General features: G+C 52.5%; 6 protein-coding genes across 6 annotated transcripts; 4 read left to right on the plus strand and 2 right to left on the minus strand.

Moving 5' to 3' along the window:
• Window positions 1-8,605: 8,605 nt before the first annotated feature.
• tsu (40S ribosomal protein S12 homolog tsunagi) lies at window positions 8,606-9,954 on the minus strand. Its single transcript, XM_003740742.2, has 4 exons — window positions 9,805-9,954; window positions 9,353-9,494; window positions 9,074-9,213; window positions 8,606-8,911 (listed from the first exon to the last, which is right to left on the minus strand). Exons 1-4 carry the CDS (start codon window positions 9,869-9,871, stop codon window positions 8,763-8,765), a joined length of 498 nt encoding a protein of 165 aa, XP_003740790.1. The 5' UTR covers window positions 9,872-9,954; the 3' UTR covers window positions 8,606-8,762.
• Window positions 9,955-11,355: 1,401 nt separating this feature from the next.
• Window positions 11,356-13,953, plus strand: CCT8 (chaperonin containing TCP1 subunit 8). The gene is made up of 3 exons (XM_003740743.2): window positions 11,356-11,464; window positions 12,073-12,317; window positions 12,459-13,953. Exons 1-3 carry the CDS (start codon window positions 11,446-11,448, stop codon window positions 13,824-13,826), a joined length of 1,632 nt encoding a protein of 543 aa, XP_003740791.1. The 5' UTR covers window positions 11,356-11,445; the 3' UTR covers window positions 13,827-13,953.
• A 706-nt stretch (window positions 13,954-14,659) lies between these two features.
• Window positions 14,660-18,941, plus strand: Mitofilin (inner membrane mitochondrial protein mitofilin). The gene is made up of 11 exons (XM_029110707.1): window positions 14,660-14,884; window positions 15,383-15,616; window positions 15,728-15,934; window positions 16,087-16,198; window positions 16,350-16,528; window positions 16,667-16,788; window positions 16,972-17,082; window positions 17,452-17,566; window positions 17,676-17,851; window positions 17,969-18,190; window positions 18,313-18,941. The coding sequence occupies exons 1-11, from the start codon at window positions 14,746-14,748 to the stop codon at window positions 18,688-18,690; spliced, it is 1,995 nt and encodes a 664-aa protein (XP_028966540.1). The 5' UTR covers window positions 14,660-14,745; the 3' UTR covers window positions 18,691-18,941.
• Window positions 18,942-28,619: 9,678 nt separating this feature from the next.
• Window positions 28,620-29,228, plus strand: LOC108863860 (uncharacterized). The gene has a single exon (XM_018638513.1). The coding sequence runs from the start codon at window positions 28,620-28,622 to the stop codon at window positions 29,226-29,228; it is 609 nt and encodes a 202-aa protein (XP_018494029.1).
• Window positions 29,229-31,952: 2,724 nt separating this feature from the next.
• LOC100906401 (leucine-rich repeat-containing protein 15) lies at window positions 31,953-66,838 on the plus strand. The gene is made up of 3 exons (XM_029110740.1): window positions 31,953-32,099; window positions 64,975-65,334; window positions 65,453-66,838. Exons 1-3 carry the CDS (start codon window positions 31,953-31,955, stop codon window positions 66,836-66,838), a joined length of 1,893 nt encoding a protein of 630 aa, XP_028966573.1.
• Window positions 66,839-75,726: 8,888 nt separating this feature from the next.
• On the minus strand, window positions 75,727-76,902 carry LOC100906546 (palmitoyl-protein thioesterase 1). The gene is made up of 5 exons (XM_003740824.1): window positions 76,778-76,902; window positions 76,459-76,613; window positions 76,238-76,368; window positions 76,063-76,147; window positions 75,727-75,931 (listed from the first exon to the last, which is right to left on the minus strand). Exons 1-5 carry the CDS (start codon window positions 76,900-76,902, stop codon window positions 75,759-75,761), a joined length of 669 nt encoding a protein of 222 aa, XP_003740872.1. The 3' UTR covers window positions 75,727-75,758.
• Between the last annotated feature and the right edge of the window lie 64,557 nt (window positions 76,903-141,459).

Genomic DNA, 141,459 nt, shown 5'->3' on the forward strand with positions numbered 1-141,459 from the left:
TCTTATCCGCTCGCTTTGATCGGGGAGAGCTCTCGACGCAAACTCTGAGAGGGTTCCGGAAAAAATATTAAGTCTCCCCAGCTCTCGCCAACGGAATGAAAAATCCAGGATCATTGGCTCGTCGAGTAAGTCCGTCGCGGCGCAAGGTCGCGGCATGGAGCGAAAACCACTCTTCCGAATCTGGAAAATCAAAATTATGGAATAGTAGTCTGCCCAGACTTGCATTTTCCAGCCAGCGTCTTTTCGGTGCGACGAGCGAACCGGAGCTCCGCCCAGGAAGTGCGTGACGTCAAAAAGCGAGCATCCGAAAGAGTCGCAACTGAAGCAAATTAATGTTCAACATCATGGACGAGTAGAGAGGCGTGTCGCGCTCTTTGACTTCCATACCATTTTTCCTTCTGAACGAGCGGGAGCTCTCTCGCAATCGGGATTAATACATACAGCCTCTCATGAATGCTTTGAATCAGCGGAAAGAATAAGTGTCATTCGCGCGTCCCCTGGACGGCCCCCGAGAGGATGTTCCTTAAGGCACTGGAGAAGCAGAAAGCAAAGACCATCGCTGTTGAGATTTCCGGTGTACGCCAGTGCGTCGACGCTCGAGTCCAAGGGGTACTTCAGGGTCAGAGTGCGATTCGGACGCCAGAAAATTCAAAGGCGTCTCGTACGCTCGCTGGCACGCCATCCGAAAAAATGTACGTACGACATTGCTTGACCGGTTCGGGAGTTGGTGCAAGAAGGAATCGCTGCTCACACAACTAGAAGTTGAAATGGTTCAAGAACAACCTTCAATGAGGTCGTCCATTGCTGTTCTTGGAGCTCGTCTTTTCAGTCCGTCCGCGCGTCCGTCGCTCGGTCAAACCGTCAGCCTGTCCGTCCGTCTGTCTCCCCGTCTGTCGGCGTGTCCGGACGTTGTCGACTCGACATGAGGAGTTGGCATGCGTCCATCTCATCTGCATGTTCCAACTACTCACTGCGGGGCCTCACAAGCGTAAATTCCGACGCCTCGGCTCCGGCCCAGCCTGCTTCTTCTCAGTGTCATTTTCATTTAGCATTCAAACTCTTCTCCTTCTCTGGGAGAGCTCGGTCGCTCGTCTCCCACAAAGGTCTGGCTGGCTCTTCAGCTCGCTGCTCGGCTCGAATCAGGCGACGTTCCGTCCGCTTGACTACGTCACGCCCCGCTCCGAGATCCTGTATTGTCGACCATTTCAGTGAATTACGGAGTATCGGTCCTCCTCGAGATCCGACTCCCTGTCGAGTCAGTTGCCGTTGCCAACAAGCTGCCTGGATCCGAAGTCTCCTCTTGAGCCCCTCTCATTCGCGATCTATCCGCTCATTCGATCATGACTCTAATTTGTTGCGCATGGGAAACGAAGTAAAGGGGAAAGCCCGCGGAAATGACCGAGAAAACAGAACCGACCCGGTCATCCAGGGGGTTGAAAACCGCAACCACCCTATCCACCACCGTCAAATCGGTACGTGGGAATTGGTATGTAGAGGGGCAGCCCGACAAACCGGTCAAAATACCTGAAGCTCTCGAGAAGCCCCAACCGAAAGAGAAGATAGCGTGAGTTCCCCTCGATGGAAATGATTGATACTCGGAGAAGCTTCGATCCCCTCCCGAATATCTCGTCGCATATCATTCGCTGTACTCCGACTTAGCTCTCAGATTTCCGACTAGAAATTCCTTCCTCGTGTTCCAGACCCGAAGACGTTGTCTTCAGGAACGCGAAATCATCCGTATTGAAGGAAGCCGGCTGCCAAACGTCTCGAAAGACAGAATCGAAGATCAGACTGCAGATCCAGAAGGAGTTGAAACACGATGCAGCCACACGAGCGCAGAGCGTACGTGCCCCGCGGTTATTTTGATCGAGTATTGATTACAGTCCGCATCCTTATCCAGCCGAACTTCTATTTTGAATGCCCCACCGCTGTGATCATAGTCCGAGCGGACCTCGAGGGACGATATAGGACTTCGAAGATTCTCAGTCACTCTCCGCGACCTAGCAGGCGATGGAGGTCAATCGGCAGTTCATATCGGATTCGAGGAGGGGCGTCGGAGGTTTTCTAGTTTTGCTCTTACTCTACCTATACGTCAGTCCCTTCGTCGCCAGAGGTGTCCGGGAAGGTGTGCCCCGCGATAATGTCTCATTCACGGATATTCCTCTTGTCTATCTGTCCCCATGGCACATCTCCGATCCAACGCAAGATTTCCGATTCTCAGGGCCGCCTATGGTTGCGAGGCTTGACGAGCTCTCTGCATCGCGAGAAAGCCAAGCTCGAAGAAATCTGACCGGATCGGAGCTCATGGACTCTATTCAAGCGTATACGTTTTGTCCGCTCCTTTTGATTTACTTCCACATATGGGCAATAAACATGTGCAGTCACAGCACAGGTGAGTCCCAGATATTTCAGCTCCGCGCTGCCTGAAAACGATGAGCGACCCCTTCAAGAGCTCGACCTTGCTTTCAGCCCTCTACCCGAATCTGTACATCGGGATACACACTGCGCTCTCCGCGATGATTTCATTCGCGTGGACATTGATCCTGTTGTCGTACTTCAATGTAGATTGGGTACGATTCGCAGGTGGTCTCGTGGCGTATTTGACTTTGATTCTAGAAGTGATCCTATTGCGATTGCACGTCCGTTCCCCGCGACAAGGGCGTTCGATCGAGGTGGATCCCGAGGGCAGCGATGTCCCTTAAGCAACACTTGACCCTTTGAATAAATTTGCTGTATTTGAGTATTCCTCCCGAAGATCGCTCTGATAGTCGATCCGCGCCATAACAGCGCCTCTGGATAGCTCAGAGACCATTTCCGTGCACTCCCCGTAGGGCAGACATTTCGGGCACCCTTCCGCGGTCTATTTTGGGGCAGGGACGACCCATCATTGCACTTCAGTTTGCACTTCGATATCCGATAATAATCAGAAGATATTCCCTGCGGTTATTCGTGCTGTATCGTTTCAGATACCTAATTGAATTCCGAACGATTTTTCGTGCAGGCTCAGAAAACAGTAGCTTGTCATCCCATGGTCGAACACTATTCTCGGCGGTAGAACATGAGAGTTGAGCGATTTCCTCAACGTTATTCCCTCTGCATAATAACAGAATACAAGCTCCATATCGAGGCGAGCGCATTGTGCGTCTGCTGCTGTGGCGGTTGCGACGGCATTTCAGGATAGACGACGATCAGGAGATGGCAAAATGGTGCTCGCCAACAAAGTGACGCCCCGAGCAGAAGAAGAACGGGTGCGAGCTCTGCTTGACAGAGTTCTCCTCTCGGCTTCTGACGGAAATGCCCAACAATTCCCTTTTGACTTGACCGACTCGGCCATGATTCGCACTCCAACGGAGAGTCTGTCCGGAGGAGAGTTCGCGTTACTCCTGGACTCACGCCAGAGCTTAAGCCGGCTGTTGGTCCGTCCAACAAACAGGGAACAACACTTCTCCGTGTTGCTCTGGCTGACAGCCGTAGGAGGCTTCTCTTTCCAGCCCCCATCTCCTCCTACCCCGTCCCTTGCCCTGATCGTGTTTAGTCCAAGGTGGGGGGACATCGCTGCAATTTATCTTTGCCCTACCCATCCACTTGAAGAGCAACGACTCTTCGACGAGACGCCCGAAGCCAAAACTGAATCGTGCCTCTATTGTACGGGCCACAATCAGCAAAGAGTTCCTTAATCGCCGGCTTTGGATAAGATCGCCATCCTTTCATAAAATCTACGGCGCGGTAGTGCCGCGTGAAGGCTACGCGCGATTATGCTGAGGAATCCTGAACAAAACGTATGGAATCCGGGATCGGGAAGCATCTGGATTGTCATCACGGGGCACCGCAGAAACGGAGCGACAGACCAAAAAAGATCCGAACGAAATCGACCGCAAAACGGAGACAGACTCAGAGGCGCGAGTTCGTAGTATGGCGCCTCTTTAGCGAATTAAATTTCCCCCCTGCCCCGCCCTCCTCCTAAAGGCGACCGGGACGACTGTAGGATAACACTGCAGCTAACAGCCTGCGGAATTTCTCAGCTAATGAGCTTCTCTCCGCCTTCGAGTCCGCTCGTCTTCGGAGCGTTTTGGGCCGAGAAATGACCTTGCATAGTAATAGACCTCATTGTGGTGTCTATTGGGGGCAACTTCCAAAAAATCAAGCCTGGCAGGCATTCGAGTAAAGATATTCGCGAGGCCCTCAGGCTTCCCTGAATCGATTCTGTGTAAATTACTTGGGCGAACAGAAATATATAAAATAATAAAATGCCTCACCTGGAGGAATTACGTCACGCCCAGGGATTCGCTTCGAACAGACTTCCTTAGGCAAGGTTCGGCTCGATTATCATGCGAGTCTCTGCTTGTGTGAGTGGGAGCTCCGGGGAAGGCATCCTCGAGCGTGCCATTTTCTACCACTCGACTTGCAACGTCAGTCGACAAACACGTATTGACACTAAAAGACAAGAGGCGTCCATCCGCTTATTCTCCTCGTTTACATTCCTTCGTGTCGTCTTCCTCCCCAGTATTCAATTAGGGAGCTGTGTAGGCATCGAATCTCGGTTCCCCAAGCTTTAGCGTCGAAAGCTCAAGGAGGAGCAAGGTTGTGACGCGCCGAAAATTTCTTGCGGGGATCTAGTCCTGATCTAGGTGGTGAGTGTTGCACGCGGAATCGCGAGCAGAGCGCTCGTGTTTTTTATACCTCGAGGCTCCTCACGAATCCTCGCAGAAGACCCCCCCCCCCCAGAAAGGAGGAATCATCGTGCCGCGACAGAACTTATCGTTTTCTATGAACGATAGGCATCGGAAGCGCAATCCGGCATAGTTTTTGGAAGGGTTGGGGCGAGGAAAATTTGTTTTCGTTTAGCCATTCCGCCCCCACTTGGCATGCTAAGAGCTCAAAAGAAGACGAATGTGATACGCGGAAATCACGTCTCAAGTGCTCGCTGCCTCCTAGCTGACCTTAATTCGGTGACACGGTGAGATAAATGGTCGCCGCGACCGACTCCCCGAAAACCGCTGGAGGCAAAGAAACCCTAAAGACGTTACTGCAGCAGTCTCGATGCCGGAGCGGGAAGTTTTTGCCTGACACCGACAACAGAGTCGTCGACGGTGCCGAGTGCGGGTCGATGTGTTAGCGAGCGAGTGTGCAGAGCCCGAGAGTAGGTTCCTGTGCCACTAATAGCGAGCTCTGTGATCCTCATCGCTCGATCCTGACCATCGTATTTCCCTAATGATTTCCGCGGTTATAACGAAATATGCCATTGGAGTGGTCATCGAGAGACGGTGGAAAAATTCCGCAATGATGTTTGCCAGGATAGAGGAATATTACGCTCGTTAATCGAGAGATCATCGATCCCAGCGACGATTCGTGAGGAAGCGACGAGGAATGCCCGGAAATCAGGCCCTCGAATCCATGCTATCGAGAACGAAAGAGGTTTTCCGCTGTCCTGTCCTGCAGGACTGGATCCAGCGATTGTGGCGGGCCGTCTGAATGTTATTGTGAGGGAGGGAGGGAGTCGCTCTTCTCGGAAGGTGGTCACAAGATGATGATGATGGAGCCTTCATTTCCTTCCGATAAACGTTTTTCGATACGAGACACTGTTTCTGTCTCCGCTCCGCGACGCTTGTCTGCAACCCATCCGCCCGTCTCGTCTGCCCGCGTGTTTCTCGGAAAGTTTCCTGAAAGAGAAGGTTCACATAGCCGGGCTGCAGAGAGGAATCTCGGCGATGATATTCTCGTCCGTTCCATCTCACAATAGATCGATCGAGAGGATTCAATTCTATCAGACACAGCGGCAGATGAATAGCGAGCTCTTGGCAGGGACTTTCCAATAGGATGAATTTCGTCGGATGCTGGAGGACCGCGTCTTCTGCGGCTTGTACGGCGGCTTCGCATCCCTGTTACGCGCACTCTATCATATTTTCTTCTGCATGAAGAAAATCTAACGACAATGCACGGTGAGGAGGAAGGGAGGGTAAAGCGGTCGAATGGGAGGCCCTGCCTCAATTTCTGCACATCAGCTCCCACCTGAGTATGTTCGATGATCACTGCGGCAGCTGGATGAGCTCATCATGGGGGCTCAGAACCAAAATTCTCCGGAGACAGTCCGGAACACGTAACACCTGCAAAGCAGACCTCTAAGTCTTGTGCAGATAGCTTGTTCTGTTCTCCTCCAGCTCGGATACCTGCGGACACTCGTGATCAGCCTAGCACCACACCGTTGGGCCGGGGTTTTTCAAGTCGAGTCCGGGAGGTTTCAAGCGAGTCCGGAAGGAGGGCCGATAGACCGATTGACGATGCTTATGCGGTCGTCTCGATCGCGTAGAAATTCCTGAACGCTCGAATTTCGTTGATCATAGCACGCCGAGTATTCAGCGGGTCGATGATTTGTGTTCTAGATCCAGTCTTCTCGGGCCATCCCAATGGTGATCAGTGATCACTAACTAATCACTTGATCCCAATATCGCAAAGTCTGTCCGAACCAATTTTTGGCGCTTCCCTCCTCCGAAGAGACTCCGACGTTCTTTCAATCGATGCTCGACCAGCTCAAAGAGGTCAAAATATACGGGGTGGGGTTGTATGAATTCCCCATTTTGTTTTGCTCCTAAAATCCGAACCAACTTGTACTCTACAAGCGGCTTCGGGGCATTCTTTCCGTGAGATTCACCTCGACTCGCAGTTATCGTCATTTTCTAGCAAATGTGAAGCCTTTCAAAAATGATGAACGGTCTGTGACCGAAGCAATTTTCGGCATGCCAGTCACAGACAGACAGTCATTGCGATTTCATTCAATAGGGGGATATTGTGATACTCTCCAGGAAGGGCCCTCTCACCACAGCGAAGCCGCGCCGTCACGGGAAGGGGGATGGACAAGTCGGATAGGAGCTACGAGCGGCTCAATCCGTTTCATGATAACGCGCTCCGATTCACAGCGTTTCATTCGGAAAGTGGTCATTTGTCACGGAGGGTCTCGGTCTACACCTGGGCTCGTCAATTACGCCGGGCGAGTAGAGCAACCGTATATTAATAATAGATTAGAGTATGGGTCCGAGAGCTCGCGAAGCCAGACATGTCCCATCCTTAACTATCCCTCTGCATCACCGGATGCATTGGTCCTAGGCAGCTAATGAATCCTCGTCTGCTGCGCAACACTACGAGATCATCCTCTGGCACGAAGTTTCCTTCCGGGATTAATGTTGAACTCCCGACCATTGGCTATCGAGCCTCAGGAGGTGACAAAAGAATCCAGCGCTGCGCTGAACACTTCCGCTATTGCGGTTCATCTGATCTGGATCTTGTGATTTTGTTCAGCTCGCTGCGAGAAAACGAACGAGGCTAAACTGTTCCCGGATTAGGGCTGAGGTGTTCATTTGCTCGTATTTGCACCCCAGCGGTTCCCGAGCTGAAACTAATGGTGAAGTCTGAGCATTTCAGAACTTTTCCGCCCCCGACTACTCCGGGCTGCCCGGGCTCGGAAGGGCAGCCGAGGGGGATGGAAATCCCCGGATTACGGAACCATGGGGCGCTCATTCCGAAGCGGCGCAAATGACTGAGGGCGCAGAAAACCTCTTGCCCTCTATTCACGCTCGAAGCCTCGAGCTGTGCTGCTGGTGTCATGTGAAATTTCTCCGGGCTTTCCCGGCTTCTCATGGTCATAAGGGAGAAGCACGCGATGGAGCTCACGGAGCAAGTATTTCTGAAGCAATCAGTGCAAAACAAAAAAACGACCTCGTCTAACCCCTCTCGAAAGTTCACAGGTCAGCGATTCATTCTCGACACGACGGGAGAATCCTGTCAACGCTGGTTAGCGACGACGCGACGTGTCACATGCTTACGTTCCGTCGAGGCATCAAAACTTACTCGGGAATCGAGCAACAGAGCCTTCGCAATCGCAATGATGAACTCAGCGATGGTATTTCTGGCTCCTTAGACACACTTCCCCTGATGGTCATGTGCAGCGCGACCCCGAGTCGGATTCAATCTCGGGAATGTTAGCAGGACGATGGGCTTATTGCGGGCAATATTGCCCTTAAATGCTTGGCACCGCTGTGTTTCTAGCAAAGCGATCATGAGAGCTTTGAAGTTCGTCGTCCCAATGGTATCGTCTTGAGCATATCGAAAGCTTCGCCCCAGTTATAAATCACCCTGGATTCGGTGTACAGGGGTCCTCGGATTCCGAAGTCTGAGAATCAAGTAATGTACTCTCCAGTTCTAGAATGTCCGCACTTCGCGAGACAGGTGCACAGGACTCCTATTCCTTGCATCTGAGATCGGAGCGGTGGGAATAGAAGTTGAGCCCGTCAGCTTCAGAGGTCTCCGAAGATAGCAAGGACGCTCTGTGACATCTTGTTTGTGGCGCTCTCATTCGGGGTCCAAAACGGGGGAAATTGATTACTTGGCTCATCGACGGGAGATGCGCAGGCAGCTCGAGATTCTCGCTCTCATGAATTACGTAGAGGTGAATATCTTCGATGGAGCAGGCTGTCAACTAGGTTTACTTCAGGACGAAAATGAGCGCTCCGTGAGCAGAGATGACTTAGAGAGCTCATTTTTCGGATGTTTCCCATGTTTCGCACTCGCGTCTCCCCCTGATTCATTGTAATGTACGAGAAGAGAGGAACACAGGTTGAAGGGACTTTATTTATGATATAAAATCAAATGAACAGAAAATGGAAAGGCTGCGCGAGACGGCCGACCTTGCGCCCGTCTCGAGGAGCGTGGAGCTCTTGCGAGCTCTGGTGATGTGTACAGAAAGGAGAGAAATCGCTGCTACTATTCCCCTAATGGCGTCCTCTGAAACCGCGTCGTTTCGGCTCCTTCACGAAACACCAGTCGACCTTGATTTCTTGATCGAAAATAGTCGAATTGTTGAGCTCATTCTTGGCTTTCTGAGCTTCGGCATACGAGCTGAACTCCACCAGGGCGTATCCTGGAATCGAAGGGGACGTCAGAAATAATCGCCTCGCGCCGGCAGCCACTACAACACGTGCTGGAGTATTCGTTCGAGAGATCCAATGATATTCGGAAACCCGGGAGTGATGTTCATCCATGGAAAACTGCAGATTAGGTCCATATTCAGATTATCATTCACCTTTCAGGAATCCAGTACGGCGGTCAAGATTGAGATGCAAATTCTTGATCTCGCCATAGTCGGCAAACTTCTGGTGAATGTCGTCCTCCTGTGCCTCCTCATTGACGCCGGTAACAATCAAGATCCAACCTTCGACTGATCTGTGAATTCGAAGGAATGAGTTGATATGCCCACAAAAAGAAAGGATTCTCAGTGTTCGCAATCATAGACGGTGGTGGAAGCCTCCGAGCGACTGATACCGTCAACGCGAGGGTGGTAAAATAAGAGGGTGGCCTTTACCTCTGGGGACCGGGACCCGACTGATCGCCGGCGTCCGCTTCCATGGCCTCGTAGTCTCGGATGTCTTCGCGTGCGGTGCCATCACCCCGGAATCCTCGACCTTTACGTCGTTTGACTCTTTCTTTCAACTTGTTCACATTTTCTGAAAATTCGAGATCAGGGAAATTTTAAACCTCATTCCCCCCTGTTCGGAAGCAATAGAAACACGAGAAGTGCCGCTCAGAATGAGAGCAATGTTCGGTGTGCAACAGTGAATGCGCGATTATGTCTTTCCTGTCCAGCAATACAATGTACTGCTATGCGGAGACTTCTGACTGATTCTAGTCACAGGGCCGGAATGGCGGTCGATTCCACATTTCGGTGTTTTCCCGAGCTATGTGATAGCTTGTTCGACCAAAATCTCCGCCGGAGCTCCGGAAGTTGCCTTTAGAGGGACCGCTAAAGTTACTCACGTTCATCGTCTTCAACTTCATCTTCGAATTCACCGGCCTCGCCTTGAAGATCTAAAACGTCCGACATGATTTTCTATTACGAATAATTGAACGCACTGGTCACAAAACACAACGCGCTCTCACGGTGCGGGCTGTCTGCCTCTTTGTGTCGGTGTGGTGGGGAGTGTTGTGGTTGTGAGGCTGAAGAGAGAGAACTCGCGATGCGGCTTTCGCGGGAACGAGCTCCGTACTGTCTTTAGAAACTCGGGGCATGGAGCTAACGCGCCTCATATAAGTGCTATTTGATCGTACACCATGAGCCTGAGACGACGTAAGATGAGCTCTGGCTCACCTACCCATCTCCAGATGCCTACTGGACACTCGTGAGGCGAGCACCGGAGAAGTCTACGGAAGCGTTCAGATATGGCAGATGTGGGCCATCATGCTTCACTGTGAATCGTTTCATCGATCCGCTCTCGAGCTCAAATCGTGGAATTCCATGACCGAACATTGAGACCGAAGGGGAGCTTGACTGATGTGACGCTTCTCCCTGGAAGAGGACGCGAATGGAAGCAGAGCCAAAATTGCTCGCGGCGAAACCCACAGGGCAACGGAAATCGCGCGAACGGAAGATAAAGTACAAGACAGACCCCCTCACGAAGCGTCCGAATGGATTCCCGGTGAAACGAGGGAATTTTTTTCCAATTCAACTATCGGTTCCTCGCGGACATGGGGGTCGTACAGGTTCGCTGCAACGAACACTGATCTGAAGGGACCGTCCCTGCTGGCGCCTGCTCGCTCGTTGTGACGAGACTGAGCAGTATTGCTCGGAGCTCCGTATCTCGTATCACATGATTCGCCCCGGAACGAGATTCTTCGGAGCGTAGCTCGCCGGCGTAACTCAGTTGAGCTACCAGCAGCAGAATCGCACGGTCGCCCGTCTCAACGTCTGGAGAAGCTCACCCAGAAAGTGACCTGACTGGACAGCTCCAAGGAGCCTCATCCTGCGTCTCCTCTAGCCCCTCTAAGCGGACGGCTTCTAGACTACATCAGCGTCAACGTCATTAGAGTAGCCCCTGAAAGAGGTTTTTAAGATTCCTCGATTAGAATATGAGATCAGGCGGTTCCGCTCGTCCCTCCCGGATCCTTCCTGTTTCTTGCGCCGGGCGTACGCGCAGGTATCGATTTGCATCCCCGGCGATGCGCCCTTCTCCTATTTCCTCGCATTGAAGCCTTCCTTTGGCCACGCCTCGAGCCTTTTCGGGATCGAAGGGACGCGGTCAGAATCCGGGAGAGCCGCCCAGCTCCGTCCAACGACGCAGTCAAGATCATCGACACCACGTCGATGTCGAGAGTCGCGGGACCTCATATCATTTGACTCTTGTTCTCGCAGTCCGCGACCTGCTGTATTCGTATCAGTGAAGAATAACTTTCCGTAGCGTTCAATCGTAATCAGACCGCGATCCGCAATAGAGAACTTACTGTGGATCAGCCCCAGCGGCGGCGGAGTTCGAGCGGGTGGTGTAAACAACAGCAGCAGCCAACCCATCGTCTGCTTTCCGCCATAAAAGGCGACACTCGCGAAGCTTCCCAAACTCAAACCCGGTTGCACGTGCACTTCTGTCATCATTTGAGTTCTTAGCTGTCGGAAAAAGCGACAAAATGAGGTCCAGTATGCCAGGTAATGACGGGGAAGGAGAGGTCGGAGTACGGTAGATTTTCAGGCGGATCGTGCAGTTTGAGGCACTTAGGGTTCAGAACTCCGGGGCGCGGTGTGTCAGAATCCAAATCGACTCCAAAGGAGGAATTCAATATTTCGAGTGTCCGTTTGTGACAAGCGACGAGATATCCCGAGAAACTGTCGAGGATAATTCTAAATGTCATAGGCGGATCCCTGACTTCTAGATGCGGGGCACGGACAATCCTTGGCGAGCCAAAGGCGGAGGATCATGGAACGAGCCTTGTTCGCGGGTTTCAGTCGATAGTGAGCAAGCCGTGGCGATATCCGGGTTGGGAATTCTGTTTTCACGACCGACGCGGTCTTCTTGGGGATTCACGGGGAGCGCAAAGTCGAGCTGAGGGCTCTTGACGGCTTCTTGCCGGTCCTCCGAGGAAATCATGTGATCCTCTAAACAAAACAGAACGCTCGCATGGACTGAGGAGAGGCTTCGGAGTTTCACCTCGGCCCTTGATCCTCCGGTCCAAGTGCATCAGACAAATTTCTCCTATCCCTGAAAACAGGGTATGAAATTATGGCTATGGAATTCTAACGAAACGTTTTCCCCTTAGGAATAGAGTCCATGATGAAGGATGGCACTCGGCACTTCTCGGGTGTCGATGAGGTCGTCGTTCGGAACATAGAAGCTTGCTCGGAGCTCGGACAAACGTTGACATCGGCTTTCGGACCCAATGGTCTGAACAAGATTGTCATCAATCACATCGAGAAGCTCTTCGTCACCAACGACGCCGCCTGCATCCTCAACCAACTCGAAGTTCAACATCCAGCAGCCAAAATGCTCGTCATGGCTTCGCAGGTGAAGGACAGCATTGATTAACGAAATGATTATTGTCGGAACGATTAGAGGAACCTTGGGGATCTAAACGTACGCGTAACGAGTTGACATCACCATCTATTTCGTTCACCCTCCCTAATCGAAGACGTCTTGGCTTCGCAGATGCAAGAAGCCGAAGTCGGCGATGGAACCAATCAAGTACTGATGCTCGCTGCAGCTCTCCTCGCCGGTGCCGAAGACTTGTTGAGAATGGGGATCAAGCCCGTCGAAATCGCCGAAGGATACGAGATCGCCGCCAAGAAAGCCCTGGAGATCCTTCCCGAACTCTCAGTCGATGAAATCAAAGATCCCAGAAACGAAACAGAAGTCAAGAAAGCAATCCGCGCCGCTCTCATGTCGAAGCAACTCGGCCACGAGGACTTCTTGGCTGACTTGGTCACGAAGGCCTGCATTTCAATCATTCCCGAACAGACGACATTCAACGTCGATAACGTCCGCGTTTGTAAAATTCTCGGCGCTGGAATCACGCAGAGCAGCGTCATCCCCGGAATGGTGTTCAAACGTGTCGTTGAAGGCGACGTCACCAAGCAATCGAATGCGAAAGTTGTAGTCTTCACCTGTCCCTTCGATTCGATGCAGACAGAGACCAAGGGAACAGTCCTGATCAAGAGCGCCCAGGAGTTGCAGGACTTCAGCAAGGGCGAAGAAGGCATCTTGGAGGAGCAAGTCAAGGCCATCGCAGACACGGGCTGCAAGGTTGTTGTGACCGGTGGTAAAGTCGGCGAGTTGGCTCTCCATTATCTGAACAAATACAATCTCATGGTCGTCCGGCTGCCATCGAAGTTCGACGTACGACGAGTTTGTAAAATCGTCAACGCTACCCCCTTGCCCAAGCTGTGCACGCCGACCCCAGAAGATCTCGGTCTCTGCGACTTGGTGTACGTCGACGAAATCGGAGACACTCCGGTCGTAGTCTTCAAGCAGGAAGGCCGCGAGAGCCGGATCGCGTCCGTGATCATCCGAGGATCGACCGACAACTACATGGATGACGTCGAAAGGGCCATCGACGACGGTGTGAATAATTTCAAAGCTCTGACCCGGGAGGGACGTCTAGTCGCCGGTGCGGGAGCCTTCGAGATCGAATTGGCTCGCCGTATCCAAGCTTTCGGCGACACCCTACCGGGCATGGAGCAGTACGCCGTCAAGAAATTCGCTGACGCCGTAGAATGCGTCCCGAAAGCTCTTAGCGAAAATTCAGGCATCAAACACATGGACATCCTGACGAAGTTGCAGGCGGCTCACCACGAAGGCAAAACCAACGTCGGTTTCGACATCGATGGAAGCAACGATAGTGGATTCTTGGTTGATGCTGTGGAGAAGAAGATTTTCGATCTCTTGTTGACGAAGCAATGGGCTCTGCGGTACGCCGTGGACGCCGCGACGACTGTTCTCAAAGTCGATCAGATGATCATGGCGAAGGCGGCAGGTGGCCCGAAACCGAAAGAGAACAAGAACTGGGACGAAGACTGAGTGAAGTCGCTCGTGTTGGTATAACTTATATTGAATATATGAGCTAATCATCAGCCATCGTCTACCATTTCGTGTCCGAGAAAGAATAAAAGATCCTCGGCGTGGTAATTCACTGAGTGAGACTTCTGCCTGAAAATCTGACTTGCTTATCTCCTTGCTTCGGGTCGTTTATCATTCAACGACTCTCGCCGATATACGCGTCGGATATTCATACATCAAGTATATCGTCGGCGCGAGAGAGCTGTACTCGTCTGAAATGGTCTCCTGGGTTGTAGAGATGAGGAGGCATAGGTCTGGGCTTGAATCTCGAAAGGAGCGGATTGAACAGATTTTGGAATAAAAAAGCGGTCACCCGTCGAGGGAGCCCCAATAGACCGCATACCGAGGAAGCTGCTCGATCCGAGTACGCACAGCTCTCGGATACCGGTCGGAGCGCGCGTCATGCTGCAATTGTTCCTTAGAAAATTCCCTCATGATGCAGGAATCATCAATGGGTCTGAAGATCGCCTCGATCAATCTTATCGCTTCTCCCGGAATACGTGGGGAGGCCCCGGGTCTCAACCTATGACGTGTTCCAGCGTGCCCGATCGCGCTATTATGACTCGTTTGAAAGGTGCGCGCATCGCGGAATAATTTCGAAAACTCCGAAACCGAGGAGACGAGGAAGACTTCAACGGGCTCACGTCCCAAGGTTCCTCTTCCCGTCGTCCTTGAAATGTTGCCATCTGTTGCCTCCCTTCTATTCTTCCTCGAGACACATCTCGATTCTGAGCGTTCCGAGGAATATTCATTATAGGTTTTCGGAATGATTCCCCGTCGGTCATCGTACTCCTGCCGTCCTCTTCTCAAAGTCGTCGCATGAGGAGTTCTTCTGTAGTGTTCTGAAATTGGTGGAAGTTCTGCATCCACAAGCGGAACAATGATCACGCGCGTTTTACAGAAGAGTGCCTCAGCAGCTCGGCTTTCTGTTCAGCGGAGACCGCAGAGCTCCCAAGCTTCAGGTGGAGGAGGTGGCGGAGGTGTTCTGAAATTGGCCCTCGGAGTCACCACGGCTGCCGGTACGTTTTTCCGAAAGTTTCCTCTGCCGCGAGAAGCCGCTGACTCAATACGTAATGTCCACGCGGGAGAATCACTTTGAAGCCGCATCCAGGAAATTCGGAGCTTTGTCGCTAAAAATATTTTCTTTGACAATTGAGGAGAGAGCGTCACATAACTCCATCAAAATCAGAAGGGATCCTTCGATAGTGTCTCATGTCTGACTATTAGAAGACCCGAATTCCCCCGTCCGGGAGCGAGCCATAAGAGTGTCACGTCTAACTCAATGAGCCGATCTGCCTGACCTTCTCGGACCTGTCACTCGAGACCTCGAGACAATTACTCGTCTGCTGTCAGAAATGAATACCACAGATGAGGATCCCTCTGACTGTCCTGGTCCTTTCCCTCACCCGTTGCCGATATACCGGTCAGCCGGATGATTCCGCATGTCGTGAGTCGCTGTCAAGCTCCTCATGTTTCGGGGATCGGCTATCGAGTTTCAGTTCTGTCAATCATTGCAGGAGCCGGAGCGATCGCCTACGCGAGGTTGGATCCCTCATTTGCGAAAACAGTCAAGGATAATGCCCCATTCCTGGAACCGGTTCTCGACGCGATCGGAGCGGATACCTCGGGTGGGGCTAGCAGTGCCCCGAAACTTCCGCCGGCGGAATCTCAGCAGTCATTGTTGAAGAGCAAACCGAAACCAGCTGAACCAGTCTTGAGGGAAGCTCCGAAGAAAGCGTCCGCTGCCAAAGGTAAAATCGATACCTCGATCCTGTCCCTCTAGCTCCGGAAGTGGACCCTGACCCCACCGACTCACCATCCCTTGAGCGAAGCATGTTTTGATTACGTATCTTTGATCACAGACGAGACTCCTAGAGCCGCTACAAGCGAACCGAAGGACAATGAGCTCCAGAAGCAGAAACAAAACTTCATTCTGGAGCAAACACTCCGTGATGTCACTTCAGCCGCCGAACGATCCTCCACGGAAGCTGCGGCTGATCTCGAACAGGCTGCGTCAAGAACGTCAGAATATGCAACGAAACTTCTTCGGGCTCTCGACGAGGCCACAGGTATGGATGGTATCGATGCTCGACATTCTCGAGGTGCCAATCTGTTATAGAGTGTATTCGGAGCATCGACTGAGTGGATGAGCTTAGGATCGACCAGTCACTAGCGACGGGCTTGAGATCGTAAACACGGCGCTCAATTTTGAAAGCCGCAGGGGGCGACGATCACTTCATGTGGAAGGAAGCAAACGAAGCCAAGGACTCACAGAGCTCTGCACAGAAGAGGGCCGCCGCGAAAGCTGCTGATGCATCTAAGGCTATCCACAGGTAAGTCCTGAGAATCGTGGGAGCGATGATCACTTGCATCCTAGAGCGTCTACATCAGTTTAAGGGGATGACGTCCTTTTCTCGATATTCGCTCGACCCCGTCATCCTGCTTCTAGAACATGCCGCTTATCTGGCAAGTCTTGCCTTCCAGACTGGAGGAAGCGATCCGTAAAGGTCGAGCAGATCCCGCGACCAAGGACAACATCAATCTGAATCAGGCCGAGCAGGCCCTCAGCAAGATGAAGAAGCGTCTCGAGACGTCGAGTGCAGTTTCTTCAAAAGCTCTGGAGAATGTGAACCTCGCACAACAGTTCGGAGACGCAATCGAAGGTCCGCCTCCAGACGTCATTTGAGACAGTCAAAAAACACGCAACATCCGTGATGACGTCCGAGAGACGTGCTTCATATTAGCTGTTTAACCAGGTCATGGAGGGCATGGGAATTATTCTTAATTTTTCTCTTGTGCAGAGAGCAAGAAACATCTCATCGAAGAGGTAAACGCTCTCTTACCGCCTGGAAAGTCATTCTCCGACCCCAAGAAACTCACCACCGACGACCTCAATCTGCTCGTCCATCACGCTCACAAGAAGGTGCGTTTTCCGGATGTTCAACCTCTCAGTCGGACTCGTCCCGCTCCCCAGAGAATATTGCCTTTCCGAGGTTTCGGCAATAACGCTGAATAATTTTGTATCCATCGCTAGCAAGCGAGTCCCGTTTTCACCGAGTCTTGTCAAGCAAGAGCTAATGACCAATTTTTTCTCGCGAATCTCCAGATTGGAATTCTCAACCGAGAACTTTCCCGTATGCAACTCACAGACGACGAGAAGGCAAAGCAGTACAGACAGCAACTCTCCGCCTTGGACAAGGAAGTTGGCAGACAGAAGGTGAGCAGCTCTGAAGGGTCTCATTGCGCGACTGGATAAACGAGTGCCCTCTGCCCCCCGCTGGCCGAGCGTTCGTGATCGGGACGGGGAGCGGCGACGCTGGAGGGTATCCACGAGGGCGGCTCGATCCGGAAAACCGGCAAGAATTTGCGCGCTCCAGTCTTGACGTGACCGTGCGAGTTGCTTTGAGGAACACAGCTCCAATGCATTATTTGATGCGAAGTCCAGCTCATCATCGGGTTGAACAGCTCCGGTCGAGCATGGAACACGAAACCGAACGACCGAAACCGGGCGACGGAGGATTTTTACAAAATCTTCTGTGCGAGAATTCGAAGGACTTCTTTTGACAGACTGATGTTTCGTTCCCAGAGCGAAGTTGCGAAGCTAGTTGCTGAGCGAGTCAGTCAAGAGCGGGAAGCTTTCGAGATCGAACTGCAAAACCAGCTCCGGAGGCAGGTGGGAGTCCACACCGAACACCTGAGAGGTGGGTTTTCGTTCGAGACATGAAACATAATGTCTCCATGAGCATACGGAACTAATCCCGCACGTTTTCCCAAGAAGTAAATAATCAAGTCGAGAATCTCAACTCACAGAGGCTTTGGATGACCAGCGTCAGGAGTTGACTCGCAGATCCCAATTGGAAGTCGAGAAAGCCCGAGAGGACGAGCGATCGCTCCAAGTCGCTCGATTGACAGATGCCGTTGAGCTTTTGCAAAAGATGGAATCATATCTTCACGCCAGGAAGCTTCTTGACGAGGCATCCAAGAAAGTGAGTGTCTTCCAATCGCAATGGATTCCCTCATTTAGTAACTTTTTCTGTATGTGCGTCGTATAGGCGATTATGTCGCGGGGAATATTCTAAGGCCTGCGATCGCTTGCTTCCCAGGCCAAATCACTCTGGCTTTCCTGTGCATCGTTAAAACACGTTCTGTCGGAAGGACGCACCGATGTCAAGAACACTCCACAATCTCTCGCTGCCGATATCATTCCGCTCAAGGAGGTTTCGGAATCTTCAGAATTCGTGAAACTTGTGCTTGACACGATCCCTGAAAAAGCCTTGAAACGAGGAGTTTATCCCGAGGTCGCCCTCAAAGAGAGATTCTATGAGGTTTGTTCTCTCCCCTCTCTCGATGAGGGAATTCTTTCGACCACACCATCCTCCCCCACGAAAATAGTTCGCAGCAGAGTCATCCGCTGGGGACCTGATTACAATTCGACGCTTCATTGCAGGTCGAAACCGCGTGTAGACGTGTTGCGTTAATGGAAGATCAAAACGGAGGAGGTCCCGGACGATACATTCTCTCGCACCTCATGTCATACTTCATGATCTACCCGAAACCCGTGCCACAGGAAGAGCTCGAGAAGGAGCAAAAAGTCAACCCTTTGATGTGGGACACCTACGACATCCTCTCCCGGGTTCGCGCCTCGCTCCAGAAAGAAGATCTAGAGCAAGCGCTGAGGTATGCCAACCAGCTAAAAGGGACGCCACGACAAGCTGCCAAGGATTGGATCCAGGAGGTCCGTCTGTTGCTCGAGACCAAGCAGGCTGCGAATGCTCTCATGGCTTACGCAGCAGCGACAGTGGCGGAAGATCTTCCCAAGCATTAGAGATTCGAATGGAATAGGGGCAAGAGAATTCCGGCGGAAGGTCGTGATGCGGAGAATCGGGCCCCGGCTGGACCTGACGGTCCATAAGACGGGAAACCTGTTGTCCTTTCAGTTACTCGTGAACCTTTTATCTCAGTTTGGAGACATCAATGATTTGATTTGGATAGGGGGTAGTTTCCGCGCTGGTGATGGATACTAGAGGGGAAGTCAGGAGGCGAGATAGGTTGTTAATAAATTCAAGTCAGCCTCAAGGATCTAGTTCTCATATCAGGTTCCACATCGTTTATTACCGCAGCGCAATCGTGATTTCGAAAACTCGTCAATCTTTGATCCGGGAGGGATCCGGTAAATCAGAAACGTTTCTCTGAGATTCCCTCGACAAATTCCGTCCCGCTAGCCGGCTGAGCGGGGTTCACCGTGAATGTCTTCCGAGAATGCACCAGTAGCTCGGAGCACACTATACAAGTTGAATTTCCTGAAATCGGAAAGAATTCATGAATATCCTGTTGTGCCCACCCGCGACGTTCCTGATAGCCGCGTGGAATTCCGTCACGAGACTTCGCAGGTTCCTTCGATGACTCACCAACCACCAGAACGATGAGTGCAATCGGGTTGAAGAGGATCCCGATATAGACGCCTACGGCTGTGGATACGATAGCTCCCGCAGCAAGGCATAGTGTCAGGAAATCTCCACTATCGTCGACCACCTACATTTTCAATTATCTTTGAGTAAAATGTTTCCAGCCTTCGAAAAGGGGAAATAAAGTCCTCCATGCTCGATGTTGCTACCAATCTGATTCTCACTTTCTGTACGAGCTGCAGTTGCGCTATTTTACCGTTTTCGGCTTGTGGTGCGCCTTCGGCGGGAGTCACTACGGCTGCTGGTGCCACGGAGTCCTGACGTGGTTCAAACTTCTTGGCGCATACTGCTGGAAAAAAATAGATGTCTCAACGACCTAGTACAGCGGAGATATTGCCGGGTTCTGGATCCGTCTGCTCGCTCGCACCTGAGACGATTGCGAAACGGGCTTCATCGGATTCGGGGCAAGAGTGTTCGCGAGCTCTTGGTGTTGATTGACAGGGTTTGCTGCTCTGCGGACGAGATTCCGTCGTGATCCGGAATTCATGGAGTCGGAACGGATTCATGAGTCCGGAAGATGAATCGGAATAGATCGTGGACTGCAATGCCCGCTTCTCGACTGATCCATGGAGAACATTCAGCTCCCGGCATCTACTCCGCTCCCTGTCCGATCCTGGTACATGGCATCGCATAACTCCGCATCGTCTCTCTGATGATGATGTAGAGGCAGTTGACGGCGGTCCTATCTGACCCAGCGGGAACCCTCTGGATTCGCCCCCTCGATACCCTACCCGGCTACGATGCCCCTACGATTGCTCCAAGTTCTGTCTCAATTATCCTTGATCCGTGACTGAACGTGGCGCCGATTCCTCAGCAGAGCGAAGAGTTCTCTCGTCTCGTCTCGGACAACTGTGGACATTCAGGGTAAGTTACCACCCTCCGCCCTTTTCGGTTCGGTTTTCGCCTCTGATCATTTGTTTATGCGCTCGAACAGCAGCGTACTCTCCAGCGCGTCGACTCCGCAACGGTTCCTAGAACACCTTCATCGATCGACGCTGCGTGGAGACTATCAGGATTTTCTCCTGTGAAAATGGCTGTCTCGCGGTATAGCTCTACACCCGCGTCCCGTCCCTCTGGGATCCAAGGAAAACCGGAGGACCCCCGATCGGTGACGATCCATATCCTCCTGATGTCGTTCCGGCGTTCCCTCGCTCACATGTGCGGAAGTTCACTCGGAGCTCCGGGGGGCTACGACAGCGTGTCTCGCTCGACCCAGCTTTATTCCTACCGGAGGGCTATCGACCAGGGGGACCGTATCGTAGCTCCTGCTCGGAGTAATCGCGGGAGTTTCGCGTGCTCCGTAGCTGACTCTTGGGAAGCGGCGTGAGTTCGATATTTCTAAAATGGAGGAATACTCACACATTGCATAAAGATGTTTTGCGACAGTCATTTTTTGAAGACTCGCTCAATCCAATCCCATCCCGCACATCGTACTAAGACGTCGATACGGTCGAACTGTGAGTCTCGCAATCACTTGTTCCCGAGCACTTCCACTCGAGTAAGGCACTAATTATTAACTCGTTGAGACAGCTCATGGAATTCCTCGGAGAACTCGAAGCGATTGGAATTACTGTTGGTTTCTGGTAGACGTCGAAGCGTCACGTCGGACAGGGCTGCTTGGCGTTTGAATCAGAATCCGAATGAGGCCTCGGAAGGCCATTCGTTCTCGTCTCATGCGAAGGTCCATCCTTCGGGAGCGGCGCTGCTGCGCAAACGATCAGATGCGAACACCACTCGTTCCGAACGAGCACGGAAGAAGATTGATACAGGGCGTACGATGACAGCCCCGTGTCGGGCTGCTTTCAGAAAACGCGCATATGCCTAACCGCAGATTCTATCCGGAGGAACACGCTTAAATTATGATTCTCCACCGATCCATGTGGTCTCTGAGTCCAATCCAGGAAGCGCCCCCGAGCCCACCGCGTCTTTCGCAATGTGGCCCGTCGCTCATCAAAACATCTATCCACGACTCTCCCCGATGGCGAGTGGGAATTTGGATCTGGAAAAGACTTCCGTTTCCTGTCATTAGGGATCAAGTTTCTGGACGGATCCAAGGTGAACACAATGCATTGTCAGACCGACTCGGTAATCCAGTGTCATCTACTAAACGATGATTCAACACTCATCCGCGAACACGAATAAACAACCACTGTGTGACGGCAATGATGACAGTTCAGGCTACATTCGGAAGCTGACGTTAGCTCCTATTTTAGCTGATTTCATGGGTTTAGCTCAATTCCAGCCCGCAGTGAAAGTTTGTGCAGCTGGGCAAACTCGCTGCGGATCTTATATGGCACGCTTGCCGGGAGAGGTGATCTGATCGCTTTGCCATCATTGGGATGACTATGTGTAGCGGGAGACCTTCGGTCTTGTGGAAACCCCTGATCACACATCGGGGATCGGGTTAACCGCGGTAGTCGGTGCAACTTTTCGAGAGTTCGCGTTCAAGCTTGAAAGTACTCGCGCACTGAACATACTTCGAATCGTCCTGTTAGGGTCCCATCCCACAATCAGACCATCCCGGGCCAAGGATATGCGAAGACGAGTTGAAGACGGATTCTCGAAATTCGGCGCATGAGGACTATATCACTATATCTAATTATAATCGGAGCGTAATTGAAACATAATTAGAAACCCACATAATTAAAACCTTTCTGACTGATAATCAAGCAAGGTCGTACGAATGATACACACAGACGCATCCGGAACAGGTTGTGCCGGCTTTCAAGGGTCTTGGATCATCTTTGGACTGATGTACGAGTCAGTCGGTGTCTTTCATCCGGGATATCCCAGCGCGACAATGGGATATATGAGTTTTCTCGATTCTGATGCCCTCCTGTTCATATTTCTTCTTTCGTAAGAGTTGCTCGTTCCTCCCGAGGAGCCAATACGCAGGTTTTTCGACCGGAGCCCGCCGGAGTTGTAGAGCCTTGAACTCGGCCACCGACAGAGAGATGGATTGTCAAGTCGGTCCAGTATTGCTGTAGCTGCCACATCGATGTTGAATAATTCATGAGCGGACGGAAAAAAAATTCTGTGCCGAACAAATCTCTTACAGTTCCACCCCGGATGGGCACTAAGAGACATTTTTAAGTTCCCTCCTGGAAAGGTTTCCAGAGCTCGGCTCGAGGCACGTACGCTCAGCATCCGGTCCTCAATGTGCGGTATCAACCCTGCATAAGTTCCGCGGCTGAAAATTTCTGCATTCCTGCGACCCGGAGAAAAAACTTGCTTCCCATTCCTCTCGCATAATTCTGGAGGGTGGCCCTCGATGATGGGGGAAGTAAATGATGAATAATAATTGATTGGTCAGAGCCCGGATAGCTAGGCTCTAGTCGTGGCCCTGCTTCGAGTCCGAGCGAAGGGTCAGAGCTCAGCCCTGAGGGAGAGGAGCGAAACGAGTCGAAAGGCATGCATCCCATAGTTTGGCTAGGTCCCGTGAACACCGACGGCCATCCCGCTGGAGCAGTCCGCGAAGAACTGGGAGTCATTGGAATGAGTCTTGTGACTCGGTTGACGTCAGGACGACACGTCGTCGGACGAGGGTGTACGGCGGTTGGACCAATATGCGACCGAGGCCTCGGATGGCCATACGTTCCCGTCGTTTGCGATGCGACGGTCTACCCTCCGGGATCATCGCTGCTGCGCAAACTGCATATGTATAACATGCGTTTGCCCCTACTTCGGATACGCGAAGACCATTGGTACTGGATGTACACACTAGAGCGGCCTTTTCCTCACCACAGATTTGAGCCGGTTGAGGAGGTCATTTACTTCTCTACGATCCGTGGGTAGGGGACGAGGTCCAACGCGCTTCCGACGAAACCTCCGTACTCCGGATCTGTAGCCCGCCGCCACAGGAACAGTCATGGTTTCCACGATACTCTTCGGGATCCAAGCCACCAGGGACGGATTGGGATCCGATGAAAGCGGAATCTCCCGAGATTCTAGGCCAGTTCGTGTCTTTGTCAGGTGGGCTAGGTGAGGTGACGGTGACTCAACACGCGTTCGCGACTACTAGTGAACAACAGGCTTGTGATCTCAATGATGGCATGGTGACCGTGATGGTGAGCTGAGTATCAGCTGATTCCGGAGCTCTGGACCAATACATATCAGCCGCCGCAGAGCGGCACATCGTCCGGATGGGCGCACTTACATCTGATAGACAAGTTTTCCCAACAGGGTGCGGTCCAAGTTCTAGCTCCTTTCCGGCTCGTTACCACTAAGACAATGGAGACCCTTGAGGGGCGCCATTCCGAGGATTGGCAACCAACAAAAAACGGCATGATCATCAGAGGATAAATGGAGGAAAATTGCGACCGGGCGGGATTCCAAGATAATGTTCCCCGATCGAGGTTAGAAATTCGCGGACTGCATGTTCCAACGCGATGAAGACCTGATCGACCATCGATCCGAGCGTCGACGATTTCCTAGGAGTCAGCGCTTGAGCAGGCGATGCGCCGCGGTGCTCGCTCGACGGGACTCATTTGAAACGTAGGCCCCCTTACCGTAGAGTTTAACCCAATTCAGCAGGTTTCAACCACGGGGAACGGATTCCTGCTCGCTAACTGCTAGCGGAGAATATCTCGTGAGCGACATGAGTCACACTCGTGTATTGTCAGTCGAGCCTCCGAGGAGAGCCCGTGAGCGTTCCCCCAGACCCCGGACTTTGTGAGTGAGGGCGGCCATGCGGCGGGAGGCTCTCATCATGTAAAACTCGGTGTCGCTCATAATTTTGGAGATGTCATCCGTCGATGCGCCGCTCCCTTGTGGCGTGGAGACCGCGTCTTCGATCGTCTTTATCAGATTCTCGAGGAAGTCGAGTTTCGCTTGGAAATTTCTTATCTGGGAAGTTGGATACTCCGATATCAATCTCGGCCAATCGCTGACCACATTTGCGAAGATTCATCGATAGCTGGCGGGAGAAGAACTTTGTATCTGCACGTTCGTGCAAAACTCACTATTTTCTCGAAAGCCCCCGCTAAGTTTCTTCTCCCAGCCGGCGAGTCGACTCCACCACGGTATCCTGTGGAAGCTATCAGCTCTCTGATTTTTTCATTGGAAGAATGGAAGTGCCCGATATTCTCCTGCGCTTGAATCAATCCCTCTTTGCAGGAATCAAGCCTCTTTTGGATGGCTCTCTCCTAATTAGATTCGTGAGATTATCAGTCAATCTCCGTATAAGTTGCGCACATTCTCAGGAATTCATGCGGCGCAGCCCAGCGAATACGAGAGCGAAGAGCTTCCTCGCAGCTCGGCATTTCTCGCTCACCGTTGAAGGAGCCTCCCATTCCGTCAATCCACGTTCGAGCTCCACCAAGGGAAAATCCAATGATTTCGCGTGTTCGGCCTTGTGAATTTCAAAAGCCTCGACGAGTTGAACTAGGACCGCGGGAAGTTCCGTTCTGAGTGCATCCGATTTCTCAAGCGGAATGCCGTCCACCCCGAGTGACGCTGGAAACGGAAAGAAAAATGGTCCCGGAGTCGTGTCCCGACGAAGATTACCGCCGGAGGACTACTGACTACCCATAAGAGTCTGGAAATCCTCATGAGGATATCCTGGCAGCTCCCAACTCTCAGACTTAGCATACAACTAACGGAAAGTAGGTTCTGGTCTGCTCTGGAAGCCCACGATCCGTCCAGGGGGGAGATCAACTCTAGGAGGCGTCTCGCGTCGCAACCCCGGACACCAGAAGGGGCCCAGACCTCGATGGGAAGTATTGTCAACCATCGTTGTCAGCGGCACACGATCGAAGGATTCCCGAAGACGCTACGATGACTGACAAAAGCGGTGGATGACTCACTGCTCTCGGGCCCGAGCCGATGCGGAATCGAACATGAACCGTCCGCGTCCGACTCGAGCACGACAGGCGAAAAACTTATTCACGAAGGCTGGATGCTTGAGGAGGATACAGAAAAACCGAGACTTCCAGTTCGAACAATTCCTCGGAGGTGCTCCAAGTTCTAAGAAGCGCAACAAGTACGTACAGGAGGATTTTAGAGATCGTGCGGGACGTTTCGAACAGGACTCACGTGGAGTACCCGCGCGGTATCGCGCACAACTTCTTCATGGAGTCGTAACTTGTCGTTCGTCAAGTTCTGCTCGTCTTCGTAAAAAGATGTGTAAATTAAAGTTACGAGGTTAATCATCAGTCTGCCGTATGCCAACAATGTTGGTGGCATATGTCGCCTATGGCAATGAAAGCGAGAAAACGATAACCCAAGAGTAAACTCTCGAAAGCTGCGCCGAGGAGCGCATTCACAAGGTGTTTTCATTCTTGCGATCACCAGGTCCTGTTTCCTGTCGATTTCCCATGAGTGATCAGCTTCCTCAGATGAGAGATCCTACAAATTCGGCGCCCAAATGGCATTTCGCCCAAATGGGATTCGCCCAAAAAGGTTTTCGCCCAAACGGCATCTCGCCCGAATTGCATTGCGCCCAAATGGCATTGCGCCCAAATGGCATTGGGCCCAAATGGCGCTGCGCCCAAATGACATTGCGCCCAAATGGAGCTCGCGCCCTTTTGACTTTTCGCCCAAATGACCAGTACCGGTCTCCCTGTTGAGTCACCTAATCTCTCCTTTCTTATAGATCCGCGGACTCTCGTGTGAGCTTTGACATCGTCGTCCACCCACTATCTGTCCGTGAGGTCCTTCTCTGTCGGCTTCGAGCTAAGCGTGAGGTCAGGGAAGTCGCAGAAGTGAGAGCATGGTGAAAAAAGTAAGGTTAGTTGGTGTGCTTTAGAAATATTCTCCAAACAGTCCTCATGTTCTGGTTGGCGCGACGCGATTCCATTCCTCATATTCTCCTTCAAGAAGCTGGCTTCCAATCGCTGTCGATGGCAGAGAAATCTTCCTCGGAGGTTGCACGGCCTTAACTTCTGGAGCAGTGGTAGGATTCGGTGAGTGGCCTTGAGAAGGCTGGCGGCCGTAAGAGCCGTGCTGGAAGTTTCCTGGGAATGAGCAGTGAATAGACTCACAGGTGAGAATATTTTTCTTCGAGGAAGCATGGCAATTCGAAGATTGGTCTGCTGCCGCGGCTCGCGGTCCAGACTTGAGGTAACTCGCCGTTTCCTCAATTCTTGCGATACATTTCGCACATACCACATGGAGAAAAGTTGTTATTCATATTGGATTAGTTTCTTCTGCTCGGCGACCACTGATACCGATTAGCCAAATGAAAAGAGTCCGGACGGTTCTATACGACGAGTGCCTCGCGCTGTTGCAGCAAGCCGGCTGAATGTGCACGGAGAATATGCATATGATGTCGTTTCGAACCAATCTATTCCTATCCATTTGTGCGCGCCCATCCATGTGAGGCTGCGCATTGCGTTCCTTCCATTTTTTTGCGGCCCCGGTTGCGGTTCGGATGTCGGAGCTCAGAAGAGTGATACGCAGGTTCATCTCCGCAATCCTCGATCTCGAATATCCGATCTAAGGCAGAGCCGAGGTCCTCTTTGGTATTTCTTCGAGAATATCGAAGAAGATTTTTGATGCCTCCATCTTGAATACGAGGTCAGGATAGAGGCATGTGCACTGCATTCTTGAGTAGTAAGCACGAAGACATTGTGAGAACTAGAAAAACTTTATTTGGGTCTTCAGTCGCCCGTGGAGCGAAGCTGCCGTCGACCTCTACATATATACGTCGAAAGGCTTGATCAGGCACGATCATGATTCATGATTACTTGTGAGAAAACCCGTTCACTCACAACAGTTGCATCATCTCCACAATCATCTGTCTTCCGTTGGGGGAAAACCACATATAACAAACAAAGATCGTGAATGATTGTCTAAGATACCATGCTCTCATCCGCATTTTACAGCACACAGATCAAGCCTCCATTTTTCCGAGCCGAAGCTTGCTTCGGGCAAGATGCGAAGTATCGTCAACCATCGTTGTCAGCGGCAGGTCGAAGGATTCCCGAAAACTCCACGATGACCTGTAGTTAGACGGAGTTAAATGGATTTAGGCGGAATTTAGGCGAATTCAGGTGAGATTAGATGAAATTAGATGAAATTAGACGGATATCGGGTGTAATAAGACGGACTTGAACGGAACTAGACCGAATCAGACGGAATTTAGGCGAACTGAGGCGAAATTAGACGGAATTAGGGCGAAGTTAAATGAAACTACGTGGAATTACGTGGACTCAGGGTTGAGGTGGAATTTAAAGTTGAATTGGAGGAAATTCAGTGTTTTCAATGTTTTCAATTGTGTTGTGTAGAGCTCAATTAGCCCGATGCCACCATGAATGAATGAATGAATGGCAACGGATGATGATGATTATGAAGATTATGATATTTACAATGATGAAGAGATCGGAGAGTCTCCGTATGATGATGATTATGTACAGAGAAACAACAATCATGAGAGATATTAAGAGAGATGATGATGATGTTTACAATGAAAATAGTAGACAATAGTGGAGGATTTTTTTCTCATTTGTAATTTCTTTTTGTTTCTTTTCGCAATCATGATTCTTTTTTTCTCATTCATATTTTTTGGGGTTGTCTTAATTTGTTTTTTCTTGTTTTTTTTCCAGTGTTTTATTTAAAAAGAAAAGATGACCAAATGAGAAAAAATGAGAGAAAGTGGCCCCCTATGCCGAGTGGTGCGCCTCGACATAGGGAAACCATGAGGAAAATCCGTTGGCCGCAATTGAAATATCCTGATTTTCAATAGAAGTAAAAAATCAGGACCAGAGTGATTCGCTCCGAGGGCCGAGAGAAAATGTCCCGCTCCCGGGCGTTATCCCACTGTGGTGGGGCAAGCTTTTCCTGAAAATAATCGGTGCCTCGAATAGCCGACCGGCTGAGAATGAGCGCATGATAATGCGACTCCCTTCAGTGGCATGGGAGAACCGCCGGTAAAGGATGTCTCCTGGTGCGTTCGTACAAACAGAATTGTTCGATCTCGAAAAGATCGGTAAAAACGGATGAAGTTGCTTCGAAGAGCGAGTCGGGATGTTCGCTTCGGAACGATATAGCCCAGGTAGTGCACATTGCGGATTTAGTAGCCATGGTGTGTGTCGTGTATGATGCGACCGATTAGAACGATTTCCAAATCAACAATGACGGGTGGCCAAGATGCGCTACGCACTCCTGCCGATTGAGAGCCGGGCTACATACACGCGCATGATTCAACTCCTTTGTGCCGCTTGGCTCCTTGTTCAAGCCGACCAAAATCTCTTTGGACTTCGAACTCGGCTTGATCGACGCCTTCAGAACCTCCTTCTCCGGTGCCGAGATGAACGCTTGTTGAATGTTGTTGTTCCATTGGGTTAAGAACATGAAGGGGAAGTTGATGGATCTCGGCCTCATAAAACGCTGTAACCAAGACGCGGAGTTCGCTCCATACGCCCGTATGATACCTGCCGCAGCATTCGCTCCCCCGGAGCACGTTGACGTTGCCATAAGTGAACTGGTGCCGGAGTTACCCGAAGAACTCATGCCAGTCCCCAAATACTTCGGAGACAACTATGTTGGTCGCCTAAGATTGGCACCCGGTAGAGAAGTATCCCGCGCCGATCCGCGTTTTCCGATCGCTCTGTGGTCCGTATACCAACGCACCCTGGATGGGGATGGCCGAGCGAACAATTTTGCCGAGGCCGCCCATCGGCGGCTGCAAGGCGAGTTCGGAGTTGACCACCCGAGCCTATGGAAATTCATCGATGGTTTGCGAAAAGCCCTGCAGGCTCGGGACGTCGACTACGGATGTTTCGTGGCTGGTCATCAACCGGACCCGAAACGCAGAAAGTATATCGCAGCTGACGAGCGCATCCTAAAGGTTGTCAATGAATACAACAACCGTATGACGATGGACTTCTTGCGGGGGGTAGCGAATAATTTCAGGATGGAGGCGTCCTGCGCGACAGGGGCTGGGGCTTTGATGCGCTAAGGCATCCACGTTTCATGTTGAGGTTTGAAACCTTCATCGTGTTTTCTTTGAGGACCCCTACCGATGACTGGTGTAGCCACTTCTTCTTGTCAAACGATGTGGTTATGATAGCCTTTGAAACGTGACTGCGGAGACGTACAAGTCTTTGTGTGAAATCAAGCACTCCAAAAAGTATCGATTGCTTTGCTGATAGGAGCAATGAATTAAAGGGCGGAAATATCATTGCCGCTCGGAAGTTGGTATTCCTCGAAAGGTCCCGTGAAGTCTTATTCATGGGGCAGAGGAGGGTGGATCGCGCTTAGTTCGACCGTAATCGGTCAGCCTGAGCGCATACGCGCACCGAGTCATTGCATCCGAGAACGGGATTACCGTTCGGAATCGACAGGTATGCAGTATAGGCACTCGATAAACTTTCTCAAGCTAGGATCCATGATAATATCGCCATACTCACTGGAAAGTGTCGGTACTCCGGTGATATCACCGCTCATGTTTTTTGACGTGAAACGTCTTCAAAATCACTGGGGGTGTTTCCACCCAATCCAGACCGCGGCCGAACGGTTCCGCGGCCAAACTTCTCGCGGCCAAACGTCTCGCGGCCAAAGGGTCGCGGCCAACTGGGGCACTCCGACCTTGTAAGAGTCTCATGCTTTAGCTCGGTTTAGCTGGACTACACCTCTGGGGAGCGATTCTGGGCCCGATCGGAGGAGCTCAATATTTCTGATTGTCAGTGAAGTGAATATGTCGCTTGTTCTCTGAGAGGTCGCCAAAGCGTTACATGTCGATCAACCTCCATCTGCGGGGAAACGCGAGGTTTCTCCGGGAACGCAACATACAGCCGGAAAGTCTCCTTCGCTGAATGAGGATCAAAAGACTCTATCCTCCTAGCACGATGGGATTCGAGCGTTAAGCTCAAAAGCGTAGCTCGGGGATCGTTTGCGCAGGCCTGAAAGTAGCCCGCCCTGCAGATGGGAATTGCTGTTGTTTGCTCAGGTCATCCATCCTGCTTTGCGCGCTTCCCTTAGAAGAATTCGGAGTGGAGGTAAACTTCACGAGGAGCAGTCTCCTAGTAGCAGTGTTGCAAGGCGAATGCTTCCCTGAGAAGGCATCATTTGGGGCTCTGCAAAATTTATTTGGCTCTCCCGATCGAAGTACAAAACGTCGTGAAGAGCTCCTCATGTGGCTCTTGTCAGAGGAGCCGTCTCGGAGACTAGCCGAAGGGTACCTATAGCGGGAGCTCTCGTTTCCGTCCTCTATCATCTCACTCGATGAGTGTTCCTTCTCGTCAGACCGATCTCTACTTCCCGAGTGGACAGATTGATCATACGTTTGCTGTCACCGTCCGTTGCGATCTCTGCGAGGATTCTTCTGGCCATGTATCCGATTCATCTCTTCACGAATTTTCCGCGATTTTCCTGGAACGAGCTCCCTGATCCATTCAGCGGACTGCAGTCCGCTGAATCGACCTATCCGGGTAGACCTTTCCGGGAACTTCTTCCCTGCATGTTCTCCTGAGCCCACGATTGAGACTCGATATCGAGTCCTCATCGTCAGCTTCGAGACTTACTTTTGACTCGGGGAACTATCTTTCCGCTGTGCCTCGGTAAGCAAGGTTTCGATTTCAGATCGACTGTCAGGAGATAGAGAACTTGCAAGTTAGTGAAAGAAGCAGCCTGTCCATCACCCGATGTTGATATCTTCCCCCCCCTGGCCCACTGCTCGAACTCGCTGGCCCATAAGCTCGGTCCCTGGCCCCGTGTTCCTGTGTGGCTTGCAATCATGTCGTCATCCCCGTTCTCCACTCACGAACAAGACAGTTCGCGGGCCAAAAGATGGAGCATTCGCTTCCTTTGTGTACAAACTCGTCTGTTTTCTCCCCTTGCTGAAAGAGAGACTGGGAACTACCACCCTAGCGAGGATAGAAACGGGCGTCTTCGTCCTATTCCGAACTCAGTCCCGTGTCCGGCCCCTCCGCCGCTTGGCTTCTTACCTCCCTTGCTCCCTCGTTCGGAGGAGGCTAACTCGCTCCTAACTAGCTTGTGCGGCTCTGGCGCGATATATAGAGGGAAGAGAGAGAGCAATGTGATCCTAATGTTAGCTCAACCAACAAGAGCGCAGCAGCTGACAGACTGACCGGCGGAGCAAGTGAGCTAGTCTCTGATTCTGTGCGAGGAGAGTTTCACAAGCGGCGGCAACGACGACGACGATGGCGGGTAACTAGCGGTCATTATTATAGCAGCAACAGAGGCACACAAGCGAGCCAGCAAACAGGCCATCCACCATGCCGTAAGTCCGCTCTCACTGTATGCGAAGCGCATCCCCATCCGGGCGAACCAATATTTGAGAGTTCGCTGCGTTCTTCTTCGAACATCCAGTCATTCTTCCCCAAACGGAATTTTTTCCCCGTGAAGAAACGCTCCATCCGTCCGGCCACCTCTCCCTGGATGTTCCGAGTACCTCAGTCGAAAGGATCGGTCGACTGACTGCGCTTGCGTCGAGCACAAGGGAGCGAGGCGGCACGATGAGTAATTCTAGATGTCTGTTTGGTACGGCCGAAAAGAACATGAAAGAAATCTCGCAAAGAGGGAGCCAGCCCGCTTAATGGGCAGCCTCACCGATGCAGCGGAAAGGCCGGGGAGGGAGGGGGCATTCATTGTATCATGCTGAGCTTCACGCGACTTCTCTTGGTGTGCCGCTCGGTCGACAACTCAGCGGACCCGCTGAAAGATGGCAAGTGACAGCTATTATGAAAAGCTGATTGTGCGCTACGTGAAGGCTGCCGCCTGTTTGGCGCTGCTAGGCGCTACAGAGGCCGAAGTCAACCTCGAGCCCGGCTTGGCCATTCGACAACAAAATGATAAACCGCCTATCGTGGTCTTGCCGAGAAGCTCGTGATTGGAAAGCATGCAGGCATTGGACGGGTTGTGGAAGATCTCGTCTGTCCTGATTTTTTGAAAAGTACCCCCTTTTCAGATCATCAAATCTTCCGAGCTAGCGAGGCATTGGGTTCGCCAAGAAGGAAACGGATACCCCGATCGGCAGGGAATCATTCATCTGTACCCGCTGATAAGCTCATGTAGCGAGGAACGAGAATCGAACAAACTGCGAAAACTCAGATGTCACTATGAATGGGAATCCGACCCCACGCGGAAGCTCCTTCTTCCAAGCCCGTTGTCCGAGCCAGGACCCCATTTCCGCGGCGCCTGTTCGTTCAATGCACACGTTTTAACGCGAACACAATACCGAAGCTACGATTTGGAGGAATTCCCCGCATGCTCTGAGCCGGATCGGGACTTTCCTGGCGATTGATCGGAACAGGTATTCCGGCTTTCGCTCGGGAGGGAATGAGGTCCTCATACTTTGGGAGGGCGGTCGCTTGACCGCTACAGAGCAGCGACCTCCCGGTCACGATCCTGCTGATGCCCACGTAAACATGGCAGTGCGGACCTTCATGCGATATCATAAGCACAGATCGCTCAAAGAGTTCGGGTATCGGTCGGTACGCATTCGCTGACCTCCACTTCTGACCAGAAAGCCGAGCAAACTCGTTTCCTCGAAGAACCTTGCTCGGCGCCAGCAAGTCGCACTTCGACGGCCTTCAAGCGACCTGCTCAGAGAGCAGAAATATGGGTTTGGAGCGATCTCCGAACCCATACCGATCGGGCCCTTGACGGGCGCCAGTATTGCTGGAACTTTGCTCGCGTATTCGACTAGGATTTTATTCACGAAATCGGAAGGCAGCGACTGCCAGGGATTCGGAATATTCGACGTGATTTATTCGATTCTGGTAGCTCTCAGGTGTGGCTGTCGTTCAGGGCCGTCGACCGTGGGCGTCGTCATCGGTGTCAGTCAGCCCACCCTGCGGGCTCTCGAGCGAAATCAGCATGCATCGAATTGGATTTGCAGATGGAGCTTGACATTCGAGGATTAGAGAGACCATAGCTCGGAGCGGGCGTAGACGTGCGCGGCATTATTCCCCGGCGATTGGGGGCCGTTTGCTTCGCGGTGTTCGGGAACGCCTCCAACTCATTCTAATTTTCCTTTCCTGAAAAGCGAGAGTATCCTTCCTCTGACCGGGATTCCGACTCCTCGGACGCTAGAATTCGATCTCTAGATGTTCGAGCTCCCTCGGACGATGAGCGAGCGATTTCCTCGGCCCATGTCCTGTCGTTGTGAAACGTCTGCCGCATCTTTCCTCGGCGACTTTTCTGTTTGCCGGGAGATTTTCCTCAACACCTGTGCTCGGTGGCCTGCCTGAGGTTCAGTCCTGAGATCGAGAGCGCAAATCAAGTTTTCCCACTGGAATGAATAGATGTTCACGCATGGCTTCCCGCCCAAGATCTGCGGTTGACATGTTTATTCCTGTTCGAATAGAAGTCCTCATAAATTCAAGCTTGACGTTTTCCACATCAGTACACTTCAAGGCGAAGTGATGGATCATCGAATGGCTGCTCGGTCGCAGTGCCTCCTTGCTCCTATGCGGTATGCGAGACCTCTGCGGTGCCAGCCGCCCGTGGGATAAATGATGGAATCACATCGGCTTTCGAGCTCGCGCCTCGGTCGCCGCAACCGATGCGGTGCCCTTCCAGGATCCTCATCGCAAAGGCAAAGGAACACGACGATATCGAGGTCGTACCGTGGGATGACGAAATCTCGGATATTCGAGGGGAAAGCCTCCACCGTCCTCCCGGAAGGAAGACAGGCGTTCCCTTCTTTGGTCTCATTTTAATCCGGCGATCGGTCCTCCATAGCAAACTGTGGTGGTGGTAAGTTGCGGTGTCGGTGTCCGTCAATTAGATGCAGCAGGAACAGCAGCAGTTGGAGGGAACCACCCTACAAATGCCGTGTGGGAGAGAAGGCGCGTCAGCCAGTCAACCAGTTCGGAGCGGCGGTTTTCCGCCATCTGCCAGTCCCCTTCGTGGCCCAATGTGTAGACGAGCGAATAATGGTCGTGGGCAACTGCTGCCGCCGCTGCCTCCACTGTAACCATCTAACAGATGTTCATATAGCCCCAAGTTTACCCCGCACCCTGTTCGTCTCCTTCGTACCCCCCCCTATACCCCTCGGTTTCTTGCCGCTCTCATAGCGAATCCCTCCTCCCCCGCGCCCGCTTTGCCCTCTTCGCCCTCTTCTCGCCGTGTTGGCGAGGGGACGTTTTTAGGAGAAGCAACGGAATGTTGTTCCACACTCCTCTCGCCGTTCCATCTACAAGTAGACTTTTGCCGCAAGTTCCAAGCTCACCAGCCGGCCAAACAGAGAGCAGCAGTCAGAGTTACTGATGAGTCTCGGATGACGAGGTCTAGCACCGCAGAAGATGTCAGCCCCGTCTTGTTCCCTCTCCTTTCTACTCCAGATTCCCAACGAAATAACGAAAGCTGTTCTCAGGGAGCAGTTTTTGGCGCAACAAGTCCCCTCAAGAATTCGGTATTTCCTCGGATTCTGTGAATTATCTTGGCTGCGATCTATTGAGCTCAATTCTACCGGGGACGGGACGATACCCTCACCCCGAGCGGGACAGGGTGTAGAGTTCTGTGAGGGACGGGATTTTTTCATCATCATTTTCATCATAATCTGGAACCTTTACCTGGAGCGTTTTTCCGCCGAAGAATCGCTCTCTAGCTCCAGGCTGTGCGATGGCTAATCCTTTCCATCGTGTCGCTGGTCAGCGGTGGTGCGGTTGCATTCCGCGTCGTCCAGTCTGATTTAGTGCATGTGACGCTCAGCCGGCACCTCTGCGTCTGCCCCTAAAGGACGGCTCGTCCTGTCATGGTTAGGCCATAAATTAGGGCATATAAAGTGGGACGAAGCCTTTTCTCTGCACCGAGGGCGGGCGGGTTCGCGTGCGAGCGGACGGGTCCGTTCGTTGGTCGGTTTGTTGGCGGACAGTCTGGTTCACCCTATCTCTCACTTGTGTGCCGGGTTAGACGGGCATGACCTCTTATCCCCTCTCGTTCGTCTGTCTGTTCATCTGTGCGAGCTTGTCCGTCTCCCTTTCAGGGGAGGGGGGGGGGAGGAGGGGGTGAAAGGCATTCTAAATGCCGACGTTCGCCAGGAGGACACTTGAGTTTAATTAAACACTTTCGCCTAAATTACGGGACTGAGCTACGGATAGAGCAGAACGAGTCAAAGAAGGAGACGATGGGGAGAGCGTGGAGAATTGGAAAAGGTCGGAAATCCAGGATATCCACGGTAGTCAAATTCCTTTCAGATACTAAATGGATGCAGTCAAACACAAAGGATCACGTGGACCCGAAGTCTCGCACCACCGCCGGGTCTGTTACTTTTTCAAGATTCGTCCCACGAAGCGCGTGACGTATCGTTGAATTTAAACACGTGTCCCGTTGACGAACACTTCCAATTGACAAAAGCCGTCGCCTATTCCCATTCGGGGACTTATGAATTGTAGAATGTCTCTGTCCCCAATGAGTGACTCGTCGGCTCTTGTCGGGGAGCAACATATGTCCCTCGCGTGTCTGAAGCCAGCAGAACCAGCACGATTCTTTCTCCGCGTTCTCGAAAACGAATAATCGACATTCGTCTTTCTTGTGAGTTCCTAGCTCCTTCGATAAGCTAACTCGCCGAACTCGCGCGGATAGCTGGCACCGTCCGATCCTTCTCGAAGCGATGAGTTGCGCTTCTTCTGACTTTTTCGGAATTCGCACTAGCTGGGCACACGCTGGAAGTGGAGCCCAATCCCCCCGTAGGGTCAAGTGATCTGCCTCTATCTACGGATAGTACCATCGCCCCTCGCCCTGGGCGAGGAATCGTTGCTCGCTGAAAATCCCGTTGTCTTTTCGAGGTTGCGTCCAATTTACGATTTCCATGAGACACATCTAGTTTCATTCATAGCTATCATCCATGAGTCACTCTCTGCAACAGACGACAGATGCGACGGTGATTTGAAGTGCGTGCTCTTCGTTTCCTTATTTCCCCCTCCGGGTGACTTTGTTCGGGACGGGGGCCGCCGGCTTACGCGCTGGTGTTTATCCTCGTCGAGTAAGCAGGTTCCGATCTGCATGAACGAAGAAATCCCTCGAACGCTCTCAGTGCACCGCTCTCTCTCCCCCTATATTCCTCGAGCGTTTGCTGGTCAGGCTTCCTCCCCGAGGCTTTGATTGGCTCCCGGAGTTAAGCCGGTTAGCGAGCGGATGACGGATAGTTCAGATTGTGGGAAAAGTCTTTTTTCGTGCTGCAGCCACAGCATTCTTCTCTCGCTCAATGAGAATCGCCTGCTGGAGGGTAATGCAATTTACGATCAAGTCAGCGCATTGTCGTCCTCGATCGACCGTGGTTTCTCTCGGAGCGGAAAATGGAAACACGAACTCGAGAGGCCGGAGTGACACTCGAAGGCGATCGTGACAAGGTCGTCCCCGTCAACCGATGTCCCACACAGCATGGAACCCTGTCAGGTTCAGCATTTTTCCCTCCGGATGGAAACATCAGAATCTAGCGACTGGATCGGAGTGCCCTCAAGCTCCGCACATGAGGGACGTATCAAATGAGGGATTCCCTTATACATATATATAGGTGAATGTCCCTCATTGTACCCAGCTTATATGGGTACGATGAAGGACATTCACCATGAATCAGTATGTTAAGATGAGGAAGTTGGCTTCCAACGTGGAAATTATGAGGAACGGAAGCTCCCCAACACGCGGTACTCCGAAGTTCGTATTTTCTCTCAGCAGAGCGATTTTCTCCGAGGCCTTTGCCAATTCATCTGGAATATTTCGACCGCTGTGAGCGCCTACAAGGAATCGTCGATACATCTTCAAGAAATCTCCACAGAAGTCTCCAACTTCTTGTCTGCTCAAGAACTTCATTACCCGTCGAGAGAATTTTTATGTTCTCATTCAGGTAAGTGCGGTTGAGGTTCGTGATCACGGTTCTTGGCTCCATGCATCATGGAATGATCCGTCTTCCATCTCGTCCTGCCAACCCACCCGCAATCGATACCCAAGCATGATATTCCTCTCGGTGGAAGAGAGACCCGAGGCTCATTGGAGGCGTCGCTTCCCGAGGTGTCCGTTCCCGATTCGAAGTGATCTCGATGCCCGAAAGCTCACGAGGGTCTCGAAATATGGGAATGACGACGGCTATTGCTGCTTTCCCAAAACGCCCTACCCCCAGACCCTTCTCGCTCCATTGCCAACTAATTCTATGAAACATTGAGGTGATGCAACAGACTAGAGAGGGAACCCCTGATGACAGCTGACAGATATTAACCAGGAAATCGTCTATTCCGACTACAGACTACAAGCTTGACTACGGTTCTAGCTATCAAGCAACTTCGACGAGCAATAATGGCCTGTGGGGGAGCGGGGAATAACGTCGAGAGGTCTCAGCGCTCCCTCCCCATAAGGTTTCGTTTAAGTGGTTGGCGGACCATCGCACTCGAGGTCAGTCGGTCGCTCCATCGCTCGTTGGCTCGCCCGAGCAAGCAAGCAAGCAACCATCCAGCCTACCAGTCATTGGTATGGACTGGCTGCGTGAGAGCACTCCAGGACTCCTCAGGGAGTTGGCTAGGGATGCTTGGGGCCAGACAGAACGACGAAAGTGGAGCGAAGATTCTCCAGCTTTTTCCCGTTCCTTATTAGAACACTTCCAGCTGCACTGCAGGTGTGTTCTTCGCTCACCGAACAGTCGACTCGCGAGTTGTGTGGAGTGCCATACTAGAGCCATCGCGAAGTGACAACTTGACATTTCTGAAGTAGTTGACAAGCAGCGACTCCGGGTGGAACTCGGGTTCCTCGTCCGAGCTCCGCAGAGACAAACGTCACGGTGAGAAAAATCAAGCGAAACCCTATAAGGTCTCGAAGGGACGTCGCGCCAAGGACATTCGGGAACATTCCCCCGAGCGAATGCCTCGACCAGGAACTTCCTCATTCCCTAAATCTCCCGCCCAAGCCTGTGTCCCCTCGCCCCTTTCGAAAATGTTTTCCGGGTGCGGGAGTTTCGGGTGCGCGAGGATTTGCGGCGACTGAAGCCCAGCACACGGGGAGCCGCCTCCAGACTTCGCGAAGACGACACACTTTGCGCGGGACAATCTGAACATTCGATATTCAATGGGACAGCAGCTCCGAGTGCAACCCTTCGAATGCGAGCGGAGAACGTAGCAGCTGAATGGCGTGCGCTGCGTGTGGTCGTCTCGGCCTGTTGGTCGGGTATTCACCGAGTGAAGTTTATTAAGTTGTTGTCACCGATTTCTCGCGCGCACAATTTCTCTCGTGTAGCCCGCTCTGTGACTGTCAATATGTGTCTGGCTCAACAACAACGACGCCGTCGCCGGGGGCGGTGGCGATGCTTCGAAAACGACGGAGGAATAAAGCTACGAACAATCTAAACTTTGTGGCGCCAGACCGAACGAGCAGGGCTCCGTCGACTCTGCGAGCGATCGAAACTCTGTCCCATTCGGTCCGTGACCCTTCGTCTGTCCGCCCGCCCGTCTCTCCGTACGTGTCTCCTCCGATCGGTCTCTCGGACCGTTTTGTGGAGGCGTAGCGGGCTGGATAGATTTGGCATGGGCGCTAGTCGGTCCGATTTCCTCACCACCGTCGTAGTCGTCGTCGGTATTCCGCCTCTTTTCGATTTAAAAAGGGAAAGCTCGCTCCCGGGCATCGCGATGAGTCTATTCATTTCTTTCCGTCCATTTCTAAGTGTCCGATGCCGACACTACCATGCCTTCGCGCAGAGACGTCGTGGAGGGCAGCAGCCAATTGGAGAGCGGAGGAGTGAGTGGGCATCTGCTCGAGCCACTTGACTCCAGGGACAAAATCTGTCAGAGCCCGTTGTTGTCAGTCGTATCCATTGCTGCGAGTTGGGGAAAATAGGAGTCTCGAATCGAGGAGCGTCAAAAGATCTCCGAGACGCTCCGAGGAATTCCGAGAATGGGAGACGCCTCATCTCTGTGGGTTCCTCCTTGAACGTAGCCTACGGGGGGGGGCTCCGGTCGTATCTGCAAGGGCTGATTAGTTCCAGCCAATCGGAAACCCCTCGCCGATTGCGAGTCCGCTCCAGCTTCCCGACCTGGTGCTGGACAATCATGCGTGAATCGCGCAAATCGGCTGAAGCCGTCCGAGCTTACTCCGTCGTTAGGTGTAAATGAATTATGAAGTCTCTAATCGTGAGCTGTGAGCTCAGTCTGGCTCATTAATCCAGCCTGAGAGTCCACCTGCAGACATCATTAAGGGGATCTGAGTGCCGACCATCGTCCGAGGGGCTGGAAAACTTGTGAAGCGCCCTGGCGACTCATCTTAAATTCTGACCGATCGAAGCCGCTCTGAAGCCGATCCGAAAAAGACGACCCCCCGTGGAACAGCTGCTACCGCTACTCCGAATTCGCTTTGCTGCTAGCCGTTGCCTGGAATTTGGAGCGCCACGATCGAGGCGTCAATTAGAGGCTCAGGATCTCATAATCAGCCAGCCGATCCAAGGAAGTCTACACTTCGACCTCTTCCCTCGTGAACGAGATCAGACCCAGACATTCCAATCTGCTCCGAGCTTGAACAGCTCTGGGGATATTGCGCTGAGTCCACCCCAGATTCCCACGACCGTTCGTTGGCCTACTGGATTTTTCCATCGCGAGATTCGCGATCGCCATGCGAGTAGTTTTGCGGAGTCCGGCGACGCTTGCGACGCGACCACTGGAGGTAGCAAAATAAATTCGATTCAGAGTTTGCTGCTCCTGTTGGTATAACCGCTACCTTCAGCAACAAACCATCTGTCTACAGCGGGCTTCCGACCTTCGGCGCGCAGTTTGAGAATGACTCACAGCTGTACGTGGCGCAGGGGCTGGACAAATGTTGAGCAAAAATCAGGCGAACGTCGAGCATACGAACCACGATTCCGGAGGGTGCCGAAAGCGGGCCGTCGCATGCCGCACCGTTCAATCTGTCTTCATTCGAGATCCATTACGTCAGAGGAGCCGACGTTCGAGCAGTGAAGGAGAGCGTTCGTCATGATTCCGGTCGACTGAAGAAAAGACCCAAGTCGGATGATAAAAAAAAGAAACAACCCAGCCAGCGATAGTCTGATTGATCCGATTCAGCCGCATTCGTTGTTCATTGCGATTGACGTAACCGTACACGGACCTCCGTGCACCGCAACCAGGTGCTCCTTCGGAGCGGCATCAGATGAGCTCCGGATGTTTTTCTATACCACTGCGACTCTGAAAGTCGTTGTCTGTCGGATTGAGATGATCCGGGAAGGAGAGAGGGGAACGAACTTAATCGCATGGAATCTGAAGGGGATCGACGGCGCAGCGAGGACGGTAGGATTGAGGCCAAGGGCAAGAACACCCGAAGAGGCATCGCGTGGCAAGACAGCGCGAAAGGCGGGCACCCCCTGCGAGCTTCACCGATACTGAGGACTCCGTGAGACTCCGAGAGCGGGGTAGGCAGGGATCAGATTCGTTGTGCTCGGAATCAATCTACCCTGGAGGCTTCCCGCACGGACGTCCTTGACGGCGGCGAACGTAATCGGTGCGGGATCGCCCGTTTCCCCCGTTTCCTGCAACCGTCAGCTCCTCTTGTTCGCGTCCCCCGCTCGTTTCGCGTCTTCCGTTCCGTTTGCTCACCAGCCGGGTGGCTGCCTTGTTCGCTTACTCTCGACAGCAGCGCGGGTGGGCCGGCGGGCGTACGGTATCATATCCGCAAGCTGTGTTGCCCCCACGCGGCTCCCCTCATTCTTTCTTTTTTTTCGGGAAGATCCTGCTCACAGACAGCATAACACAAACGCACACTGGGCCTGGCGGCCAGACGCAGCAGACGAGTGCGAAGTTGATTCCCAGATCACGTTCGGTCGGACCGGCTCGATGCGCGGCTGCCACCGCCGCCGTTGCTTCTGATAGTGGCAGCAGCGGCGGCGGCAACGGTGGTGATCGAAGGCGTCCTCCCATTTTCTTCCTCTACGATTTTGCTCATCCCTCCTCTTGCCTCGATTCGGTCGTAGGTTTCCTCCTCGACGGATTTCTCCTAGTCGGCTCTAATATGGTTCGTACAGTCAGTCTTTCAGGTTGCTCCTTGTTCCTTCTCGTTGCGGCGCTTCTCCTCGTTCCGACGCTCTTCTCTCGTCGGCGTCAATCATAACGACAGAAAAAAAGGAAGAAGATTCTTCCTCTGCCCTCCATCGGCTGGATCCATCGTCGTTCATCTATCGAAGCAGCCGAGCAAGTAAGCCGCCAGGCGAACGGGAAGGCAGCCAGACGACGGCGAGGCATCCGCTCGAATCATCGCTGTTCGGCTACGCGATGTTGTTTCTCTACCGTGATCGCTCCGGCTCGAGTAGAAGGGATTGACGAACACGCCACCTCCTCAGTCGTTCATCGACTCTTTCCGACTCCAGCTCGGATCAGGTAGGGGCGACGATTCCAGGGAGCCAAAGACGAGAAACCTCAATAATTCATCCGCGCCTTCAGGAATATGGAATGGGTAGGATGAGTGAACCACGTACTGGGCTGCGAAGTCTGGATAGCGGAATTTCATAGGGTGTTCATCGCAGCCTCTCATTTGCGCCACCGTCTCGCCGTGAGAGCGGCATGCGGGATTCGTTCGAGCAGACCATCATCCGCGTTCCTCGCGAGGCGCCAGGCTCGTGCCGCGTCAAGCGAATCAGAAGTCAGAGCCTTCAAGGTCCCAGTCGAAGTATACGAAGGGGAGAGGTCTCGCTTCACCTTGAACTTGCGCAGCCGCGGTCTCCTTCCTTCCTCCCCTGCTGACTCCGGATATCGAGGGGATTTATTCCCCGATCATGAACGGACAGTCAGCTTCAGATTCCCCAATATACGAGGGAGCTCGGCTGTTTTATCACGCCCGAGATTGCTGCTTATGATTTTAGACAGGACAAACTGTTGCATGGATAACGCAAGTGGTGCACGTCTGCAACTTCTCTCCGGCGGGGGCTTCGCAGAGATAAGGTCTCGAAAAGATCAAATGCGATCATCGTCCAGCTGGTGAGCAGGAAGTCTTGTGAAAAGGGTGATCCGACGCTTTGGTCCGGATGGGGTTTCGATGAAGATTCTCCGTGCTGGGAAGCGAGAGAAGCATAGAGTTTTTAATGAAAAATCGTTTGTCTCAGTGTGCGCCCTGAGTCTTCCCGTGATAGGTACCCCCTTTGTGTGAGGGATTTGGGTGGAACATAGGTCCGTAGCTCCATTGGAGCTCTTAACAACGCTTTCGATGCTGCGAAAGGAGAAGTTTTAGAAGACTCTTAACTAGACACGCTATCTCCTCGAGGGGGTCATGTTCAAGTCAGACAACGGATTCTGGGGAATGGGGGAGAAATGTTCCACCGACGATAAGACAAGGGCCGACTGTTGACACTCGGAGCGCTTCAAGCAAATTCTATAGATGGAACCTTTTCATGAGGGTGACGACACGGCTTGAAATTCGCTCAAACTCGAGCTGGTTAGAGCACTCTTACTTTTTCATGCAGGCCGTTACGCAATCTTAGCTACTCCGTCTAGGAACCTACGAAAAATCGAATAGTACCGGATTTCGTCTGATAGCAGATCGGGAAGCGGATAGATGCGGAATTGGTAGACGTAGTCGAGAAGGAGGAGATACATATAGAGCACGGAGCTCCACATAGATATGGAGCTCTGGCATTTCCCTCGATGGATCCATTCTCGGAGCCCAAACCCGGAGACCGAATAACATCTCCGGAGTCCTCGATCCACGACTCAATACAACAATCGGGCGACCCGACAAGCATGCCGTCTTTTCCGATCGCAGTTGTGGGCAGCTACAAATACCCAGATGTCCATCCAGCGGCTGAAGCTTCCATTCATCCACCCTTCCTCCGGATGGATGCATGTATTCAATCCAGAAGGGTAGCCGCTGTGTACAATCATCTGTTCATAATAGCTGTCACTGTCTCACAAACTCAGCAAAAAGGATAACAACCGGTAGGAGTAACGAACAAAGAATGCGGCAGCCCCAGAGCGGGCAGCATGGTCCATAAATCATGTATTAGTCATCATCTCGTTTCTGCCCTTTGGGTGGGGCTAACTACGAAGACAGAGGCATCCCCACGAGTTCGCTCGCTGGGGCTGCCTTCCCCAGCGCACGACGGAAATATCCTGCGAGATTTCATCGAGATCGAGACGGAGATCAGCTGAGACGCTTCTCTTCCGCGTCGAGATTCCTTGGACATCGGAGACGAATACGTTCGCCTGCGGCTGGATTCTTGATTCGCTCCCGACTGAACGCTGGCCGTGGCGGTGCGGTGTAGCGAGCGTCGGTCCTTAGCATGAGAAACGGAGTACGCTCTGAGAATAGGGTCAAAGCATACAAAGGGAGAATGGATCCGATGGAGCCACAAGTCGAGTCGTCTGGCTCAATGTTTGAACGATGTATTAAGGTGATGCCAGTGGTGCCGCTGGAGTCCACCACGGTCAAAGTTAGGGACTCCCTAAGCTTGTTAGAGGACTCGGACCCCGACAAGCAGGCGTCCTGGCACTGTTCTCTGCCATGCACCATCCGCCTATATCAAACCGATCCGAGCGGGTGCGCCAGCACTCTGTTGTCTTCAATGAAGATTCCGACGAAACACCAGCCGAAAATTCGCTTCATCTCGGAACTGTCCTCAATGAATTTCGTCCTGACCCGGATTTCGGTTTCGGACGTACAAGCGTTGGAAGAGAATTCCGTGGAACCACAGATTCGGTCTCATGACACATCATTCTGACATGAAGCTCAATGAGAGGGCTGATCGAGGAGAATTAGCATCCAGGAGTGTTGCAGACCCCTCAAAATATAGAGTCTGCCATGCCATCTTTCATTCAGTTTCCGGCGGAATTCTCTCCGTAACCTACAGGAGCCATGCTTCTCACCGTCGTAGGCTTCCTTGGAACAGGAGCTCTGCGAATCTTCCAGGGAGGGCGAGGGATATAGAGTGTGAATGACCCTTGCCACGGGCATGTTTATGGAGTATCTACATCGATGCATACGTGATATGGTGTCGTATATGTTCATCGCCTATCACACAGTCGGACCCGCATATAGGAGACTGAAGCTTATAAGAGACTCATTCCATCTCCCGTTTTTTCAGCCCATCGAATCCCATGTTAAAAATGTCGTCTGTAGGAGACTAGAAAATTCGCCTATGACATTAATTTGTTTATAAGAGACCCGTGGCGGAACCCCTTCTCAAAGGATCTCATGTTTAAGGATTCGCTCATACGGGACTGGACGGAGGATTTCCACTCCAAAACGATTTTCTCCGATTCAAACGCTTCATGAGGCGTTCCAGGCACGCTTCAGGCAATCGTATGTGGCACGTATGAGGAAGTCGCCCTTCACGACCATTTGAACCGCGATTATGTCTATCCGCGTATGCGAGAAACTCGCATACATATAACAGCCTTTCCGCTCTTCCCGAGCAGTCTCTCATAAACAAGTCCGAGTGTACTCATCATCTCAATGATGGTTCATATCATTCACCTTCGATGTACGATCTACGCGAAACTTCCGACCTGCAGGTCTGGAATTACGTGTGTCGTCGCCACCTGGTCCAAAGTCCGCAGGCCGCGCTCCCGACAGAGTACCAATCGAGCTTACTCTTGTTATTTGCGCCGAGCTCCACTCAAAGCTTCCTCCAAGATTTCACCGAGGTGCCCGGAAATGTATCCGATAGGGGTCCAGTCAGGGTTTCCGACAGGATTGCCGTCAGGATCTCCGACAGGAAACGATCGTCAACTCACCATTTTCTCCAGCGTGAATCGTGAATCGTACGGTTATGGGAGGCCACGGGGCGACTTCTTCGCAGTGGCTTTGAAGGAGCTTCGTTACTTCGATACTACGTTTCGTGGGTCAGCCCCTGGTAAGCTTACCTGTGAAGCTCTGACGAGAGAACTCTCGCTCGTCAGTCTTAGTGAGTCTCCGTGAGGGTGGGATCACCCATAAATTGAAGATCGCGTCAAATAGTGCCGGACCGGGGAGTGAAATGGGAATGGGATCCACAACTCATGGGCCCGTCGCCGAGAACCGTGTCGAGGGGCTCTGTGCTCTGTGGTGGAAACGGAGCTCCACCGAGCGTCAGCGAGAAGAGAACTTCAGAGGCCAACGCTCCAGAGGAATCTCTGGGATCTCATTCCCCCGAGAAAAGGGAATATCATCGCGGGACGATCCTTCGAATTCGAGGAGAGTCGGTCAGACAGAATAGAGCTCGGTACGCAGCTTTCCGCGACGAGACTTATATATTATGACTCCTACGTCATTGGATTGGTAATTTCTGCTTTCGTTGGCGACGAACATTAATATTCCAGCCTGGTTTGATGTCAGTGGGATAGGCAGCGAGCCGAGCGACCAGACTGACGGGCCTAGCGGCATCATCGTCTAGATGGAGACAAGTCGGATGATAATGCAGCTCGTTCACATGACTCGACGAAAGCGATGCGGTTGGCTTAGCTCTTTGTTTTCCATATCTAGGAGCATTTTCTCAACCTGCCGCTCGACAACAGCAAATACACAGAGGGATCTCTCTGTTTGGCTGCGAAGTTTGTTGTCACCCTTGTAGCTGTTGTCATTGCAGCCGTCGTCGCAGCCACCATTGTCGACCGCTAGGTAAGCTTTTCACGCATGAGTCGAGAACTTCGCTAAGAACGAAGCATCCAGCTTCTATCGGATTTTGTTTTCTGAGCCAGTGACTCGCCTGGAAAGTTTCAAGCGACATACCTCGGGCGACAAACGAAGTGATAATGACGTGTCTACTCCAACCACGCCTCTCTGGGAAACTCGTCAGGATTGTGAATACAAACAGGCATTCAAAACTGTCAGCATCGTCGGAGCAGCTCCGTAGGAGCCAGAAATCAAGGTTGCTCCAAGAGATGTTCGAGCACGATTCCCGTCGGCACCGTTCTCATTCTCCGGCTCTGGAACATTCGGTGCTCTCGCCTGAGCCTCATTTTCCCCGCCGAGCGGAGGAATGGGCTTTGTGTACGTCCGAGCTTCGGAGAGATGGCGGAAAAAGCGGCTTAGAGTGGCGTGTGAAGGGAAATCATCCGTTTTTCGGCGAGGCTAATCAGAAACTTGCTTTGGAAATGATGGACGACGGCTCGGAAGCACGTCATCGTCTTTCGAAAGCAAAGTGATCTCCACATTGTTCGTCAGCCCTCGGCAGCCGAGCAGTAAGTCAGCCAGCCAGCCGCTTCTCCGTCGCTCTCTCCGCTATCGCGTACCCCCGGATCTTCAAGTAGCGAGAAACTTCCCGGTTTCGCGGCAGCGGCTCTGCTGGTAGTTTCCTCCCTGCGCTATCGCATCGTCCTCCGCAGCTTTTCTCCACAGTCGGTCTGTCCGTTCAGAGCCGAAGACGGATTGCGCCAATTAAAAGACGACCGCGGCGCACGTCTCGTGCGATTAGTCGTGGCGGATTTCTTTCGCCTCGGAAGAGAAGCCGAGAAACCAGTAGAGCTTCCAGTGGGTTGAGATGGTCTGAAACTATATACTCGCGATGACGGATTATGAATTCCGTGTGGGGAGAAGAAGGAATTCGACCAAGTGCACAGTATACTATATGAAGGTCGGCCGAGATGACTCCGGAAAACGATCGGCTGAGCCGCGAAAGAGGACGATTTCAAGTCAGCCGGAGTCTGGGTCCTCATGATGATTCTCCTGTGCTTCTCGCTTGGGGAAGGGAGAAGGGGGCGGGTGAAAAGGCATCCCGAACTACAGGCGACAGCTTGAGAGACATCGGTCTGAATAAGTCCGATCGGTGTTTACGGCACTCTGGCACGTGACCGGGGACGAATCTTCGGAGATGGAATCAGGCTCTCCGCTCGAGGTGTAGATCCTCTGGCTGAGCTTTCCGGACTGCCGGTGTCCAATCGGAGAAAACAAACAGCGGGACCGTTCGCTACTCGACAATAAGCTGAGTCAGAGGAGGGCACGGGAACGCGAGAGATCTGCGAAGGTGTGTCTATGGACACACAAGGTATCCGAGTTGGAGCTCTGACGACAGGTGCTCTCGGTTCCCAAGGCTTTGTTCACGTTCCCGCTCGGCGTCGGTTGATCTTCTCCTTTCATTCGCTTTTTTCCCTCTTGTCTACATCCACGCCCTGACTGAATGAGCTCGAATGCCCCCTCCTCTATGCATGCGACGATGGGCGCACATGCATAGTGTCGGTGGTGGGTCTACACACAGGCGTTCGCTCCGTCACTCTTCATCGTACCTGCCGATATTATCGATGTCCCCAGGGTTCGTCTCTCTGACGCTTGCTGGAGGCCCACCGTCGCTCTGTCTCTGACCACGTTTGCCGGCGGGGGCCTGCTCCCCAGCCACTGAAAGCATCATCAATAGGCTTCATCACTGAACTGACAGCGTACGCTTCGTTAAACCCCCGGAGGTCCGACCATTGAAACATTCGAAACAATGACATTTCTCTCTCGCGAGGCGCCGTATAGTTTTGCGGCAGCGCTTTTCGAAACGATTCCATTTTTCCCCATGATGATTTCAGGCTTCTCGTATAGCTCTGTAATTCGAGCCATAACTTTTAACAAAGATAGGTACACGGTGAGGGATAGAGTTTTACCGCTGCGACGGAAATTCAGTCGCAGGGCCGTATTCTGACGGATGCTCATGTATAAATTACGTCGTGATGCGGATGGTCGATGGGGAGCTCCTGAAGGCCGATGATCCCGAAAGGGAACGGTCCCGGATCGTCCCACTGATTGCGTACGGAGTGAACGCGGCGAGGTCGCACGCCTGGATACGAACCCGCAATACGCCTCATTGAATCGCGTGCGTCGTCTTGCTCGATCATTCTATCTGTTGCTTATTTTTTTCGAAGTTAGTTTCGTGCGCTCCCCGCTCCGGAGCGATAGTAGGAGCGCGATAAACATGGAATGAAGCGGACATCAATCGTCTTTGTTATCGGCATCCAGTCAAACTCCATCCGCTGGAGCCTGATTGCTCGAATGAGCACTCATCCTCGACGAGGGAGGGGGCAGCATGAGAGGAAGGGAGTCGTCGGTCCGACGAGGGCGATAGAGAAAACTACAGAGAAGACCGACCTGCTCCACGGGCGGACGATATATAGAGGAACCGGGCAAACCGCATCCGGCTCTCTGTCTGTCTGGTGGGTGGATGAGCGAGCGAGCGCGGGTGCCATAATCAGACTCTGTCACTTCATTACCTCTCGGTAGGGTACCTGGGGGCATTGTTTTAATTTTATCAACAGCCGCCGATGATGACCCGCGGCTGGCTCGCTTTGCGTTCCTCGTTTCGTCGCTCCAATTTCAACCCCATCGACTTGTTCAACCGTCTCTAACGAATAGGACACAGAGCTTTCACCATTCCGGGTTTCGTCGCCGCTATTTCGGGTGGTGGAAAACTTTTTTTCTGCAGAGTCTCTCCGAACTATACGCGGCCTCCGGCATTGCGAAGGAGAGGTATCCGAAATACTGTCTGAATCGCCATTCGACTTCGAAATCGTCAGAAATTGCCGCAGAAATCATCGGATAGCCTATAGATCGCTCGGATGAAATTCGTCGCGTCGTACGCGGATCGAAACGCCCTGGTGTAAACGAGCACACAATTCGGAGCGGTACTCGAGCCTAGGCTCAGATCTCGTCGTCTATTCATGACTATGGATCACGGCTGTCCTGCGCGGCTATGAGCTCCAGGCTGGCATGCGGGCCGAGTGGGAGCATTCGCAATCTCATTATATTGGATGAATGGACAGATAGATGATGAAGGGCAGCCACCATTTGACGGCTGCTTCCTTACGCCCGGGGCAACCATTGCTCGAGCTGAATTCTATGTCAATTCGTCGCCTGTCGGCGAGGCTCCACTGCGGAGCCTCGCAGTCGTACTATACGAGACGGCAGCTCGAACCCTGACAGTTGCTGAAATTTTCCCGGTAGATCTGCGAATTTGTGCGGGAAAAATAGGGATCGATTTCGATGCTTCATGATTTCCTCCGGTGACGTTTCCCCCGTCACCGACGAAGAAATAAACGATCGAACCAAAGTTCGAGGATCCGAGTAGTTAGGAAACCGCAGGAGCCGACGGAAACTGAATCACGTAGAGAGCGGCAGAAATTTATTGAAACGCATTAATTCTCCCACGAGAAGCCTGAAGGCTGGATGGGAGAAACCTTTTATCTTTCGGTGGGAAGAGGATGGCGAAGCATGATATAGCACGAGATACGTAGAACATATTGAGAGCGAAATCGATAGAAATCGGATGGGGGATTCGCTATTATTACTCCATATCGAGAAAGTCGGAAGACGGAGGAGGAACGGAATCATCTTCCCAATCTTTAGCAGATGAAGCGGAGGGCCAATTTCGAGCTGCCGATCCGATCGGTCGGCGCTATCATTCCCACGGCGGGAGAGCAGCGAGCTTTCGATAAATGTGGAACACTTGGGCTCTCGTGCGAAATGCCCGACAAACGACATGACAACGACCCCTAGAAACCCTCCGTGACCGGAGCCGTCGGCTGATACCAGATCGTGCGACACTTGTGATGCGGAAGTTAATATTACTGATATGTATTGGTTAATGTTGAAAACGTTGGGGAATCAGATTCTCCGACCAGGTGACTCCGATACGTTCGTTATCCCGAAGCTCTACTCTTCATCCCGAATGCAGCTTTCATTGAGGGATGGTCCTGGGAGAGGGAGCCCGGAGTCCATTTGCTCCCCACTCCCCCCTCTCGAAGCATTCAGCTGTCTCTCAGGATTATCTCGGATTTCAATTTGCAGTGGCACCAGTCGCAGCAGTCAGAGCGGCGATTTTCTCTCTCCCCCCGCAGCACCCTTGAAAAATCTCAACAAAAGCCATCGTTTCGTGTCGACAAAAATATCAGATCCCGTGCACGCGACTCGACCCTTCGAGCGACGAGCGCCGGGAATGAGTGAGAACAGACGCGAGCAGAGGAAATTCGAAAGAAACACGAAATGCCAACAACAAAGGTCTGCTGTCACTGTGACAGTGTCTGGCTGTCTTCTTAAAGCGGCTCACTGTCTCAGGTGAAGAAACTAAGCAGCCAGCTGTTGTCCGACTGAAATTCGCCAGCTCTTAGCACAGCGGACCGACACATTTCGGAGCTACAGGAGCGTCAGTCTCGAGACTCACCCATGGCAAGTGACTTAATCGTTCCTCGAAAGAGGCAGAAAGGAGGAGATCTGCTCTCGCAAGTACCAATATAAGAATGGACTCTCGAACTCACCGCGGACCCTGGGCATTCAAAACAAGAGTCAGGTGGTGGGGCTGCCGATCGGAGGATCCGATATTCTTCAGATTAGATTCAATCAACCTGACCAGGGCATCTCGCTGCTCTCGCAGCACGAAGTGGTCCTTTTGCCGCTCGCGAGGCTTCGGTGGAGGAGGTGCGGCTGCTGGTACCGCAGCGGCTATGAGTCATGAAGGGCATTTCGACGACGCAATGCGATCGACAAGATGCTACGAAGCGCGAAATTCAATTCCAAACCACCAAATCACCACTATGAGCGAACATTCGGCTGAGTGGCTCGCTTCATTCATTCGGGGCGCATTCTGACGCTTGTTCGATCACCAGATCCTTAGAGAGCGCTCTGCTTCGCAGGGCATCTGGATGGCCACCGATCGCCACGAATTGCTCACCTGCCAAATGCACAGGTCCACCTACGATCGCCGCTTCGATAAATGCTCGTATGTATTGGGCTGCCCTCGAGGAAACGCGAGCAGAGATGCCAAAGATTTCCTTCGGATTGAGAGCGAGAACGATGAATATTCTCAACTCGAACCGATGGGGGAATAGCGAGAGGTTCCCCGCTTCGTAGAATGCGCCATCCATCGCCCTATGATCGTAAGTCACCGCATGGAAGGATCAGACTCCAGGAAATCGCCTCTGCTTGTCCTCGACAAGATGTTCGGCGAGCGCACGAGTCACTATCGCTGATCGATGAGCCGTAGGCGGTGGTAGGTGTCGTTGGCGACGATGGCGATGTTTGTCTGTTTGTAAATACGTACGTGAAAGTCAATCCGAAGCAAACATTTCAAAAGAGGAGAACCCCGACCGGAACTCGGGTCGACGGTGCGGCGTCCCCGAGCAAACACCGGACCTGTCTTGACGACACCGATCGATCCTGAACAACGATGACAATGGTCGTAGACATTAGTCGGTAATCTGAGCCGGGGCTCCCGCCGCGGCGGGAGAGCAGCTGAGCTCATGTAGACGATTTTGCCTTGTGAACATAATTACAGATTTGTCGTAAGTCTCGGGATGTAGGCGCCTGAACGTGTCGCTCTGACTCTCGGTCAGATTCGAGCGCGTTGAAAATTTGCGAAACCCCCATTCCATGTGTTTTGAGACTCTTCTCACGGTTGCCTTTGATCCCCGAACCACCTCCCGGAGAGGCATTCAGTCGGGGTTGCCTCTCGGGATTCTTTCATGAGGAAGTGTCCCCGAGCTCGCGGCCTTCTTTGTCCTCAGCTCCATCCCTCCTCATGACTGACTCGTTCCTGATGTCGTGGTGAGCTTCATTCATATCTGCGCGCCGTAAACATCTGCGGGTAAACATTTCCTCCTCCAAGTTCGAGTCCCTTTGTTGAAAGCGTAGGAACCAACGGGTGACACTTTTCCTTTACTCCGTCTTATTTTTCGAATAAATGTTCATGGAAGACTCACGATTTGCGGAATCGCCTTCTGTTCGAGGAGGTCCCGAGTGTGATCGATCGTATGGTAGCAACGCTGTGGAGTTTCTTCGGATTCACTCCACCCAGCTATGACGACTTCTCTCCTCTTCATGGAGCATTCATGCTCGATTTCACGGAATGAGCACATCAGTGCGCGTGTGCGTTCGATCCTGTGCCGGGAGAGAATGTGAAGGAGCAGAAACGTCATCGATACAGTAGATATAAGGGTCTTCAGAACTCCCCCTCCCCCGAGCCAGCTCAAGGGGGCTTGTAGCCTAGCTGGTTCTAAGTTGTGTACGAAATTCAATGAGTCTCGTGATTTTCGTCGTTCAGAAGTGAGGTCTAATGAGGGAGGAATCCCGGCACCGATTCTCTTCCCCAATTGTGGAAAGTCTCTCATTCAATCCGAGTCCTCCAAGTATCCGACACTATTCGCAGCGAATCGTGGACGACATGCCCATACGTTCTCAGCTCGTATTCGAAATGGAGCCATCGGACGCGGGGGGAAACCCTAGTGTCCCGATTCCACCACATTCGGGCAGGCCGACTGTGTTCGCATGGCATTGACGTGCTTGTCTCCGGAATCAATGTCAAAACCCCACAAAGCTCCTGCGATCGCTGTCCTCTCGCTAGCTCTCAAAGGTTGCGAGTGGCGGTTGCGGATTCGATGCTTCGAACAACGCACGCTCCGATGGGTAGCTTGACTTTGGTCGAGATCTGCCAGTGGCAAAGCCGACGGCTGCCGTGGGCTTCAGATGCTCGACATGAGCACCTGGGTTGAAACAAAGGCAGGGTGGGGTGGATGTACTGCCTCAAAGGGAAAATATCAGAGAATCGGGTCCCGAAGAAATTCGGGTTCGGTTCGTCGGCGGTATAAAGAAACAGAAACTGACATGGACTGGCAGGGGGAGAAGGAAGACGACAACGAGGTTCAGAGTTGAGGAACTTGGAGGGCTGCACACGCAATCTGATGGGGTGAAGTGGTTTGAATGCATTCGCCTTGGTCGCTGCTTGCCTGAGGGGAAGCGTCTGTTTGGACATCGATGCCGAGGAGAATATTTCTGAATATTTACTATTTGTGCACAAATGCACTTGTATCGCTCTCAATCCCACTGACGGAGACTTTCCGGGGGAGAGTCGCGAGTGAGAAGCGAGAAAGGAACAGGCGGAGGGGGTTTTCTCTCGGTTTGACCAGAGTATTTTTACACGGAGTGTACACAGCGAGCACACAACTTATCTGATGTGACCAATGGGTGTTTGCAGATGATTCACCGGGAGTCCAGTCGGTCGCATTGTTGAAATATTCAGTGGCTAGGCGGGGAGATGAAAGGGAAAGAGGGACTCGAGAACTTGCTCTTGTCCGTCAGCTAGCCAAACGAATAGGAGCTAAGAATAGGAAGAAGTTAGAGGAGCAGTAGAAGACTGGTGTTGTTAGGCTTCGTCCCCGGGAGGTCCCCAAAGACCACCAGGTGGTTTAGCCCCATCGACTAACTAGGAAAGCCCAACGCCCAGGGCTACATCGACCCTCCCAGAGAAGGATTAAGAAGCCAAATGCTAGCTCCTCGTTCCTTGATTTCATTTGCGATCGGCTATGTTTTCTCGGAAGGTTTACCAAACACGCACTCAGTGCACCTACCCCCGACCTTCGGACGCGGAGGAGTGAGTGTGCGACTCCATTCTGTAAAGTCATCTAATGTCCCCGATATCCGGCCGGGTCACCGTGAGGTACCGCTGCTCCTCGATACGAGACTATCGCCCCTCCATTTCGTTCAACGCATCCGAAGTCTATCCGAGATGAAGAACTAAGTGTCGGAATATTTTCAGGCTACAGGCCTCTGATTGGAAAATCGTAGCAGCCGAGAAGTCGATTTTCGACATGGCTCGGATTCTCGGTTGAATATTTTAGCGTCGCGTCGGTGGAAGTGTGCGTCCTGAAATCTCTCTTCTCGGCCAATTTCCCCATGGTTGACTTGAAAGAGTGGAACCGACCGATTCGTCAATGGTTGCCTGTATTAGCCAGGTTTCGGGGGAAATCACTGGACTAGAAAATTGCTAAAGCAAGTAACAACGCGGGAAGGGGACCGAATCCAGGAGCACAGAGAGAGAGGGCTTAGAGCTCCTCGCAGACCAATCTGATGTCGGCGTTTCCTATTAGAGACTTTGATGGAAAGAGAGAATCGAGCGAACCTCTGAAAGCTAGAACCCTGAGCGCGTATATTCATCAAGTCAGAAAAACTTGATCACAAAGAAGCAACGCCGCCCTGAGCTGGATACAAAGGTCCGTCAGTACGGAAGTGATCACTATCGTCGGACTAAAGCGCAAGGAGCCGAATTCATCGAATGGACGAATCAGCCGAGGATATCGCGAATCACGATGCTCTCAGAGATATTGTTCCCTATGGAAAAAAGCGATCTGAGGTTTCCGATGAGCATAATCAGAGCGACCAGGCGTCCACTGCAATGTTTTTTGTCTACCTGTGACCGGACTTGCCACGCTTGTGCCTCATCAGATATGCATGGAAGACTTATTGCCGGCACGGCTTACCATCAGAGGCTTGTGCCACATCGGTTGGACGAGGAATGCATTCACTCATGTAAATATGAGCTTGCATCTGTGTGAGTTGGTATTATATGAACGTGACAGTCGCATTTCAAATTGCTCCCTGCCTGCCGAATTCCTGCCCCGTCGCCATCAGCCGACGGTCTGACGGACAACCGAGAGAGCGCTTGAGCGAAGCAGCGTGCCAGCGAGCCCGAGTTCAAACCTTAGCCGATATCCAATACTCATCATGCAACTATTCATCTATTCGACAGGCTCTCCGCTGCATCGAATCTCCCACCGCTACACTCACATCAATTCTAGTGCTTTCCTTCTCCGCCGGCCGGGGAGAGCGGTGAGCTTGAACATCAAACGTCGAAGCCCGGTCGGCTGCTCACCGTTCCAAACCCTTAGACAAGTCCTGTCAACGGGTAGAAACATCGACGTCCATGGTGGGGAGTGAAGTATGATTGGCTTCGACTGAGCCGGTCACGGAGCGAGACGGGGGACGAGCCCACATTCATGCGAGGAGGAAGCGAAAAAAATGTAAAATGAGGGGCGAAGGATAAAAGGAATCGCGGGCCAAGCTTCTCATATCGTTTAGACATCTCGTTTCGCGCTAATTGGGATACCCTGCTGAGTTGTTCAGGACTGCATGCGGTCAACTCCCGAGCTGGAATGAACTCTGAATATTTCTTTTGAAGTTTTTTCCCTTTGCATCTCTCCCCCGTACCCTACGAACAAGGTATCGCCGCGAAAGTAATCCTAAAAGGGTGCCAGTGGTCGTCGAAAGCGATGCCACTGGTGGGGTGCAGTGAGTCCGTGCAATTAGGAACGCCGGGATGTTAATGTTAGCTTTCGCCTAGAGGGACGACGACCCCAGTCTGCAGCTGGCTTTTTAATGTGTTAATCCCAGTCGTTTCGGGCGCCCGACAAATTTCCTACCACCAGAGAAAACTGTGTACAACTCCCGATGATGACAACAAAAAAGGACCCGAGCTCGCTATCAAAGCCTGCTCTGCCGCCGGAAGCGTTCAGCCCCGGAACGTTCCGGAGTGCACGTAGCGTATTCGCATACCACGCGAAAGTTAGCGGCAAAAAACGGAACTGAAATGTGACTTTCAGTTTCGGCTTCTTTCTGGATTCGCTCGGCTCGCCCCCTCAGTCGACTGTGGTGAAACTCGACACGGCGAAATACATTTCTTTCCATCAATATTTATTCCCACTCCCTCGATCGAGGAGAAGCCTTGCCTTGGAAACTTGCTTGGGATGCAGCGATCGAGTTTTTTTCTTCTACGAATTGAGTCTTCAAGACAACTCGGTGCGTCACTTGACGCGAACACGTTGCAGAGTAGTCCTGTCACTCCGTCCGAAGGCTACGAGCCAACTTGGCTTTTCCAAACAGCTTCTCTACGACCTGCTCAGTGTGACCTGACTTCACTCGCCGCCTCGGCCCTGCAAACTTCCTCTCCTGTATAAGCTGGTGCCGCCGCCGCCGCGCCGTCGCTGCTGTCTTTTAGAAGAAGTGAGACTCCTTCTTGTTCAGGATATCGTTCCTCTTGTTCGCCGGCTGGTCCGTTCGATTACCCTCGTAGAATAGTGGGTCGAATTTTTTAATGCCTCACCAGCACATTTTCTTCCTGCTCGCTGCTGACCAATGAAGCCCTCCCCATCCGACTGCCCACAGCAGATAGTCGATGTGTAACGAGATCTGTCGCCTCTCTGAACCCCTCTTGATCGAGCTGGCCGAACCGAGGGGAGCGCCTTGACTCGAGCGAAGTCTACGATAATGTCCCGGGAGTCCATCGCCGTCCTCGTTGCACCCTGTCAACACTTTGGTGCCCAGGGATAAAAACTCAAGTCACTACGGAGCTCACCCCGGGTCTTTGGAATCCAAGATCCATTCTTTCGACGGAAGGAAAACAGACCCGTCCGTAGTCGAGTTTCTTCAAGAACATTGGGGAATCGTGTGATATTCGAAAAATTCTCTGCCAAGCTTGGCTGCCCGGGAGATATTCGAGAGGAATTCCGTTCGACCCCCGGACGAGGCTCTGTAATTGACGACTCGACCGACCGCAAATATTCGCCTCCCACGAGCGAGGTCCCATTTTCATACAGTCTGTCTCCAGATAAGATTAGGTCGTCTCGAATCTCCAAGACTCAGCTGATGAGTGAGTCCTTGATCTGATGATGTTATGATGACCGGCTGGGAATTATGCATCCCGAATTGATTCGACTTTCCACGCGATCGATCCTCATAGTAGGGCAGTGTAAGACGATATTTTTGTGAACAATCATCTGTCGGACTCGTGTCGTCGCGAGCCGTGGCACCGTGCCCTCCCCTGGTGCCAAGAAGGAGAGAGATGACTCTGGCCTTTCCACTTGAGCGAGAGCCCGAATATATCCTGGTGGTCCTGTACTGTCCTGAACAGACTCCTGTGAGCGCTCGACGAGCATACGTGAGCTTCATCCGTCCTGTGTGAGAATCAAGAGTGGACAATCTCCTTAATTCCATTGCAAAACATCGGTGCGCTTAGAAAGAGTCAGCTGGCAACGGCAGGACTCGGTGCTGTGTCAAGGAATATCAAGTGATAGAAAAGACGAATCCGCGGGATAAACTCGGTACGATGTGGAGAGAGATGAAGTGAAGTTTAAAAGATTCGCTTACTTTCTGACCGTAAGTATGGAGTAAGTGTCCTGAACGTTGAATGTCTGCTGCGTGTTCCGTGTTCATCGGTCCCATGTCGGGGACCGATCAAGTGGATGCTGCTCGCTGCACTGCTACCTTGAGGACTTCCGATGGGGACTCCGGTTTCGCCGAAACAGCGAGCTCGAATTTCAGGTCTTGATGCCTTGCGTCTGAAATTATCCATCGGAGAAGAACGTTAGACAGAACTGAAACCGAGTGTTCCAGAGGGAAACATGCCCTCTCCAAAGACTATATCGGAGAACATCAATGATCATGATGCCATCAATACAGTGTCCAGGGGATTCATTTTCCCGGGGGTTCCAATAACTGCCGAGGATACCCCCCATGAAATCATTTCCCTCTCGCTACGGCTTGTGGGTCGCAGGAGACGTTTTCCGCTGGAGCGTAAACGAATGCACACGCACACTTCTGGCTTCTCCGCCCCCTGCCTGAGGTATTAAGGGGGAGACGGGAAAAGCCGCCGAGGGAGGAGACGAAAGACAAAGGACGCTGATTTTGCGGAAGCCTATTTATTGTTATAATAATAATGAGAACGAGGCACGTTCGTGAAGATTCGAACTCAGGTGACAGGGATTCAAAGTGGATCGAGCGTTCACAGGGTGGTGTCGGTGACAACGCCACCATCGGCGAAAGCAGCAGCAGCAGCAACGGAAACCCGCTGACAAGCGTGCCGGCAAAATTGGAATGCTGATACCTGAGTCTGCCGTCTGGCTGCGAAAGCTACACAGTTACGTGTGAGAAGCAGATGGCATGACACGCCAAATTGGAGACAGCCAACCGGTGGTTCGCGGGCTGCTGGTCGACCACGTTCGAACGTGAGGAATCCCACGGCCGACATCGCGGCCGGAGCAAAGGCAGCGGCACGCAGTAGGAATTCTCTGCGATTTTGCCTGTCTGCCGTCGCATTGCAGGAATATGCGCGAACGGAACGGGAAAAGAAAAACTTCCAGACGGAGAGCAGCTGAACTCACGCAGCCGAGCCATCGTAAGGAATGAGCATCGGATGTGCACGCCGGGAAGCGAGTGCTCTGCAAGTAATTGAAGACGGTCAAGAAATTCCGATTAAGCCGAACCGTGATCCGTCTTGGGTCTTGCGAGAGCGCTCGTCTCCGGAAAAATAACAAATCACGGCTCTTGCTACAGAAGAGGGAATATCCGAGACCATAAGGGATTTTTGAAGTCGTTTGTCCTTCCCGACTTGACAGATGGACGCTCTTCTGAAAAATATGACACTCAGACACACACACGTCGCAAAGCGACACGAATTGTGAAGTTTCGCCGAGCGACGCTGCGACGTGTCTGACCTTCGCATTAAGCACATCAGGCCATGAGACAACACTCCGTGGAGCGGGACAACCAGCTCACTAACTGGCTCGGTGCGGCCCAGCGCAAACGACCTCTGTGCGGACTGAGAGCACATTTCGGTGGAAGGTTTGCTTGTTTTCCTTATCCAGAGCTTGGGAACGAGGAAAACGACCTCGTCATGCTCTGCGACCTCGAAGTGTCTCGTGTCACCACCTGGCCCTTCAGGGAGTTTGCAGTGAAATTGCTCGTAGTGGACCTGTTCGCCTTGTTTGAGAGAAGGAACCAGTCGTTGACGGACGAGCGAGCTAAAGCAAAAGACAGGGACATGGAGACTTATAACCTCCCCGGCTGGAAGGTTTTCTCTCTTCGAGACACTCACACTTCAGGAGTCTGTCGGGTCTGAGCAGCCGGTCCCGGAGATGTGAGAGGACTGACACTGCCAGGTCCGGATCCTGTCAGGTTCAACTGTCCGTGGCAACTCGCTCGAGCGCAGCCGTGGGGTACGCCCCAGGATTCCAGCACGAGCTGGAGGGCGCCCATCGGAACAGATGAAAGTCCGAGTTTCACGGTCGAGCTGAAGCTAATTCAGGGCAATCGGAATCGATGTTGGAGATGTAAGCGTAGGAGCAGGGATCAACTCGCTTCGATGTGGAGCTCGGGAGTTATGAAAGGCGGAACGTTAGGAGGATTGGACAGCAACAAAAGGGAGAAGGTTTTCCCTCCGATGGGAATTTCACTTTATCGAGCGTAAATGCTTTGCAGTCCATCGCCCCAGCGTTCATGAGTGGCGGTTAGACCTTTCTGATGGATTAGAGATCCGCACTTCCGCTCGATTGAAGTACGATGTCTTTGCACTGTGACCTAGAGTCCTCGAATTCATCACCGGATCCGAGTCTGGTTCCTCGCGTCTTCTCCTCCCTGGGCCGTCGTGCAGCTTTCCTCACCAAGACCACGGCGATGCAGGCAGCGGCCAGCATCAGAGAGACACAAGGAGAACCACTAGCAGGGCAGGCAGGCAGGGCGGGCGGGAGGAAGCCAGCTAGCTCCGTTGCTTGCCAATAACGGAAATTGCGTCGCTTCACGGCCCATTGGGCTACCGTTAGCCGTCGGACTCTCTCAATCGCTCATTCGCTAGCTGGTGGTGGTGTTTGATCCGAGTCCCCCAGCCATGTCTCGAGGGTCTATCCGGTCGAGCCAGAGCGGGTGGAGTAACAACAATAACAGCGGGAGCGAGATACCGGCCGAAGGAATGGCTGCTGCCAACCGAACTGACCGAGCCTCGATCGAGAAAGACCTCCGTAGACTGTCCCTGAGCGCCAGCGTCGGCATTCGGCGATATTTGCGGGGTGTTCGTTTGGAAGCTCGACAAAGGGCGGCCGTGAATGCTCCTGGGGGTGAGGCATGAGATCATGCCACAACAAGGGAACATTGTTACGAGAGGCCCTGGATGAAGGCCAGCGTTGCTCATCCGACCCCATTCGACTGCTATCATCCGACCTCGATACGAGACTCGATAGCATTGTCCGTGAACAGCGGCGAGATTCGGGTTCCGGCGATCCTCAGCAGCCCGCCGGATTCCATATCGACCGCAGCATCTTCTCTTATCTTCGGATGAAGAATGCTCGGTCGTCGGCATCCAAGGGGAAAAAGAGCATCCAACTGACTGGGGAGGCAGATGAGACATCGGCTCAGATAACCCTATCTCTCCGACGGAAGCCCAGCGAGACGTTCGCTCGCTCTGAACCTTCCGATGCGTTCTGACGCCTCGAACCCGCGGTCGCTGCCGGAGATGCGCTCGGGGATTCTCTGGTATTTCCCTCGAAAGTCCGGAATGTTCTCCGAGAAGGTTCTCGATCGGAAGCGTGAGCCTGTACGGTCAACACGTTCACAAAAAATAATTCCTCTCGCGGCCGACCTGAATCCGGGCAAAGATCGGGAACATCTTATTCAAGATAGTCCACACTCGAACTCCGGAGTGAATCGATTGGCGCGATCCGGAGACTTCTGAGAACGATTGATCACAGACCATATCCATGCGCCGTATTACACTTAAGTAGCTCGAGCCTTCTTCAAAAACTCGGAGAACTCTACGAGAACGTTATTAATCTCGACTGCGCGCATGAATACACGTGGAAGTCAGCCTCGCTGAATGGGGGAAGGGAGAAACGGGCTTCCGAGACGGAGTGTGTACGTGACCTCTCGTAGAGAACGGAGCAACATCGCCTACGTACGTACTTGCTCCGCTTCGCTGGAGCCGGCTAATGAACGTCAATTCAGCATTTTCGGCGGAACTTGCCTAATAATTACTACTTCTCAAGGAGTTGACATTTTCCCTGACTGTCGCGACCGCTTGAAATTCAAGGGGTAAGCTTGTTTCGAAGGACCGGAACATCCTGTACTCAAAAACGAATCACGTCCAGGCTCCCAGAATCGAATCGAAGCGGAAGTTCCGGAGAAATCCGGCCAGAGATCCCCGGTCCGCACCAATATGCTGCAGTTTTCCCGGGAGTTTCCATGGGAACTCTGCTCATTGGACACCTATATTAAGAGAAGGCATGCATAATATGTGGGGTCGCAAGATTCGGTTCCAGTTCGCGAGAACGTTTCGCTCGACATGCCAAGCGATGAAGATGAGTCGAATCAGCCGAATAATTCCAGATGGCATTCGGCCATCTGAAGCTTTGTTCGGTCCTATTTCGTATGTATGTATTGCCGAACGGCTATTAGTGGGCCTTGCAGCCACCCCCGGGCAGAGAACGACTCTTGGCCCGGCCGGCCTTTTGCTATAGCGGCACGTGTCACTCCCGCGAAGGAGGAATGCATGAGCTTCCCCTCGAGTTCGATGGAGAAGTCAAGAAGCGAGCGATGGACAGTTTAGCCCGGCGGGCAATCGTTGTTACCATAGACCCCTCGGAGAATTCCTTTCCTTCGGCGATCCGCAGAAATGAGACAGTCTCGGAGTTATCTCTGGAAACTCAACCGCCAGCCCCTCTTCGTCTGGAGTATTACGTGGCTCGTGCCTCCAAGATTTCTTGTTTTCACCCGCGTGTCGATCGGGGGTGAAAGGACAGGGTCCTTCCTTAGTCAGATGCGGCTCTGGGGATACTCCGACTTACGTTGTGTTGTCAGTCCTGCCAGTCTTTTAATGGGCGGTGGGCACGCCACAGGAAGACTGTTTCCGCGGGCGTGGTGTCGCCTTGCACCTCGCACCACGAAAATGTACGTCAGGGGGTCTGACAGTCAGTCTAGCGGGAGGAAGCGAGCTTGCGACCATTAGCTCCGAGCGAGTTTGTGGATAATTATGGCGCAACTGAGGTTCTCTCGTCCGCGAACAACGCAAACCCCGACATGATTTCGTCTCATTGCGACATACATAATACCGCCGAGATACGTAACGCGCGAGAGCTCGACCGGATGATCACTAAACATACCTCTTCGGCGTGATGATCGTCCCTCCCTTCATTTTCTCCGTCTGAGCTTGCGATAGAATATCAGTCGGTTTTGGTTATTGGAGCGAGCGTCGAACCGGGGGAACGAGACTCCGCTGCGAGTTTGCGAAACATTTACGGACAAGTGCTCACTGCAGCTATTTCATCGAGTTCACCGTTCCCGTCCGCTGTGACTTGACGTGACTCACATGCGCATCGCTCTCCAAACGAAGCCAGCAGGCAGGTCTCTTACTTTCGGACCGCGACCAACGTTCGCTCGGCCGGTTTCCGCCCGTCCATCTGCCTGCCTGCCCGCCCGGGGGCGTTCAATTCTTCATCGAATCCGAAAGGAAACCTGAACACGACGATGGAGAAACGAGAGAAAGTCGACCGAGGGGTCGTTGGCACTGCAGTGGCTGTTGATGAGGAAGAGGAGGAACGAACGGAATCAGAAAGAAAGGAAAATCGACATCAATGGGAAATCAATGATGATGATGATGCGACGCGGGTTGAAGGTCCCGGAGCGACTCAAACTTTGGAATTGTTCGATGGAAACGCTGCTGTTGTGAGCCTCGACTTTCGAGGTGATAAGACAACGGGCTCTCGCTCGAGCCGAGCCCCAGAGGTTTCGCGTTCGTCGGAGATAGAAAGCGGGCGGGCTGTGGCGAGGAAAATTCTGGAACCCAAATAAATCGAATGGGAATCCGGGGCAGGACGTATTCACCGGGATGCCGAGGAAGGATTTGCGAGGGGCAGGGATTGTGAAACGGATAGATAGACGTGTGGAAGCGAGACGGAATCTTATGAGGTGACCCTCCGTCAAGCCGTCACGCTCCGATCCCTTCTCGAAGCCTGTTCGCAGATCTCCGACTGTGGATCAGACACTCCGCATGGGGCATTAGACTGGCTCAGGAGATTTCTCTCCCGTGCGGGTAAGGAGAGCCTCATATGGTGACGGAAAAGCGTATTTCGGATCACAACCTACACCAACTCCATATCGGCATATTACGCCGCGTCGGCTCCCGGAATGCAATTCGCATTTCGTTGCAGCAGTAGGATTCTCCGGAGCCCTGTCGGCATGGCTTTATCTGATTTCGACTGACTCGGAATCATTGAGAGTCCCTCAAGGTCTCTGAAGGACGTGGCCACGTTGACGTCAATTCACAATTGATCGTAACATTTGAGGGTAGAGAGGCTATTTTCGGGTAAATCGTTCATACGCGGAGCGAGACACAGGTCTGCATCAACTGCTAGCGCGAGAATCTGAATCGATCCCATGGAAACGTTCCTGTGCGATCCAAAATGACCCCGGTGCATCACTTACAATCAGACTAATGATACGATGTATCTTCCGGCGACCTTCCAGCTTGAGACGATTCGAGACCCGACTTCTTGAGCCTTCTCGAAGTTCCCGAGGATTCTCGAACAGCAATTATTGAAACAAAGGAGCATTTTTCGGTCTCGCGAGCAACAACCATGGCGGAAAGACGATATAATAATAGGCGTGAGCTCATTCGTGTGACTGCCCAGCTCACTGAATGAATGAATGAATGAATGAGTGGGGTCGAAAGTCTGCAAGGTGAAAGGAGGCTATGAACTGAAGATATGCCGCGAGGAGAAGGAGGTGAAAAGCTCTCTGGGGAGTCTTTTGTCATTCGAGAAAAATACCAACCGTACGAGCTTTCACCTAAAGAGCGAATGAGCGGAGCAAGGGGAGGGTCGGGGACCGAGCTAGGGCTGCGAGGGTGGGAGTGTGACTTTGAAAAGGGGTAGAAGTTATGAAACTGAACTTCGGATGGAGGATGTTCAACCTAATGGGCTAAACGATCTCTGCTGTGCACCCCAGCGAATCCCGACGCCGAGTGGTAAGAGGGGTATCGCTGCTGTGCAGCCGTCTGATGATGATGACGATGATGATATTCTGATGGACTTTACAGTAGTAGTCCTGAATGCTGTCGGTGGCTTCTGCGTTTCATGGCGAGGAAAAGTGAACCGAAAAGAAACGCGTTCCCGACTGGAGCCGAGCCACTCAACTCTGCGGGACACTGGGGAGAAATTCCCTCCGCGGACACCTCCTGATATATACAGAACTCCCGACAGGCGTTTCACGTCACTAGAGCATTACATTCCGTAGCTCCGCGGTCGCCGAGCAACTCGAGCGAGAGGAACGAATGCGGACTCCGTGTTCGATAGGAGGAACGAGAGGAACTGATTCGAGTTTTTCTTCTCCAGGCGCCCGCCGTGAACTCAGGATGAGCTCCACCAGCCCAGTCTAGGATCATCCCAGGTAGGCAAAAATTAGAAGATTTTCTGGCTTTCCGCTTTTCTTTGCTGAGCTCGCCCTCACGGTTTCGAGCTTCGTTTCGGCGTTCCCCGTTCTCGTATTTCTTCCGGCTGCTATTGGCTCGACGAGCAGTTTCTATTCGCGACCGTCATGGCTGCTCCCGCTGCCACCGCCGCGCCGTCGACATTGTTGTATGCTCCCGCTATCAGGAGCGGGGATTCGACGGGAAAATCGCGAGAGATATGAAGGACACGGAAACGCGGACCGCGTCGGCAACAATGGGGGAAACGGAATCAAATGTTGTCTTTTCCGGTGGAGATGAAAATGACGACCCAAATGGTGACATCTGTTTTTCTCAGAATAGCGCACTCTTTCCGACAACGCCGTCGTTGCGCAAAAGCGAGGAGTGGTGTATATTTTTCAAAAATGTCGGCTTTTCGGAGCATTCCTCCTCTCCGAGTCGGCAAAACATAGGGAGTTCCCGTACTCAGCTACAAGAATAGTATGGGACGTTCGGGACGTCCTTTAGGTCTCTTGGATCACGGCTCAGTCGTAATACATATCCCACATCGGGGACGCGCTTTTCCTGTGCACGGTGACCAAGCGTGGGAAGACTTCGAGACGACTGACTGAGTCCCGAGATGACTCCTACAGTAGTGCGATGTTTATAGGCGAGGCTCTGCCTGAATCTGACGCGCAAAATATATCCTGACTTGACCTCGGTTAGACGTGCCCTCTGGCTTTCGATCGGACGGACCCCGACTCGACAAGTCCATCGATCTACCGCATGAGACGGCTGCCTTTCGCGTGTCCGCAAACAACAGTCCGTGTCTGCATTCTCTGAGGGTCGATTTCGCCTATTCCAGAAAATGCTCCCTTTCGTGTTCCTGTTGCTTTTCGGAGCAACGTCCGGCTGGAGAGGCTTCTGCCCTCTGAGATGTCGATGCAACGACAAAGAGCTTGTCGTGCACTGCAATGATGCGGCGCTGGACGTCATTCCGATCACACTGAACCCCGGTCTCCGGGAGCTGCATTTGGCCAGGAACACCATCAAGAACATAATGAGCGCATTCAGCGTCTATCCCACTCTGGAGAGTCTCGACGTCAGTCACAATCAATTACACAACCTCAACAAGAACAACTTCCATCTGCGACACTTGATGCAGCTCGACATCAGCAACAACTTCGTCGAGGAGGTCAACGCAGAAACCTTCCGAGGGCTTCAGGTGAGCAGAGATTCGACCACCTGGATAGGGCAGGGGGATTGGCGAGGGAAAATCGGGGGCGCCAGACCGCCTCGGGAAGTCCGGGACGCAATTCGAGTACTCCTCTCTCCTCTTACAGAATTTGAACGAGCTGAACTTGCGGAAGAACTCCCTCAGCAGTCTTCCCGCGCGAGCCTTCCATGACATGCGCAATCTGGAGCTCCTGGATCTCTCCAATAACCAGCTAGTGAAAATCGATCAGTCAGCTTTCATCGGTCTCGTTCGACTCCAGAAACTCATTTTGAGGTCGAACTCGTTCGAGGAAATACCCAGCGAGGCCTTCGCTCACTTATCCCATCTACATACGCTGGACTACGGCGGGAACGCCATAAGCCGCGTTCCGAACCACGCTTTCCACTATCTCAGTCGATTGCGGGAGCTTTATTTGGATCGTTGCAACATTGCTGTTTTTGAATTGAAAGCGTTCAACGGTCTCGTATCGTTAGTGAATCTAAACCTTCAGTACAACAGCCTCGAACGCTTCCCCGCTCAGGCTCTCGCCGAACTCCACAAGTTGGAAGAGCTCAGTGTGGGCGGTAATCGTTTCGGGGAGATCCAATCCGGAGATTTACACGTGCTTCCGGGCCTGAAAAAGTTCAGTTTGACGCAATCGGAATCTTTCGAGAGGATCGCCGAGGACGCTTTCGACCACTCGCCGAACGTCGAGCAGGTCCTCCTGGAGAACAACAAACTCCTCCAGCATCTGCCGGAGAAACTTTTTGCGCAGCTCCGTGTTCTTAAGCACGTTAGTTTACGAGGCAACGCGCTGCGATTCATACATCCAAAGGCGGTTCCCGTCGGACAGTTGGACACGTTCGACATTTCGAAGAATCCTCTAATTTGCAACTGCTCGATAGAGTGGTTGTGGAATCAGTTGCGGTTCCACGAGTCGATCGCGTATCACAACAGTTCGGGGGCTCGATGCGCGGGACCGGCCAATCTGCAGCACGAGCTGATTAAGAATCTCTCGCAGGCCGATCTCGACTGTGATGGTCCTGCGAAACGGGGCCTGCTCGTTCTCGGGGTGACAGCGGCTTGCGTGCTAGGTATTCTAATTGCGGGTGCGGTGGCGCTCTGGTGGCGACGGCGATCCTTGGCGCTCATTAAAACGAAACAAATGCAATTGGGTTGCGATTCGAACACGCTGACGGCGCCGATGGTTGAACACCATAACCACCAGACGTACCTGACTCAGGCGCACTTCGGCCCGGGAACGCTCCCGTTGCCCCTACCCCCTCAGTCCCCGTACCACGGTAGTTCCTACTATTCGAGTCAGCATACGCTGAACTCGACGGGGTATCTCATAAGCAATCCGATGGACTCTGCCAACCACGTGTACATGACCGTCGGACCGCCGAGTCCTCAACACAAAATCCCCCATTCGCCGGCATTGAATCAGTGTTACTACACGATGTCGACAGAGAAGAAATACAAGCCAAATCAGGCATCGCTAGCCTACATTTAGACAGCCAGGCGATTTGGCCGAATCGCTCCCGTGATTGCCGTGAGGCTAAATCGACTGCAGCGAATGAGTGGAGAGTGCCAATAATTTTCCAAGCAGTTGTATACAAAATAGACCAAGAAGAACATCACACGGATATGCAGGCAACCAATGTAAACTTGTACAGGAGGCTTCGCCAGTGCCGACGAGAGAAGAAACATCGGCCAAAGTGTACAGATGTGAATACCCACTTCTAGACGCCCGGAAGATCCCGAACGCGGAGAGGAGGTGAGTCTCACGACGTCAGCCTACCCACCGTTTTTCGCTAGGTCGAAGTATGTTCGCCTGATGCAAGTCCCCGTTTCACCGGAATTCTCCACGCCGAAGGGCGGCCTGACCGGTTTGGAGATACCGACAATTCTTTCCGAAGCCCTCCGCTATGTTCGAGGTGTCCCGAGTGCCGGCAAAATCTCGGCGAAGATCCGCTTGTTTTCGGATAGGGCTAGAGCCCTTCCATGCGACCATCTCGGAGGGGAATCGTTTATCGGCTTCATCAAAGGCCAACACGTTTTGAATAATGGCTCGGTGGCGCTTGTGATTTCATCAAACGGCTTCGCTCATAAAAACGGGAGATATCTCTTAATCTGAGAGAGCGCGGAACATGCCGAGGAGCTGATCACAGAGATTCGGTCGATATATGCCCATAATAATTAGTGCTATCCCGGTCGGCCACAGACAAAAGCTTGTCTCACCCGGCTGGCTGCGGGGCCTTCTACTAGACGGGGGAAATCCATTCATGCCGGAACTTGGCCATTGTCCGACTTCCGGTAATCTTGCCCGCGGGCTTTTCAAATAGCATTGTTTCCCACTGCACGCGAGATGGCTGTCATGCTGCTTTTCGAAATGAGTGAGCCTGGTGAGCGCGGCTCATGAATCCGCTTTTGGCCGGAGCCGACTTCTGAGGAATTTCACCGGAGAATTAGGTCACAAGAGGCAGGCTAGGGAATTCTCCCGGCTCGGAGCCGTCACGCAATCGCATGGACGGGGGTGGAACGTTCGCTTTGTCCCTCATCGTAGAAGGACTAGAACAACTTCCACGCATGCTGTGAGAGAAAAAGTACCATGGCCAAGAGAATCGTCTTGATTCAGGCGTATCTCATTGGAATCCCGCTAAGCTCTCCATTCTCCACAGTGCCGCTTCCATCGGATAGAGTCTGGAACCCCAGACCGCAGCATTGCCTCAGAACTGACCTGGACCCTGCATTGGGATAGGAGATCGCAGACCATGGACCGACAGAGGTCATCTCACGAAACATGGGAATCTTCTGATAGAACATATCGTTCGGATGGATGGATGACTCGGCTCATCATCCCGATGAACTAGGGGAATCTGAGTATTGCATCGAAATGGACGGGAGCATACGAGGATACTGAGTAAAAAATCTACTCCGGATTTTTAGAACGAGGGCAAGGTTCTGATCGAGGTTGAGACTGATGCTCTGAGTTGAGAGTACTGAACGTTGGAGAATTCTATGAGTGACTCATGTACAAACATATGTAGAATAAAACATACCAATGGTCAATAATAATTGAGTCACTGTCGATGGGATCTTGATGGCGAATAAAGTTTTGTGTATAAGAAGGGAGAAACTCTCTTTTTTCGATAAGCTTAGCCAAATCGAGAAGGTCATTCTCCAGACAAGCTGGTACCAATGAAACACTCTGAGCTCGATAGTGCAAGCAGTCCGGGAGCCCATCCTCTCCCGAGTTAGAGCTCACGTCATGGATCATGAGATATCCTCCGCGTTTTCGCGATCATTCCCCGCATCCTCCCTAAACACTTTCTCCCGGGTGATTACAGTAGACACAGAATTGATCTTTGGGTTGATTGAATTGATTTGAATTGATCCCACAAGGAGCGTCAGACCCCCGCATGGAGCGTGATGGTCTCGCTGGAAACTGTCTTGCATCTCGCGAACGATGGAATCCAACGGTTGAAGCCTGTACGCTGGAGGATCGAGCAAATGTCACGATGTTTCACGGCATTAGTTATGATCGTAGCCGGTACCTGCGTGTTCTCCTACCGATCGGTATAGGACGGCTTCTATCGGAAATGCGACCTCCCACTCGAGTGTTTCCCCTCGAGAACCCAGACATAATTCCAACAGTGAAACCCGTCTAATAAGACCACCTCCGGGGAATTCGGGGGGGGGGGGGGAGCGTCTCGGTAATTCAGGTGGTCATATTGAGGAAGTCCTCCAACATGGGAGCCTATTGTTTCAGCGCCCGGAAATAGTTGTCCGAAAGCCTAGGTGGCCTGATTATAATAGATGCGGTCCCTAGCTCAGGTTGCTTTGTTTATATGGGCGTCGGTGACTCGGGGTCAAAAGCAGGCTCAAAGGCATCCATCAGCGCCGTGAAGAACCCCGATCTGAAGGCGATACCTGCAGTCTCGAACTTCCAGACGCCGTGCAACAAATGTCCATCTCTGAGCGAGCGCACGGTGAATTCACTCCCATACTCCACGGATTCGGTCGCATTAGAGCACTATCAGCTTCGGTGTGACGGTGTGAGGGGGCTCAATGTTGGTTGTACAAGTGCGCAATCGTTTATCTCTCTCTGAGTGCCCGTGAAGCAACAACACTTCCGTTCATTAAGCTCACTGTAATTAATTTCTGCGTCCAATCGCCTTCCTGCCCCGCACAACATTTCGCTCGGCGGCATCCCGGGTCCTCGCCGGCACGATCAGTCTCCCATTTGCAGTTGGGCGAAGAGACTGCGACGCCGGTGGTTGCGAAGAGCATCGTCTCGAAATGCGATCTCGAGCTGCCGGCAAGTATTCTCTCGGCACCTCCGGAGTCACCGGGCTCTGCGATAAGCCTTGCTTGCGCCTCGGCATCGTAGTTGTTCTGAGATGATGAGCCTCCGAGCGTCGAACTCCTGACGCGGAGTATCGTCGCCGTCTTCTCCAAGCCACCCACGGACGGAATCGACGATGAGCTGATGAACCAAGCGGGGGTGACATCAAGCCGGGGGCTTGGGCTGGGAAGGAGTTTTGGGCTGAGGTGGGTGAGAGGCGATAGACAAATCCCCCCTTGGCTAATAGCACGATAAGAGCGACCCGACAGGCAGGTTTTGTTCACTCTCGAGCTAGCCTGTTCGCACGTCTAAAACGATGCTTGAGTTCACGAGACTCGGAGCCTGTTCGTACATATTCCACGCGAGCGACTCCGCCTGCTGTGCAGATATAAAGATGTTACTTCAGCCTTGGGAATACTCGAGCGCACTCCTCATTTCAGCTCAGGTCTCATTTCTATTGTCTTATCCTAAGAGCCCCCGGGGAAGAGAATACCTCGAGGATTCTGCGACAATCGCATTCTTCTCGGTGAATTCGATTTTCCCGTCATACATCTGAGGCATAGAACTCCTTCGTTCGGCGGTTCGGCCGCATGTCCCAATTTCCACAATAAAATGCCAACATCTCAAATTCGTCTTGTAAAAACTTACAGACTCCAATTACTTCTTGCGCTTCCTCCCATCCGTCAACTCCGAACCCCTGCTCTTCGATGAAGCGGAACCTCCGAAATAGACCCTGATTTGTCCGGGTTGTTCAAGTAAGTTCTGCAAGAAGTTGCCAATGTTGGCCGAGAAGGAGACCAACGCAGACATCCGCTTGAGGCTACGATCGGACGGAAAGAGGATGGTGTACAGTCAGGCTAGGCGAAACTTGAGATTCGATTAGACTTCGAACGAGACTTCCCGTCTCGTTTGTCGTCATCATCAGCAGCAAGACGGCGACGCTCGGCTCTGCATTAAAATTGATACTTTGGTAAAGATGACTCAACGAAATATGAGGGCTTCCAGAGGCTAGTGAGGATTTGATTCCCGTGTCCCGCCTCGGCGAGCCTCTCGAGTTACAATGGCTGAACTAGACCGTCGCCGCCGCCGACGTCTATCCGAGGGGTCAGAGCGGTGCCCATATCACATGCAGAATAGGACCGGAACCGATTCCAGGAGCCGGATTCTTCCTACAGGAGCCGCGGGTGGTTCCACCGACTCTGGTGCCGACGCTCCGCGTAACGGTACCGTGAACCTCTTTTGGTTTCGTTGTAGAGGATAATACTGCCTGGTTCTCGTCATGGAAGACAGGGACGCGCTTGGGACGCCTTTCCAGCAGGAGAGTCGGACGCACTGGACATTCGACCGACCCTCGCGTCGGTACTAGGTAATTTCTCTATGTATAGCGTCGTCAAGTTCATCATCGACAGCAACGCCATTGACGTGATCTGAATCTAACCCGAAATGAAGCCTCGTTTGAGCCGTTTACGATCTGAGATAATTTCACTTGCCGTGCTAATCTGGCGGCGGTCCGGCCCTCCGCCGTTAGGCACGAGCGGGCCTTAAATGGCTCCATCAGGCTCGTTCTTCATGAGCGGCCTCGTCCGAGAGCGAGTGCTTCCGAAACCACTCAGCTGGTCACTCAGCTCGAAAGTGACACTGAGTCCATGCTTAGTTTTTAGAACAATGTGCAGCTCAAGCGCACCTCGACTTGAGACGTGGCATATCCTACGAATCGGTGCGGCTGCTCCTAACGCATGAACTCCAGCCGTTTGAGGAGCAAATAAATTGCATTCATAAACGGGACGTCTATGACCTCCGCTTGGGCACGAAAATCAGTAAAACTTCGCCATAAACGAACAAGCTTCGTGGTACAGGTCACTCCGGCTCAGTACGAGGGAGTCTCCTGGATCGTATCCCTGAGCCCGTCTGGCTCTCTCAGCACCGCCTTCACCATTCCACTCAGAGAAATCCGTCTTGATCGATGTTTTCGACGATCTGGAGTCGACGCTCTTCGTTCGCAGCGATTGGCTGACCCAGGGAACCTCTTCCCGTGAATAGATTCAGTCTTGCTTCTCTTCTATAGAATATTCGGAGGAAAATATTTGTATGTATGATGACGATGATGATGATGTCGGCGGTCGGAGGGCATGCGAGACCACGGCTCGTGAATCACTGCGTTCGCCGTGAGTGGCGAAGACTTGATGAGAGTCGCAGATCACTCCACTTCGAGATTACTTTTCTTTCCCAAGCGGAAGTCTCTTCAACCTTCCAGACCCACAGTTCAGGGCATCGGTGTCGCCGGGTCCCTCCGAACTCGGTTAACATATCTCATGTATGAACGGTAGATCTCGGAGTAAATCATCCGTTTCGTGAAAAAGCACCGCATTTGGAAGCGGAAAAAATCTATCTCAATATAATGTCATCCCTCAAGCTGGAACGGAGATGCCTCTGTGTCGGCCGGTCGTACATGAGAGTGGTGTCATTCTTTTAATAGTTTCTAGGAAAACAAAGATTTCTTTGTGACTTGCTGCTCCCCCTGCTACAGGCTCTTTTTTCTTCTTTCGATGATTCCCCAAGATGGTGACGATACGCGAAACCACGAAAACACGACCGATGAGCGCGTGCATGAAATTCCTCCCTTCTGAGTGAGCGAGGGCCACGATCGTCCGTAGTTTTTCCTTTCATTTTCAGCGCCAGATCCAGCTACGACGGCGCCGAACGTCGGCCATGTCTTGGATCGTCTGTCAAAAGGAATGAAATTTCAACCACTTGGAAGAGTCGGAATGTCCCCATGGACGATTGTCATTCATATCGTTCTGGTGTTGTCCGAACGCAGAACGCTGTCGGCCGTGGAATCGCGCGAGACCCAGGGCTCTCAAGGCATCAGCTGATACGATGCTTTCAGAGCGAATCCCTCCTGGACAACCACTCACTCTAACTTATATCGGCGAGCTTCTCGTCATTCAAGCTTGACAGTAATCATGACGGCTGCGATAACAACAATGATGTCGCGGGCTGAATAGAAAAGTAAAGCCTCTTACGGCAACGAAGTCCAGGATCGAATTTCGTCCTGGATTCCCCGCCCTCAAACTTGTTTTCTGTCAACAGCCTCTTCCGAGTCGAAATGATTCTCAGGTTTCACTCACCGTCGGCGCTGACATACCACCCAGAACATCACCGCTATCGATTATTCCCGACGATTCGAGTCGATTTCAACGAATTGACGCTCATGTCGCTGTTAGGTTCGACATTCGACACTCTCCGAATTAGTGGTTTTCATTTAATTAAATAGGGAGTCGCTCCGGGAGCGCGGCGGATTGGAATTATCATAGATTGCGATTCGAGCCCACGGAGAACATGAGAATATGAGTTTCATCTCAATGTGCGACTTGTAAGGAACCAGCTGCAAGAGGGCACCATATCAGCCGCTATTGTTTGAGCTGTCAGCGGGTCGGAGCCCCTCTCGAAAATTCTTCTAACAGGTTCGTCGTACTCGAAATTAGCGCATGCATAGCACTAATCATATTTTGTTGGTTTTTATGGCGCTCTTTATCTTCGTCTCAGAGTGCATCGAGTGAGTACTTCGTCCGGATATGTGTCTGATTCAGTCGACGGGGAAGGGGTTCGAGCGAGGAGTTCGCCGCTTTTTTTCTATATGTTGGAACAAGAGTCGCGCTCCAGATAATGTTCGATTCACCCCAAGGGCAGCAGTGCTGCTGGTAGCTCGTAACATGCGCTCGTTCCGCACCAAATTGAAGAGAGCTGCTCTCGAGCCGCCAAAGAGAAGCACGTGTCCAAACACGAATTCCTCCGCTCTGTGTGTGTAGCCAGTCAGAGCCGGAACGACGGAGGCCATCTCATCTCTAACCTAAAGGATTAGGGATCATGACTCAAGCACTCATTAAAACAACTCCCTACGCTCTGTTGAGCATTTCCTCCGAAGACGAGCGCCACGAGCTTAAGCCACGGAGGAGCTCGCTGCTCGGATCAGCCGCCGTGTCGTCGTCGCATCATGTGACCAGCGCGTGTTTCCGAAGTATGTAATTGTAACGATATATTTCCCTTCGTGCCATTAGCATCCAACAGGGAAATTATGATACTCTTGCGAGTCAGTCCCGTTTGACCTCACCGCGAGGGAAGTTTCGGGGAATCGACGCCACAGACGCCTGACGGCGCGGGAACTTCCCCATTCTTCCCTTTACAAGTTGTCACTCCGTTCGAGAGCCGTGACGATTGATCCCGAGCGAATGTTTGCAAATGAGCTCCGGGAATGAATAGACTCCCTCTGCTGTAATTTGCCGAACGACTCGTTCCGGATGGCGGTTCGCATTCTCCATACGAATTGATCTCAGAGAGTAGAACGTCTTTTCGGCACGCGTCGCTCATTGTTCACAAACTTGTGTTCGCTAGTAGATCGTGGCTGGCACAGTTTTCTTCGTTATTTTTCAAGGGTACGTTCCACCCCATTGGCTGACGACGGAAATAGGAAAGATCGGGAGATTCAAGCGGCGTACATGCGTGCGTTAGTGGGCTAGCAAACTATTGGAGCAGAAGAGACGGCGGTATATATTTTTCGCTCCGTGGTTGAGGAAGAGCAGTGGTCGTTCAACAGCACTGTTGGCGTCAGCTTCCCTGGTTGAAGCTCGAGTAAATTCCGCTCGAGCGACATGCCCGAAAGGTTTCGCGTGGAAACTTTCGCCCTATTAGTAGATTAATGGCGATTTTTTCTCGTCGAAAGGCTTGAAGGGCAGGGCCGAGAAGATCCGCCGCTGCATTCCTCGAACCTTTTCGGTCGAGAAATTTTTCCTATGGTCAATAGTTCGGCCGGAAAATATTTTAACCGACCGAGAACAAAGGACGGCTCCATTATGAGGCTACCGGAGAGCGGCTTCGGTGGATACGATCACCTAGGAGATGGATGGGAAAAAGGATGAAAAAATCGAAACAAGCTACGAATGAGAAAAAAGAGACGACACGGCGGGAGTCATGCAGACAAACTGGATGAACAGATGGACGGTCTCTTCGGGAAGAGATTTCCTCGGGCCTGTAGCTCGAGGCGACTCGACAGCGCAGCTCCACTTTGAAGAACAACTCGGAGCACTATCGTGTTCGACGACTTTGGCAGAACAGCTCTCGCCCCAGCTCACTTCTTTCCATTGGTGCTGCTCCAGTGAAGTGTCACCCTATATAATATGAGAGGAGACAAATTGACATTATGGCTCGAGGAAAGAAATGCTGAGATACACGGTACCAGAGAATTGCGCCAGATCCACGGATGGAGAGCTCGCAATCGGAGTGCGGAGCTTGCGGGCAAGGAGAGATCTACGATCGGAGGTGACGTGGAACAGGCAGCTTGAACGAGAGCCGAGTGAGAAGCTCGAGATCTTATGAAAGAAGAGGAGGAGCGCGGTATTCAGGAATTTGAAAGTTATACGAAGGATGGCACTTCTGTATAGAGTGAGGTCTCGAGCGCTCGAAGCAGGCAGCTCCGGATGGAGTTTCCTGAGGAATGAGAGAGCTTGAGTTTTCCTGCGCAAGAATAAAAAGGCTCGGGGAAAGAGGTCGACTTGTGGTGTCAGAGCCAGCTGAGTGAGCTCTGAAATACGAACTGTCGAAATGGAAGGGAACTCCGACACTTGAGAGCTTGCCATTCGGACTGCGCGTCTTTAACAAGAGTCGATGTCTCCTTTCTTTGCGCCTCCGTCCCACTCCACCGACTTAGTCAACTCCCTCAGCAGCACAAAAATGCTCGAGAGTTTTTGCTCCAACATTATCTGAATGGCTCGATTTACGACCGTCGGATAATAATCGACTCTTTCAGCAGTACGCCTTCGAGCTCCAGAGTCGTTGCTATCGGACTCAAGAATATCGTAAGTGAGGCGTCGCGCACGAAGCCACTAGGTGTGAAGAGAAACTAGCAGGCACACCTCATTGGAACAGTTCTCGCGGGAGATGCAATATATAATATATATTGAATACGCGTTGGTCGGGAAGAATCCGATTCGATGTGAGCAGAGCTACGCTCCGGCAATTCAGTTTTATTCCGGCATCGATTCAGCCCCCTGTGCAGCTCATCAGATCGCCTCCAATCTACGATGAAGTCTTATTTGAAGTATTTGATCGTGAATTCCTCGAACCATGTCCAGTTCAGATGACAGTGGCCGCCGGGAATATTCTCGAAGACCAGCTGGTTGTTCATAGACATGGTCCTGAGGCCCAGCAGATCCTCTCTGTATACCCGAGTAGACGTGAAATTTTCCAACTCCGAGACCGAACCTGGGCGGGAAAGTATTGCGTCAAATTCGCGCCTGTGACGTTCATCGACACGGATGTGACAGAGACAGCATGCGAGACCTAATGATTCAATCGAGTCGTGGGCAATAGTATGGTTCTCGTGTTGTACCTACCTTCGGCGAAGAATCCAAAATGAGCCGAATAATTTGGGACTATGAATTCATCTTCGGTGTTGCGGATCATGATGAATTTGTTCACCTGGGAGAGAGGGAGGAACGATCAATTCGATTCGTTAGGACATCGCAATCGTTCTCTTCATCCCGTCCCACGAAGCCGAAATCCGCTCACCTTCGAGAGATTCCGTTTGAAATCGATATTGAAGTTTCTCTCGTTGTTGAGCTCAGCCAAAAACGCAGAGGCTCGTCGGTATTCATCCTCCTTGAGTGGATCGTGCCAATATTCAGCAGCCGTCAACAAGCCTGGATATGCGATTTGTTTCGTGAAATCATGAATACGACGCATGTCGGAAATTAAAGATCAGAAAACAAGTCCAGGACGCGTCTATGAACCTTGAACGAAGCGAGAATAAACGTCGAGGCTGAAGAGACTGACGATCATGGAGCACAGGAATTTCGGCACTCTCTCAGTGCACTTCGGGATTCCGTAAATGCCTTGATGGGGCGAAGACAGGGTCACAAAGTTGTTGATCGGTCCTGGGGAACACCTGGGAACAACTGATAAGATATTTCTCGAGAAAGGGAAGCGGTATATGTAAGTCGGGAGCTGAGTTTTGGAAACAGCGTCAACAGGGGTGGTCACCGCCATTCGTTCTTATGGTTCCCCTTCTGAAATCTGATCACGGACCCCCTCGAAAAAGAAGATTCTTACTTTTGTACTATGGCACGCATGAGGATTCCGCCCTGTGATTCGCCGAACGCATTGAATCCCTGTCGAAGCTCCGGAATATCTGCGAGCTGAGCGCAGGCGATCTCCAATTGCTTTTCCAAGGGCATGAAGACCGAAGCCCGTTTCTCGCTGCTACTGGAATTCCCGATCCGCAGGCAGAATACATAAATTCCTGGTAGCGTGCTCCGGACGCGTGAAATTATGTCTGGAGAGAGTGTATATTCAGCGTTGCTTAAATTGTATTTCGTCGGACTTCACGAGTCGACGACGATGGATTCAATGACCGGCCGTCGGCAGCGTTTCCATCTCGGAGCTTCATGGGGCTCTAGCCCCAGGACATTGTTCCGTCATGGTAAAGTATAGGAGCGCGTCGCCATGTCGGATCCCCAGCCCATAGGGATCCGAACGCCCCGCCCCCCCCCCTTCCAGCCCCGGGAAAAACTCTGGATACGCCTCTGCCGGTCGTAAGCGAGTAGGATGCGGTCGGGAGAGCGTCCGCATCGTCGATAAAAACGCCATCGGGTCCTCCGCTTATTCCAGTGAACGTACTCGCCGCACGCAGTTTTCACTTTTCAGACGACAGTCTTTGAGCAAATAATTCGCCGGAACTTACTCTGAATCGGTCCCTCACATGAATCGTTGAATCCATGCACCACCACTAGCGGACGAAAGGACGAAGCCGCTCCCACACATAGAACGAGCGCGGCGAGGCTCCAGATCCGTCTGATTGTCATTCCGACCGTCGGATTTTCCACAGCTCGAAACGCTTCGACTACAGCCGTCTAGCTGTCTCTTCTCCCCGAGCTTTATCTCCTTGATACGTCTCTCAGCGAGACACAGGGACTCTGCACCCGGAAACATCGAACCGGAGAGAGTAATCTGGAGCTCTAATCCGTCGTGCTAAGTGCTGAAATTTCGAAAAAAACGATTCTACAGCCCCCAACCCAGCTCTCTAATTTCATAACCTTAGATTTTCGTGGGAAACGAGCGAAATTCATAATTCGTAGGACTCACGAGACTCGACCCCGGTTAGTGGTCGATGATCCTCGATGAGATCTAGCGAAAATAATCATCGGGGTTTCCTTTCCACGCTGGTCGACTTGGAATCATATGGCTTGCTCAGAGCCCCACCCTGTAATGTACGGCAGTGTATCTCTCAAGAGGGTTCGTTCAGAATTCGCTTGTCTATGACTGCCCGCTCGGCCACAACACATAGGAGCGGGATAGACACACCTGATCCCCCTCCGTACCCCACATCCGGATCCCGATCACTGGTGCGTATAGCTCTAGTGTAATAACCCTCAGCGAGTCCCCTCGCCAGAGTCCCGAAGCACCCCACCTACTACCAGCGATAGATGGTCGCGACGGCGCGGCGGCGAGAGGGGGGAGTTTGATGAATATAAATAATCAATCAACCAGAAGAATCAACAATTATATCGAATTGAACCAATGAACCAGTGACACCGACCTCGCGTTGCGATGCTTGGAGTCGAATCGTATTCCATCGCGAATTCATCACAGATTCATCGCGCATGATTCGGAGGGATTCCCCAGCCCACGAAGCGGCTTCGAAAATCTGTATAGCTCCGAGAAGCCGTCCCTGAACTCCTGGTCCGCGTCTTTCGGGGAGGCGCTCGATGAATCTATTGCGAGCCGTGGTGAGTGTTGCAACAGGCGAGCGGCAAACAAGCGAATGGGAATGCAAGAGTGTTTATGACGACGCTTCCGAAGCGCCTATTCCGCCGCTCGCATGGGACCGGGGTGCACCTGCCCGAAAAAGGTTTTTTTTTCGCCCACAGACTCTTGACGATGCTGTGGGCACTGTCGCTCAAAGTGTCAGCCACTAAGCGAGCGTCGAGACACAAGGAGGGAAACGGAACGTTCCGACGAGGGACGCTCGGTCGTCGTTGTTGTTCCAGTCTCGGAGCAACGTTTGCCCGCTTCGGCATTCGGTTTTCCTCTCTTTCTTGTTCCTTTACTCTCGACCGCGAGTCCCTGTCGTGGTCGTCGATGCTCGTTTGACAACATTGCAGTTCTGCTCAAACTGTCGCAACTGTCGAAGCGAGATCGAGCGGGCGAATCTACGACGATCGCAGAGTGGAGGCTGACAGACATATCTGGAGCGAGCCGAATGGAAAAACAAAGCGACGCGACGGAACGCATCTAAACAAAAAGATAAAACGCGAGTAAGAGGGGAAAGCAAGTCGGCCGACCGACGATGGAACGGCGGGCGGCGACGCAAACCGCGAAACTCGGCTCATGACAGCGACGGGCCACGGAGAACAACGCTGACGGAGAACAAGCGGCGTGAAGGGAAGCAGAAGCATTCCAGAGACGGAAAAAATTAAAAACAATTCTTTTATCGTGCTCAGGGACTGTACGTAACTTTTGTGGTCGGTCGGGAGCCTGAAGTCCCCGTCCGGCTTGTTGAAGCCCTATCAGAGCGGTCCATCGCTCCGCGTTCTACCGACTGAAAGCCGGAAGCAGAACGCAAAGAGAGATTGGAGTCGTTCGGCTCACGGAGACAAACAGAAACTTATCATCCGAGGTTCAATGTTTTCGAACAGATCTCCCGTTTGGATAGTCGAGTAAGCAGGGGCTGAATCTTATCGCAAGCTTGTTTTAAAAGCAGAGTGCAAAGGTCTTTGTGCTAGCAGCGATGTGACTCACTAAGATCACATTACCACCCCTCCGGGAGCGGAGACGATGAGAGGTGCGATCCATGTGCCGTTATCGGACACCACCCGGGATTATCCTCTTGCGATCCTCGACGGTCCGTCTGTTCGTCTGAGCCTCGGTCGATTCATCTATTCATTCGTAGCTTCAGTCATTCATGTACGCTATCTTATCTAAGCTTAGCCTCGAGTGCTATCGCCTGATGTCGGGGTGTTAAGCCGTGACACGTTACCTTGGCGAAAAAAAAATCGACCGGAGGATACCGCTCCAATAGATTATGGGAAGCGATGGCCAGACTTGCGATGCGAGGTAGGGAGAATCCAGATCGATTTTGAGCAATCACATTGTTTGTTTCGCCTCGCCGAAATGACATAAGAGCAATCGGTAGCCGAACCGAGCCGAAACCTAAGGAGGCATCGCCAGAGGGGATACGTCGGCAGACGGATAGAAGCAAGCAGGAAAGAGAACGACGTTGAGCGGAACCGAAGGAAGACGATGCAAAGTGAAAGATCGAACCAACAGGGTAGCCGGAGCAACGCCGACGAGAGCCCGCCAGCCGTCGAGGAGCACAAGAGACGTTATCAGGTTTCGTCGGCAACTTCCGCTAGCTCTTCCTGACTGGTTCAGGACGAAGAACGCTCGTTGTCGAAGCGCAGAGGGAGAAAAAAAGTGTATCGAGAGCGACGTTGAACGAAGTCGCTTCACGTTTGTTCATGCCGGAAGGACTTGTCCGGACACGGTCGGTTGTGGAACGTCAGCACCGCTGGACGCTCCTCATGCGGCGGTTGCAACGGAAACGACGTCTACCATTGTTTTGTGCGGCAGGAGACACCCGCTCGGGGATGTCGCTGCCTGTCAAGGACGCTGTACGTGCTCATCCCGGACAATAGGAAGTTGGATGAAGAAATTGAAAACAACTAACGAAACGAGTGAACCGAGCTCCACTAGACTCATTGCCAGGAGCCGGACTTGTATATCCATTCTAGCCGATTCTTCGCTGCGCGGAAGGGCCTTGCGAGGATGAGTTATTTGTTTTTACCTTGAAACGACCTCGTCTAGAAACAGACCTTTCTGGTCTGAGTCTGATCGAGTTGCGTCCTGGCTTCATTATATGATTGACGATCGCTGCCGAATATCCATTGATGAGTCGATAAAGACCGTAATTGGCCGTGGACGGGCTCTAAATAGAGTGGAAATCGATCTTTGGAATCATTACCAGAGTTCAGCGTTCCATAACGAGTGTGAGTATTGCTCCCTCCATCAGCGTGCTTCTAGCGACGCTCAATTAAATTTGGGCTCCAGGCAGGTACGTCAGACTTCGTTGAGAGCAGAGAATCTCTTGCGGCCCAACGTATCGGGTCGTGTAACCCTACCGCGGTCGTATACCTACTAATCCGCCGGAATCATTAATTCATGATTCATTTGTCCTCGTCGCTCGCTCACCATACATGTCGACTCCGACGGTACTGATGCCGCTTCGGTGACCCGCTGGATTTTATGAATCGGAATTCTTCGATGCGTAGACGGGCGTAACCAGTTTTTCCGAACCAGTTCGACGAGGAATGGGAAGTCGAATGGATTGACGACTCCGAGGGATATTCCTTTGATGTTCGGGCGGTCGTCCGGTGAGTCGCGATGTGCGGTCCGAGCCCCCTTATTAAGCCGCTATTCACGGCATACCATTCGTCACTCGTCCAACCTCCTCCTCGTCATAATCGCGTTGGTATTAAAAATCGCTAGCACATACCGCCGCCACACCGCTGATCGCGGACACCAAAAGTTCTTGATGCGATTTTCTATTAGAGCTCATGGAGCGAATCCAGCGTGACTCATCACCGTGACTCTCCGTTGGTAGTCGGAGCCTGAAATCTGCTTAAAACTTTCAACAGCCTTCAAGAGTCAACAGCCATGCGCGAATAATCTCTTAGAAGCTAGACATAATAATAATGAAATCGATCGAATCAAGGACCGCGGGAAAGAGCCCGTTCATCCTGCTCGGAAGATTCTCCAATTTAGAGCGCCGACCATCTTCGCCGTGAAAGGGGGAATCCTGTCGCATCTTTGTTGAAAGCCGCACGAAAGCTCATATATTCAAACCCATCCGCGCTACAAGCTTTCAGGAAATCGGCCATGTGTATATCTCGGGATTTAAACGAAAAAATGGATGTGAGCATCCGGACGACGCGAGGGGTTGAGAGCACGCGATGTCTCTGTTTCATTCAAGTCCATTTAGCTGAGCAAATAGAGCATGAGCAGAAGATTGACGCTCGCATTACACTCGGATCAATCCCGGCTGATGTTGCTTTGATTGCGATTTTCCTAGGGGAAGATTCTCCGAGAGGAGGCACATATGAGAGTCCTCGCCCGAGAACTCCGCCAGCGCTTCAATGGTGCGCGCCGTTGTCACCGAACTTGAGAATATCAGCTCGGGTTGTCGTCGCAGTAACCGTCGTGAAAGCTTCAAGACTCCCCAACCCGGGAGAGAACCATCACATGAGCCATTGACTCTTTGAAATATTGAGTGTCCTCGCGACCGACGCTCGTTCACAAGCTCGAACACGAATCTCAGGGATGATCGCTCCTTTTCGAAACTCATGAAGATGAATTCTCTTTGTGCGCCCGAAGTTCGGCATCCCTCCTCCATTGAGCAACAATATTCGGATAGGCATCTGCTCCGATGTCGCAACGATCTCAGAGATATGTATCTCGAGATCGAACGCTGGAGCTGTCGCGAGATACGTGCTACAGGTCGATAGAGGCCTCGTCAAGGAGACGAAATGGGATATCGCACTCTATGACGATCATAGGTGGCTTATTCTGAATTCTCCTCGCGGAGTGAATTATTTGCAATCCCTCGCCGGGAAAGCTTCGCGAATTTCAGCCCCGAGGACGGGTGTGAGCTGAGTGAGGCCGACCTCGAAGAATGGATAAGGTCTCCAGGTCGAAGTTTCTGATCGATTGCGAGTCTGACCACAATTATTATTTACGATTAGATGCCAGCTTGATCTCTCTCCTTTTTCGTGCACACATCACCTGTATTCCACCGCCCGGGAGAGTGCACTCGTTCGATTTAGCGACTGGACTGTAGCGAACACTTGTTTTTATAATCCGGAGATATCAATTTATAGTGGTGGTGGCTTCGAGGGTGAGAATTCTCAATTCGATCATTCCTGTCATTGTAAATTTGGAGCAGGTTCGATAGTAGCGGCCGCATGCGGACTAAACCACCCACATATTCTCAAGGTGGCGGTGTATTGGCAGTATAACTTACGTACCATGGCCTCAGGGAACTGAGAGACGACTTATGGGGTGGGGCTGGCGAGCTTTTCACTAGTGAGCACCCGACCGACCGACCGCCCGCCTGCCAATCCACCCATGCAGTCGATGAGCCGGCCGGCGAGCGGTCAGCTAGCTCAACTTTACAAGCTAGAGAATCTGCTGAGGTCCGAAAAAGCCGAACACTATATAATGAAACCGGGAGGGTACCCAGACACGCGGAAAAAAGGGGGTACCGATTGAAGAATTTTCGCGACAAACGTCCCTAAGCACCCTCAATCTCTGAATGCATTTCCGAATCAAGACCGGACGAATGCGATCGCAGAACCCCGATCCAGGCTCCGGCTTACTTAGTCGGGACATCATTGAGACGGGATCGCCTCACGGTTCTATCACAGAAATTTCCCGAAGAGGAAGTTGATGTTTCATCTATCGCAATATAAGGCGTCGGCGTCGTCAACAACTCGGGGACTCGAGACGGTTCTCAAACCCTGTCGCGAGGACGCTTTTTAGTTATTTTCGGAGTAAACGTTCTATTTGGACCATCATAGAGAGAATAGAGCAGCAACGCAGTTTCAGCATTGTTTTATGGGAGCTCCTCTCTTTGGTTCTGCTCGTCGTCGGAGGCTTGCCATCTGAACCCCTATCCGGTCGGCGCGGCGCTGAAAAAAAAGGAAGAGCTCTCAGAGCTAGCGCGCGGTCTTATCGCCTTTCCCTTCGCTTTTCTCCGTCTCTCGTCGTCTCGGCTGTTGTTAGCGTCGTCGTCGTTGTTGGAAGTCGTCTGGGGTAGAGAGTCGAACTCCCTTTTTCGATCCCATAACACTCAGCAGCTAAGGCGAGCTCCGCCAGCCACCAACACGACTCGCGGCCGGCGGGGCTGCTCCTAAATGGCTAGCCAAAGTCGAAAATCTCTTTTGGGACCAGGCGAAGATCTGCTGCGTTTTCCCATTTTCCTTGTTTTCTTCTCTTTTTCGTTCTTGGCGCCTTTCTGCGACGTCTTCTCTCCGCTGAGCGGCTCGAGGAATGAAATTCACTCTCTAAGTAAGAGGGCGATTCAGATTGCTCCGCTATCGCTCGCATTCGCTTCGGTCGTAAGTCATGGGCGAATCGAAACGGGTCAGCGGAACCAGTTTCCCCTGCCGACCCGCCCTGGACAAACTCGGCATTTCTCCTCGACCGCGTGTCGATCCCCCGCGAACCCTGTCGGGCGGAAGATCATCTTTATCCGGGATGGTCATTGAATCCTCCACGGCAGAGGCACACTGACCCTGGACGAGTGATTCTGACGTGATCCTAGCGGTGAGAATCCTCACTCGGATGTGTTTCCACTCAGAAATTCGACATGAATGTACAGGATCGGCTCTCGCAAGCTCTTGAAGAGAAGAATAGAAACCGGTACGCTCACTCTGCGACGGAGCCAACTTCGCACACGCTGCGCATCCCTCATACTCTGAAATTCCAGAGCGAGAGCTCACCGCTGTACTCGCGGTGTTCCCGCCGGGATTCTTCTGCGATCCCGCTGCTCCTCTTCCCTAATATTTCAAAGTTTCCACCGGATCACAACACAGTAGTGCCGAGCAAGGAAGCATTCCCCGCTCTCCAAGTGCTGCAATCCAACCCTGAAGTTTGTTCCTTTCGTTTGCAGCTTCCAGACGTCAATTGTAGCCTTCGTTCCGAAGTCCTGCTCGGGCAGTCCCATGGGGCCGTCACGCGCATTCGTCATCCCCTCACCCGGCAGATGAGACAGGAGGGGACTAGCTCCGAGATGCGTAGAATTCGAGAGCATGAGCATCGAAAGCAACGGCAAGACGACGCTAACGTCTGACCGACGACAGATGCCGGCGCTGCGTCATCTCCGCCGAAGCTTCGTTTTCGACTACCTCATGTGTGAAGAGCGTGTTCCATAAAGAGCAAATAAAGCACACGGTTGGCCTATGCAGAACAGATTCCATAACCCAAGGCGGAGTACATACGAAGATCATACGTAAGAGCACCGAAGGTCAGCACTCGGCAAACAGCCTTCGAGAACTGCTGCTCCCTCGTCTGCGTCACGGAACAAGAGTCCTCGTCGGCGTCCCTTCTCGTGCCCTTGCCAGCTTCATTAGACACTCGAAGGAATCATTGATTAGTGCTGCAGGAAATATTTCCTCAGAGACCTTGGCTCGGATCCAAGGAGGAAACGAGCTTTCTTCCTCCTTCGGCTCTCTCGAGAAGGGCCGTTTTATTCGAACCTGTCGAATAAATCATAGCGACGGAAACGATATCATCCGAAAATATTCAGATGGACTGAGCTCAACTCCAACTATAATCGGGTCAGGGTTGCTGGAAGGGGAGTTCTCCGCGAGGAATCAGCCGAGGGGAACTCGGAATAAAAGACGAGGAAGAGTGCACCGAAAACTGAAGCCGTTCTTCGAGAGAACCGGCTACTCGATCGGGCGATTCCGCGCCGGCCTCAACGGTGGGACCTCCAAACACTCCGGAGGAGTACAAGTCCTAACAACTCAGCTCCACCGGAATTAATTCTCTCGTTTGCGTGTTATGGCGATCATATTTCAGCATCACGAGCAGAGCTAGCTCATCCAAGTTAATTGGATGTAAGCGCTCACGAGAATCAAGCCGAAAAAAACTGTGAGCTTTTGTTACCGCGGTGGCGAGTCCATCGCTGAATTAGTTGGCTCCCTTTGTGAATCTACGCGGCTATCCTTGTCGGTTTCAAACCGCACGAGCTCTTCATCCACATGTTCCTTCATGTGGGTCTTTGTACTCTTGTGTGATAGCGCTTCTCCCTGTCTGACGACAGAGCGACTGAATGGAACGCGTCGTCGACCAGGTTACGAGATATAGCTGTCAAGGCACCCCACCGCCGCCGGTAGCAGGAGCAAGTTTGGCGCGCAATCATGACAACGGCAAAACGAATGCTCGCCACGATGAATGCAGACAGCGAATTCTGCCATTCGGCATGCATCGCTTGTTGGAGCGGCGGGTATTTCATTCGAATCGGACGATGATGACAAGATTATTCGTCGGATCCCCTCTAACTACCGATACGTGTTTCTCTTTTGGCAGGAGTGGCCAGGGCGAAACACAAGCCGAGTTTGTCGGTCCGGCCGCAATTGTGACGGGGGTCTCTTTAGCTCTCCCGCTCAGTCCATCAGGTGGAACACTCGTGACGGTAAGTTTGTGCAGGACTTATACAAAATGGTCGGTTCAGTCGTAATCGACGGTACCTGGCCACACTGAATTTGTCCAACGCTCGTCCGCAATATTGTACCTACCCACGCAGTACTCGTTGAGCCAATGAAGCCGTTGCGTTCTCTTTCAGTTCTGTGTTTTACGGCCATGTTCGCGATTCACGTTTGAGGTTCTAATTCAGCCGGCGGCCCCTCTGTTTGACCGCGTAGTTCGGAGCGGGAGAGGAAACGTCGTCGATGGGACCGAAGCGAAGTGCCTGCCTGTGACCACGCCGAGTTCCAGCCGAATCAACGGACGAGCCGCCTGTGAAGACGCGTGACGCCAACTTCACCGGATAATCGTCCCGTCAGAAGGAGACTCGCTCCGTCAGATCTCCCTCGGAAGCGTTCCAAAGAAATACGCGGTCTTCCCTTTGCCTTCTCGTCTATAATCCTCCAAGTCTACCGACAGGAGCAGAGATCTTCGCTGATCCGAATCCTGCACGTTCCGAAGGCGTTGACAGCAGAAGCGTCTGGATGTGGGGCTCAGTCGCTCACGTTGATGATGGTCTAGCTTCGGGAAGTGGTCGAGTCGATCGGATAAACTTCGTGACGGAACTCACTTCAAAAGCGGACTGACATAAGAAAAAGAACATCTTCTTTCCGAGCGGTGTCCGCGACTTGGTGAGTGTGCGTCTGGTGGCTTGTGGAATTGAATTAGAGCGAGCGTTGGCTGGTCAGCTCGCGCGCCCCTCTCCGTCGACGATGACGACAACAACGACTACGAAACGAAGAAGCGGAAGCCTACAGAGTGATGGACATCTTGAGGGGTACATCCGAAATGAGGGGCTATCGCTCGTCTCTTCCCGGAGAGCGGTCGGTCGACGTGAGGGCTGCCGGGAATTGGTCGTCAGGAGATGGTCAGGAGATAGCTAGGAGATCGAAGACAGGGAAGTTTGCGACGATTCAACAGTTTTTCGTCATCAGGCGAACCACTATCGCGGGACAAGCCAATGGGGACAGTCTTCAATCTTCTTCCTCGGCCGGTCGTGGTGACGTCTACGCGGTAGTGCGAGTCTCGCCTACATGCTAGATTGAAATCGAGACCCGATCTCCTAGGAGCGGCTAGAACACAGCCCCCAATCAACGTGGGCTCCCTGACTGCTTGCAATATTTGGGGTTGAGGACAAGAAGAGTCCCCGGCCTAGAAGATCGAACTTATCCGTAAAATTATCACTCATCATCTATATGGAGCGTCTCGACATCCGGATTCATGTGATGCGATTCGAAGTTCAGCTCAGACGCCCGTTCAACGAGAGCGTTTGTGCAGGCTCCGAGCTCTCTGCACAGGTTTCGTGTCGATTCTATCGGATGAACACTGACGTCAGCATTGCGCAACGTTGTTGAGCATGGAATTTCGAATTTAGGAAGCGGACCAGCGGGGAGTCCCTTTCCTATAATACGCGCATAGCCTCGATCGCGTCGCTCTTTGCGGGCTCGGCTCGGTTCAACTTCTTCGAACCGCCTAACGTACCATCAGACCCAACCCGGAAGGCGTCATGGGAGATTCTGACGTCCACAACTCATCGTGGGAGCGAGAAATCTTCCTTTGTTCGCAAGATTTTCGCATGAGAACAAACAGAATCCGCGTAATTAAGGAGTGATGATGCTTCTTGCGTTCTGCACGGGTGAGGTCACTTTTTCGTTTCTGCTTCCACAGCGCTTCGAGCTCGGTTTAATACTTTTCTCCGAGCCCCTTCCTCCGTGTTTGCATTTCATTACAAGTTCCCGTCAGATTTCAAAGTCGGTCTGTCCGTCCGTCCGTATGACTGACTGACTGAATGACTGTCTCCCCGATTGAAAGGCTGTCGGAGCTGCGGAAAGAATTTTCATGAAGTTCCTTGCATCGTGCACGACCGAATTCCCCTTCGCTCTGCGCAGCAATTGTTTTTATAATTTCTGAACGGAGCCAGCCAACAACACAACTCGGTCCCTCGGGCGGTTAGTTCCTCTTCCGAGGGATTCGAATGCTTGTACCCACCCTCGGCGGAGTCCTCTGTCGTCTTCCTTGCATCTTCTGAATTCATGCATTTTAAGAAGTAACTGCATGGAAATGGCTAACCGTAGCTTCGCGACGGTCCCGTTTTCGTTGACGTGGCTCGATAAAGAGGAATCACAGAACACCCGGCGCGACTTCACGGGGGGACAAGGAGTAATTTACATCAAGTTCGCGGTTTCCGAGCAGAGTCGACTCCTCCAGACTTCCCTGGAGCTATGCACATTATTCGCCGCAGAAGGGACGAATACCGATTTCTGCGACGGAAATACCGAACCGCGACCCCGTCGAGCTCCAAAACCACGGTCTCCGCATCAAAACCCTGCGACGAGCGAGTCCGACTCACAATGGGTCGACGACGTTCGGACTAGACGAACAAGTGGCCCCATCGTCATGTCCGTTTGAAATGCGACGAACCGACGAACGAATGCAGAGGTCTTTCTCTTTGCGGCCGAGTTTTGCGACAAGTTAATTTCATTAGCACGGTCGGCTTGGAATGAACGCGGCAGAAGGGGATGATCGTGGGGCAACTCGAACGAGCGAGCGAGCGCATCGACTCGGTCTTGCCGTGACATCGTGCTATGCCTCCGTAGTGGGAGCGAGAGTCCGAGCAGGCAGGCAGGCGGGCCGGCAGACAGGGAGCGCGAGTCGTGGGGGTGCGGAAGAAAACCGAGGAGCGACAAGAGACAAAATAAAGCTAAAGAGGGGCCGAATCAGGAGACATCTTGTCTCGCATACCAACGACGACCGTGGAGAGAAACACCCGGCTGAGCGGGCGGGCGTGCTGGCGGCGGACTCGTGGGCTAGCGGGTGAGCAAGCATTGAATGTGTCCGTTTGTCGGGCAGGTTGGGGTTGTTATTTTGAGATGCATGTCTTCTTTCGGTTTGATTGCGACAATACTCTAGCCGCGACGAGAGCTAGCTCTGGTTGGTGGATATACATGAGGGTCTCCCTGCATGTCAAGCTCTCAATTGAATTTCAGCAACGTACACTATTGCTCGCCTGCTCCCGAAATCGAATTAGGCAGCCCTTTGGTGGGAACGAAACTCTTTGGTTGAGACAATAGATAATTTTCTATCTGTTTCTGGATGGGGCGAAATTCTCTCCCATCGAATCTTGGGGGTGTAGAGGAAGGGGAGGAGGCGACGACGACCGCATCACGACGGTGATGAGCTCGGTATCCGCGAAGGAGCGCTACCGATCTGACTGATCAGAGAGAGAGAGAAGCATAGAGTTGAAGAAATCGAGACAAACCCACCAAGAGCTCCGAAGGACTGCATGAGCCGAGCATATGTGCCTCTGCGAGCTCCGAATAGTCGGATGAGCTGCAAGCGTAGCGGATCCGGCGCGTCGTATGTCCGCTTGGCCGTCAGACAGTTAATTCGATTTCTACATAATGAAGCGGACACGGCTCAATTACAGTCCCTTGCTGTCGCTGCTGTAGGCGCTAGAAACCGATGCTGTGGTGGACGTTCTTTGAAAATGGAACGCGGAAGTTGGACACGTGGCTTCGCGATTCTCCTCCTGTGTCCTCAGCGAGTGTCGCCGTCCAGGCGCGAACCACCGGAGCGCCCGCGCTCCTCCAACACCGCATGGGAGCTCCTCGAGACCTTGCTCGTCTGTTCGGACGTCCTCTCGAGTTCGTTTTCCAAATCGAAGCGGATGCTGCGAGGAGTGGTTGGTATTCCAATTATTTCATTGTCTGATTCTTTTTCTGTCGTCGGCTATCCTGACGCGCAATCCGAGTGACATGGCTGTGAGTTGAGAAGGGAGCACCGAGAGGGGAGATGGGCGACGGGTGGGCATGCGGGTGAGGGCGAGATAGGGATTCAATGTTGAGGCCAGTTCGCTTTCGGCCGAGCCAATCCCGAGTTCGCTTTGGTGCTTACTCAGCTATTAACAAAAGTAATTTAACTTCTAAAGTCCACAGCTGTTGGAATTTCCGATTCGGTCCCGATTAATGACACTCGTGCTCGGACGCGATGCTGTCGCTGTCGCAGCAATCGAAGCCATGTCGCTCCCTTATCCGAGGGCCCGGTAGCTCGGATTTTCGAGCTTATCCCTGACATAATAATGCTTCCGCTCGAGTCCTTGAGAGACGCTCCGTTTCGGGGACGGAAACCCGGATAAATCAAACCCTACGCAAAGTCGAGACGTGGAACGAGGGAAGTAGCAAGGATTGCGATCGCAGCAATTCCTGTTCGTCATAATGCTCTTCAGACGGAGAGCTCCCGGAGAGTATTTCTCTTCCAATGGATTCATGTACCAAATAATTCGGAATCCGCTCTCCCGGGGCTCCCGACACGACTTCCCTCGAACTATCAACGTCGAGCAGTCGAGGATCGCCGAACGAGGGTCACAGTAAATGAGTCGCGTCACAAGTCGCACCGAATCGAAAATCACGTACGAGAGGTCATCGCTGTCCACGGATGGGAAACTCAAGCATCCATTCGATTCGACATGAAGGAGTATATTCTCTGTCTCTTTCGAAAGAGAAAGTAGCGGCGACATTCCTAAAATGTTTGGAAGCAGAGTCGTTTTTCTTCCAGTCGACTTCACTTATTTCTTGCGCTCTCCTCCCTCCTTGCTCACTTTTCGGAGTTCCGCTCGTGTTCTCGACACCCGTCGATTCCGCGCACGTCTCGCCTAAAAACTAGCAGAGCCTCAGGGTCTTCGAGAGACGGTCGGTAGGCGTTCTTCTTCGTCGGAAGTCTTTTTACAAAAGTGACATTTCTCATTCCTCTTCGGCGTCGTTCCCGTCTCCGGGAAAGTCCGTTGGATGTTTCCTGCCTGTTCGGACCCACCAGCGGAGGCGAGGGAAGCCTTCGAATCCGATGGTGTCAACCACAAAAATGTTTAAAGTCAGCCGCGAGGCAGCTGTGACTCGGCCGAGGAATGGTTCGGTGCTCAGAATGCTGAGAGACGACTTGTCCATGATTCCAGGATGAGGACCCGATGTCCTGCGAGTTTACTTAGCAGATTGACTGCGGCACCCAGCTGAAAGTCAGGGCGATCACAATCCGTCAAGCCGGAGCCGGACTTTCTGAGCGGATCGCACGAGCGGAGTATCGTTTTCAGGATCGAATGATGTTGCCAATCGCGGCGATAAGCTCCACGTGTTTTCTCTTGGAAGCTCTCGACTCTATGCGTTGCCCGCAGCTTAGGTGGGCGTTTCCTGGCGTTCGTCACAATCGTGGAGCACATGTGAAATGAATAATTAGGCTGCAGAAGGAGAGCTGCTCTCCATCTGCGGTATTTCGCGCTGTCTAAATGGGAGCGGCCATGCGTCTGAGAATGGCATGCCTCGCCGTCACTTTTCCATTGTCTGCCGTATATAAGCAGGGCTGGAAGAAAGTTTGCAATTTAGATGAGAGTGAAAAATTTACATGAATAAGATATAGTTCTACTGCGGCTGATTCTGCTGAAAGTTGCTTCTGTGGACGCCCCGCCGGTCGGCCTCGCAGATGCAGCCGCCTCAGTTCTCGACAGCAGCGGCGGCAACGCATGGGTCTTCTCCTCTCGAGAGGAGAACGCTTCCGCATGCAGAAGCAGAAAACTCACCCTCTCGCTGCTGCTCCTCGCGTACACAGAGGGCATCTGCTGGACACGGACGAATCGAACAATCGAGAATGGTTTCCTCAGCGTAATTTACGACTGATCACGACCGTCCCGCCCGATCCCCAATAGGTGATTTTCTCGAATATCGAATGCACTGCAGATAAATAGCGAATCGAGCTCCGGAAGCCCCCCGCGAAACCCTCCGATCCGCGGCGCTGCTCCCCGAAACGATCTGAATCGTTCAACATCAACTCACTGATTTCCGACGAGCCATTCCGAAGTTTTCCCCAAGAAAACGAGTGTTTGAAACAACTCCCGACCGCCCTGAAAGACGTAACATCTGAAGGAAGACCACCGTTTGCTCAGCAATCTGCCGCAGTGTGTACTCGATAGCTGACTGGCTTGGGGGTTTGCTTTCAGCTTGCGCTCTAGCGGACGCTCTCGGCAAGCACGGACTCTGCGGCGGCAAGCAACGTGTTTGCGAGCCTTGGTGGCTCGCTCAAGCTTGACGTAAAAACCGCAACATGGTGGGTTTTTGTGGCGGCTCCGGTAGCCAGGAAGGAAACTAAGCCAGTTTAGACTGTTCCGCAGGCGGGAGGATATCTCCTGCCGGCCGGCTGGCAGTCCGACCGATCAGATGAGGAAAAAAGGAGAGTGCAAACGAGGATCCGTGAAGGGGGAGCGGAACTTAGTCAGGTAGTCGTCGGTTCGGATAGTGGAGCATCGGACAGAGAGAGAGCGTAATCAGCTATTTTTGTTAGGTTGGTCGCTCCGCCTTTAAGTGAATCTGGATTAAAATTCGATCTGTACGTTCGAGTGAATTTTCCCAGCCCGGGACCTTAGGATGTAGTTCCCGAGGGCCTCTCGAATCTTATGGTGATCGCGCGTGAACGCTCAGGAACCGGTCGGCGTCGGCTGGGGCCTTCAATGATTAGCGTGCCGAATCGGATACCTGAATTCCGACGTTACGTTCGCGAGCCTCTCAACATTCCGGAAGAGTCCGGTTTGCTTCAGCCCGTTGGAATGGTCGCGTCTGCCAATTGGAGAGATCCCGGCTTCCAGGAGGCTGAGCGCATCCATCAAATCGTCCAGCGACCCCTGCCCTAGTCGAAGGTCGAGCCAAATTCGTCACTGTGCGCAAGTGAGTGTGAGAGGGAGAGGTATCGAGGCTGCAAATACACCATCCTGTCTGTACCGCCGAACAGTTCATATGGGTGCCGTCGATACGAGGCAAGCTGATAAGGAGCTTTTTATTAGAACATTAATCTGGAACGAACAGTCCGTTCGGCTGTCCGTTCTGCCCGGAGCTCGCGGGACGGTCATATACCCGGGGCTAGTTCTTCTCGGGCAAGGAGAATTCTCACACCAGGTCACGAGAGCATACTTTGCCGAGGAAGCAAGTCGATGCGAATCGATTACGAGGCTGAAAGCATCGGACGGTCACCGGTTAGATGATGACGATATCGTGCAGAGCTCTCCATTGTTTCTTGTTATAGATTCGTACTGCGGTTGTACGATTCCGTCGTGCTCACAGCAAAAACGGAACGTGTACACAGATCCACCAGTCGCCAGAATGGCTTGTACGCACACAAACTTTGCGACATCGCGACCGATGCGGAACGAGCGACTGAAAGTAAATATTATTATCGAGAGGAAAAATGCTCCGCTTCGTGGAAGGCGAGCCGAGTGTGAAGGAGGCTCTGGCGTTCGGTCGGGCCGAAGGACGGACGGACGGACGGACGGACGGAGCGAACGAGGACGATGGGTGTGTAATGATGATGATGGTGGCTCTGGTAATGATGAAGTCGCCGACCTTGGACGCCACCGAACAAAAGGGGTGGAACGCGGTCGAACGTCGACTGACGATGACAACAATGCTCGCGGGAACTAGCCGCCTAGAGATCACTAAAAAGAATCACCGCACAAGCAACCGACAAACTCCTACCGTTGTCTGTCATCAGAGCATGGAGCAATGAACACCGCCGAGTCGTCCAAAAAAAAAGAAAATAACTGTCAATCTAACACTCGCCGGGAGTCCGATAAGAAGACTGATCGTAATTCGTCTTTCCAGATCCCAGAAGACGTGTAGCGATTTATCCAGGGAAAAAATATTTTCCCTGATGCGAGGAGCGAGGAACCACCACGAAGCAGTGCCGAGCGCGTCGCGCAGTCTCCTGGATCTTGAATCAGATCGGAGAGATAAACCGCCGCAGAGAGCGCGGAGAGAACCGATACGTATCGTTATGACGCGAATAACAATTTGCTCCACAGGCCCGACCGGAGAACAAGAAACGAGAAAGAGGAGCGACCATAGAGTCGTTCTCCGGACGAGCACTCGCTCCACCGAAAGCCTCGAGGGCGTTCCCGGGAGTCGCTCGCCAGCTCGTCGAAGCAAGCGAGGTATCAGCTTAAAATTTTCGGATTAGGACCATTCGGGATTAATTCCACCAGTGACTCACTCATGGGTACGGGGAGAGACAAACAGTCGAAGCGGAAGGGCAAGACAGCGTGGAGATTGATATGAGGCTCGTGAAGATTTCCATACAGTGCAGCGGTCGAAACTCGTCTCGGAAGAACGTCGAGTCCCCCCCTCGTCTGCCCGACACCGACAGGGGATTAGCAGAGAAACTTTGCGAATTAAAAATCCTACCAACCAAGTAGATGACTAGGGATAATTTGCGAGTGATTCCTGGAGCGTCTCGTTATATTCGGCTCTTGCGTTTGTCCGCCCGCTTCCTCCCTGAAGCGTAAGACGAGCAGACGAGGGATCGGTTGGTTTTTTTGGGAGGGTCGTCTTCCAAGACAAGTGTTTTTCTTCTCGTATCGAACGCCGGTCCTCTTCAGAGAATTGATAATCAGGTTTCTATCGACCTTTCCCCCATCATCTCGAGACTTCAAAGAACTGGTCGCAGTGTCTGCATTCGTTTTTGAACTCTTTCGCCATCAGCTCACCTGGGATCGCTATGAGGAGGGATCGATCATGGCTCTTTCATGTCGAGGCTTCGACGGGTCGGTCCAACAGCATGTTTTTCTTTTCGGACCGAAATCCTGCGGTTGTCGCTTCCGTTCAGTCATCCCCTCTCAGAGGCTCACTATCGACGAACTAGCGATTGGGAAGCGTTTATGATCCGAATTCCGAAAAGACAGGAGCGAAATTCTGATCTCCGTAAGACACCAGGACCTGGCGACTAGGGAATTTGAGTTCGGTGTCATCATCACTGACTGGGAATGCCCCGTGGTCGGTACGACATTCCTTCCATTGGGGTTGACTCCGAACGGACATGATTCCACTTCGCCCATTTTCTCGACCAGCTCGTCTCGCAAAGATCCCCCTCCCTTCGCTCATGCCCACCCCCAAAATGTCCTTCCGTTTCAAAATTAAACGGCCTCATAACAAATGGAGCAGACTTGCCAGAACTCTTCGCGAGAATCCCCGGAGTAACGTTTCTCAAAACTTTTAATAGAAATGCGCGAGGAAACGAAAACGCCTACGGCAAGCCTGCTGGCTGCTCACTTCAGCATCGTCTTTCTCTATGCGGCAAGTGGCCTCTGCGAGCTTCTAGTGACTACGCCGCCGCCACCGCCGCAGCGAGACGTAAACTCGGGCTCGCCTTCTGCTCGAGCAATGGTCGTAGGTGCCTCGTTCTTCCAGAAAGACTCACGAGTAGCTGGCGACAGAAAGCTACCTGTCTTCCTCGAGTGTGGAGCCGGGGGTCGACGTGCTTCTGGGGGAAAATCGTCTGGGCGAGTCTTCGGAGGCTAGGTCTATCCCGCGGAAACGTTCGTCATCACCGTGAACAGAAATCGAGTAGTCCGAGGAAAGAATTACGATGAACTTCCCGGATCATTCGTTCTCTGAGAGAAATAACTGCGATCGAGCTCCTTCACATGGAGCGGGATCCGTCGCTTTTGCCGCTCCGTCCTATTTTTCTTGCTGTTTGCCGCACAGTTCATTTCGTCTGCATCGAGGCGTTTTGGGATTTCACCCCCAGGTCTCCGGGGTGCTCAACAAATGCTCGCCGGCTCCAGTCGCCGATTCAGTCGCGGACTCGCTTGAGCGGCGGCGGTGACGTCGAATTCTCGTCCGTACTTTTTCCATCTCCGTTTCCTTCTTCCTTCCATTACCACCGGGGACCGGAGTGTCCCTGTATGACTTCGAGAGTGACTCCAGTTGCTGCTGCAACTTCTCCTCCGCGGACCGTCCCGCTCTCCGGCTGCCGGTCCCAGTCAGTCAGTCAGTGATACGGCCTCAGGGAGCGCTCAGAATACAACGGACTGAGAAAGCGGAATACTTCAAGGATCGAGTAGTGTTCTCATGATGGTGATTCTGTGGAGTTCCGGGACAAAATCGATGACCTTGACTAATTCAGGACTTGGGAGCGTCGCGTTTCGAATCTCGACTCGATAGCTCCGGTGACGGTACCGAAAGGGACTCGGCATGAGTGTGTTGGGATTACCGCCCTCCCCCACCCTCAGTTTGTTCCCCCCGAGTTCTCTTTCGAAGAAGCGTGCAAAACGATAAGGCACGCGAAACTGCGGCGCCGTTCGTGCATGAGCCAGCACATCATAGACAACATTGACTCATTTCGACATTTTTCATCGTATAAGAGGATTGCAACCATCTGTGCGCGTTCCCGGGCAGCGGATGGTGGAAAGATTTGTTCGATTCCGCTAATCCGCATCAATCATTCGCTCCATCATTGAGACACCACCGTTCGCTCTCGGGTTGAAATTATTTTTCTTCGTCATTGCATTCTCGTTTGAATGGAGCGGAGCTCTCCCTCGCGTTCTACTCGGAATGTGACGGATACCGGAAAATGGGAGAGATGCTGAATGGAGTCCAACAAGTCGGATACAAGCGAGCATCGGCGAAAGCGCTCACAGCGCCGGGATGAGGGGCACTCACGTATTTGAAAGCGTTTTTTTACGGCTAATAAAGTGGAACTCATCAACTTCCAGAGCCCACTCACTTTCAACGGAGCTCCTAACACAGGGACTTATTTTTAAGCCCGTCTCCCTCCCACTTTCTTCGTTGATACCGACGGGGCCGTAGCCGCTGCGACTGCTGCTGCTGTTCTTCCTATATCACAAAAGCCCCTTCCCCCACTTTCCGTCCATCCGTCTGCTCGACCGACCGACCACCCGCCCGTCCGCCCATCCCTTGAATGCGTACTCGGATGGATGATGGTCCACCGAAAAACCCCCACCGCCGCTACTGCTCAGAAAGGCCAGACGAGGAGGCAGGCTGGCACGCGGACGAGCGGGTGGGCGAGCGAGTGAGCGGGCGCGCGTCGGGGACTGACGCGCGGAAGGCCCGGGAGACGATCGCTGAATGGATTCAATCCAAGCCAGAGTCCATTGCCCGGTCCTCTTCCACCCTGTGCCGCCCCACCTAAGGCCCTTATCGTGACTCCGGACGGCAAGCTGACGAGCTCCACATGCAGAATGCATGCACAAAGATGGCGACAAAGGCGAGGCTCGTCGTCTGACCCCGCGTCGGCTCGGATGGGCGACGAGGGATATCGGGTGAAATTTCGGGGCTTTCGCCACCCTGTGCTGGTGATATGGCGGATCACAGGCGACTGCGCCTCGTCTTTTGTCTTTTGGCTTGGTGCTTCTAGTTTGTACCATTCTCATTGAGAATTTTCGGGTTCGCGTGTCGCGTGATGAGGTGTTGGCTTCGAAGGTGGAGTCATAATTTGTCGAATGCACTTTGAGGAAATTTCGGGTGTTTGAGTCTCATGGGAAAGAATCCGCGTCGGCACGGCGGGCGAGGGGGGGGGCAAACCTCAGAACGTGCCAGATGTTGGCTCGCGATTCTCGTATCCCGGAGAGCTCGATTTCCTTACGCACCGCTTAGCGCTGGAATTATCAGCGTGTTTCACCTCGTAAGGATCTGACCGCTATTCCCCTCCCTAGGCTCTGCCCAAGTTCTGGGAAGCGCTTCAGTTCGAGGAGACACAGGGATATTGTCGAGTATAGAATACACGGAGCTGTTTCTCGCGAAGCTCGGCTAGGTCAGGTGGAGTCATTCTTCATCCCGGGCTCTCAATGAGGGACTCTCGGACTTGGACCTGAGAAGCAGTGATTATCAATCTATCGAAGGACTATCGCTGCTTCCGTCATCGTACGCTCCATGTCAGTTCCATCTAGGGTGCAGGGTCTAAGCACTGTAGGATATGATGAGCCTTCTAGATTGTATGAGTCTGTCAGGTTTTCGGAGAGCAGGTTTCCGGAAGCTCGCAAACTCCGCTGCGTTTGTTCTGAGCATGTAATAGGAAACGTACAGGGCGAGACACATCAAGTATCGTACAGCGCGAGACAAATCAACGTCCATCGAATCTGCTCCTGTAGAATGCAAGCCTGCCCGGCGAGCCGACAGAGTCATAAAAAACACTGACTGTATGAATATGAATTCGATGTATGCACATCTTGGCGAATACCTCAGGGGCGAGGTGATGGTCAGAATTCGTCGAATATTTCTCTGGCTGGTCGGTCAATTCGATTCGTCGCGTTCTGCATATCTGCTCATCGATTTTCGACTGTTCTCTGCTGCTCCTCTCGTATTCCTTTCGGGTACCGTGAAGGTTTATTCTTGAGACAGAGCATGGATGGGACTCGAGACTTACGAGTCCTCAGTCGGCTTCCTATTCCATCAACAGCGATCTTCTGATCCTCAAAGAGTCGATCAACATTCGTTTCCCTCCATCCGATCGACTCTATTCCGCAGTCAGGGTTGCTCCAGATCGCGACGCGGTCCCGAGATCCACTTCATACGAGGCGTATCCGTGTTCGACGCCATGATTAAGCATTCGAATGAATTCGAAGAGAGTCGAAATCCGCATCAAGATTGGTGAGTCGACGGCGCAATCGAAATCGTGAGAGCACGGATAATGGACGGTGCGCGTTCATTCCACGATACTCGCGCTGCCTCGGCGCCTCGTGCAATAATCGGGCTTCAATCTTAAGTGTACAGTGTATGCAGAGTTTCGAGCCGATCAACTGGTGAGTTAGAGCGTCAGGGCCACTTTGGCAATAGATATTTCCAAAGTCCCTATCGAAAACACAGGCTTCGAGAAGCTCGCGGTGTCCGACGGGAGGCTCCGACCGAAGAATGTGTCACCTTTCCGGGAGGAAGTTTGCGACCGAACAAAAGGGACACACGCCTCGCGCTGTAAGGGTTCAATGAGGCTGACAAGTCAGTTATATCATTCTGATTCTGAGCATTGTTCCAAAAGTCTCAGAATCCGTGCTCGAACCCAGGAAAAAATTAGAGAAGGATTTTTGTTTTATTCCTGGTGTCGCCCGCTCGGTCTGTTCCATCTGTCGACTTTTTGCAGAGTGCGCTCTGAGATTTGTGACTGAAATAGAAGACGCTTCATCCTCAAAATCACAATCGGCTTACCTGAGTGGTGCACTCGGGGAAGGAAGAGGAGAACCGTCGAAAAATAACGCTTTTCACACGCGGCTTTTCAGACTTCAAACGCTTCCTGTAATCATCGTGTGCTCTAAATTGACACGAGGCACTTGCTCTCAGCGATATACTCCGGCACGGAGCTCTCCCGGATACGGAGAAGCGTACGCAAGCCTGGAGCGGAAAGGTCAACGACAACCATCCTGAGTTTCGGTCTTGACTCCGTGGGCGTTATTTCTGCATTGTGCTGCCCTGCACTGCGCGAGCTCATCAACTCCCGACTCGAGTCGTGTGAGGTTCCGATAATGCGTTCCGAGTGTCCGGTCCATCTCGAGCACGGAAACTTCATCCTGCCCGGCAACAAACAATTCTTCACTGAGCGTGAGGTCTATCAAGTTGAGTGACATGTTCCGCGATGGGATAATTCGTGCTTGCAATCACCAACACAAATGAAACTCATCGTAGTGCGGGGAGTTTCCGACCGCGGCCGTTTGTCGTCGTGCGCACATTTAAAATAGCGCGCACAAGTGCAGTGGTCGTTGTGCCGGAGAGCGTCACTTTAGACCAAATTGAATTACATTGCAGTCTGTTGCCCATCCAGCCGAGCGCGGAAGCTTGTGCCTTGTCTGCTCGTCCACTTGTTTGATTCTCAACTTCCTCCTTGGGCCCGCTCACTGATAAAACTGTTGCTCGCTCCGGAAGCGAATGCAGAAGCGAATATGCGTCAGGCTTGGCAAAAACATGGTTCCACGAAACTGGATTTTGTTTATTCGGAAACCGTTCGAATGAGAGAACTTGGAGGGCGGAGTTGGAGTATCGCGACTGCGATCTGTCGATGTAGCTCCATACCTACTCCTGGGGTTTCAGAAGAGCGATTGCCGTCGCGGGTGGAGTCTTCGAACTTTGCGCTAGTACGGCTCTCCCGCTCGCTCCATTGTCTTCGATTCATTCAAACTCCAAATGGAACTTTTCCCGACTCGGGGACGTCACCGTAGGCTCGGAGGAGTTTCAACGTCTGCACGTTCTTGGCAACTTGAGCTTCGTTTCGAGTCATTTTTCACTTATCGATAAGAACGTAGACGAAGGAGAGTGAAACGGGGAGCCTACCCAGGAACGGGAGGTTCGAACTCCGAAGGAAAGCGGGACGTTCCGTGGGGTGGGCGCGAAGCAGCAACCTACGTCCCCGGAGGTCGACCCGCTTCCGGTACTCTGAGTGGTGGATGGTGAATTCTGTCTCCAAAGGAATTCTTCCGGCATTGGTGGAAACTATCGATGAAATTTTGATGGAGACAATTGTCCGCTTATCTGGACGGGAGGCGATTCCCTCATCTGGCTTCAGTTGTCAGGGGGACTGCATTAGGATGTTTTCTCGAACGCCTGCCTCTGCGGCACCAAGTACATAGATCGCTTCAAGCGGAGCATTTGTTGACAACGGCTCGGTACTGCCAAGGCGAAACCCGTTGCGCGGGTTTTGCATACCGCACCCCGGGTCTTCTTTCACTCCTTTTTCGCTGGTCGCGCATAGCCTCTTTAGAGCCCCCCAAACCGCTTTACAAACAACGGCGTGAGGTCGCTCGCTCGCATGACGAATGCTTAAAATTCGATATGCGATCCGAGGCGAAAGTTTACTCTGACCCAACAGAGTTTGGTCAATTGTATGCGCGCGAGGGAACGAGTGAGCGAGTGTGGCCAGGTGGAATTTTCGAAAGGGTTAGTTGTTGACTCACCACACCCTCTCGGAGTTTCGTTTGAAGGGAGCTTCCCGTAAAATGGATGATTTTCAAATTGGAATTCTTCGTCAGCATCGGCTCCTACTCCACCCAGCCCCACCGATCACGGGTATGGGTTTGACTGCGAATTTCGGGTTTTCTCCAATTCGCAGACTCAACAGAGTCCGATCCCGATCCTCCGGAGGTCCGTAGTCAGAGAGAGACCGGAAAATTTCCGCAGCACCCGATTTCAAATCATCCAGAGGTTTATTCATTCGCGGATTATATATGGCCGAATTCCTACCACCGCCCCCTCATCCTCCCTCCGATGCGGGAGCTCTCGTTGAATTTCTTCCGAGAGGAGCATCACAGGAGACCCGCCGTCCCCAGCCTCCTGAAAGACGAATACGCCTGCGTCCCATTCCCACAGTGTCCTGGATCCGCTTATTCCCGAGTATCCTGAAAGCCCCAGGGGACGCTTCTCCAGCGGACCACAGTTTAAATTTCCGACAGCGTCCGAGGATTAGAAGTCTGGACGGCGACCGGGACGTCTATCAACGGAGAAAAAATATATGACGGAAGACCAAGTTCCGATGGCGTTCATTTCAAGCACTCGGCAGGAATCGTGACCACGCCCCGGATATTGCAGAGTTCTCTATTTCTCCCATTTCGCCTTTCGAGGCCAACGCCTCTGGGTCGTAGAGTCAGAACGTAGTGCAAGATAATCACATCAAAGATTCTCTGACTTCTCTCCCTCGTATTCTTGGCCACAAGCGTCCTGGAAAGTTCACCAGGGACTGGTGTTAGACCGACGAGGACCTCGGGGACACAGCGCACTCTGTTTTGGGATGAAAAGTTGAAACAGCTTTTTAAACTTTGGGTTCGTGCGCATGCGGCACGGTCGTATTTGATTGATCTAGTCGGGTCTTTTCCGGCGTGGTGTACGTACCGCGGAGGGAGAATACCAACATAGGCAAAGGAACGAGTCGGGAAGGAACTCCCGGTCAATAGTGCATGAGAGCCTTCCTTGGGCAGAAAGAAAGATGCGCGACCGCTCTCGCCGAGGTCTAGTACGCTCGCTCGCTCGGTCGCTCGTTCGCTAGCGGCTCCGTTGCTCGCTTCGGCTCGCATTGTGAACGAGGGTGATTCGTCTTACGGAATGGCTGGCTAGCCGAATCTATTTTGCATTTAAATAAACGATGAGACTCCTGGAAGGCTAGACGGTCGCTCGATTCGGCGGTACCTGTCCGGTATCGAGCGGCTCCTCTGAGTGCTTTGGGAATTTTCGGCGCTCGAATTCAGGATCCCGCGGAAGAATCGCAGGATTGTGGGAAACAGGATGAAGTCGCACGCATGAACGGGGCGAGAAAATGGAAGGAGAAGATATCGCATCGCCGTGTAAAAGGGAACGTTGGCTATCGAGGCGGTCCTAAGCCTCTGATTTGCATAACAGCGAGCTTTTCCCGTCCGTCGTTCGCCAAGGTGTGTAGCCGGCAAGAAGCGGCCGCAGATAAATGTAACTCGCTTTCATCTTCTGAATAATGTCGGAGTCTCGCCCATCCCTCCTTGTTCCTCAAACCCATCCCGAGGAGTACGTTCTTGTGATGTCTGCGCGTCTCCAAAGGAATGCTGTTGCATACCCATGAGGTGCTCGGAATACAAAGCGTTTTTCAGCTCGCTCAGACCTCGGAATGATGTTGCCGGAAAACTCTATTCCAGTCCCGCCCGGGGAGTTAGCTCAGCCAGTGTACGCTTCCCTGGGAATCGCAGGAGCAGGGTCCACGTTCGTGCAGTTTCATTCGTGAAGTCTGGGAAAATTCTCGGTCTGAGCGACCACAGTCTGTGCGGACTTCTTTTCCGCTCTCGGCTGCGGAGCTGCGAGGAAATAATATTTGGAGCTTGCCGCGAACTCATACCCATCCGATGAGGAATGGAACAGCTCGAGAAACCGTGTGACTTACTCGCTCCACATTCCTTACGGTTCAATGTTTCACTCGAAATCGGTTAAGTGGCTCAAAGAGGCGAGAACGCGGTCATTCTGAATCTGACAGACGTCCTATTCGACAAGTATAATATCTTCGCCTCAGGTTAAATCTGCGTGTGACGTTCCCTCCTGGCGTTGAGAAACCGTGCGAGACCTCGCCCACTCTATTCGAGCCGTTCGATTCCCTCGCCGAAACGTTTTCTGCTCAGAAAGTCCCCGAGGAAAGCGACTCTGGAGGAATACATCCCTCGGAACAGCTCATCTGCACCCCGGCTCCTGGTGCCTCCGGAAATATGTTCGCACAACTCTTTTTCGAAAATCCGTCGAAGGGAGCTTTTCCCTAGATTCGCAGGTATCCTTAGATCTGAGGCTTCGTGACTTCGTGTACATCCCATCACTTGCGGGCTCGGGAGGGAGTTTCAAAATTAAACACCGGAGACCCTTCGACGCCATCGAGCGTAAATGAATTCCCTGTGGGCGGGACGACATATTTGGGAAGATGGCCTACATGTAAATTTATGCCAAAGCGACAGGGTTGCACAGCTCGCGCTGAGCTGTAAAGGGCCGAAAGCCTCGAGCAGGGATAGCAGCACCTCGTTGGTTCGTCTTAATGTATTCGGCTCGATGACTAGGCGAAGTCATCCGTCTAAGGTTCAGCTCTCGAAGCGAACCCCGAATCTCGAATCCAGAACTGGGTTAGGACGCTTCCCATTCTCAGAAATTCCAGGAACCCTCTGCGAATCGCATCGGCAGAGGCATTCCGCTGAGGAACTTTTTCTAACCGAGAGCACCTATGGGAGATAAGGATTCGAACATCGAAATTTTCAGTCTTTTCTCCACGTAATCTTCTCAGCGCTCTCGCTATATATTTTCGGATCCGATCGAGGAAGCCTCGATCTCCCTCCCTCTCTGGACCACTAGAGGCACGGCGCCTTATCTTAACTAAGATCGAGGCAAATCGTTCCTTGATCACTTCCCGATATTTCTTCCACCACGACATAACTCTTGGAGCCAATAACGTAGATGATGAATGTTGGCGTTGGCTGAAGCGGCGTGATGGATTCCGCTTCCAGAAAGACTTTAGACTTCTGCCGCTGCAACAGCTCACGGCTGAGCCGCTTCATCAGTCGCCTCCGCGGCGGATATCTTTTCATTTTACCTCGCTCGCTTGCTCGGCCGTATCAGCGACGGTTCGCTGTGCTCTCGCCGGCGAATGGCAAAATCCATATCTACATTATAGGGGCTTATCTCGCCATTTCGCGTGCCGTCGACGGATCCCGCGTCCGACGCGTTCTACAGAGCTCTCCTGAGGAGATAAAGAAAGCCGGAAAAAATGACGATCTCCCGAGTATTGCTCGGATCCGCTCGAAGCCTCACTCATCATGGATGAGATTTTCGGCGTTGGCATCGATGTGACCCGATTAGATTGCGGCGTACGGGTGCTCATCAGGGATTTCATACGCAGAAACATCAAGCTATCCACCTCAACGGCTCGATAGGGTCTGCGGTACCCAAGCCTTCTCTGTCTTCCGATTTTGCGACGAAAGCTCAGTCTCCCGCAAGCTCATCCTAAGACGCAGACCGCACGCTGCCCAAGATTCTCTATGCTCCTTTCATCAGATTGAAATTAATGTCTCAGGTGGAATTTCTCGGCTACAGCCGATATCAAAGAAGGCTTCGGAGCAGGCCGCATCCCTCGACGGTCTCTAAACTCATTAGGCTGTCGGGACGTTTCTTGAATCGCCCGAGTCATCAATACGTGGTTCACGTACATAATCAGGGGGACTCTAGGAGCAACACCATCGAACTTCATGAACGTATTCGAACTGATCCGTTCGCTGAGCGTTGTATCGCCGAGATTTACTTGAGTGAAATTAGGAATCTTTCCCGGATTGAGGAGACCGCGTTTTTTCGCTGCAGAACCCGCAACCTCTTTTTTGCAGAGCCCGCGCGGAGCGATCAGTTGGCGTGGGTTATGAGTGCTGTCGTCGTTCCTCGCCGATTCCTCGGCCGCAGCCCATGATGGAGTATCCCACGGAGATTAGCCTCGTCAATTTGCTAATCGGCCATTCGTCTCGAGCATCACTGGTTCATTATCGATCGGTCGCAATTAGCGCTGATATATTCCACGTTTTTCCGATCTATTCAGAGACTGCCTTCCTCGGCGGAAATATTCATTAGAAAACGATGGCTGATTCAATAGGGATTGACGTTTTGTCAATGCTCGCGATAAGCGCACGCGGAAAATCGCGCCTGTCCGACACATACCCAGAATGTGCTCATCACATCCTGGAGCGAGGAGATGTTCTCGTCGAGATACGATATCAGTAAATAAATGGAGCATTCGAATGATCAGTTCGCGTGCTGAGAGCACTTTGTCTGAGCCGACGGCTGTCGTCGACACCGATATGACTTTCGTGAAGCTTCAGAATAGCGACTAGCTGGGCGAGAGAAGAGAGCTCCATCCCCCTTCCATAGAGTCACTAGAGGACGTGTCGCCGACCTGAATCGTCCTTCTTGCAGATTGTTTGGAATATTTCGTTTCCCGGCGCTTATTCTAGCCCAGATTGCAGAGCACTTCTGACCGATGAGGGGGTCTCCGCGGTGAACTCGATCACGAGCGCATCTTCCAACCCGCTCTTAATTAGTTCGAGGCTCCTCGACCAGCGCTGAAGGGAATCGGAAGCGCCGGGGAATCTTCTGGAAAATTCACTCTTGAGTCCGAGCATCTCTGACACAGATTTCTAAAGAATTCGTCGACCCTTGAGGCAGAGCTTCGGCCTCACCCAAGGGGTCCGGGATGCAGACCTCTATCCATGAGGTCGATACTTGGCGGGATGAGATGGGCCTGTTCTTCCCGGGAGATCTTTCTCTGAGCTCACCGACTCTGTACACCCGGCTCGAACAGCGTCTGCCATTTGCGATCGATGAGAGCGAGAACCGACGTTGTGGGCAAGGCGCTGAGTCAGCGTGAAAATTCATTGTTGCCTCCTCCCGCCGGCGAAAAGGAGACGCGAAGAAAAGAATGGGATGCGTCGAGGATTGGAAAACGCGGGGACTACGGTTTGGCGAGTTCACGGGTCGATGAGACCATGCGATCATCGATAATTCTTTCTTCCCTGATAACTTAGGGAGCACCCCGTTTTTTGTCTGATGTCGTCATCGTTCCATTGGGCTCCTGGCGTGTCGTGCGGTGAATTCGCCTTCGCTCGTGAGATCCGACGGGGTTTTTCTTCATTCCCGCGAGACCCAAAGAGTGAAAGAATCAATCTATCGACCTCGCGGAGCGGCTCCACAGCGGTCGCACGCGAATTTCTCTGCGTGCTCGCCAACCAGCCTTATCAGCTACATGCTTAGTACGACGGAGTCTCCTCCTAACTGGACGACGGAAATATATTTATTGCTCATTCTCTCGGAGGGGATGAACGGAGAATAATTCTTCGAGCTTGGAGGGACGTGCAGTCGCGAATACCTTCAGGTACCCTCACTTGAATCTTGAAGTTTGGAGCGACAGGTAGAAATAATGCAGCTGATGAAAATTTTTCGAACGTCTATCCTCCCATAGGAAGTGTAGATCTCCCGGCAACAAGGAGTAAAAAACGGTCGTGGCTTTTTTAGAAGAAGTCCCGCGTAGCGTTCTCCGCTCTCCGCTATATGAAACTCTGTATCAATGTGGGATTCTGTTCATTAAGCCTAATTGAAAGGCGAAGATTAGCGTGAGACGATAGCGCCATGCCCTAATATGAGGTTTAAAAACTCTGTTCGATGTGGATGTGTCTTCAACGACTCGGAATTGAATCATAATTAGTTCCGTGTGGATTTTGCCGCGGAGGTCTGCGTCAGACAATGTGCCTCGGACACCCTCCGTAGCGGATTGGTGTGCGGTCGATGAGCTCCCCGATCTCCTCGTGGTGTGAGAACAATTTTCGATCCTCGAGCCGGAGGAGGAAAATGCGAACCCACTGGAACTCGTAAAAGAGCTCGCTCAAGCGCCCAATGAGCGCTTCAAGGGTACACGCGGAGTGACTCGCCGTGCGCGCCAGAGGAGGCGGGTATTCGAGCAGGATCCCACCAGCCGAAGGCGTCAAAGATTTCTCGCCCCTTGTGCTGATGGTTTTTCGATAGTTGTGCTCTTATCCGGCCATCAGCAGAAACTCGCAGCTTCGACTTGAAATAACAGGTCAGGAGCCTGCAGCGAGCCACTTTGGGATTCGAGCTTATCATCGGCGTCAAGTAAGGCCTGTTCAAATGTCTGTTTGACCTTCTCCGGTTCCAGGGAGACCAGTGGCCGATCGGATGGGAGAAACGGGAAGCAAGCCATAATTTGTAAGAACGGTGAGAGAAAGAGGAGTAATGGACCGCTATGGAGGAACTTTGAGATGAAAGAGAATCAGAGGCAAACAACTATTGAGTTGAGCGTCTCTCGCGCAGGAAGTTTATTGGTGGGACCCGATCCAAGGAATGTTTCGCATACAGTCATTTTCGAAACTTTGCGTCCGCGAATAAAAGTGCTTCAAGGACAATTCTGAGCGCCCGCTCACTGAATAGGAAATCCTGGCTTCACCACTGTCAGTGGAATGGTTTCCAGGAGGGGAACCTGGGACACAGTGAAAACGCATGACGTTCACCCGCATCTTTCGGTGTAGCCTGGACGCTCGACGTCTCACACGTGGGCCATCCTCGAAGCTGGACATCGGAACAAAGCTCGAACTCGGTAATATCGAATCTTCTGTCCTTGCCGTCAGCTATCCAGAGCTCAAGGTTTCCACGGACCCACATAGAAGAACCGAACGCGTTTTCGTAGAGAGGGGATCTAACGATTCGAATCTCCCTCATTTCTTTCAGATCAGGTTCAGAGGAAGAGGAGCATAGCGTTTGGCAGGTTTCTCGTCCCATCGAATGGGTGGACATGGCCGAACACGATGCAGCAAGCCGTTAACGCAGAGAAATTATGCGAGGGAGAAGACTCGTTGCGAGGTGAAGTTGGGGCGAACGCAAAGCCTCAATCTCAGTATAATGTGTTGAAATGTATGCGCCATATGGCACCGGGAGGGGCAGGGAACCGCTTTAGGGAGGCAAGCCCCCACTGACCTCAAACAGTTCTTGAAGCGATCTTGTTGGAATGACCGGAAGACGCCAGAGTCGGTCTCGAAAATACCCGCCTGGCTCTGACACTCCGAATATTTTCTCCCGAAGACTAATCGAGGCGGAAGCCGAGATCGGAACGACTCCCCCGGAGATAGCATCGCTCCAAAATTATCAAGTCTTATTTCGTTCCCTATACGATAATGGAAGCTGTCTCAATTAATGGAAGCTGTCTCGCCGTAGATGTTCGCACTCATGGCTCGTCTATCCGGGTATACATACGTCTGCGACTTGGCGTAGAACCGCGAGCCAGAGTCATGTTGGTTTATGCGTGTCAAGTGTTCGCCGCCGCGCTGGACTCTCAGGCCAATCCCGATCCGATATAACACAGAGATTGTACCGATAGAACGGGAGCGTTAGCGGCCTGATTGTCGAACCTTTCTCTACTGAAGGTTAGCCCGTCCGACAGCGGGTCGCGACGTCTATCGCAGGCTCGCTTCGCTCTCGGCGGATGGCGACCCGGGTTTGCTTCAGTGTACACACTCATACACGTTCGAGAAGAGGAAGAAACGCGACGTGAGCAGCCTACGATCACATGGCCGCCGCCACCGGTCTGGCTTCCCAACCCGCAGCTTCATTTAGCCTGGCAGCCCTAACCAACGAACTAACTAACTGACTGACTGACTGACGGTAACGATACTTTGATTACGCTACGAACTCACCTCACTCACCGACGAGCTAGATTCTGGTATTTTATTCAGATGGCCGCTGTCCAACTGAGCCGCACGACGCCGTTCGCTCCGAGTTTTCGATCGAGGACGCGGAAGAACGCGAGTCGGCTCGCTTGAGGGTTTGTGCCTGAGTCAGTCGCGAGGACTCGAGAAATTCCTACCTCTCTCTGAATCTATCTCTTTCCAGCGTTATGCAGTGCACGGGAACTGAGAGAATCCTCGATGTAACGTACGGATCTATCGCCGAATCGATCATAATGTCCACATGTAATCGACCCGCGCGAAATTACTGTTCGATGACAGCCGTTCGATGGACACTCCATCAGAGGACAGGACTATAATTTGTGAACGCTCCTCCCGGTCAGTCAGGTTCTAGTTAAAATTCGCGGTAAAGCAAATAGCTTCAACGTGATTCGGCGGAGGCGTTTTATTGGTGGGGGGCTTCGATAGCAGCGTCGACAAACGAGGGAGAGTCACGTTCGGAAGATGGAGAAGTACTGAACGCTTTTCGGCGTCACGTGTCTCGAGCGATGACGAAACGATCGCTGAGATCCGGATCGAGCCGAATTGGAACGACCGCCAACTGCGGGGGAGAGCTCTCCGAGAATCCGGGGCCCGCCGATTGTTCATCCAGCAAGTGAATTCTCGCTCGAGCGTATCCAGCGACGGATCGCATGGACGTAACGTAATAAAATACGCAGATACCTCCCGTGCGTCGGTGCCCATTGTTTCAATGGTTCCCCCTTTTCCGTTGGAATCTAATAATTGGCAATCAATGGTGTAGCGTGCGAGCGCCCAGAAGCACTTCGTATGAGACGTTCAAATTAGCCTTCAGGACGAGCCTTCGAGATTTTCTCGCGAGCCTCCTAGAATCTGGCATGCAGCTTCACCGAGGAGCGGAGCCCGGCTCTGAACGATTTCCCCGCCATTGCTGTTATAGTAAAGGCGACTCGCGAGATAGCAATCTAGCTAGCGAACGCGGTTGCTTACTCGAGCGTACCGGTTCACGGAACAAACATCCCGGTCGTTAAGACGAGGCAGGCCTTTCTTAGCTACAGTCTCGCTGAGACTGCAGCTGCAAGCCTCGCTGACCCTAACAGGGCGCGCCGCAAACACATTTACGTTTACGTTTACGTTCAACAGCCAAACGGCGTCCAATGAGCAGCACGAGTAAGCAACCGCAGAGACGATTGAGCGACCCAAACCACAAGAAAAACGTTGGAAGAAAAGAGAATGCACAACTGAGGCTCGATATACGCCTAGAGGAATCAGTGGAACGAAAGGAATAATTCGTTTTTGTTGTGAAACGGTGCAGGTTCCCAATAGAGTTTTAACGCATCGAGATTTCCCGAGAGGGGAAGACTCTTCCTTGGGAAGCTCCAAAAAAAATGGGGAATGCTCCGCCGAGCTACATTTTCCTGAGATTCCGATGGCGGCTGGTGCTTGTTGCTTGATCCGATTTCTTGATCGATAGATGGACCCGATTCCTCCGAGCTCGGTTCGAGTCTCGCAAGCGATTGGCTTCGGCCCCGAATGTGTTTTGCTTGTACGTGCTCGTCTTCAGGCGAATTCGCGATTCCAATGGGAAGAACGCCAGCAGTTTCGCGAGGACTCCCGCAACGGATCCCGCGAGGAATCCGCTAGGCACTCTTGTTTTTATTCCGAATCTTCCTTTGTTTTTTCCTTCCGCTTCAGTCTTGTTCTCTTGATTTCGGGCCTCAGAGAGGCTCATCTGGAGAAGCGCTATCAGAGGCAGCACGTGATATATGCACGCCTCTTTCATGTTCCGTCACTTTGGCTCGCTCGTTCGGCGGATCCTGTTGGCTGGTCGGCAGCGAAACCCCCGACTAACGGCTTCAGCAGCAACGTCCAGGACTGCCATCGATGCTTCTTATGCATTGACTGCATGGACTTCCGCCACAGATGCTCGTCGTCCTTCCTCCTGAGTGAGTCCACTCACTTACTCAGTCAGTCAGTCAGTCAGTCGACGCCTTCCGATATCCCTCAGAAGGCGAAATCCAAAGGAGCGCAAACATGAGCTGTGGTCGACTCAAGTCTCGAAACTTAGATCCCAACTCTGGAGACGTTCGGTATAACTGTACACCTCCTGAAGTACGCTTCCCTGAATTCAGCTCAATCCTCATTCCAACAGAAGTGCTTCTGAGATCTCCTTCGTCGTGACCGAATGATCCCTAACATCGAATTCGTTCCCCGGCCTTCCTTCATTGACTGAATTCATGATCACGACTGTAACGTTCAGGGAAGCAAGCTGCGCGTTGGTGACAAGCATACGGTCAATTATTCACTCTTTATCTTTTCTGTATGATCATTGCGGACCGCCCCCTCAGCGGTCGGCGTACCCACATGTATTGTATAGAGGCGTAGTCGACAAAACAATAGTTAGCCGCTGCACCACCGCGCCGGCGAAGTTGCTCCTCGGCCAAGGTTCCGATCCTGCGCTCGATTCAGTGCCATCGAACCATCAGTCAATATTACTCGAGCCTCCGATGAAGAGCCTGGCCGGCTGGAATCCGGAGTTCCGACCGATAGACGATATAAACAAACATGAAGCTTTATGCTTCTCCGAAGTATGCACGGATCGATTCGAGGCAACTGCCTCCCCTCTCCCCTTCCCATCGGATAGGTCCTGGAGTCGACGACATCGACTAGTGGTCGAGCTGGTTGACTGGCTTTTAATCAAATATTCGTCCGATAGTCGACGTCCTGACGTTTGGAACTTCTTAAGAACAAAGTTTGCTCTTGTCGTCGTCGTCATCATCACCATCCCCTCCGAGGCTTGTCGTCGTCGGCGCCGACTCCGACGTAGACGAGAGAACCGGAAAAAAGTTCACAGTACGGACCAGGCGACTTCTTCTAAAGAGCGCAGCTCCTCAAGTCGACTGAACACGATCCATTCAAGGTGGCACTTCCCTCTTTGATCGTTCATTCCCGCTTAGCCAGACGACTGGCCAGCGCAAACCGTCCTAGGAATATCCACATCCCGTATTCATTCCGAATGATTTCTCGATCGCAAAGCCCAGCACAGACGACGGAAGGGACCCACGTCCTGGTCCGAACCTGCTGCTGCAAGCGTGACGGAACCAGCGTATTTTTTTCTCGCTCGCCCCGAGAGGAGATTCGTCTATTTGACCCTCCTGCAGCGAGGGCTCGTTTGAGGATAGGCGATTCGCAAGACGAGAGTTTCGGTTACTTGATGCGGCTCGCGAATGGTCTCATGAATTTCTGATGTTAGCAATCTTCTTCGGCTGGGCTCACCTTGCCCGTCGGCTCACGAAAGCACCAATGCTCGCCGGCGCGGCGGTAGTGACGACGTACAGCCACGAGAACGGCAACTGCGTTAAACTATCATCGCGTTGATGGGCGGTCGAACGAGCGGTTGGGCGACGTGGCTCACCATCAGACTAGCCCTCTGCAAAACGCCTACCTGCGAGCCACAGCTCGCTGGTTTTTCCATCTGGCGAATTATGGCGAGCATCACGGAGGCAACAGCAAGCCAGCTCGGAATGAACATTCACCGGCCAAAACGGGATAGGGAACTAGGTACTCCGGGAGGAGAGCGCACCTGGTAATTTTCGCAAATGCCATTCCATCCGAGTAGGAGAAATGAGACCGACCGCTGCTCGTTTTCTCCGGTCGCGTTAGAGAGGGGAAGTCTTGAACTGGTGTTATTCTTATCGAGATGGCCCATATTCGTCTTCGGGCTACGTGTATGTACGTAGATGATGCGATACGCGGCGAGATGGTTGACAGAAAAACGTGGATCTCGGGTTTCCTGTTCGGGCTTTCATCTGTTGAGGAATGGAAATTCGAGCTTACAGGAGAGAGGAAATGAATTCAACGTGCCCAACCCAATGAGGTTTTTGCGTGACGTGCGATGATGGCTCGTGTGCAATCAAATCGAATCCGCTGCCTTTCCCGCCTTCGTCGGTAGGATACGAGCGCCGGTCGTCCGGTCTCACTCACTCGATTTCCTCACTTGTTCTCGGCCGTCCGACTTGCCTGCCGCTCGGTCGGTCGGTCGGTCGGTCGTACGTCTCGCCTGTATGACTGACTGACTGAATGAATGAGTAGGCAGCTCACACCGAGCATTCCTACCAACGGAGAAAAACGTTTAAGGGAAAAACGTCCTCTCCTTCTTAGACCGGAAGTCTTCACGGAACTCAAGTGAGATTTATGTCGCACTCTCAGAGCTCAGCTCCGCGCAGCATGGCTCTCCATCTACTACTCCGAGTTATGCCTGGAGTCGCCGTATCTTCTGATCGAGATAGTATTTTCCGGATGGGAGCTGACGCGAATATGGATATAGTTCGACATTCACGAGCATCGGAGAGACTCCTCTTCGAATATTATGGGATATTTGTACTTTTACGATGAGCGCGCTCGTTGTGCCTTCCTGAATTCCGGGATTGCCCTCTGCGAGTTTGCGCAAACCATCGTGCTCAGCGACCGTGTGGGAGGACTCGCGGAGCGCGAGCAGCGTTCCGCTATCAGCCAACATTAAAGATACGTCGGCAATACTTCTTCCTTGTCCGCCGACCTTCACGTCGCTAATATATCGGTTAGCGAGCTAACAGACCTGTCGAGCGGCAGGCTAGCAAGCGAGTAAGCAGACAGGCGGTTAGGTCGGTAGTTTGCTTGGATCCCAAATGTCTGGCTATCTAGTTCCTCGGATAGCCCCGGGCGCTGTGGTTGCCTGTCGGCTCCCCCGGCATGTCCCGTAGTCCCCCAGCCCTTCCATCGAGAAACGCGAATAGTACAGAGTCGGCTCGAGCACTTTTTATCTTCCCTGCCCTCTCGTCTCTCGCGGCTCTTTCCTCCTGATCATGTAAACATACCTACACGACTCCCGAAAAGTACTATCGCGACGTCTAGAGCCGAAAGCGCGACCTTGAATTTATTCGACCCGAGCCACAAGACAAAGTACATATGTATGTATGTTTGTTGCCTTTCCGTCGCAATCAATTGATGAATCCAGCGATCTCCCTCGTTCCTTCCTGGTCGCGGAGGTTCTTTCTTGGCATCGGAAAATCCGCATTCTGAGCGGATATTTCCCTCCGAAATGTGCGTTCGTCCTTAGAGTTCATTTGGCTTCCTGAGCGCTCCTCTTCTTCATTCTGTCGAAGCGAACGAGCCATGGGCTCAGCCGAAACGAGACCTAATCGCCAGAAAGGGAATCTATTGTTGGCCTCGGAGGCCTGCTCGCGCACAAGCTGAAGGACGGGATGGATTGCGGACGAGTGCGGTCCTTGTCGGAGAGACGAATGTCGTTTGCAGAGACCTTTTAGGGATTAGCTGCAGTACGTTCCCTCTGCCCGAAGACGTACTGCGGTAATTGCGGTTAAGCTCTTCGGACTTAGGCTCCGGGGGCCTCCTTTTTCAGGCATACTGATGACAAAGAACGCATCAAGTATCTGTCCGTGAACAAGAAAAGCGCCGATTCGGGGGTCGAACGCTGGCAGGAATAAGTGCGGCCGAAGTCGATAGCTCATGCTCTCCGAGCCGATAAGAAGGAATTATTATCGTCGTGTCTATGGCGTGATCCAATCATCTCCGATATGAATAAAATAGGCCGTGTCCGGGCAGCGCTTCGACCGAATCTCTGTTCTCAAAATCGTATTACCTTCCTTCGTCTGAGCTCTCTCTCTCTGCCCTCCACACGAAAGTCTCACAGCTTGCACGATATGGGATTCGGTGCCTCATTTGGTAAAGTGGGCCGGTGCGCTTGTCGTACGAGCGCAGAGTTAATATCGGACAGCTTCGTATACATCGTACCGCCGACGTCGTCATTCTTTCTCCCATCTGAAAGCAGAGGAGATGTGTGTGGTATACATAGCATGTGGTACAAACCAACAACACCCCACCCTGAAGCAGCAATACCGTCCCATCACACCAAAACTAGCACCAACAGCGCGGTAAGGCGGAGATCCTGCTCACATCCCCTACGGTAATGGGTAATTTATAGCAACACTTCCACCTAAATTGTACACACATGAGGGAGTCCAGGCGATTAATGTGAGCAGATTAACCCTTTAGCCGGGGCGAATAGCGGGAATCCGTACACGTCGTGAGTGCATATTGATATCTCCGAGTCTTCAGGAGATCATTTACCCCGACAATCGACCAGATGGAGCTTGATGTGCCTGCGGCAGACAAGAGGGAATTCGATCCCTGATCGAGCTTCTTCTAATCCGCGCTCTCGGAGCTGCTGTGAGCCGCCATCGACAGAGGATACGCCAGCCGGCCGGCCGGTAGAGGAAGAGGAGAATTTTTCGCTGCGCTAAGCAGACGTACTCCGAGCCGGCAGTAGGTGCGCCGTATTCTGCAGCGGACGACAGGTTTACCTTGTGCCGAGTTTGTCGCTTCCAGGTGGATTTTTCGTGCCGGTTCTCGGGAGAAGGTTTGGAGACTTGGTTCGGAGGGCGTTTCTCCGCCTATGTTTCCCTAGGGCTCTTCACACTCTAGCGCGCGAGGCTGTTCGCTCTTCCGCGACACTTGGCCTGAGGTGGGCCCGCTTAGCGTCAGGTACAGACCGCCCGCCCGCCCGGCCAGCCTGCCGGCTCACTAACGGGCCGGCCAGCCAGACAAACAGGCAAGCAGCGACGAGTGAACGGTGGGCAAGCAGGCTCGCTGTTCGTGATTTCCCCCGAGTGAATGAATCTCAAGCGGAGCAGGCGGGGCCCTCTTGCACTGCACCCTGAGGGGTTATTTCCACCGCAATTAGAATGAGGACTTAGCAGCAAGGCAGCCGCCACGGCGGAGTTCTTCGTGTCTCTGAGAATCTTTTCCCATTGTAATTTCCAGAATGAAACCCCGCCGCTCTCATCTGCCCGAACCGAGTTATGCAAGTCGTCGTTGAGCGTGAATTTCTTCCTTCCTACTCGTCACAATCACACCCGTGTACGAGACGGTCCTCAGCAACAAGCTCACGTGGTAGGCGAGGGGGGAATTCTGCGTTAAATATCCTTCTCGACGAGTGCGGGGCTCACGGGTCGAGATCGGGGAAGCCACGAGTGGAAGTTCTCCTCACGAAGGAGACCTTGTCCGAGTCCCAGATTTATTATTATCGGTCTCCATCACGGCGCTGCGTTCGAATCAGGAAAGAGCAGTCAGGAGGGGAGGAGGATGATGACCGATCGACTCGATTGGGCAGGAAGACGCGGAAAAATGTTTTCAGGAAGAGAGATAGTGAATTGCTGAGGCTTGCGCTGCGCCATTAGCTCGAAACGATCTCTACGAGCATCGATGCCAGAGCACTGCTTTGGAAACCCATTTTCGCACCCGTTAACAATAAGCGGGACTGATGCAGACATTTCTCGCAGACTCTGGGCCTAACTACCCGCCACTTACCTCAATGGGAAGATCGCCCATTACAGGGAAGGCAGTCGCAGTGTTCGCTCGCTTGAAATCTTCCATTTATCCCTCCCTCACTCAGTCAGTCGGTTGGACAGCCACTTTGTTACGATACTTCGCGTACCTCAACGCAAATAAACAGATCGGTGGAATCGTATTGGCTCCCTGTGCAATTTTCTGCTCTGGCCACTGACGTCACGTCGTTGGCTCCGCGTACGATCCCGAGAAGCATCTCTGAGCCGATTTTAGTAGACGATCGCAGAAATGCCTAGGACGGCCGTAGAGCTCCCCTGCCCGAAATTGCTCCATCAACATCGTGGCAAACACTCGCGGACGCTTGCTTGTACATCGCTGCGTCAACATCTCTCGCCGCTCGCGAGCATAGTCAGATGATGTCGGCTTTGTAGAACACATGTTTGCTCGTTGCTCAACTTTTTTCTCATGTGATACAGTCTGCGGGATAAGAGCCACGCCATGCGGGGGCTCGTTGTTGTAATTGTTGTAGTCAGTCGTCCCATGCGCTCCGCGAGTCGTTTGTAATCCTCTCCCATGGGAATCTACGGAAACAAGGAACAATGGGCATGTTGTCCCTCGGTGAGGGGACGGCGAGCGTTCCTGGGCGTTCTCCTGATCCGATCAGATTGAGTGGGCACAAAATCGGCACGACATATCAATTCTTGGGCACACTCCTGTTGAGAATCCTTTCCGGGGAATACGGAGTTCGGAAATAGACGAAACCGAGTCTTAAGCTTCCAGAGAAACCTCGGTGGGAGAACGTGAATGTGAGAGATGTTTCTCCTCCGACTGCGTACAGTGTAGCTTACAACGGAAGCAAAACAGCAGGTGAGCAGGAATCAAGACGTCTCCGAATGCTGCTGGGTTCTATTACGCTATCTCTTCCGTTTCTTTTTGCTCATTTTGCTTGCTTCCAGGGTCCCTCGGCGCGAGATAACACAGCAAGCCTGTGAGAAAATCTTGCTCGCGGTAAGACTCTCCGGGAACTTAGGATGGACGTGCGGTGCGGCGAGGGGGAATTTTTTCGTATGTAAAATTTCGCTGACAATCGACACCCTCGGCGAGAGGGAAAAACGTCTGAAAGTCTCCGCTTCTGTAACCCATCACTCGCGGGAGGCCCTTGATTGGGAAATCATGCTTGCGAAACTTCTCGATTTTCCAAAGGTCCGCACAGCTTCGTAAGGACGAAAGTTACCTCCGCTGGGATTAACGTGCGTGACACCTGGCTCTCCTGTAGATGACAGCGCTGCGTTCAGGTGAGTTTGTTCTACGAGCAACATCGAGGACCGGTGCTGTTAGCGAGATTACTGTTTTCTCTCGTTCTCTCGCGTACAATCTCGAGAGAGCCGTTCTGTAGAATAATGTCGCCGTAATGTCACTGACGACACACGACGATGTTACGAACGTGAGCAAGCATTTCCTTTATGTCTGCCTTTGCCTTATAAGCAGATACGCGTATACGGAACGTCGACGTCGGTGCGAGTTTCGAGCGCTGTATTTTCGTTGAATATCTCCTTTGGTCGCGATCGATTCAATCACCGAGAAGTTGACTTTGATGTGTCGTGCGAAACTCTTCATATGGATTGATTGATCGAATGAATGCATGGTTTCCAAGAGCTGCTGTGGGAATCGAAGGAGCGAGGGAGCGCCAGGTGAGCTGCTGAAATGCAAACGAGATTTTTTAGGCTCTAATATTCGGCTACCGAACTCCTTCCGAGACCATCCGTGCCGTAGTCAGTCTCTGAAGCTTGCTCTACGAATGGATCACTTTGATTCCCTGGAAAAACTCAGAACCTAGGCTCCAACGCTACCGGGAGCCGACGTATTATTATCATTGAACGCTCTCACTCGCCCAGCTCCGAACGCCGGGCCCTTGCTCACCTGTTGACCCTTTTTTGCGTTCATCCCGAGGAATAGACGAGCGAGACGAAGTGCTACCACGATTGCTGTCGTGCTCCGGAGTGTTCGAGCGGAACTGCGAGAAATATTGGAAAACACCAAGTCTCTTCCGATAAGGCCTCCTCGTCATGTTGGAAAGACCCACCCGGGGAACCCAATTCCTCAAAATTCTAAGAGGCTCTTCGAGATACACGAGAGGAAGCCGACGAGCTGACGCGATAGACTAGAATATAGTGCTAGTTCAATCGTGCGTGGACGAAGAGCGCCTTTCCATCTCTCCGAAATCCAAACGCTCTCTATTAAATTCATGCGGGCGAAATTTGAACGGAGCGGTCCCTCTCACGGCTCCCGCCTTCGAATGTCCCCAATCTAAGCGTTCGAGAGCAAATTCCTTCGTTCCCGCGTTCCAGAGGGGATTAAAAGTTTGAGTGAATTCCGGATCCTTGGCTCACGTCGGGGGAATCCTTCGAAGGCCGACGGGGGTCGTTCCTGCAGTCAGTGACTTCGCGTTCGGTGCTTCTCCTTCGCCACCGCCGGCTGTGATTTCTGTTTTCGAAAAGATTTTCAGCGGTGAAGGCCATGGTTTTCGCTTCTACCCTTCCGCGATTCGTCTCCTTCCGGAGGCGTCGCTGATCGAATCTTTCCTGGACAGTCGCTCAGAGTGCGTCGTCTCATCGGATATCGATTTGTTTAAGATCAGACCGCCGTGATGACCGGGTATAGGCATTGAGCTGCCAACGAACCACTGAAGTTGGCACCGCCAACTTGTCACCTTCATCTGGAGGGTCGGATGATTTCCCCCACTGCGAACTCAGATTGGAACCATGAGAGAGACTCGCTGTGCTTGACCTGGATTAATGGAGATCCGAGGGAATAGATGGAGTCAAGAACTTGCAGTCAATCGATTGTCTCAGGCATCGCAAGATTTGTGTACATATTGGTATTCTCATTCTCTTTCACAGTGGTCTCCGGATATGGCGGGGTTTTCGAGGGAGTGAAGCATGGAGCGACGAGGAGCGGCATAGCGTCGAATGCGCATCTTCGGATAAGGAGATGCTTTGGCGAAGCAAGGAGCCCCCTCTAGATATTTCTTTGAATTCTCAGAAGAATATCCTTCAACCCTTGAATGACTTGAAAAATACAATCGACTCGATTATTTCCAGGCTAAGCACGATTGGCTGAATTGAGTCTTCCACTCTCTCTAGAATTCAACCGTGGGTGATGGCTAAAATGCGCCACGCGGCATCTTCCGCGATATTCAGCAGGCCTTCGATAGGGGAGCCGATGAGCTCCTTCGAAGGCGCGGCGCTGGATTGCGCGCTGATACGCCATGGACTCCGTGGGGAAATCCGAGCATCTTTTCGATTATAAATCCCGTAGCAGTCGACTTAGTCGATACATCGGGGCTGATTCTATCCGGGGTCGAGCTCTACGGTCGAGCAGCTTCTTGCTTTATCTCGAGGAACTTCTTGGGATCGTCAGCCAAACGCGCGGCCAGCGACTTCGCACCGGAGCTTATGCTTCACCGTCAGAAGCTATCTGCAGAGCGATTCCTCGGAGTCAATTTCCAGATGCGGACCATCATTATTCCTCAAGACACTCTTCATCGGAAGTCGTCACAGATCAAATCATTCGTGGACAATCGTTCAGTGTTAGTCATCTCGTCAAATATCGATCCATTCCACATCAGACCGCAATCATAGTGATTGTGTTCAGATATCATCAATCCATTCGAATATGCTCAGCGAATATAAACTTCAATGACCAAACGAATAGATGTCACACGAAGGACAAAAGCAGCGGAGCATAGGCTTCACGTCGCCTCCGTCTTGAAGGACTTGACGAGCTCTTACCCGGTGGCCAATCATGAGTTGAGCAAGCATGAGTGTCCTCATCCAGTCTATGACAACTAGAAGCGATGTCCTGAGCAGTGTCTGAGCGCACAACAGCATATCCATCCCATTTGACGTCCGATACGCCGAGGAGCCAATTCCATCACTGAAGGCATACTTTGCGGCCTAGGTACATGAAGACATCTTGTGAGCATCAAGAAGCTCATCATCGGCGAATGATCGGTCTGGCCCACGATCGAACTCGCTGGAATAGAGATCCATCCTCGGCTTCGTGGAACTTCAAGACGGTCGGCAAAAAGGATCATCGATACGAAAAACTCTGTTGAAGCGAGTATGTGTGGAAGGCGGTGCGGCTATCCGCGTTAACGTTGAATGATTGCGTAAGCTGCCGGCACCGAGCTGGGCAAACACGAAAGAAATAGTTACTCCCAGAGCAAGTCTGTTTGCCACAGTCCACCAGGTTTCCCCGAAGCTCGATAATGATCTAAATAAGGACCTACCTAATGTCTGGAAATGCCCCCCTGAAAGGCGCTTGGTTGTCACGTTCGAACACTTTCGAGATGGAGGGATCGTGCGGAGAAACAATCTATTTGAGCGAACGCTGCTCTTCTCTGCTTTGAGAGGCTTAGCCCGTAGCCCTCTCGGGTAAATCTTGCAAAAGGCGGTAAGAATAGAGCCGACTCACTCCCGCGACGTCCGGCTGAATTCTTCGGCGCTCGGACGTCGGCCTCGTGACGGCCGCAGGTCAGCAAAATCGAAAGATGTAGTTCTCGACCTGACTGCATCATCACAGTGAAAGCCCTCTCCTATATCTCCTCTATCGTGCACTCCATTAGGTGGAATACACCCGCCTTATCGGATGGGTGCTCGGGAGGGGGGTCGAGAGGGATCCCATCCGAAAACTATCTCGGCGCGGCGTACACAGTGCCGGGTACTACGCATGGAAATAGTCGACGGTACTGGGGAAAAAAGGAATATGTATCGCTGACGGACATTGCTGTGTACGCCGGCTCGTATAGGGACAGCGAGGAGCGGTCAATTGATCACTCCTCTTCTGCAGGCTTCGACTGCCGCAGGGCCTTGGATTCGAGTTCTGTGACCCCAAATTAAACATATTGCTATCGCCTCCCTCGGTGGACCCTTCAATAATACACTGAGACATCCAGTGTCCCGCTGAAGATCTGGCGGGGGGGGGAGGAGATATTGAAAAGATAAATTGAGTTCCAAAGTCAGCGCTCCTGCCCCTGGGGATCCCACTTTGCACACTGAAATGAACTTCGAACGTCTGAACTTGTGAGTATTTCCTTCTCTCAACTACGCTCTCATGGCTGTCCGTCTTAACTCTTACTTAGTCGGTCGATATCTCCAGCTCGATAATAATCGACGATACTGGAACCGACTCGCAAGGAATCCATTGAGATCCGGGAGTCAGGATCGAACGATGTCCAGAGACCGAGAATAGCTCATCACCAGTCCGGATTTCGGAGCCTTCCCGCGCTCTGTGGGCTCTGGCCGCGAGGTGAGTTGGGAATTCTCACCAAGGAATGTTCCAGATATATTATATCATTAACATGATATATCAATATCACATCACTTTTCCACAAATTTGGGAAATTCGGATGAGTTCACGGGTCCCTCGTGCCGACGGGCGCACCAAACTGCTCGAATCTCACAGGTGATCGCAAAGACAGAGTGACACCGCGTTCAGTGAAATCATCTCGGAGCGATTTCGTTGATCGACGGAGCTGCATACAAGAATCTTCGGAGTTCCGCGTCAGAATTTTGGCGAATTTCTCAGCGCTATCTTGAATGAATAATGCGGTTGAAGCCAGGCCGCAGTTGATTATCTCTTTCTTTCCAAGTGTGAAACTTCGAGCGCAACAGCTCCGAGCAAACCTGGCGACGCGTATAACCACGGCTGATAAGCCGAGTCTCCAGCAGCAGCGCCTGTCTGCTCATTCGTGCGCTTGCCTCCCGGCGGCGTGCGCGAGCCCGTAGAGAGAGCAGACGTACAGGCACCGAGCTGTCGCGGAGGCGTACAATGACGCGGTGCAGGGAGAAGCTTTCCGGAAAGAAGACTGTTGGCAGCTTAAGCGACTTTGCACATCGTTCCGGTGACTCACGTTCGCTCCCGACAAACCGGCTCGAACAGCCGCCGAGCATCGGTATGGTGATACGCGTAAAAGGCTGCACAGCTAACGTTCTCCCACGTCGGTGTCAACTGTCGCAAGACGCCTCTCGCTGCGGAGATAGTTTCGCGATTTTCAGGATCCCAGTGGAGTTTCGGTATCAAGACTTTACGCGGGAGGGATCCGGGATATTCGATACGCTAAGAGATGCCAAGGACTACTCAGGAACTACATTTAGCGATATCTGGCGTATACAGTCGTATGAGAAGGCTGGAACGTCCGGTCGAGGGAAAAGAATTCGGGGGATTTTAGGCGACTTCTACGGAGGAAGAAAATGCAGAGACTCGCAGCCTCATATGGCTCGACGATTGTCTTGTTCTGGCCGACGTTCCGCATCGATGTCCGCTGCTTTCGATGCTGTAGTGGATGTACCGGAAATGTGAGAGGAAATGTTTGCCACGATGAATGTCGTTGGCGAAAGTATCGGCCATCTCATTACCGAAACCCTGTCGTCCGCTGCATCGCTGTCTGTGTATACTCTTCGAACGGGCCGACCAGCCCAGGCGGTCCACAACCACCCTCTTGTATGTTGACAAGTTCGCAGACAGCAGGATGTTGTTCCTGAAGATGGGCTGAGCCGTATGTATGTATAAGGGCTTCGGCTCGTTCCTGCTTTCTCTCAGGCGCCTATTCTCTCGGCGAATCCCGAAATAGAAAGACGAGGGCCCTCGGGGCAGTAACCAAGCCAATCTAGCGAATTACGATGGCAGGCAGTTTGAAAGTGAACGAAATACGAGATGATTTACGAGACAGACCGACTGACTGAGAGCGAGAGTTTGAGCCAGATATGAGAATATGGGTTGGGATGGGTCGCGTCTGACTGCTAACGCCGCCCCAGCAGCGAATGGGTAGATTTCAAATGCAAACTGTACCCACGGTAATTCAAAACTCGCCCCACAACTGGAGAAGAGGAGCAAAGAGGAATTTTTTCAACTAGCGGCTGCTGATTTAGTCCCAAGACGTTCGCGGCGCTCATAAAAAAACTTGAAACGATTCACCCTTCGGGGCGGGGAGGGCACCGTCTCATATACATAATACGAAGTCTACGGACGCTCGACTGTGACATAAGGTTCCTCGACTCGCTTGCGCGACTCGTCCGACGCATCAGGCAGACGAATTCGCGCTTCCGGAACGAATCCTCTGTTTCAGGCCACCTAAAAACCCTCCGAGCGAATATCTGTGTTTCTGCAAAGCAAATCAAGCCCCCTCGTACAAAAGCAGGTCTACAAAAATAGTCTGATCCGCCATAGACTGATTAAATGGCCTGCCCGTCGATCGAACGGACACGGGTCTTCCTCAGCCGCTGATGTTCCATTGGTCACGTAACCCATCGGTGGGCGGTGGTGGCTGTCGTGGTAGCGGCGGTAGTGCAAGACCTCAGGTCGAGCGGAGGGCAAACAGCTCCAACGGTAGCGGTTGGTGGCAGCGATTAGCCGCAGGCTAAACGTTTGTCTTCGTTCCTCCCCGATTCGATGCTAGACGTTTTTCTGCTCCTCTGCCGGGTCCGATAAGGATTGATACAAATGCTTGCCCTGCCTCCCTATTCGTATTCGAGCAGCAAGCTCTTCTTCTGCGTGGCCGCTCTTCGGGGATTCCTCGTCCAGACCTCATAAATGTCCAGACACGCCCCCCGACATTTCCATCCAGGGTTCCTGGTGGACTAATCTGAATGCGATCGAATAATTCTCCCATTTTTGATCGCTATTTTCGAACGCGTAAAATCCCCTGATAATGATGATGATGATTCATGGAAGTCACGAAACGACGCACCGTGCTCGGTGGCGTCCGATTTGAACCGATCGGAGGGTATACGATCCTGGCGGAGAGCGAAAGGCTCGACAGTCCAATTAGTTGTGGCTGTTGCTACTGATCATGGGAGAAGTTGATTGCAAAGTTGGAGCACTCCGATTTTTAGCTTCGTTGGCGTTCTTATTGCTTTCTTCCGCCCCTCCTCTTTTGGTCCGGCGGTCATCCATCGTCATCTCTCAAGATGTGAACGAGCGGAGAAACTCTTCTTTTCCTCTCACTTCCTCCGACATTTCGAGCCCGCGGACGATCCACTAGCTCATCCTTTCTGAATACCGACGCCGTCGAGGCCCCTGTTAATATACGGACAACGGCGACGAAGAGCGGGGGAAACGGAGTGCGCCGGCTCGGAAGCGGACGGGAAGTCGGAAACTTGCTCGGAGAAGAAACTGTGCGGACCGGCGTGTGGGTTGGTGTATGTGTGAAGAATTACGAAAGTGACAAAAGCGAATTAAAAAGAATAGAGGCGCTCCCTGACCCCCTCCCCGACTCAAAGGTTTTAATTACACTCGAGGTCATCCGCAGCCACTGGTTCCGTGCTCAGAGTACTCAGACGGAGCGGTTCCGACGTCGTCGGTCGGTCGGTCGTGAGGAAGACATGGCGGAGGACCCTTGCGCAAGAGAGAAACAACCCGGACAAGGAACTGGAAGGGTGGGAGAATGAGAGCTCAGCGTTTCCCTTCTCCCGGCGGAAATGAATGGAGCTGCGAACGACGGACTCGCGAAAACAATGCAGGACGTCAGCCACGACGTCAGCAGTGAGGTTTCGCTCCTGATCTCTCTCGCTCGCTCTCGGAAGACCTCTCACGCATTTCGTCGGCAAACAATTAAACCTTTCGGGCTTTTGTCTGCTGGCTTCGGCAGTCCGCTCAATCTCGACCTTGACCGTCAGTCGATGCGGATCATTCATTCGAAGTCGCATGAAACGTAGCTCCGTATGTCCGGTATGGTAAGGCCGAGGCCTGAGCGAGAAGAAAATGGAAAGCAGAAGCGCGCCTTCAATCGAAGCTCTCTCCGACAGCTGATCGGACCAGAACCGCGGCTGGTCGGGGGCAGCTGTCTCATTCACGCAAACACCGAATGCATCACAGACGTAATATAAGCAGATGTTTGCCAATAACGGCTTACGGTCGTATTACACTCTCTCAATATGCATCTCGTCCCTCTGATGATGCAATACACGCGTCTAATCAGCCCGACTGATAGAGAACTAAAGCAGAATATATGTATGTGCTCATTATCGCAGAAGGCCGCGCTCGTTATTGAGATTCCCCACTTGTTCACGTACTTGCTAGATCGGCCGACAATCCACACCGGACGGAAGTTCCCCACTGCGGATCAAAATACAGGGGCTCGAGCGATGATGAGCATTCAGGAATACTTGCCCTCCGATGTCTGGCCGCGGCTATTGAGCGGTGGACGGGAGAAATCTAGAGAGGTACTCGCAGACCATGTAGCGATGGCCTAAATCAATTCCCTGCTCCGAGGCGAAGAGCAGCGCATTTGTAACCTATTTTAGAATGTTCTGACCCCGAGCCCAGGTCATCTGTCGGTAATGGCTGGCAGACGGCGGCTCCGCGAACTTGCACCGAAATAAAGCTCAGCTCCTTGACTGTGTTTAGTGAGCTCGAACTTCACTCTCGTCGGAGCTCCCCCGCCCAGGATTTTCCTAGGGAATCGGTACGGGGTCTCACGCGGAAGGACCAGAGCTTCGGGTCCGTTCGGGTCCTCTCAGATTAGGGGTAAATTATCACAAGTCCGCTCGATCAATTCGGCCCTTTTCGGGAATGAAAAACGCCAGGCTCCACGCGAGGAAATTCACCTCATGAAATTGCGTCGGTAGTCATGGAGCCGGGTTGTCATATCGTCAGCCGGGCAAGCAACACACCAGCCCGCCGGATATCCAGCCAGACGGGGCCCGGTAGATAAACTGTTGAATATTCAACAGCAGCTGGAGCTTCGCTCATACACTGCGGTTCTCCCAAACGCAGCATAATCTGGGCTCAATGAAGGGAACCCCACCCGGTCTTGAATAAGTCTGAATCAAGTCGAGGATCATCACAAGCCACTAAGTTCGACTGTTTCATACGAAGTCGGAACGTTCGCACAGCGTTCCCTTAATCTTCCGTAGAGTAGACCATCCCGCGAGGTAGATTTCGCCTAGTCCTGTCGAGAGCAGATAAAAATCCGACTTAGGGCGTCCGGAGACGCAGACGACTGAATGTCAGAACAACGTTACACGTCGGAAGCTCCTCACGTAAATCTGAGCTCCCAGGATTTCATCTGAAAAGAAAGACAAACTCGAGCGTTGTCCAGGTTCGCCGAACGATCAGCTCGGTATTCCAGGAGCTGAAGGGACGATCTTGCGCTTTGGATCATCGATATTTCGGATAGGCCAGAACGTCTCAGACGAGCTTTGACAATCGGGACTTTTTGGCGAGAAATAATCGAAGGAGGGCCCCCAACGGAGCTCCGGCGAAATCTACAATTCTCGGAAGACGCCTTCGAACCCGAGAGAGCCGCTCAAGTAGACGGGAGTGAGATTGCTGTGTTTTCTCTGCTTAAAAAGGTAAACGCTGAGAGCCCGCTGGGGAGTGAGAGGAGCCGGGTGCTCTGTCATTCGAAAGAACGGCTGCCGAGCAGTTCGCCAGCCCGCCCGCTCACCGGTTTGCTCGCCGCGCGCCCGCCAGCCCGCTCCCCCTTGGACGAAGTGAACCAGCCAGCCGGTCGGCTCGGTCGGGTGGGGAGATTCACTCTGAGCGGCGGCCCGAGTTACGTAATGCGATGAGGTTCTTGCCACTTTTAATGAAGTGATGGTCTTTCGAGAGGTTTGCTCAATTCCGAGGCTCCGCTCGATGTGTTTCGTTCGCTCAGCTCGCTGCTCCGTCGTTCGAAGCCTCAGAGCCTCAACAGACAATTTAGAGCAAAATTTCGCCTATCGTTCTTCCTCGTCGAAGACATTCGCTGGCAGATCCCAATTGGACCGCACGATCGGGAAATTGCAATGCTCACGCCCCAAGTTCTTTCCATCAGGAGTTTCAGCCTGCGATGGGGCGAGCGGAGGGAAGAAGAGAAACCCAATGAGCAATCCATCAGACGATCCCAGAAGACAAGATTACCTCTTTGACCCGGCTTCTCTCGGTTTTCGGCAGACGGATCGTTCGCCCTCGAGCGCAAGGTCAACACCATCTCTCGCCGCGAGGATCCCGAAAGGTCACCGGAACGATCGTTGACGCCGACCGAGTTCGCGGGTCTTTGCCCGAGCGAGAAAAAATCTATCGAGGTCTCTCCGATTGAGATCCCAGACCCTATTCGTCGAACGATGGGATCGGAGAAGAATTTGAGTGCGCAAACAAAGTAGAAAAGGAAAAAATAGCCATTCTAGGCTCCCGTTGAGGTGAACGCCTTGGGTCACATGGACGGGCCCCGAGTCTAGATATTTCCCTTGGCTCGCTTGTTCGCTTCCCTTTCGGCTGTACTGTCGTCGTACATTGTCCGTTGGCAAATGCATCTCGGCACGCGATCGGTCCATCGGAGGCAAATTGTTTGTCTACGGCCAATCAAAAAGAACTCGGCGTCGTTCGCTCCAGGAAGTGAACGCCCCTCCGGGCCTGCAGTCGACCGTCAAGCGACAGTCGGCAAGGCCCGAAACCGCCCGGAAACGTCTTAGTTGCCTCACACTCCTCTTCTCGCCGTCCCGCTGAGGTTCCCATTGCCGAGTTGTAATACGACCGGGAGCTCTGACTTTGGCGGTCAATCGACAAGCGCACAACGACGACGACTTGCCTGTCGTTCCTTTCTCGATGGCGACCGGGCCGATAGTCGGAGGCGGGCCGGGAGCCACGATATGCGTGTTTTCCCGATTGCGGGCTCCCGAAACCAAGCCGTCACGTAGAATCGCACTCGCTGGGAAGTCGGAGATAATCGAATGCGCTGAGGAGAATGGTGGTTGAAGATGCACTTTGCCGAAGAGTCGTTCTACATAGGTCGTCAGGTCACTTGAAGTGCTGACGAGCGCACGCGCGTTCGGCCTGCATGGCGCCTGAGAAGGCAAAGTAATGGCATCATTGTGTCTGTCCATCCTTTTGTGCGTCTCAGCGTGATTAGGGCTCTGTCTTCTCAGGAAAGTGCACTTAGCAGCGAGGTCTATTTCTGCCTTGCTTTCGGAGTTCATTATGTCCTCACTATGAGGAGGAGCTGAAAGATTCGATGCGACCGAGTGCGTGTTATCGGAACAACGCAAACGGCTTTTGCCTGCTAAAGTTTTGTGGCTTCAACTCAATTAGGCCGAGATGAAGTCGATCGATCGGGTCGAGCTCCGATCACCGCGAACTCGGATACCAAGAGGGTAAAGGCCTTTGGCTTTTCGGGCTGTCCCTAAGCTCGTTAGTTCCGAAATCCAATTCTGACAGAGCGCAGCGTAACTAGAATTTCAGCGTATTCGCTTACTTAGGACGCTTCGTGTATCCTCCACTTACTTCGGCACGGACTTTCGGTCCCCGGCCGAAATCAGAGCGACTCATCTGGCTGGCTGCGAATCTGTGCGCTCACTCAGCTGCACGGATCACTGCAATCTTGAATGGTGGTTTCGGAGCTAGAGTTAGTTGGATTTTTTTTGGCTGAATCTCTAGGGTTTCATTAGAGCGTGTCGCTAATGATTCTCCTGCAAGGAGTGACGGTGGATCGAGCTTGGAATGAAGCTTTGTTAAATTGTGGTTGTTTGCCTCGAGGCCTGCTGCGGACGGCAAACGACCCCAGAGATCTTGCGAAGGTCTCAATGTATCGCCTTCGCTCGATTCCAGCGGCGACTTGAATGCTGTCTGATGCTCATTGAGGTTTTCTCTCAATGAGCGTCATATCATTCCAAGCGACACATCCGAGCGCTTCGATTCTTCTAAGAAAGAAGGTCCGGAGCGTCATGGCAAAGGAAGGATCGGATATCACGCTAAGAAGATAGAGCGCCGCCGACGCTCCGGAAAGCTGAATTTTCCGGAAGAATAAGTCTCTCGAGCTCCGGTTCGATACGCATTCGGTGCCTGTCGGATTCTGGCACTTAGAACGTGTGGCGAGACGAAATGGAGCGGCGAATCGCCGATGGGCACCTGGAAAAATCTCTGACTCTGGAGGATCACGGCTCGTGGCTTTTGTTCCTAATGAAAGAGAAAGCGTCGACATACGATCGGACCTTTCCGCGGGTAGAACCCGGCAAACTCGACATTTCTCCTTGGGAGTAAGAGCGATCGTATAAACTCTGAGAGTCCCACGTACATAGTTCGTAATTGACCAGCAGAAACTATCCCACCAAAGGACTTGGACCCGATCGACGATCGCTCGTCGGTTGGTGTTTCCACCTTGTGTGGTCTCAACCATCAGACACGCGCATATAAGACGTGAGCCGATCTCAACCTCGTGATGAATTTCTGCATGAATGGGCTAACTAAGGGCATGAGCGCTCAGTTGACCCTCAATAAAAGGGCGAAGCGAAACAACAGCTCCGCCTCATTTGGGCTCGTCCGCACGCCCAGTTTCACCACGTACATCATTCGTATGCGCATCGGTGGCCCCGAAGGCCTTCAATCGGCTCCATTTGCTCACGATGACTATGATTCTCTGTCCACAATTTGAACGTGCTCGCGAATTCCAACCTCGCCATAAACTCCGAAAATGTCCCTCGCACAAATTTTTCCGCGCATCTCGGAGTAAATTCAGTGGATCATGAGGAGATCCCGTCCCGCTGAGCTCCTCGGCGAAACTCCTGGCTCCTCTTTCGACGGGAAGGACTTCGGCGGACTCATCTCTGAATGTTCTCGGAGAAGGTCCATCTACCTTCGGGCAAAACTCACCTTTGCGAGGGAAGCAACGAAAGATCTGAAACGCCCAGGAGACCTCGTATCCCGCCAGGAATGCAAGGTTCGATATATCACCCGCGGATCTGACGGTGCGAGGACGTCGTCCAAGTGAGAAATGATGCTGTGTTGGAAACCGTCGGGGAACGAAGCACAAAACGAAAGTCTGAACTCCACGTCCGACCCGATGGTCACTTTCTCCCGAGCAGGCTATTCAGCGGATATGTTTCAAGGACTTCTGGTGAGTCTCTTGCCCCCGACGTTCATCTGCATATACTAAACGCGGAGTTTCCATAAGTCTTCTTTCTGGACCTATCCGGCGAGCAATGAGCTAATGCGGAAGGAGCGATGTGGGAGCAGCCGAGGAATATTTCTTTCCGGTCGGAGTCAAGCGTCGTGCTCGTCTCCGAACGAATTCGCTTAGAGGAGGGAATCGCTCTGGGAATCGAGGTTAAGAATACAATTCAATCGTCAAGCGAGTCATGTACGACCCGCTTGCTAGTATCCGGGTCTGCTCGGGTGTGCTTCTGCCGAGCATGGCGGCAAAGCTCTCGGGGTGGTCAGCAGTCAGCAGGTTACCACTAGTAGCGTAGCGTACGGGGGGAAATTGTTGATAATATGAGCTCGCTTGGAGCAAGTGATGAAAAATGATCTTCGGAATGAAATCTGGGTGTGGCAAGAGTACAGGGGGAATATTTCACTTAGCTTCCGCCGATAGGGGGAGCCAGATAGTGTACGCGGAGATTCTTCTCCGTCGGAGAATTTTTGCCTCTGCGAAGCTGTGTGAATGAATTCCACGAACTGCCAGCGTAACTCGAAGGTTACACGCGCTTTCGGTGTTGGATGAAGCTCGGAGGAGAGTTGCGGAGAAAGTAATCTAAGTAGCTCGACAGTGAATGCAATTATGGAACATCATCATGATTTTTCACTGTAGTGTGATTCAGGCTCGACTCACGGTTCAGGGATTCCTTCAACTCACGAATTTCTGCCGCACGCGATTCTATTGCTCGCGAGACACCTGTCGCGCTCTGTCTTTGAAACGCATCACTAGGCTGGACCGCAGTCGGACCGCGAGACTAACTCCGATCCGTATCGAGCTTTCCTGAGCTGCACTCGAGCGTCCCGAGAATCCACAGAGCCTCGTTCTCAAGCGCGACCTCTGGGGATGGATTCACGAGGAAGGTCCCTCAAAGTACGAAATGTAGAACACCACGCTCATCTTCATAGGACAAGGGTCTTTCGGAGTCGAGGAATTTATCGACGCCTTCATCGCAGGATTCCGGGGATCGATAAGAGCTCTCTCCTGCCGATTTCTAGACGGTGATGCTCCCTCTGCCAGCGGTCATGAGCCGTGAGCGTTCGACAACCTGCCAAGTATGAGACTCTAGGAAGAGTCTAGAGCAGCGACATTATACAGCGCCGAAATCGTGGGTATGAGCGGAGGAAAATGCTTTGAAGACGTGAAATTCTCCTTTTCCACGGACTCCAATCATTCTGGAGGGAGAGCTGGAGCGATCTGAGTGAGATCTCAACTCTCGGCATTGCTCCGGAATCTCCTAATTTTCCCCAAACGCGATCGATCTATTGCTCACTAGCTTGGAACCGATTCAAAGCGTGAGCAGATCGTGGTATTCATTGAGCAGGTGTCAAGTTTCAGGCGAAGGCTCGGACTTGGTGATTAACCGTAATTTAAGCATGAAGTCTCCCGGAGCATTTTTCCGCAATTCTTCGCAGATCGTGATCGGAGTGGCGGAGACACTACCGGAACCTATTCTGCCGAACACCGTCATGGGTATTCGAGTTAATCCAATAGCAATGGATGGGGTTCGAGAGATTGTTATAAGGAAGAAATCGGCGATGTAGGTAGGCTCTTCATATATATTAAGCTTTTATTCATCGCGAAAGATGGGCGACTTTCTGGGCTCCTATGGTCCCACATCAGAGTCCATATCCACGGTCTTGGATTTGATGCTCATGAAAGAGGACACGCTTGACTTGTCGTCGTAAGCTCGAAGTCCAAAATCTAATAGCGGTAGATTGGGTTTCACAGGCTTAGGATGCTTCAAACCAGTCCGGTAGAGTTGCCCGAGATACGAAGCCAAGCCGAAGTAGCCAAGCTCGTCGTAGATATGCTCCAAGGTTTTGATTTGTCTTGGGAAGTCTTCGAAATCGATGTACTTGCGCGCCATTTTCTGTAGGTTGTACGGCAGCCTCAAAGCGTAGGTCATATTGACGTTGAACACGATGTCGGTGGGGTTGCTGTCACCGTCCAATGACTTTGGAGGGTTCGTGCTTCCGGCGGCGGAGATCTCTGTCCCCGTCTGTATCGGGTCCTTGCTCTCGGCGGTGGAGGATGGAGTTGAGGAGCCGGTCGGGGAGGTCCCCGGTAAGATCTGATGAGGTCGCTGAGCAGTGGTGGTGTCGGTGACGGCGAGAGCGTCGTCCGAATCGTCATCGTTGTCTACCCAGTCTTCCGGGAACACCAGCGCATTGGTGTCGCCACTCACAAGGTCCAAGTCTCCGATTCTCGCGGACACCGCGCTCCCGCTACTCTTATCACCGATGCCGACCAATTCCAGCATTGAATGGAACAGGCTCCTCGCTTTTGAAATCTCGACGACGGTCTTGGTAGATGTGAAGCTCCTTGCAGGTGGAGATGTTGCCCGCGCTGAGTCGACAATCATCATGGCGGCCAAGGCCGCGGCGAACAGGATTCGCATATTCGAAACGGAGTTGTGGGGATTCAAGACGAAGTCGAGAACTGATGTGTTTTGAAATATTGCGCGAGCGGCCTTATATCTTGTACAGTTGAATCCTCTCCTCTTGAGCGGAGCTCGACCCTCACAGCTCATCCGGCTGAGGGGGTCGGGTTCGAGCGCGCTTCACAAGTGCTCGAGAACAGCTCAGAGTCGAGAAATTCTGAGTCGCAACTACCATCTCTCTCATCGTGGAGCGAAGCGGGTCAAGAAGCAAGCTCCGATGGCTGCTAATAGAGTACGGTCCGACGATTCGTGTGCCTCCAAGGAGCACCAATTTGGACGGCGGGCTCCCGTAGAGCGATCGCCCCCGCAGATCATCTTCGAATCGAGGAGGATGTCCCTGATTATCAACTGCCGCTACGCGGCGCCATTCAAGGTGCTTCTGTTGCCCTTTCCCCTCGAATCGACCCCCCTCTTACATCAGAAGTATCTTGCCGTCACAAGGCTTCTTCCGAAGTTCCCTCGGGGATGGCAAGTGTCACACCAAGGCTCAGCCTGAGGTTTTTTACCGGTTCTGGAACGAGAACTCCCTCATGGATGCAGATCGTAAGACACTTTGGTGACTGAAGATCGTGACGAGTTGAACGACCTCCTCGCTGTCGTCTGACATCAGCTTTCGACGTCTCCACGCTCAGACGAGGTTGTCGCAGTTGGTGAAATGCGCTGATCACGAATCCGAGGACAGATCTGACTCAATCGAGCATTTGATCCGATCACTGTACCCCAGATCTCCCCTCATCACCAGACACCGAGAGTCGAGAGCCCCGATGAGACTCTCAGAATTATCGTTCAATCGGAAGCCCAAGTCACAGAGCGATGTTCGATTTTTGCACCTCCGAGCTGCCCCTCCAAGACCAGGCCTCCTGAATCTCGGACTTGACGCGGAGCTTGTCCCTGACTTATTCTTTTTGAGCTTGTACCCTTTAATTCTATCGAATAATTCTTTGTTCCCATCGATGTTCTCGCATCGGAGATGGAGGAAAAGGATCGGCTGCGCATCCCTCGGATGCTGAACGATTGTGTTCGATCGTAAACAGAAGTTCTGGAATTCGATTGAGACGGGGATACCGGGAAAAGAATCACCCGGAGCGTCTCCGCGCGGGATGACGCGTGATTGAATTTCCGCCAGCACTAATCTTCCAGACATTGATTCATGTTTGCTCGAAGGGGGGGAGTCACCTCAGACAGAGGCAGTTCGTTCTTCGATGTTTTCTCAGCCGGATGAATATTTGTCCGCGTAGCTTCGTTTACGCAGGCGCTTCCTGGTGACAGCACATGCTCTCGCTGCTCATGGTGTCACCAGTCTCTCGGAGAATACTGGAATCACACGCGATTATACTGGGCAATCCGCCGAGTGTTCCACGGATGTACTCTCGAACTTCGCGGCTAGGAGCCGGCCAACTTGTTGTTTATATTTTTCTCCCCCGGGACTCCGTCTCCCGGAGGGAAGCGAGAAGCTGTTCAGAACGACATCATCCCTCAGAGACTTTTCCCTAAACATCACCGCTTCCGAAGAAGTAAAATCAAGACCACTCTGCGTGAACAAACTTGCTCAGTAAGCGATCAGCCTTCTCAACTCGCCACAGCAGAGAGAGCTCTGACCGCAGGACAGCAAGATTCACAGATCCTGCGCCGGGTCCAGGATACAGTCAGAGCTGAGAATCGCGTAATTATCCCGCCATATCCGCTGCAAGAAACACTGCGGCTCTGTTCTCGATCGCTCCGAGGCCGGATAGACTGCAGCGGCTCGGAACCGCCGTAATCTCCGTGTACGGATGTATACGGGGTCCGCCCAGACTGGATTTTCGAAGTAACTTCAGGCGACTAACGAGTAGGCCATACTTCAGCTCGTTCCGACTTGAACTCCTTGCTCCTCTCGGTCTGCGACGGTCTACTGGAAGACTCCCAAGTCTGGGGAGGAAAGCCTATTCTGCTCACGTTCCGTCATCTCTGTCTACTTTTTCAAATGAAAACCTCTACTTTCCATGATCCCTTCAGCCATGACCCCGCTTCGGCCTAACAGGAATGCTCGATGACCTAACTTTATCATTTCGCGCCGGGTCAAATCCGAATTCGAACACTTCGACGATACTTCGTTCACCAACCCGTTCGCGTGGGAAAGCGACGGAGCGGGAGGGCTGTGCATTTTTTCTGCTTCGAATGTGCGGCCCATGGACTGGAAGTATAGAATACGAGCCCTCGGGTTGGTTTCCGCGTCTGATGGCCAGTATACAAGCATTGGCAATCCCGAAGGCATGAGAATTACCTGATTGAGCTTGAAACTAGTCTCCGATCGAGGACGCTGTCGGAGCAAAGAGAGCACAGCTCCGGACTTGTTCCTCTGCGAAGGGTAAGAAGCAAGCGCGACTCCTTGCCGAGGTGGGTGTTGTCATCAATCTTTCAATAAATTGGTTTATTGATTCGCTCGGGAATTTTCATCGCGCCCCGTTCCGTTTCCTTCTCGGCATTTTGAAATAGGATCAGACGGATTCTTGCGGATCGTCTAGCCAGCCGAGCGGATCCCGTAGACAGCGTGCACTACAGGAAGGAAGGATGTGGGCACTAAGATAAATGACGTTCCCGGTGGGGTGGTTGTACCGTCGGCGTCGGTCGGCAGTGAAGGCGGTAGGGACCGCGGTGGCTGCGGTAGCCGTTAGTACCTTGCTGCCTTTACGGGATGGGCTGAAAAGAGGAAGTTCTGCAAAGAGAGTCGATCACGAGGAAATTCTGTAGTGATAGAAGTTCTTTCGTAGGACCATTCTCCTCCAGGAGCACCGAAGGTTTCCCACGGAGGCTAGTTGTTCTCGCCATGGGCTCGACTCGGGAATATTCAATTGGACCTCGAAGCCGCGGGGAAGAAACGACGCGATCAACATTCCACACATTGCGTCTCTCGATGTAGCATGAAGAAGCAATTTCGAGCGGAAACGTTGAAACACGTTGGGATGGCTGCCTCTCCGCTCAACCCAATGGAACAGGTTCCCCTATTCGGCCCCCGACTTGAGTGAATACCGAGCGGATTCCCGCCGTTTTTCCCGCCTGACTGTAAACGAGACGCCGACACCGGTCCACGAGAGGACACGCAATTCACGCCGGGCGAGAAACACACGTTTCATGATGTAAGAAGCGCAATATTCATACTGCGTTTCGCATTCTGTTTTCTACATCGTGAATCATGGATACCGTTCCTTGAACTCTCATTCAGGAAACCCGTGATACGTGCTCGGGTGCTGAGAGAAGGTGAGGAAACAGGAAGACACATTCGTTGTGCCCTGCTTATTCCCTGAGGTCAGGGTAAGAGAAGGGTGAGCCAAAACGTAGCCGATCGAGCTGAATGACCACAGCAAAAAGCAGCGAGACGGCCGGTTGTCCATCTGTCAATTTGGGCCGTTGACCCCAACAAGAAATCCTCGACAACGAAAGCCTAGCTCGCTCGGCCGCCTCCCCACCTCCCTTGTAGCCTGTTGGGATGGTGTCTCTCCGCCTGCCTCCGCTGATTGGGGCCACTGAGGGCGACGAGCCATAAGTCAGCGAGTGCAAATATGCTATTGGGAGTGATCCTCTACCCGGCCACACGGAGTCGAGACGACCCGGTCAAGGGGGTTCGAGGATCGTTTTGCTGTATGAGCATAGACACACACCCCGGCTCGCAACACACGGTAGCGAAGGGACCGGAATGAGCTGCTCACCAAATATTTCCTATGAGCCACCCGGCCACTGCCGCCGGGATAAGTTCCCTGCCTCCGAAGTTCTGCCTTAGGCCAGACGGCTATTTCAAAGGCAGCTTCTCCCTCGTTCCCACCCAATTTCGGTGAGACATACGTTCCTGCCATCGGGGTGCGGAGTTGCGTGTTTTCAGAGCCGCGATGAAGAAGGCGTGACGGTCTCTGGATCCTCAGATATCTCGATGATATAGTTAATGTTCGAGCGAGCCGATATCAATCAATACCTTCGAAAAGGCGTGTGGCGTAAACTAGCCGAGACGGCTAGCCTTCACTCCATAGAGGAAACCGAGATCAAGAAATGGCAATGTCTTTTTCTGAAGCCGAAAACACTCGACGACTCTCGGATGGGAAAGGGCAGCTCCGATCGATGCTAGACGCACGACCGGATCTTCACTGATCACATGAGACTTCTTCCGCGGGTTCGAGTACTCATCGAAACTTCGGAGTCTGTACGTGCGCATGCAAGCAGTGAGGAGAGCCGAAAAGCTCTATGAAGACGACATGTGGAAATTCGTTGGAGCTCCGCATGGGAGGAGGAGTCGATACTCGTTGAAACTGTTCCTTTCACTTCAGACAGCTTCAGGACGTTAGCCGCTGATATATATCGTGTTAAGGGAAAACGAGATAACATCTGTTTTGCATTTGAAAGAACAGATACGGACAAGCCGAAAGAGAAGAAGGACGACGACGACAACTATACGACGAAGGACTTTGTGGAGCGTGAACATCTCGCTCGGTGACTGTCGCTGCTGCCGGTGCTGCTTCTGTCGTCTTGGAGTCGATTCGTTCAACGAACCCGAGAATGAAAATTTACCGAGAGCGGTGTCGGCAATCTGAAAGAAAGCCATTCAAAGGACACAACGAGGATCTAACAGCTTAAGGCCGCTCCTCGTTGTCATCCGTTGTTCGTGTTCCGCGTCTCCGATTCCTCGCCAGTTCCTTCTTCATCTATTCGATGGAGTCTAATGCACTCTGTCGAAGTTTTTCTCGCTCCGCGCGAAAACCTCCGGCAAGAGAGGGTCGAGAGACACGAGTCGAGGTGCGAAAAGCTGTATTCAAAAAGCAGAAATGCATCCGAAGGAGTTCGGGCGAACTTCTTCGAAAACGGGGGGCGCGCGTGGGTAAATATGTTTCGCTCGGCCTATCTGGTTTTGAAATAGAAAAAACTCACGACGCCGCGCCCAGACGAGCGGCGTGCGAGTCAATGTTGATGTCAATGTTGCCTTCCGCTTCCATCTACATGCTCGCGATTTTCGGTAGCTTTGTACTCATGCATCCGCGACTGTCAACACCTGTTCGGAGTTGTCGATTGCTCGATGCCGCCCACCGAAGATTGCTTCGCTGAATCCCTTCAGAGATTTTCCCGTGCTCTGGCGATGTACCTGGTGGCGGAATTTTGCAATATCCGACGCAGAACCCTTGGAGTGCGCCCCATGGGTTGCTCTACACACCGATAATGTGCACATCAAGGATCGGAGTGTCGAGCTTGGTGTGAGCCGGTGAGAACTCCAGTGACACCGGACCGCGAACGGAAGCAAAGAAAAGGAGAGACGGAGCGTGTAGAAAATTTGATGGGTCCAGGCGATGAATCTCTCTAGGAGTCGCCTAGTAGGTGGGGCAAGTCAAGGGAGCGGGTGCGCTGGCCTTGTTCGTGCCGATGCAAAACGACGAACCCCAAGCGGGTATTCCTGCTCGGGGTTCTCACCCTTCTAATTGCTTCTGGGGTTATCGATATTTTCTTCTCAAGAGTTCGGGGGCATCCGAAGCTAGCCCGAGATCTGTGCGAAATCATTAGTACAGGAGTGCGATTCTGATCGACTGATCATCTCCTGATGGACCACCTGGAGGAATAATGGGACGGAGCTCATGCGGAGTTTCTGAAGCCAGCCGTCGTTCCTTGGACGCAATACCTCCACAACCTCTTTTTTTTGGCTCGAAATCCAAGATCTCGAGAGGGTCTCTGGGATTCATCGGCGCGCATTTGAAGTACCAGAATCGCCCCTGAGCGACGAGCTAACGATTCGATCGAGAGAGAAATGGAATTCACTCGGTCTGGCTCCCGAGATCGACCCTCGGGAGATTTGAAACAGTGATGCGGACCGTCCGAACCAGTCCGACGAAGACTCGCATTTCTGGTTCGACAAAGGGACTTCGACGGCGCAGTGGCGGGCAGACAGACAGCCAGCCGAGAAGGGAAGCAAATGTCGATCGGGTCGGTGGACGGCGTACGGACCAACGAGGGATTGTCGGTGGGAATCGCACGGCGGGACTTGGGAGGGCTAGATGAACAACGAGAGCGTGACCGTAGAAAGAGCAGAACAAGCGGAATGACTGGCCAGCCGGCCGGCCAGCCGCTCGGATGGGTAGAAGAGAACTTATCCAAATGGAGATTACGGCTTCTTTGTCGTGGAGGATACGGCCGACCGTGCCGGGGCTGTCCAGCGGTGGCGTTGCGGTGCGAATAAGAGCAGCTACAACGAGAAGACGAGAATGAGCGGACGACCGCGACGACGAAGAAGAGAGATTCACAATGAAGACGAGCGGGATATTCTTCATTCAGCTACCGTCCGCTCACTTGCCCGCTCGTTGCTGCACCCTAATCGCTGCACCCAATTTGCAAGACACTGAGCTGATGGTGGCAAATGGACACGTACTCGGTCCAGAGGATTTGAAAAAACTGCAGATGAGCTGCTCACTCGCTGCCGAAAGGAGATACGCATGTTCGGAAGATTGTCACTCGCGCTCGCTGAGCACGCCTCATCGCTTTCATCACAAGCATAAGCTACGATATCCGTTCTCATTATTCCGATGACGTGACGAAGAAAAACGGAACAACGAGCCTTGATTCTCTCAACAGTCTCGGACACCATTACCCTAATCATTGACTCTATTCTCCAATAATTCCAGCGATACGCGAATCCTGTCCTGGGCTCTACGGAACGACCTCACAATTCTTCAACCGGAGCCCAAGTTTGGGATGCCTTAGTCGTCCGGGATGTTGATAAATCGTTGTCGCCGTTGAGCGGAGCTGCTTTGAACGAAGAAAAAATGGACGAAGAAGTTCATTTAAAACCGAGAATGCTCCAAATAGACATTCTGATGGAGCGCGAGATTGAGGCTCAGATGATCGACGATGCTGACAGGACGAGCTCAGGCCCTCGGACAGGAGAGATTCAGCCCGCCTCCTGCCTGATTCAGGGAACTCAAAGTGAAAACAGGAGTACTCGCTGTCTATAACCGAAGCCTGATGATAATTCCGATTAGAACACCCAAAGGTATTCGGTGCGATAAAAAAGAAGCGCGTAGGGACGTCAATGTGCTCGTAAGCTCACCTCGAAAAAAGCCTGAGCTTCGAACTAAGAAAACCGCAAGACTTCCACGGAGCGGATGCAGCATCGCAGTGAATCGATCTCCAATAATAATCAACGGCCTCAACCGATGCGCATCGAAACCACGTTTGTTTATCTTTAACGAGCGGAATCTAAGAGCCATTACTTCTCCAGGAAGCTCGCAGTGCTCCGAGACGCCGTCATCGTCGGATTCCAGATGGCCATTCGTACAGAGAGGGCGGTTGAAGCCGTTGATGGTAAGAGCCTGCGTCTCTGTCACGACGACGGTTGCTGTGGCACGAGCCGTTCATGTCTCCGAGCAGCCGGTCTAGCATTCCTGATTGCTCCCAAAGAAGACGGGAGCCACAACGATTCAGGGGCTCGTCTGTGAACCTTGACGATGTGACGTCGACCGATGGAGCTCTGTCATTCCTCCCCGCCGCAGGCAGCTCCGCCGACCAGCCCTACCCTCGAGGTGGTATTGTCTCGACGAACAGGACTGGCTGAATGCATGTCGCCGGACGTGTTAACTCTATTCTGGCCATGTATTGAAATATGTACCGAAGTCGATGGCGTGGTCAACGGCGGTAGACAGACAAAATGAACGCCTGCGACGGCCGTCTCGCTACCGTATGCGAATCCATTCGAGGCAATTGACTTGTTCGGGTCACGCGACCACTAAGTTGATTACGCGACACTCGCCGCGAGCTGGGCGCTAACCGAGTTACGGCGGAACTCACGGTCAATGTTAATGTCATTAAGAACGGAAGAAACACACCGTATTGAGTAGAGGAGGAAATTGAGGAGCTGTAGTTCGACTACATGCTCTGGAATAGACACAAATTATTGACCGCACGCGGAGATCGACTGATGATGATCGACTTGACCGCTGAACGGTCGATTCTCACGAGTTCGTCCCACAAGATTCCGAAATCTTCACGAGCCCCGGCGTCTCTCAGCTCTGCCGCCGTTCTCTCAGTGGGGCTGGAACTTGAATCGACAACTTGAATAGATAGCTAGAAGTTTTCCGTAGCTCGGCTTCTTCCGACCACTCCAGGAACTCCGGAGGGGATTAGATATCGACGGAAGAGAAAATAAACGGAGACGCGTGCACCCTCAGAGACCATCCGGGCGTGATACGGCGGAGGAGAACAAAACAATTTCCGATTCTATTAATTCAGCGTTGATATCGATGATGACTTCTGCCCTTCCATCGGACATCGGCAGGGAAACGAAAAAGCATTACGTGATCCTCATCCGAGTGCCAATAGTGTCACATATCGCTGCGCCGACATGGCTGCTCGTCATCACAAAGGATCGATGGAATCGTTTTTTGTGTCAACGTCCAACGCCGCCGGACAGCCATGTCGACGAGGTTTCCCCCTCGGCCCCTCGCAAGCTGGCTTCTTCTACTCATGTCCCTTTCGCTCTCATCTCTGGCAACCATGAGTTTCTCCTTCTGCTTCACCGTCTTTTCGACTTCCTCATCGAAACACCTTCCCCTCAGCTCTCATTAACGAAGTTCTCGGAAGGTGCGCACCTATTTATCATCATCCGGCCACCCTCCATGGAATCGAACGAGACGGAAAACTTCAGAAAATGAGTAACTCCAATGAGGGTCCAACGGGTAACCCTATTTAATGGCTCACGAGCGCTCGGCGTCGCTGAACCTTACTCGTCATTTCTCTTTGAATGGCGAGTTCCGTATGTATACGAGGAGCGCCAGCTGAGAACACGCCTCGGCGCTCCTCGCTCCTCAAATAGAATTAGGCCAACCGTCTCTGTATACGACTTCAAAGAGGCATTATTTGCCTAAAAGGTTCCGTAAGAGCGTAGCCTTAGCTAGAGTCGGTCAGCCTCGCACACTTTTCATGGTAAAGCGAAAGTTCTCCCAGCTTGTGCAAGATCTACGGTTCGCTCATTCGCTTCCTGGCAGAATCAATGATTTGAGCGTTCCCCGCTGGAACCCATTCGTCTCGCTGAGTTTCAGTGATACGCATTTTCGTCAAACAACTCCGCGTTCCGGTCAAAACGGCTCTGTATGAATCTCCGCACGTAAGTCCTGATTCGAGAGTCGCTCGGCCAAAGAAACAGAGGCAGAACCCCCGCCCTTTGTTCCCGAAAAGTGGGTTGGCGTAAAACGAGAAACAGATCTCCGGTGTAGCGGTCCGTATTCTTGTTGGATAATACCCTCTCGGTAAACAGCGTATAA

This window comes from Galendromus occidentalis, unplaced genomic scaffold (genome assembly GCF_000255335.2).
Source record: "Galendromus occidentalis unplaced genomic scaffold, Mocc_1.1 scf7180000077086, whole genome shotgun sequence".
Lineage (NCBI taxonomy): Eukaryota > Metazoa > Arthropoda > Arachnida > Mesostigmata > Phytoseiidae > Galendromus > Galendromus occidentalis.

What these genes read in the sequence shown, in the direction of transcription:
- tsu (XM_003740742.2), bottom strand. Translation starts at nt 9,871, where the DNA reads ATGTCGGACGTTTTAGATCTTCAAGGCGAGGCCGGTGAATTCGAAGAT. An exon ending in TCGGGTCCCGGTCCCCAGAG is followed by an intron (nt 9,214 to 9,352) that starts GTAAAGGCCACC and finishes TCGAATTCACAG; the next exon opens with ATCAGTCGAAGGTTGGATCT. An exon ending in CCGTACTGGATTCCTGAAAG is followed by an intron (nt 8,912 to 9,073) that starts GTGAATGATAAT and finishes CTTCGATTCCAG; the next exon opens with GATACGCCCTGGTGGAGTTC.
- CCT8 (XM_003740743.2), top strand. An exon ending in TGCTCGTCATGGCTTCGCAG is followed by an intron (nt 12,318 to 12,458) that starts GTGAAGGACAGC and finishes TTGGCTTCGCAG; the next exon opens with ATGCAAGAAGCCGAAGTCGG.
- Mitofilin (XM_029110707.1), top strand. Translation starts at nt 14,746, where the DNA reads ATGATCACGCGCGTTTTACAGAAGAGTGCCTCAGCAGCTCGGCTTTCT. An exon ending in GCATCTAAGGCTATCCACAG is followed by an intron (nt 16,199 to 16,349) that starts GTAAGTCCTGAG and finishes CTTGCCTTCCAG; the next exon opens with ACTGGAGGAAGCGATCCGTA. An exon ending in GTTCGGAGACGCAATCGAAG is followed by an intron (nt 16,529 to 16,666) that starts GTCCGCCTCCAG and finishes TCTCTTGTGCAG; the next exon opens with AGAGCAAGAAACATCTCATC.
- LOC108863860 (XM_018638513.1), top strand. Translation starts at nt 28,620, where the DNA reads ATGAAGGGGAAGTTGATGGATCTCGGCCTCATAAAACGCTGTAACCAA.
- LOC100906401 (XM_029110740.1), top strand. Translation starts at nt 31,953, where the DNA reads ATGGCAAGTGACAGCTATTATGAAAAGCTGATTGTGCGCTACGTGAAG. An exon ending in ATGATAAACCGCCTATCGTG is followed by an intron (nt 32,100 to 64,974) that starts GTCTTGCCGAGA and finishes CGCCTATTCCAG; the next exon opens with AAAATGCTCCCTTTCGTGTT. An exon ending in AAACCTTCCGAGGGCTTCAG is followed by an intron (nt 65,335 to 65,452) that starts GTGAGCAGAGAT and finishes CTCCTCTTACAG; the next exon opens with AATTTGAACGAGCTGAACTT.
- LOC100906546 (XM_003740824.1), bottom strand. Translation starts at nt 76,902, where the DNA reads ATGCCCTTGGAAAAGCAATTGGAGATCGCCTGCGCTCAGCTCGCAGAT. An exon ending in ATGCGTGCCATAGTACAAAA is followed by an intron (nt 76,614 to 76,777) that starts GTAAGAATCTTC and finishes AGTTGTTCCCAG; the next exon opens with GTGTTCCCCAGGACCGATCA. An exon ending in TTTTGGATTCTTCGCCGAAG is followed by an intron (nt 75,932 to 76,062) that starts GTAGGTACAACA and finishes TTTCCCGCCCAG; the next exon opens with GTTCGGTCTCGGAGTTGGAA.